At 43.3% G+C, this 144,179-nt stretch overlaps 2 protein-coding genes and 1 long non-coding RNA gene across 3 annotated transcripts; 1 reads left to right on the top strand and 2 right to left on the bottom strand.

Moving 5' to 3' along the window:
- Positions 1–12,517: 12,517 nt before the first annotated feature.
- Positions 12,518–35,189, bottom strand: LOC119654717 (facilitated trehalose transporter Tret1-like). The gene is made up of 7 exons (XM_038060238.1): positions 35,047–35,189; positions 33,759–33,883; positions 20,774–21,006; positions 20,517–20,647; positions 20,103–20,446; positions 12,909–13,321; positions 12,518–12,834 (listed from the first exon to the last, which is right to left on the bottom strand). The coding sequence occupies exons 2-7, from the start codon at positions 33,826–33,828 to the stop codon at positions 12,622–12,624; spliced, it is 1,404 nt and encodes a 467-aa protein (XP_037916166.1). The 5' UTR covers positions 33,829–33,883; positions 35,047–35,189; the 3' UTR covers positions 12,518–12,621.
- A 9,070-nt stretch (positions 35,190–44,259) lies between these two features.
- On the top strand, positions 44,260–44,859 carry LOC119654718. Its single transcript, XR_005249839.1, has 2 exons — positions 44,260–44,458; positions 44,587–44,859. It is a non-coding gene; the product is annotated as an uncharacterized LOC119654718 (long non-coding RNA).
- Positions 44,860–52,465: 7,606 nt separating this feature from the next.
- Positions 52,466–138,024, bottom strand: LOC119654043. The gene is made up of 14 exons (XM_038059206.1): positions 137,859–138,024; positions 84,687–84,919; positions 84,492–84,622; positions 84,242–84,434; positions 83,910–84,060; positions 83,614–83,828; positions 83,281–83,547; positions 82,993–83,153; positions 82,706–82,767; positions 60,510–60,742; positions 60,303–60,433; positions 59,889–60,232; positions 52,872–53,284; positions 52,466–52,798 (listed from the first exon to the last, which is right to left on the bottom strand). The coding sequence occupies exons 1-14, from the start codon at positions 137,920–137,922 to the stop codon at positions 52,586–52,588; spliced, it is 2,811 nt and encodes a 936-aa protein (XP_037915134.1). The 5' UTR covers positions 137,923–138,024; the 3' UTR covers positions 52,466–52,585.
- Between the last annotated feature and the right edge of the window lie 6,155 nt (positions 138,025–144,179).

Here is a 144,179-nt window from a genome sequence, read left to right as displayed (position 1 = left end):
AGGATCGCTTGGCATCCCTCGAAGGGAGTATGCCAATCGCAACGTCGGAGCAGTAGCAACAAGAACATCATTGTGAACAACATCAACATGAACAACAACAACACGAGCAACAACTGAAGGAGCAACAACAGAAGGATCAACAACATCATCAAGATGGAGAGATGTGCGTCGTCATCCAAGAAGAGGAAGGCGACGAGTTCAACTTCGTCCAGCGGAGGAAAAAGAGAAACAAAGAAAAGGTGAGTGTAAGTAGAGTTAATGCCCCTCCGGCAAACCCTCATAACATTAGTTACAAGAATTAGATTTAAGTATTATTTATTAGATTAGATTAAATTAGAATAAATAACCTTCTCGGGCTCTAGGTGCAGGCGCAGTTTTTTTTTCAAATATATGTCCAGTTTATTAATCAGGAATTGTCAAGATCTATGTGTAAAGTAAATACACCATAAAAAGTAATGTCAGAGAAGGTCGGGCAGGCCAAACATTGTAATAGCCACCCGTTTTTTTTTTTTAATATTTAATTATGCCACATAAGCTACATTTAGGCTAGTAATAAGAAATAAACGCTATGTATTTAATGTAAGTCACTGGTTTTTAAATAAATGATTAAATGAAAAAAAAAATGAAAGGAGGAACCTCAGTCTTGTTTGGATATTACAATAGTCTTGTTTCTATATCGCAGTACGGAAGTACTAAAAGAAACAAATGTGTAACAAATACACACTTGTGTTGTTACTTAACTGGCGCAGTCGGTTCGCGGTTTTAAAAGGATAAAGTGAAAGTTCATTTTTTACGCAAGATCAGTAAAACCGTGAAAAAGAATCTCGTTCGTAAGTCTTCTCCAAACCTTTCTTTTGGCCTCTGTGCGACGACGAGAGACCGGGAAGATCGAGAAATTGGAGGAATTAATTAAAAAATTCGATTCAGTCCAAATAAAAGAAAGGATGGACTACAACAAGTTATCATCGTTTATTTCATCCATCCCTCCGTTCGTATAATCCGAGCTCGTGGGACGACGTGAAAAGGACGCTCATCACTCATTTCGGCACAGCAGAGACAGAATTGCAGCTACAGGAACGACTATGCAGTGCAGCGTTCACAACAGCCAGCCGACTATATGATTACTTTTGTAAGTGCCTTTGCTTAATAAGCCAACAAATTTTAAATGAGAGTTCATACGTTATAAGCCAAAAAGATGAAATAATTAAAAGTAGATATCTCATGGCGAAAAACATATATATAAATAAGTGCCCAGAACCACTCAAAAGTGTTCTCTTAGCAAGAAATCCTGCTACTTTGGAGGATATTAGAGTAATCCTTCATCTTCTTTTTCTTCAGCCTTTGTCCCGTTTACAAGCGGGGTCGGCTCGTCGTGATTGGCTTCGCCATTTGGCTCTATCGAATGCCTGATCTGGGTGCAATTCGAGGCTTTCAAATCCCCATCCAGCGTATCAAGCCACCGTTGCTTAGGTCTGCCTTTTGGTCATTTTCCATCGACTTCGATGTTCAGACCAATCTTGGCAAGTGAATTCTCGTTTGCACGAATTGCGTGACCATACCATCGAAGACGCCTCTCTCGCAACTTTTCCACGATCGGTGCAACCCCATAACGTTCGCGGATATCCTCATTTCGGATGTGATCTAAACGTGTGACGCCACTAGTCCAACGTAGCCTCTCTCTCCATTACCGCAAGACGCCGTTCATTGTTTTTTATGGTCGGCCAACACTCAGAACCATAGAGAGCGACTGGACGGACGACATTGCGGTAAATTTTAGATTTGAGACGTTCGTTGATACGTCGATCACAAAGAACACCAGTTGTGGAACGCCACTTCATCCAGGTTGCGTTAATGCGTGAAGCAATTTCATAACGCAGTTCTCCATTGGCTGATAGTGTTGATCCGAGGTATTTAAATCGCTCAGTTCTGGGCAGATCACTGCCGCTGACAGTGATTGTGCCTGTTTCATGGGGATCGGTCGTCAAAAATTCGGTTTTGTTTAAATTCAATCTGAGACCGTATTGCATGAGGCGATCATTCCATTTTTGAACAAGTTGCTCGAGATCATTTTTGCTATCAGATGCTAGGAAAACATCATCTGCATAAAGCAGTGTGTAGGGCGCTGGACGATGGATATCCGGTGTGAAGGTGTCCATAACAAGAACAAAGAGGAGTGGTGAGAGGGCACTTCCTTGATGAACACCAACAGAGACACGAAGCGGTTTTGATACACCCGCCATACTTCGAACTTTACTTTTCGGATCGTGGTAGAGCAATTGAACCCAGCGCACGAGTTCTTCTGGCACGAAGTGTTGTCGTAAAGCATACCAGATGAGTTCGTGTGGTACACGGTCAAACGCTTTCTCTAGATCCAGAAATGCAATGTAAAAAGGGCGATGCTTCTCACGGTGTTTCTCCATGAGTAACCGCGCAGCGTGTATTGCGTCACTAGTTCCGCAGTTCTTGACAAATCCGGCGTGATTCACGGTTATTTCAACGATTTAGCGAATACAGTTGTAAAGAATGCGTTCAAAAATCTTGATGGTATGGGAAAGTAACCGGATCGGACGGTAATTTGAACATTCTGCTTTTTCCATATTGGAACAGTGGTACTTTCTTGCCAGTCAGATGGTGTTCTTCCTTCCTGAATAACCCGGTTAAAGAATTCACTGAGCCACAGTGTTGGGTCCCAGACCTTCGCTTTCCAGAGCTCAGATGCAATGTCGTCAGGTCCTGTTGCTTTCCCCGATTTCCTCGACTTCAGTTGCGCTGACTGGTGGAACTGCACCAAATGTCGGCAATGATTGTGGAAGTGGAAGATGAGCAAATTCTTCAGTTGAAATCTGCTCGAAGTATTCTCGCCATCTATCCGTTGCAGCTCGACGGTTGGTAAGCAAAGTACCGTTCTTGTCATTAACACAACAGAAGTGTTCGATATCCTGTGTGCGTTCATCACGGCTTTTAGCAAGTCGATACAGATCTCTTTCGCTATCCCGAGTGTCCAGTTTATCGTAAAGATTTTTGAAATGGTTCGCTCGGGTGACAGCGACCACTTTCTTTGCTTCCCGGTTGTCATTCTTATAAATTTGCCAATTAGCAAGCGTTTTATCGTCGAGAAATTTGCAGGGTTGCAGAGGCCGCTTTGTGGATCGTGTCTTTCATGTGGTTCCATGATTCTTCCACATTCGTAATGGTCGGCAATCGTATGAGTGAGACCGTTTCTCCTTTCTTTTTACCAAATTCCTGAACGGTACGTTCTTGATCATCATTTCGGATGTGATCTAAACGTGTGACGCCACTAGTCCAACGTAGCATCTTCGTCTCCATTACCGCAAGACGCCGTTCATTGTTTTTTATGGTCGGCCAACACTCAGAACCATAGAGAGCGACTGGACGGACGACATTGCGGTAAATTTTAGATTTGAGACGTTCGTTGATACGTCGATCACAAAGGACACCAGTTGTGGAACGCCACTTCATCCAGGTTGCGTCCTTGAAGAACTATTGTGCCCCTTTTACTGGTTATAGTGTACCTATTGATCATAGTATCTCAAGCAGGCCTATAACCGTTAGGAACTTTAGTATGTTCCCCACTTCCAGAAGTTTCAGCTTTGCATCTGGTATTAAGTGTTCTCCCAGATGTATCGACCTACTTTGCACAAGTGCCGGACACTGTCCCAGGACGTGCATAGAGGTTTCGTCCTCCTCCTCACAGAACCTGCAGGCAGTGTCCGTAGATATTCCTAGCTTCCCTAGGTGATAGTTCAGCCGACAATGACCAGTGAGAATTCCCACTATGATTCGGAGGTTCTTTTTGGTGAGGTTTAAGCAATCTTTTGTACGCATGGGTTCGTATCCCCCAATAAGCACCCTAGACTGCTCTATCCCTGGTAGGTCCGCCCAATATAGTTCCCTCAACCGTTTCTCTTCGTTTCTAAGATTCATAGCCATGAAACCATTTCCGATTCCACAGAAGGGTTCTGGCCCGTGTAAAGGCATCCCTGCTCCCTTCTTGGCTAGTTCATCCGCTGCCTCATTGCCTTCCAACCCAGCATGGCCTGGAACCCAAAGTATTCACACCTTGTTGGACGAGCCGAGTGTATTCAGTCTCTCAAGGCATTCCCATACCAGTTTAGAGTTCACCTGGTTGGACCTAAGTGCCTTGATCGCTGCTTGGCTATCGGTGAGAATAGCTATGCTCTGCTCCCTGTAGTTCCTTTGCAGATGAAAGGAGGCACATTTGTCTATGGCGTAAATTTCCGCCTGGAATATGCGAGTGTACCTGCCCATTGGCTCAAAGTACATTTTCCTTGGACCAATGACACCGGCACCCGTTCCCTCTGCTGTGAGGGATCCGTCAGTGTACCAAGTAATCAGTTGCTGGTTTAAGCCGTATGTCGCAGCCACGCTCTCCCAGTTTGCCTTGTTACTCCAACGTGTTTCAAACTTCTTATCGAAGTGAAACCTCGTTGTCATGTTGTCCCTGGGTATCAGTAATTCGGGATACCGCCTAGAAAGAATATCAATCTTCCTTCAATTTAGGCAGCTCCCCGCCTCACTCATACTACCGGCCATCCTGAATATTGATCTCCTTGCTTGCATCTGTATGTGCAGATGGAGAGGGGTTAATCCCAGAAGGACCTCCAGGGATGTCATTGGGCATGTCCTCATTGCCCCACTGATACACACGCAAGCCAGCCTTTGGAGCTTATGTAATTCCCTGGCTTGTGTGCTGAGTTGGGTTCTTTCTGCCCAGATTACCGCTCCATAGGTAATCATTGGCCTTACTATTGCAGTATATATCCAAACTAGTATCTTCGGGCTGCGACCCCACTTTTTTCCTGCTATGGATCTGCAAGTCGTCAGAGCCCTCGTGGCTTTCCGACAAGTGTTTCCGACTCTTCCAGAGTAATTTTTGGTCTAGCGTAATTCCCAAATATTTGACCTCTGTTTCTCGTTTCACCTCAATATCATGTAATGTTATGGCTCTTAGGTGATCAAGCTTACGCCTCCTAGTGAATGGTACTGTGGTGGTTTTGGCCGGGTTGATCCGCAGTCCCACTTTCCTGCACCAGGCACTAGTAATCCTTAGTCCAGTTTGGATTCTATCACATAGGGTATCTTTATATTTGCCCCTAAAGATTAAAACAATGTCGTCCGCGTAACCCTGGACTTGTATTCCAGTATTTGTTAACACGTCCAGGAGTTCATCCACTACCATACTCCACATCAGCGGCGATAGTACTCCACCCTGTGGACAGCCTTGAGTGGTGTTCATGATAATAGAATTTATACCTGTTTGTACCTCTATTTCTCTGCTTTCTAGCATTTTGCCCATCCAGAGTGCCAGGGTGTTTCCCACTCCTTTGCGGCTCAGGGCATCCTGTATCTCTGTGTGCGATGTGTTGTCGAATGCTCCTTCGATATCCAAAAACGCGCACAGTGCAATTTCTTTTGTTTCTATGGCGTCCCGTAGTACCTCTGTCAGTTGATACAGAGCAGTTTCAGTTGACCGTCCTGCCCGGTAAGCGTGTTGACAGTCATGTAGGAGATTACGCTTGAGAACGTTAGTTATAATATAGTTTTCTATGACCTTCTCCACCGTTTTGAGTACGAACGATGTTAGGCAGATTGGTCTGAAAGATTTAGGGTGAAAAGGATCCTTTTTAACCGCTTTCGGAATAAAGACCACTTTTGCCCGTCTCCATGCCCATGGTATGTAACCCAGTGCTATGCTCCCCCTAACCACCCTCAGAAGAGACTCTAAAATAATTCCTAGGCCTCTCTGGATAAGTGCTGGGAAAATGCCATCTACTCCGGGAGATTTCATTGGTTTGAAAGTTCCCACTGCCCATCTTAGCCTCGCTTCTGAGCATACCTCTTTTGCTAGTTTCCAGTTCTCTTTCCTTCCCCTTTTATTCGTTGTTGGGGTGTCAGGCAGATGGTTGTCGCCTGCCGCCGAGGGGTAGGACCCCGGGAAATGAGTTCTGAGAAGCAGGTGTACCCTGTCCTCCTCATTCCCGGTGAATGTCCCATCTTCCTTTTTCAAGCAGACAGAGGATATTCCCCCGTCTTTGGCTACAGGCTTGTACAGCCTGGTAGTAAGTTTCTTACAGTACAACAGCTAGAAAACAAACAATGGGACACTATTATCAACGCGTTACAGGCAATATTTAACAGAATAGGCTCTCCTAAATACTTAGTTTTTGACAACGAGGGTGCTATCACTGGTACAAAAACTAAAGAATGGTTAGAAAAACAAGGAATTTCTTATCATTTATCTTCCCCGTACCAGAAAACAGGAAACTCCGACATAGAAGTAGCTCATAGAACACTTAACGAATAACTGCGTGTATTTTTGCAAAGGCAACAGCACGAAGATTCTGACTTAAAACTTTGGGATCCAATAGAGGAATGCTTGTATTACTATAATAATAATAAGCACTCTATAACTAACGAAACACCTTTCAGGGTATTCTTTGGAAAAACTGAGCTAAGCAAAACTGAGATACTAAAAAACCTGCAAAACAAGAAGGAAAAATGGATTGCTCTTGCCTCTTGACGACAAATATAAAAAGAATATTCCAAAGAATAAGTTAGATTTGAGATATGTAGTTGATAAGCATAATTCTAAGACACACCCTCAACGACAGAAAAAGCTAAGAAAACATCACAATATTTATAGGGATACTGGTGGTGATGCTAACAATATTCCCAGTTCTGGTTAGAACACAAATCACGATAAATGTACTCTTAGCATAATCACTGGAAAACCAAACAATTGTACTTTGATTAAAAACACACAAGAATCAATCACCCAAATTTCAAATACGATGTTTTTGTTAATAAATATTAAAGATAAGTATTTACAAACATTTTGTAACGAATCAAAATCTGTCTTATTACAATCAAATAAGTGTAATTTCTCGATTAGTAAGTACTCCATCTTGAGAACAACAATTAGCAATTATATACCTACTTTGGAACCTCAGTTGTATCCTATGACGAACATAAGTTATATGGAACCAATTTCCATGTATCATATCCAAAACTTAGAAAATAAGACATTAAGTTTGTTAAACATAACTAAATTGGAAACATTTAGGAAAGTAATTTTAACTTATCAGTAGCCATATCATTACGCATAATCGTATTTGCCTTCATTGTGATAATACTTTTCGTAAAATCTGTTTGTAAGAAAAAATCTGTAAAAATAACCTTAAAAAAAAAAAAAGACAGGAACAGACAAAGTTGAGGACAACTTCAATCTTAAGGAGGGAGGAGTTATGGAACCGTCCGCACCGGCGGCGTCTTTTAACGACCAGCATAAATCCTGGTTCTAAATAATAATAAACGAAGATGCATTTGCGCATCTTCGCTGCTCAAAATGACCCTGTGTGTGTGTGTGTGTATGGTGGGGGAGAAGCTACAGCTTCTGAGCACTCAGGCCGTGTTGGCCCATTGTACCCGCCACCCCCGTCTAACGGAATATTCCGGATTCGTTAACGTATCGCAGGATTTCCGTTAGTGGATGTGATGCTACCCGTCGCAATTGGAGAACATCGGCACCAAAGATCTGATGCCTGATGCGTCCATAGGCGGGGCATTCACATAGGAAATGCTCCGTGGATTCCGCTTCCTCATTACAGGATAGACACGTATCATCTTCGGTAATTCCTATTCTGAACATATGCCCAGCTAGTAAATTATGGCCTGTCAGAATGCCCACAATACACCTGCAAGTCCTCCTGCTTTTCGACAGGATAAACTTTGCGGTACGTATGTTGGGTTCTGGCATCAAAAGTTTGGTGTGTCGAGCAGCATTTGGGCTCTGCCACCTGTCATTATGGGAAACTTGTTCCCAGTTTTTGAAAACAGATTTAGCCAATGCTACTGATACCCCAATTGCTGGCTCCGGTCCCTGCATAGGAAAGATTGACCCCTCTTTCGCTAAAGCGTCCGAGATTTCATTTCCCTCTATGCCACAGTGACCAGGTACCCAGAGTAGTTCCACCGTATTGAATCTAGACATAGAGTTCAAACGGTTTCTGCATTCCTGAACGATTTTCGAGGTGATCAAAGGACTGCTCAATGCCCTCAGTGCAGCTTGACTGTCACTGCAGATTGCGATGCGCCTGCCCTTCAACCGCTCGCCAATCACCCAGCTTGCCACCCTTAGGATCGCATAAACTTCGGCTTGAAAAACCGTTGCATATTCTCCCAAAGGAAAAGCCCACTTCTCGTTTTTATTCGAGAGGTAGACTCCGGCTCCAGAACCCTCTTCTGTTTTTGAGCCATCGGTGTAGAAGACTTTCGTATATCCCGCCACGCATTCCTCTGGGTCTTCCCAGTCCTCTCTACGCTTCAGGGTAACTACATATCTTCTACCAAACAGATGTATGGGGACACGAGAATCGGAAGGCATTGTAAGAACTGGATTCAGTTCTCCCAGTAACTCTTCCAATGCTCTGTGCCCCCCACATCCGTTGTTTTCCCATAGATCTAATCGAATTAGCCTTTGAGCTGCTCTCATTGCAGTGCTTTGAATAAATATATCCAGTGGCTGCAAATTGAGTAGTGCATTCAGAGCTGCGCCGGATGTCGTGCTCATGGCACCAGTGATACCCAGACAAACAGTTCTTTGCAGTGCGGCTAGTTTACGGTGAAAACATTTTTATATTACCTTAACCCACCACACTACGGATGCATATACGAACATCGGCCTAATGATGGCAACGTATATCCACATTACCACATGAGGCCTGAGTCCCCATGTCGAGGCAAAGGTCCGTCTGCACAGCCCATAAGCTGTGAGAGCTCGTTTCATCTTTACCTCTACATGTTTGTTCCAAAGAAGTTTTTTATCTAGAGTGACCCCCAGATATTTCACTTCTTCGGAGAGTTGAAGGGTAGTACCCCTCATCTCAGGGAGACAAAGTCCATCCAGTTTTCTCCTTTCTGTGAATAAATCCATTATGGTTTTATTTGGATTAACTGACAAACCATGTCTAAGGCACCAGCTTTCCATCAAGTCAACCGCACGTTGTATATTCCTACACATCGTTCCAAGATCCCGATCAACAGCAAGTACAGCCACGTCATCAGCATAAGCTTGAGCGTGTATTAGCAAATTTTGCAGTTCGCATAGCAGTGAGTCGATCAGTATACTCCACAGAAGCGGCGAAAGCACACCTCCTTGGGGGCAGCCCTTCGTCGCTTCCGTAGTCAGGTAGCGATCGACCCCTACCTCAGCGCACAACAATCTTTGCGTTAGCATAGCATGGATCCACTTAATTAAAGCATCATCAACACCATGCGCTCTGGCGGCATCACAAAGTTTTTGAAAAGGCGCACAGTCAAAAGCCCCTTCAATGTCCACGAACACCCCCATCGCGTACTCACCATTCAAAGTTGCATCCTCTATCTTTGTGACAATGGCAATAATGAAGAGCAGACTCACAGGACTTTCCACGTTGGTAAGCATGTTGGTTTTCACTAAGTGGGTGTGACCTAAGTGCGTTTCCACGAATGTGACGCTCCACCAGTCTCTCCAAACCTTTCAGCAAGAATGAAGTCAAGCTGATCTGTCTGAAGTTCTTTGAATTAGAATAGTCATCTTTCCCAGGTTTCAGTATGAAAACTACCTTAACCTGTTGCCAAGAAGAAGGCACGTAGCCCAGAGCAAGACATCCTCGAAAAATATTTCTTAGAGGTCGCTCTAAATGCTCCATATCCTCCTTTAGCATTGCCGGATAGATGCCATCCATGCCAGGTGCTTTGAAATGCTCAAAGGACAGTATGGCAGCTCTCACCTTTTCATGGGTAACAACCGCTTTCGCAGTGTTCCAGTTCCCCTTGCAACACTTGCGTGTTGAAGGGGTTGCAAGAACCGTCAACTCTCCCCCTACCACTTCCCTCACTCATTCTCCCGGGTGGTGTACTTCCAGGAGGGTCTGTACTGAGTCCAGTCTGGAGCTCGTGAAAGTACCGTCGGGATTTCTAAGAGAATCCAACTTGGCCGACTCATCCTTTTTGAGGAATCTGCACAGCCTTGAAGTCTCCCTTTCGCCTTCCAATTCCTCACAGTACGCTCTAAAGGAGTCTCGTTTCGAGCACCTCACGAGCCTCTTATATTCACGTTGTGAGTTCCTGAAATTTAACCAGTCTTCGTTCTTGTTACTTTTGCAAGCAGGATTTAGAAGTCGCCTTGTTGATTTCCTGAGTTTTTGCAGTTCTCGGTTCCACCAAGGAACCGTTTTACCGCTTTGGCCTCGGGAAATAGGACAAGCCTCTTCATAGCACTCTAAAAGTGTGCAGTTCAGAGTCTTCAATTCATCTTCCAGCACCAAAGGAGTCCTTAGTCGCCTAGGGAACTGTACTTTATTGCCAAGAAGATCATTGAACTTGCCCAATCCGTTTTCCTAGGGTTCCGTCTTTGTACTGCAGACTGTTCGCCCGCAATAGTCAGATTGAATTCTAGATATCGGTGATCTGACAGTGAGACCTCGTCTAGCACTCGCCAGTGTGTAATCAACTCTAACAATTTTAGGGTACAGATTGTTAGGTCAATTACTTCGCTTCTTCACTGTCCCACGAACGTAGGGGCGCACCCTACTTTTGCAGTCATAAGACCCGCTGAAGTGATGAAATCAAATAGCTTCTCTCCTCTTGGATTGCATTTGCTACTGCCCCAACAAATATGTTGAGCATTCGCATCGCAACCTATTAAGAGTTCGAGACCACTTGATTCTGCATACGCCACCAGATCCCTAAGTTCTTGCGTCGATGGAGGATACAAAGAATCATAGGGTAAATAAGCGGAGGCAACTATGATGTTTTTCCTCTCGCCATTTATCTGGTATTGTATGATGACCGTAGCTAAGTTCTGGGAACAATATTGTCTCAGCATAGTTGCCTCTAACCGTCTTGACATCAGGACGCAAGCTCTCGTTCGTATGGATCTTTCGTCGTAGAAGATCCTAGCCCCCTTTACTGATCCAATGCCACAGATTCTGTTAAATCGAACCCACGGTTCTTGCACCAGAAAGCTTTGTCATTCTCGCTGCCAACAGGTAGGAGAGAGCTTTGGCATGCTGCAGGTTTATTTGACCAATCTTTATGTTTTTCGACATAAACTTAGTCATAAGACATTTTGCCATCCTTGGAGGAAACTCCCACGGCAGCAGTCAGAACAGAGGCTGCAGCTTGCGCATACGTCCTCTCCCTTCCCGCCTTCGTGTTCGTATTCCTGTGGGAGGGACCAGCTTCATTGAGATCTCTCTCGCTGATTTGATCACCTCTCGGCACACCGGTCCTAATCCCCGCGAAACGCAAGGATATAAGCCCTGGTGCGGAGCACAATAAAGCGTTGGCCACAGCAGATGTGTTGGTCTTACGCTTCTTGCGCGCATTACCGCTGACAGTAGAGTCTGGTGCGTCCAGTGTGGACCTTCCGCTTCCTTGCGTCCGATTTCTCTGGGCGTTATCGCGCCACGTCCATGTCCTCATTCCCAAGCTGCTTCATCTTCCTTCGCAGTGCTCTCTTCTGCCGTCGGCTTAGGGCCTTTCCAGGTTCACGGTGTCCGGACCGCTTGGATCCATTACCACATACTGACGTTAAACCAGTAGCGTCCACGTCACCAGCTTCCCGTTCTTCCGTTCTTCCCGGGAAGGATGAAGGTGAGGTTCTGACAGGCAGGATTCAGCCTGTAGTCCCCCGTCCTTAGCGCCCGAAGTTCCCTTCTGCCGGGCCTTCCTCTTCCGCTTGCGGGTAGATTTGGGCTATAGTACCGCGGACGGGCCGGCCGTAGTCGGATTTCCTGTTTCTCCCAATTTGAGAGTTTCCGTACTTTCCTTTCTGGCTAACTTCGCCGTAGGCACTAAATGCAAACTTTCCATTGAGTCGGAAAGCATGCCTTCTACAGATTGATCTATAGGCGAGTATGAGTGTGGTGAGGCCTCCAAAATCCGCGCCTCGGCCGCGATATGATTGCTCATGGTCGCGGGTGGATTCGAAGTCTGTGACTTCTTACCACTTGGAGAGTTTATATCCATCGTTTCCATATTCATATTTTGGACACCCTTAGTGTATTAGTAAACTACTACAGGCTCCCCCACCACGACAAGGTGGTGTCCGAGGGGGAGCAGAATAATCCTAATAAAAGGATTGGATTTTATGTAGATAAGAAGGATTTTATGTAGATAAGAACCATATGTTAATATGTGTTATGTATTAGATAGTTTCATAGAATATAAGGAACATATGTATATTATGTAAATAATTTTAAGGAAATATAAATACGAGGTGACCGAGAAGGAACCACAGTCTTGTTTCGATATTACAATAGTCTTGTTTCTATATCGCAGTACGGAAGTGCTAAAAGAAACAACTGTGTAACAAATACACACTAAGTGTTGTTACTTAACTTTTTCCCCCATGGCGAACAATATTTTATTTGGAGCTCCAGCTCCTCGCGAATTCATTCGTTTCATTCATTCATTTCGATATTAAAAGCCAGTCTTTCCAAAATTCAATTAATGTTATCACATTCTCGTATATACAATTCAAACTTTTGACCTTACAAATATTGAAAATATTGCTGCTAATTAGATACCTAAAGGTTAGGCTACATTGTCACTTTTTTCAAGGCGTTTACCTTTCGTCTCAGGCAAAAAGAAATAAATTGCTACCGCGCCAATAGTGGTCAACGCAGATGATATCCACATAACGCCATGAAGAGCAATTTTCTCCATTAGGACAGGATAGCACTTGACGACAGCGAAACCTATAATGCTGAGCATGGTTATGCAAAATATGACTGCAGCAGCTTTCACCTAAAAGATGAAAATGCATTTTGAAATAATACCTATATTATGAGTTAGTAGGAGTTAATTGGTTTGCAACCCACCTTTTGTGGTAATATCTCTGTTAACACTATATAGGGCACTGGGACCAATCCAAACGAACCTAGCAAAATGAAGAACGACAAGCTGGCCACTGCAATCCAGCTCAAGTGGCTCAAATCTTGTGTTTGGCTTAAGTAGGAAAAAATAGCAAGTCCGCAGGAGCCCAGTGCTGCTCCAAGACACGATACAATTAGGAGGATCCTTCTTCCCGCGTGGTCTACAAGAGCAGCTGCAATACAAGTTCCCACAAGTTGAACAGCGCCAAAGATCACGGTTGATGTGTTTGGATCAAGGCTGGAACCTGATAGTTGAAAAATTGTTGATGTGTACAGAGTAACTGCGTAGAGACCACTGAACTGGTTAAGAGCTAGTAATCCCAAGCCGATTGCGATCCCTTTTACAGCAGCGGGTTCCACTGAAATGGAATTGATAACAATTAAATTTGAGTTTTTTAGGTTGTATAAGCTATTGTGTGGTCAAAGGGTAGTATAGGTCCCAGGGCGAAACGTGGATTGATACCCACGATGGAGCATAAAACCTGGGAACTGCCTGCTGAACCAACACCAACAGCTCGACTACCAAACCCTATCTCCACCTCCACGTGGTGACCGCTGGGAGCTCTTTCTTAACGAAAAGCTGCAGACGTCAGCCAAAAGATGAAACCTGCTGTTATCGGCTTTGAAAACATAAACGAACGGCTATGCACTCTGCGCTTGCGAGCCAAGTTTAGAAATATAAGCCTCATAGACGTTCACGCCCCTACAGAGGAGACTGCAGAGTCGGAGAAGGATACCTATTACGAGGCAGTAGAATGAACCCTCGAAGCCTGTCCCAGATATGATATCAAAATCATACTTGGGGATTTTAACAGCCAAGTAGGGAAGGAGCCCGTATTCAGGCGAAACGTTGGCTCCCATAGCTTACACGAAAAAACAAATGATAACGGACTGCGGACTATTCAATTAGCAGGGTCACACGAAATGGTTGTTGGAAGTACCTGGTTTGCGCGGAAAGCGGTCCACAAACATACGTGGGCCTCTCCAGACGGGACCACTTTCAACCAAATTGGCCACGTGTTGATCGAACGCCGCCACTTCTCAGCCTTGATGAATATCAGAACATATAGGGGAGCCAATATAGACTCGGATCACTATCTCGTTGGCATGGTGCTCCGAGCCCGAATAACAACACCACCTAGAATCCCCTCTGACAATCAGGTGAGAGTGAACACTGAAGCCATCCACAACACAACCCTCTGCGACACCTATAAGAGGGAAATGGATGCCGCAATAACTGCAGTCAACAGAGGATCTGGAGATGAAGCATCAACAAATGATCTTCACAATCACCTGAAGAACGTTATCATGGATATGGCCACAAACATACATGGCCCCAGCCGCAAAAGGAGTCGGAACGGCTGGTTTGACGATGAATGTAAGCTAGCAACGGAACGGAAGAATGCCGCATACCGAGTAATGTTGCATTCTCAAAGAACGCGGGCACGCGCAGAGACTTATCACGAACTCCGTCGAGCGGAGAAGCGACTTCACAGACGGAAAAAGGAAGCCTGGTAGAACCAACAAGTCTGTGAACTAGAAAAGTACAGGGAGCAACCGCACCAGGCGCGGAAGTTTTACCAACAAGTCAACAGGATGAAGCCTTATACACCTCGATGCTCATCCTGCCGAGACAAAGAGCGAAATCTGATTTCCGACAGAATGGGCATATTAGAGCGATGGGTTGAGTACTTTGATGAACTACTGAACAACCAGAACATCGGCGAGTTGGAGATCCCGCCAACTGAAGACGACGGACAAACACTGCCACCACCAAGTTTAGGAGAAACAGTCCGTGCAATTCATCGGCTGAAAAAATCATAAGTCGGCAGGAGCCGATGGAATTACAGCCGAATTGGTTAATTGGATGAGTACCATCTATAAGATATTTTCCACTATCTTGCTAGGTCGGATAGCCCCATACGCCCAGAACATCATTGGCCCATACCAAAGAGGCTTGACTCCAAGCAAATCAGCAACAGATCAGATTTTCTCCCTGCGGCAAGCGATGGAAAAACTGTTGGAATATGGACAACAGTTGCACCATCTGTTCATCGACTTTAAAGCCGCCTATGATAGCATAGCCAGTATAAAACTGTACACGGCCATGAGAGAATTCGGTATCCCGACGAAATTAATAAGACTGACTAGGCTGACCCTGACCAATGTGCGAGGCCAGATAAAAGCAACAGGATCACTCTCAAGACCATTCGACATCAACAACGGTCCACGACAAGGGGATGCACTATCATGCGTCCTCTTTAACCTGGCCCTCGAGAAAGTGATCCGTGATGCCGAGGTAAATGCAAGAGGTACGATCCTCTTCAAGTCCACCCAACTACTGGCCTATGCAGACGATATCGACATCATGGGAAAAACCACCCGAGACGTACAAACTGCCTTCATCCAGATCGAGCAGGCGGCAATCGGGGCGAGATCTTGGGCTGCACATCAATGAAGGCAAGACAAAATATAAACCGCACTGGTCAAACGCGAAGAAAAATAAGGATAGGAGAATACAACTTTGAGACCGTTGACAATTTCTCTTATCTAGGGTCGAAAATCACAACCGATAACAACTACGATGATGAAATCCGCGCACGGTTGTTGTCAGCCAACAGAGCCTATTTTAGCTTACAAAGACTGTTCCGCTCGAAATATCTCACCATAGGGTCAAAGCTTTTACTGTGCAAGACTATGATCTTGCCAGTCCTCATGTATTCCTCAGAAACTTGGGTTCTTAGCAAGAAAAACTGCGAACTCTTGGCCGCGTTCGAGAGAAGAATCCTCCTAGGTTACGGTGGGCGGGTCACTTAATCCGTATGGATGAGGATGATCCCACCCGGAAAGTCTATAAGGGCAATATCCATGGTAGAAAAGAAGAAGAAGAGAAGGCAGACCCTGCCTAAGATGGAGCGATGGCGTAGGTCAGGACGCCAGACAGCTTTCAGGGATATCGAATTGGTGGAACTCGGCGCAAAACCGGGATGTCTGGAGTTCCTCATTAAGGCAGGCCTAGACCGGATACCGTTTGTTGCGCCCTTGATGATGATGATGATAAGCTATTGTTGTGTCACTGTGCGTTACCAACAAGGATAACATTAAAGAAAAAGTGAAAAGTAAAGTAAATCCATATGGATGTCCCCTAATATATCCTCCAATAAACTGAAAAGTTCTGGGAAACTCCGAACAAAAATGTTTAATAATTCTTCTGACATGGGCGACCTATGTGTATGTTGGTATGTACTGTACAGGCCAGGTCCTTGGAAGGAAACATACTTATTTATTTATTCGAAACAAGTGGAAACGCAGTCGAATACTGCCTCCAGGATGAGGAGAAAGTATGAAACTATATTAGGAGAAAGATCCTAATAAACCGGGTTACGCTATAGCAGCATCGTATCGTAGCGAGTACAAATAAACTTCGGGCTACGCGAAGATTGCTCCAAAAATATCTGCGTTACGTGTGTAATGACAACGTGCGGTTAGTGACGTCAGTATAGGTGGAATACTTCAGCAGGTGGGTAGAAAGTTTAAAGAGGAAATACTACTGAGGAAGCTTCTGTGTAAGGAAAACTAAAAAGTGGAAGCGGGTGCGGTCATCTACCCGGAGTTCCTCTTAAAGAAGAGGGACCTGGTGAAAATGCTCAAGGATCCTTGATACGAGAGAGTTGAGGAGTTTTAAGAAAGGTTGGAAAGAGTCAAATGCCAGAGAGGAATGCAATATGAAGCCTGGGAATCCGGAAGCACAATTGTTCATGTCAACACAGTTTCTGTCGAAGCGGAGCCTATCATTTAAATTTGCACCGAGTTCTTAGGAGGAGCTCAGATATGGTAAAAGGTATCTGCCAAAGGGTGAGAAAAGATTCAAATGAGTTACAGTTGCAGATGTTTAGTTCTAGTTCATTCTCAGAGAGCAGCAATGAGTCATTGTATCTAAGTTCGACTGTAAAGAAACATTGTCTATTGGGTCACTATAAACGGGAAGAAATTTAGGTCAAGCAGAAGGGACGGAAGATCATTGAGGAAGAATAAACTTAATATTGTACCAGAATGGGTCCCTGTGTTACTCGTAAGAAAAGGCAAAGGAACGGGATATACAATCATCTAGAGAAGAGCTGCAGAACTATTTGGAAAATAGGAGCGGAGCTATGTAATGAGTAACAGGAGGATGTCAAGTGAGGCGGGTTTGGACAGAAGTAATGTGTTATTCACAAGAAGAAAGAGCTTCGAGAAATCAAGGCAGATAATATGCACTATTTGCCGAGAGTTTAGGGATTTGACTAATAATTGCTAGAAATAGAATGATCTTTGGCAAAGCCATGTTGCTACAAAGGGTTGGGGGGGGGGGGGGTCAACCGGTTGTTAACATACCTCCCACATATTTCTCAACAGGAGAAGGGAGCGGAATAATTCAGTAATTCGCTACTTTTCTGTAAAAGAATAGCGAAAGCTTCTTTGCGCTGACTAAAAAAATTACAAACTTCGAGGCACTTCTTGTTATGTTACCCAGTGATACTTCTGGCAATGAGAGCAGTTCATAGACTAATTCGATTAAATCTACGAGGAAACAACGGATGTAGGGGCACAGAGCATTGGAAAAGTTACTAGGTGTGCTGAATCCAGTTCTTATGTCTTTCGATTCTCGGGTCCCCATACATCTGTTTCATAGAAAATATGAAGTTATCCTGAAACGTAAAGAGAACTGGGAAGCCTCACAGGAATATGTGGTGGGATATACGAAAGTCTTTTACACCAATGGCTTAAAAACAGAACAGTGCTTTGGAGCCGGACTCTACCTCTCGAATAAAAAGTGGGCTTTTCCTTCGGGACAATGGAACGGTTTTTCAAGCGGAAGTATATGCGATCCTAAAGGCGGCAAACTGGGTGATTGACGAGCGGTTGAAGGGTAGGCGCATCGCAATATGCAGCGAAAGCCAGGCTGTATTGAGGGCGTTGAGTAGTCCTTTGATCACCTCGAAAATCGAAACTGTTTGAACTCTATCTCTAGATTCAATACGGTGGAACTAGTCTGGGTTCCTGTTCACTGTGGCGTGAATGAGGCGTGAGGGAAATGAAATCTCGGATGCTTTAGCAGAAGTGGGTTCAATCTCCCCTATGCCAGAATCGGAGTGTCAGTAGCATTGGCTAAGGTTGTATTCAAAAACTGCGAACTAGCTTCCAAAAATGACAGGTGGCAGAGTCTAAATGCTGCTAGACACACCAAACTTTTCTGGTCAGAACCGAGTACGTACGATAAGGTATATCCTGTCGAAAAGCAGTAGGAGTTGTAGGAGTATTGTAGGCATTCTGACAGGCCATAATTCACTAGACATATGTTCAAAATAGGATTTTTTCAAGATGATATGTGCTCCTCTTGCAATGAGGAAGCGGAATCCACAAAGCAGAATGCCCCGCCTATGGACGCATCAGGCATCAGGTCTTCGGTGCCGATATTCTCCAGGTGTGACGGGTAGCATCACATCCCCTAACAAAAATCCTGCGATACGGTAACGATCGGGACGGTGTCGAGTACAATGGGCCACCATGGCCTAAGTGCTCAGGCGTTGTACTTGTCCCCCACCACCACCCCCACATGAGGCTTCTGGCAATAGGAGGACCATCAGAACTGGATTCAGTAGTGGCGTTAAGGCTGCTAATGAGGTTGTCGACCAGGGTGGTTAAGGAAAAATTTTTGAAAATATAACCTTTAGTCACAACTTCGAGACTAGCCAGGCGTTCCTGTTGAATTTGGTTATTATTGACTTTGTCTAAGTTTGCATAGACTCAAAGTGAGCGAAATTAACGTAGTTTACGCAAAACACATATAAATCACTGAAGTGAACCAAAATGGCTAAGCGCTGTGCCGAGGGGGAGTAAGGAGACCTTCAAATTATTTGAACTTCGGAAGTTGCAATGGGCCTGAAGGGATATTGCAAGATAGGGCAGAAGGACGAAAATTGGTAGGAAAACCCGGAAAGCTCTGGACAGATTCTGGAATTTTTCGAATCACTACCCACTGAAATTGAAAGGTGCGATCGATTGATCAAGGTGGTTGTGGAAAAGACATCCTGAAGGCCAAAGCCCGAAAAGGCAGTAGAACCTCGGCGATGATCGGCTGATCGAGGAAAATGAATAGCTTTCTTACTTCTCGGTTGAGTGGAACGACGACTTAATGGATAATGGACTCAGATTCGGGATCCGCAAAAAAGAGGGCATTCTTTTCCCAAAATATGCTTAATGAATTGTTGCCTTAAGAACCAATTACGCAGACGCAATGAGGTTGAAGGTATTCTGCGGCAATAAATTGAAACGTTTCCGTGAAAGTGTTTACGACTCTAAGCGAACAGTACGCACGCAGGTAGATTCACATGAATATTTTGTTTTAACCAGGATCCCTTCCCATCTGCTCCTCCTAACTCCCAGTTAGACCCATATGGACAAGCCGAAAACCAGAAGCTCGGCACTTCAGGTATGAAAGGTTTTGTTGATTTTTTATGTGAAAGTATTTGGTTACACGATGGTTCCACTTACATATAGGTCCTAGTGAATAAACTTTAAATATGTTCGGTCTTCAATCTCCTTCGTACTGATTTTATCCCGTGCGGAGTCATAATTTGACACGAAAGGGAAAACTTTGACCTACCATACATTTGTTAATAATAGTAAGATATTCACTAAACTTTTCGGTAGTGTTTCTTATTAGAGTCTATCTTACTACAAAATTTTACCGATTTAGGGTGAACTTAAGGGCGATCTGCCGTAAATTTCCAAAATATAATATTTTGTGCAGGTATCATAATCGGGAGCATTTTGAAGCGTAGACAGCATTGTGCGCGGATCACTATGATTTTTGGGTTGAGTAATTTCTGGGAACAGGTTCTTGAAATGATTGACCATTTTCGGACCTTTCGTTACCAGACGGATGCAGGAATAAAAGCTAGTGTGAATCACGTTCGAACCTTTCAGCGAAACCACTCCCCAAGTGTCACTGTTAGGAAATGAATAAATATTAGTAAAGGCGACAGAGTTAATAAAATGAATAGTTTATAGGCAGATGTAAAGATAGTATAGATTTTTAGGCGTAATATATGAATGTTGAAAATGTTGTCCATAATAAGTTGTACATTTTCTACTCACAGAAATCACGAAAGGATAAATTCGACTGCTCGGATTCATCACTTCCTTCAATCGTTTTTGTTAAATTTTTAAGGTACTCGTCAAATTCATCCTTCTCTTCTTTTGTTGCTTGTTTAACATTTCTGTAGAAACTCAAGGATTTTTCAGCGTCTTCGTATCTTTTCTTTTTAATCAAGAACTGAGGTGTTTCTGGTAAGCGAAACAGGACTAGAAAGTATACAACGGAGAAGCCAAACAATATTTGAGGGAAAAGTCCATAGCTAACGTATGCGCCAAGCATATACCCCGAGAGCATGCCACCATTTATGGTAAACATGAAAGCTGATCCTAATCTGCCACGAATCCTGAAATGGAATGACAGACAATAAGTGTTTTGTATAAGGGACGGATCGGTTGATATTATTTGTAGCTTACTTATTATCTGCAATATCAGCTATGTATGTTGGTATCGCTAAGTATAGCATCCCTCCAGCCATTCCACTAACGGTCCGAGCAAGGTATAGATGCCACACTAGATTACCGAATATCAATGTTAACCACAAGATCTGAAATCAATAAGTTAAAGTAAAAATAACAAGATTAAGTTGATTTATTTCGTTTCTTTCTTACATAGCTACCGTCCTTACAGGACATAGCGAATTTTGGAGACAGCGATTATTCTCAATACTCACCATATGGGGGATGAACATCAACATGAGGACTTTCTTCTGACCAATAAGATTTATCAGTATTGCTCCTATAAAGTTCCCAGCTATGCCGCCAAAACTTGCTAAGGAACCAATCCATGAAGCCTCTTCCATGGTTATTGGACCAGTTAGTATCGGCGTGTTCTCTGACTGCAGCAGAGGAATTGCCGTCGCAGACCATGAATTTGCATTTCCGTGGGTGAATGTAACAATGCTCACTGGAAAAAGTAGAAAATTAGAATTAAAATTAGTATAAAAGCAGGAAAAGCTAACACATGTCAAGAAAGCGATGCTCAGCGCTTCAGGCATAAAAAGCTTTATGTATTTCTTATATCAAAATATGTATCAAGGGACATATCTGGTTGGCCCCAGTCTGGTTTAAACGAGATCAGGACGTTTCGGCGCCCAAGCCTCAAAAGAAGCATTCTCGACGTAATCTTCGCATCAGAATCACTAGAATCATTGGTAGACATGTGGCGAGTTCTTGGAGACCTCTAGCCAAGTGACTTTCAATACATCGCGATCGAAATGGTTGGCGTTACCTCTCGATGTGCACCCAGTCAAATTCTCTTCCTGTGCGTGGAGGCAGAGTCTCACTGGAGTACATTCGGTGACAGCGGTGTTGGAGAGGCAGCTGATAGTTGTAAATTTACTTATTAATATGTTAAGCAAGTAGCAAACCTGCGGAGGCAAGTAGAGTAGCAAACCTGCGGAGGCGCCCAGATGTGGCAAGTCTTCTATGTGTTGGTTGAAAGCGGAAACTGCCAAGCTCCGGAAGGAGTGTCATAAGCTTCGACGTTTGACACAACATTTAAATGACTTGAAGGAGGTATGCAACTCAATGACAGAGAACAGATCAGCCAAAAGGAGGCCTTTCAGCCCATTACTCGAAAGCAAAACTGGCTGTTGGTAGAACATAGTGGACTAGGTGAATGGGGATTCTTGGAAACTCTTTTATAAACTGGTAATCCGAAAAATCATCTGCGAAAACCCTGTGCACTTAATGACGAACAGTTGGACTGTACTATACAATCACTATTCCTCACACATCACGTACGAGAAGATGACAGCAGGGTTAATGCCGCTGATAATTATCTGCTTTCGTTCCTAAAGGTGTTGGAAAAGACAGCCCTTGCTATGAAAAACAAGAAGGCGCCAAGTAGATGATCTCTCAGCTGAAGTATCCGAGCTGGTTTTCACCATCTACCACGCCTACTATGCGGCTCATTCCTCTCTTGCCTGTAAAACGGAATTTTTCCTTCCCTTTGGAAGATACTGAGGCAAAGGAAAAGGAGACTCTGAGCTTCCGTCTGCATGCCGATCACTCTGTATGCTTAACTCGACCAGGAGAAAATACGTTGAATCGAAACTTACTGCCGATGATTTATCTCCAAGACAACTCGGTTTTAGAGTGCGTGGATGGTGGAGGCTTTTATGCAGCGGATAAAACTGCAATCGGAGTTTCGGAATGAAGTCGACTAATGGCAATGTGACTAATGTGTTCGGCGCAGAGGAGGAAGAAATAATGGAGGAATGATGCTCTGGGCCAAGAAGTGTATCATAAGCACATTGCGGAAGTACAGCTACGTTTCTGTGGTATAACGTGAGTACTTGTGGAGTTGACTTAATCGCACGGTCTCCTTAAGACATTGATTGATTTTGTGACCATAATCAGAGCCCCGCTGAGATAAGCGCAACAGTAAGAGGATTTACTGAATGCATGGCTCAGTTTATTCGTATTCGTAGATGCAAGACCTACCTAAATCTCTGCCGAAGTATGGAGTACGGTACCTGTGTTAAAATGCAATACTACGTATGAGGCCCGAAAGTCTCTGTTTCCTTGAACGTAACCACTGTCTCCATTAAACTCCCACTAAGGGGCCAACCGTAACAACCGAACTGAATGCTTATGAGACAGGAATTCTCGTGAGATATGTAAATTAAGCAGCTATCCCGGTTCTCTTGGTACCAGTAAAGCTTCGTAATCTAAAGCCACTTCAGATGAGCCCCCGTGCAGGTTCGGGTCTGATCTTTGGAGTATTCGCCTACTGCATCATGACCAGCAAACCATAGTGAGTACAGCGTTTACCAGTGCCATCACTATGGAGGTTCTCCTGGGCGACCTGGATTTGGTTTGGCCGACAGGATTGCTGCCCCGTCTTCCTCAAGAAGACTTTTTTAGAAGAAAGAAGGGGTTACGTCCTTGGAAACTGTAGGCATAAAGGATGTGATTTTCAAAGTGGACTCAAGTGGGATATACAAAGAAGCAAGCGGAAACATTGGACACTACACTAGACAAGACCCTCAGTTACCGAAGAGGGGACAATTGACCCCGAAATTGAATTATATTCCTAATAGAACTCTCAAGCTGTCTGTGAAAGCCAAGCTCAACTGGTCCACTAGCCCTTTTAATTCGCACATGATGAAAAGTGTGATTTACATCCAATGGAGAAGACAAAGGTTGATTTAATCGCAAAATATAAAATATGGAGGATGATGTGGACGTTAAAGTGCGTTTGATTCAATCAACTGAGACTGTGTCAAGAACATTTCGGCAAAATTGGTCCTTAGCTACCTAGGTAAGTTAATAGGATATTGACCTCCAAGGAGGGCTACTAAACGGGCAGGTCCAAAAAGCTATTTTATGGGCCAGGAGTTCCTCATGGTTTTCTATTTGGGCCTCCTTGATGAAACGTAATGAATAAAGTAGGGCTCAAATTTCACGTAGTGGAGGCGACAATGCTTTCTGATTTTGCTCATCACCTGGCTGTTTTAAAGATATAAAGTTGGAGGAAGAGGAGGGACTTAACATTTATGAGGACACCTCCAACGATTCGACAACGAAAGACAGAGTAACCTTCAAGAAGCTGGATATTTCAATTCTTGTCATCCAACCAAATTTTAGTAATGCAGATGACGTGGTGTTGTGATGTGAAGGCTTGGCTCTTAGACCCTACAAATTTTAGTAAAAAACGTTTTATAATTGGAAAATCATTGAAAGTCGGCGAGGCAAGAGGCGCCTGGGCGGTCTGGAAATTTTCTCCGAAGCTTGGTTCTTTGATAAGGCTTGATGAAGACTGACCGATCAACTGCGGGGGTGGCGTCTATCTATCACATAATCTTTGAACCGGCCGCGATGGTGATCGCGCGGGGGATTCTCGTTGCCTCTCTTGCTAAGGAGCGTAAAGCCATGTAAAATCGCAAAAGAGAAGAGCCAAGGGAAGAAATAACTCGTGAAGAACGGGCACACACTAAATTTGTGGCAACAAGTCAAGAGATAGATAGACTGCACGTCTGAGTGCAATTACGAGGTATTTATAGGGATTAAATTATTTGAAATAATAAAAGCATGCTTTTTCTATTCGCCAGTGTGCCACTGATGAGGGGAACAAGTGGTTCCCGAAATATCGGTATTTGTAAGACCAATAAATAACACTAGCGAATATAAATAGCAAGTTTTTATTATTTCAAATAGACTGCTCAGTTTATTGGGAGCTTAGGTGCGTGCCTGAACCGAAAGCACGGTGAGGCTAACTATTTCCTTACCAAGCTTCTAAGTGGTCATAGAAGTTTTCTGTCTTACCCGCACAAAAGTGAAAAGGCACGATCCTCCGACTGTGTATTCTGCCATGGAGTTGTGGGTGACGCCGATCACACCTGCTTTTCTTGTGGAAGGTGGGATGGGATTCGTCAGCAACTTTATGCAGACACCATTGTCAGAGAGATTCTGAAGAATTATGTTCGTGTTCATCTTCTTTAGTAGAAGATAGTGCTCGAACGGTGGAGGGGTCGGAGGACAGGGAACTAACAGTTACCTTCCCCCTCTCGCCTGCTATCGGTGAAAAAATGTGGTGATGAATTTGCAGCAGATAAAGCGTCCTTCGATCTCGAAATTTCTGCAGAACATTGGCAGACCAAAACAAAGCGGTTGTTATTTAAATGGTTGTTAGGTTCGTGCTACTCTACGTAGCTCCAATTTGGGCAACTGTTTTGGAAACTAAATTGAATTACAGAAAACTAGGAATGGCGTATCAGATAAGTGAACTCCGGACATGCAATGCTTATCAGACAACATCAGGAGAAGCTTCTTGGCGAATGAAGGCTAGCGTATTTACGACAAAATGTATGCAACCGGGGAGTCTAGCGTATTTCGACGGCAGCAGGGACAGTAAGAATATGCTGCAGAATGACAAAAGAGATGGGATGAGTCACAAACTGGTCGTTGGACATACGGCTTGAATCCCGACATTCGAAGATGGATTGGACAAAATCACGGAGATCACACAGTCGTTGAGTGGAGGTTATCCTGCTTATCTACATTGATTTGTTCAAGACGAGCCAGCATGATGCCTAACATGTGGTAACGTAGCCTGCTATATTCGATTACCTCAAGTCTATGCGCACGAAACAAGATTGAGACCGTCGCAGACAGGCGCTTAGTACCCGCCTACGCCAACTTCAGGACGTCAACCTTTAGACCAGTTCCGGGTGGAGAGTGGAATAAGGTGGTTTTAGTAAGAGTCAACAGTCAATTTGGAGAAAACTCCATCGTGAGTCTGAGAAAAGCCTGTAGCGTTACTAAAACCGTAACAATACGATTACCAGTGGAGGCAGCGCAGAAGTTGTTGGTGGCGGCAAAAGTCTCCCGTTTAAAGTCACTAGTTCCGCCCGCATAAAATGCACGTTAAGTAACTTTAACCCATTCACCGCGAAAGGAAGCCCCACAATCTCCATAAATGGATCGAATCATCGCTAGCTGAAAATGTTAAAGTAAAAATGAGTCAGGACTCAATGGTATCATCTGAAAGGGCAGAGATTTTCGAGGTTAAAGGCACAAGGCCGAGAAAAGCTATTATCGTTGCTTAAATTCGCATCGGCTGGGTTAGCTGTTGACTGCCAAAAAAATTCCACCTAGAAAGGATTTCAAATGATAGACATTTGTACACACTGTGAGAAACTGTTGGAACAATGAAAGGTCTAAGTTTTTCGAAAATCGGAGAAGAAGGTCACATTGCTAAAGTTTGCAGTGCGGACCCCAAATCTCTCCTATATAAAGAAACTCAGCTCAGTATCGGACGTCTGGATGCATCTCTGCTGAATACCGAGTGGTCAACACTTTTTAGAGATGGGATGTAGCCTCTAAGGTGGCGGTTCAAATCTCACTGGTGGCAGTGGAATTTGCATCGTGATTTGACGTTGGATACGAGTCGACTCAGCTGTGAATGAGTACCGGAGTCAAATCAGGTAATAATCTCGGGCGAGCGCAATGCTGACCACATTGCCCCCTACAGGGTACTTTAATCCTGTAGTGTACCGTTACAGTCTTGAATGAAGTGCTCTAACACACTTCAAGGCCCTGATCCAATATGGATTGTTGCGCCAACGATTATTATTATTATGTAACCTCTAAGGGTAAATGAACGAGGAATATACTCACAGTGAGTATATGGTGGTCAAAGGGTAGTATAGGTCCCAGGGCGAAACGTGGATTGGTACCCACGATGGAGCATAAAACCTGGGAAATGCCTGCTGAACCAACACCAACAGCTCTACTACCAAACCCTATCTCCACCTCTACGTGGTGACCGCTGGGAGCTCTTTCTTAACGAAAAGCTGCAGATGGAGAAGGATGAAGGCGAGTCTCCCGCGCCTAAAAACGGGACAAATTGTACCAACTGGTCCTCCAGGTTGGGGGTTGGGGAGGGTTGACAACCCTACACGGAAAACAACTTGTTACGAAGCCACAACAGGAGCCTCGGACAGGACGGATTTTAAAACGACGGACCCGGCAACGACAATGGAATAACGATTTGCGCATTTTCCCATGGAACGTGCGCTCCCTGTACAGAGATGAAGCTGATGAGCAGCTAGCCGATACCCTGTCCCAATATAGGGCTGATATAACAGCGTTACAAGAGATGCGATGGACAGGGACCGGTTTCCTGGAGAAGAGCCACTACACCAGATATTATAGCGGTCATCCAGTAAACCATGCGCTCTGAGTAGGTTTCTTAGTCAGCCAAAAAATGAAACCTGCTGTTATCGGCTTTGAAAACATAAGCGAACGGCTAGGCACTCTGCGCTTGCGAGCCAAGTTTAGAAATATAAGCCTCATAAACGTTCACGCCCCTACAGAGGAGACTGCAGAGTCGGAGAAGGATACCTTCTACGAGGCAGTAGAACGAACCCTCGAAGCCTGTCCCAGATATGATATCAAAATCATACTTGGGGATTTTAACAGCCAAGTAGGGAAGGAGCCCGTATTCAGGCGATACATTGGCTCCCTTAGCTTACACGAAAAAACAAATGATAACGGACTGCGGACTATTCAATTAGCAGGGTCACACGAAATGGTTGTTGGAAGTACCTGGTTTGCGCGGAAAGCGGTCCACAAACATACATGGGCCTCTCCAGACACTTTCAACCAAATTGACCACGTTTTGATCGAACGCCGCCACTTCTCAGCCTTGGTGAATGTCAGAACATATAGGGGGGGCAATATAGACTCGGATCACTATCTCGTTGGCATGGTGCTCCGAGCCCGAATAACAATACCACCTAGAATCCCCTCTGACAATCAGGTCAGAGTGAACACTGAAGCCATCCACAACACAACCCCCTGCGACACCTATAAGAGGGAAATGGATGCCGCAATAACCGCAGTCAACAGAGGACCTGGAGATGAAGCATCAACAAATGATCTTCACAATCACCTGAAGAATGTTATCATGGATACGGCCACAAACATACGGTATCCCGACGAAATTAATAAGACTGACTAGGCTGACCCTGACCAATGTGCGAGGCCAGATAAAAGCAGCAGGATCACTCTCAAGACCATTCGACATTAACAACGGTCTACGACAAGAGGATGCCCTATCATGCGTCCTTTTTAACCTGGCCCTCGAGAAAGTGATCCGTGATGCTGAGGTAAATGCAAGAGGTACGATCCTCTTCAAGTCCACCCAACTACTGGCCTATGCTGGCGATATCGACATCATGGGAAGGACCACCCGAGACGTACAAACTGCCTTTATCCAGATCGAGTAGGCGGCGCGTGATCTTGGGCTGCACATCAATGAAGGCAAGACAAAATATATGGTAGCAACGTCAGCACCGAAGGCAAATCAACCAACGACATCAAACCGCGCTGATCAAACACGAACACGGAGAAGAATAGGGATAGGAGAATACAACTTTGAGACCGTTGACAATTTCTCCTATTTAGGGTCGAAAATCACAACCGATAACAACTACGATGATGAAACCCGCGCACGGTTGTTGTCAGCCAACAGAGCCTATTTCAGCTTACAAAGACTGTTCCGCTCGAAACGTCTCACCTGACCCTATGGTGAGACGTTTCGGGCTCTTACTGTACAAGACTATGATCTTGCCAGTCCTCATGTATTCCTAGGAAACTTGGGTTATTGGCAAGAAAAATTGCGAACTCTTGGCCGCGTTCGAGAGAAGAATCCTCTGAAGAATTTTTGGCCCCCTACATGAGAATGGACGATTCCGTAGCCTACACAATGACGAAATCTATGAGCGATACCATGACCGTCCGGTTGTGGGTAAAATCCGGCTCAATAGATTACGGTGGGCGGGTCACTTAAACCGTATGGATGAGGATGATCCCACCCGGAAAGTCTATAAGGGCAATATCTATGGTAGAAAAAGAAGATGAGGCAGACCTTGCCTAAGATGGAGCGATGGCGTAGGTCAGGACGCCAGACAACTTTTAGGGATATCGAATTGGTGGACCTCGGCGCAAAACCGGGATGTCTGGAGTTCCTTATTAAGGTAGGCCTAGACCGGATACCGGTTGTTGCGTCGTTGATGATGAGTATATTCCCGACCAAAGCAAACCAAGAAACTGCAGTAGCGTTCTGGACTGGAAATTCGAGGATGTACTTTTGCGGAACATGGCGCTGACGGGAAACGTAAGAAAATCTTGGAATTGTTGAAAAGGTTCAGAGAGTTTGTGACACTTTCATACCACGCTGCGTTGAACACAAGAGACAACGTCTGCCCTAAAGCCAAAAGACCCGGCGAACGTAGCAGGAGCTGACCTGCTTCAACTTCTTCAGCCTTTGTCCTGTTCATTCACCGTTGTTTCGTCCGACTTTTTGGTCTTTTTCTCATCCAATTCGATTTCCAGAAGAATCTTGGCAAGTGGTTGCACCAACTGACCTGAAATTAAAAAGCTGCAGAACCAATAGACGGTAAAAGGAGTGAGGGAAGAACTACTGCAACGAAACGGATTCCGCTGAAATGTGAAACAGAATAAGAGCACTAGCGAATGGGAAATAAAGTCTAATTATTTACATTAAATTTTATAGTTAGAATTCCATCAGGTAGGCAAAGGAGCAGGAGGCGAGTAGTGAGCAAAAGTCCTGCGTAACCGTAAGGCAAGAGTCGGGGGTAGGTTTTGAACCTTTCCACCTTTTTACAGTAGACATAACCTTGAAAATAAATGTTCGTAAAAAATCATTTACTCGCTAGCGTCAATTGAGAGTCTTCCTTCATGATGGATAAAGATTAATTCTTCTTTCAAGATAAAGTGAAAATATTACATTTCGGAGTAAAATTTCTCAAAGTAATTCAAATATTTACATATTCCCAGATTATAATGGAAGCAAATGTTTAGACAGTTTTATACTTAAACAATAAATTGAGTGGATCCTCCATTTTTCTCGGAGTCATCTAGATTCCTGCTAACGCGTTACTTTGTTGGCAAAACCGCTGATAGGCCAGTTTACTTTTTGATTGAATTTGAACAGAAAACGAGCAGAGTGGCAGGTGTCTAGCGAAAACCCGCAAATTGGACTGACGAAATGTTTATGGTTTGGGTAGTGTGTCAGGTGAGTGATTTTCGGGATTATGCTGCAGGTGACGTAAGTATTATAATCGTGCTGGTGGTGTTTTTCCGTGACAAGGCTTGAATTATGAATTTCGTTTCGAATTTACTCAAAAGCAGCAATTGAGCACATGCAGACTATAACAGTGCCGATAGTAAATATAGTCAAATTTTGATAGCACTGTTATTTAAGAAGTGGCTTTGTTATGTCGGTCAGCAGATGACATTCTAGGAATCAAGTTGGGAGCAGAAATGGCCATTAAGAAGTCATTTATTAAATATCTCGAGAAAGTCGTTTCCTGATTTTCATAGATATTCAGAAATACCAGTGACAACTGCACCCCTTTTCACCAGTTGGTTTCTTACCTTAGCCCTGGATATACTGTTCCTCTTTTAACGATGTGTGGGAGGGTGCAGGACTAAGGTCTCTGAGCTGCCATCGTTCAAAAAGTACTTTCTTTGGCTTCCAAATGAAGAGCGTAATGGTGTCGGGGACGTGGAACAGCTTGGTGTCCAGAACAACCGCAACACCTCCACCTGGATGCTGTTAGGCATCAAAATAGGAGAGAGAGCCGATAGGATGAGAACTTCACTTACTATCGGCGTTCCCAAACTGAATATTAAGAATGTTGGCGAGCAAACGGGCGCCGGCTCTACTATGGCCCTACCCCCTGGACAGTCACATTACAAGTGTCGATTCCTAAAACCATCGAAGGGAAATGCAGCCCCAGAAGAGGTGGTATACCTCTCAAATAAATTTGCAGCATTGTATCATTCATCGGATCAATAGCTGCAAGTCATTTACAAACCTCAAAGAAGAACCATGAGTTTTTGATGGCGTAGTCCAGGGCCTTAACTTCATGCTGACCTGTTTCATGCCAGTGGAAGCGATCAACCCTAGCCAGAGACCTATGAGAAATTTAGTCGGGTGGAGTTCACAGACAGAAATAACGCTAGGAGAATCAACAAGTATGTGAACTCGAATAATTAAGGTAGCAACCGCACCAGGCTTGCAAGTTTTACTAACAAGTCTTATGCATCTCATGATCATCCAGCCGGGACAAAGAGGGGAATCTCATTTCATTCCTTAGAGCATATTAGAGCGATGGGTCAAGTGTGTTGATTACGGCTCAACAACGGCTCAACCGTGCAATTCATCGGCTTAAAAATCATAAGTCGCCAGGAGCCGATGGAATTACAGCCGAATTGGTTAAATGTGGAGGCGACTAATTACACCAAGTGGTTCATCAACTTGTGTCCAAGGTGTGGCACAGCGGATCGATGCCTGACGATTGGCAAAGAGGCATTATCTGTCTCATACATAAAAGGAAGATATCCTCCAGTGCAGCAATTATAGAGGTATCACGTTGCTGAGTACCATCTATAAGATATTCTCCTCTATCTTGCTAGGCCGGATAGCGCCATACGCTCAAAACATCATTGGCCCATACTACTAAGCAAATCAGTAACAGGTCAGATTTTCTTTCTGTCGCAAACGATGAAAAAACTGTTGAATAATGAAATCGCAAGTTTGCTGCGTGTTCCCGGATGGTAAAGACGATCGTGGGGAAACGCAGAGGCAACTACGCGGTCGTTTAAGAGAATCGATTCGCAAAAGCAAAAGGAACTGCTTCAAACAGTTTTCGATGATGACGATATAAACCCTTGGGTTAGAGCTTACAGAGTGGTAACAGATGGTCTGAAGACCATCCCAGGTGACCTGTCCGCGCTTTTTGGAAGAAATTATAGCCAATCGGTTTCCTCACCATCAAAATAGTGGATGGCAAACAGTAGTCCAGGTCAAAGAATGTACGTTACCTCTAGTTACCATGGACGAGCTGCGGAAAATATGTGGTAGGACAACAAAGTGAAGACTAGGCGGAGGTATGCCTAAAAGAAGGGACATTCCCTGCTCAACTTAAAAAGCTAAAGTTGATGTTGTCTACCCCCTCCAGCTCCAGCATCGTATCGGCCGATCTGCCTGCTGGATACAATGGGGAAGATGATGGAAAGATTCATCTACAATAAACTATTGCTCATCGTCGAAAACGGCAATGACATGACCAGCAACGCATTTACTCCAAAGTACTGAAAAAAGACGCATTGAATTGTGAGCGCATTGGTTGGCATAGGTGTTATTGGACATTTGGCATGTCTGGTCCGAAGTTACCTCTCAGAGGGAATCTTTCGTTATGAGTCGGATGGGGGCTCCTAAGAGGACATTGTCAAAGCGGAATATCACAAGACTCGGTATTGAATTCATTACTTTAGAATGTCATGTACAAGGAATGCTTGTGCTACCCGTGTCAGAAGAGGCTTCGTTTGTCACTATTGTGGTTGAGCGGTTGACCGTCCATGACTTCAAATAACCCCGACCAAGGGCAACCTCGATTTTCAGCAAGTTGTAGAAGAACGCAGAAAAGTAGGAAAAGAAGAGCCCCACAACAGAAGAAGTGATCAGAAAGCATATTGTAAAAATTGTTAAGAGCTTGATCACACGTTGGGTTAGATAATACGACATCCCAGTTGATTGAAGCTAAGGCTCAATTAAGGCAGTCAAAGTTGGCTTTACAGAAGTTAAACTTAGCTAATTTACGCGCGATTTTACTGTTTGAACGAAAGAGCTACACGTCAAATTTAAGTGCAAGATGGTGAGCGTGAATTTTGACATATGGGGATACGGAGAAGTGGCGTTCGGAGAGGTTGGAGTTGCTCAAGAGTGCAACTCAAGGATACGAGAAACTTATAAATGTCTACGAAAACTAGCCCAAAAACTTTTACATTTGTTAACGAACAAAAAATGACAATAGACAGTGTTGATGTATGCATCTAATAGACAATGATTGCGTATCAGTTGCTAATGCACTAACCGTTTATATCGTCTTCGCGCCTGCAGGAATTAGGAGGACGCCCATGTTCCTCCAAGGTTTCAAATTACAACATGCCACTCTGTTTCAACCCCAAGTCAGATGAACCGTAGTTAAGTGAAGAAAGAATGTCATAAACCAAGCGGGAAAACCTGAGTTAATCGAGCAAACTGAGAGATGCGGGGTGGAGTAGGAATGCCTTGTCCAAATGCTCATACAAAAATAGATATGAAAGGTATGAATTACCAGTGGAAGACGAGCGGACACTGATGCTGCTTCGATGGATTACTTGGCCACAGCGTTAGCTAACAAGGGAAATGATCAGGCACAGAGAACGAATCTGAAACTGAGATGAAATGTTAACAGCTAAGCTTGCCTAGGTTCGTATAGATGAAAAGGAGAACAGGTATTGATAATTAAGGCGAATACACTCTTTACTGCATTAAAGAAATAGTACATATGCTATCAAAAATGATCGGGGTAAAAAACTGTCTAATGGACCCTTGCAGTTGTGGTGAAATTCATTATCATATGAAAACGGCCTAACAAGAGCGTGAAAAGGAAGCTTCCCTATTCACTTTCAAAATTAAATTAAATCATTGAAATGTGGAGCAGCAGTCTCTGAATACTCCGACTTGTAATAGAGTAAAACAAAGTCATTTTGGTAGCCTCATTGTGAGATTTCTGTTTCGAAAAGAAGCTCCGAAGGAAACTTGCCAAAGCCTTTCAACATTTCACATATGTGGTAAGTGGTATCTTGCTCCGTTGGAAGATAGAAACTTCAAACTGAGAAAGTCATCACTGTCGTATCTCCAGCGGTAGCCATTGGTCACCATCTTGCGGTTGCCTGAAGATAGAACGAAAAGAAGAATGCATAAGCAGGATTGAAGTTTTCATCAACCCAGTTCGGTTAACCCGAGTCTGCCAGGGGAAAATCACTTGATGTTTCTTGACGAGCCATATATTTGGAAGCCCCGGGACTCTCCCTTGGCTGAAAATGCGGACTTAGATTTCAGAAAAAAACTATTGTATTCTTCGAAAAAAAATCACTAACTTTCAATTCCAGGTGCATACATATAATGATGAAATTGGAGAAAATTATAAACCATGTGGTCAGAGCGGATTTTATTTCAGCAGTTGATATCTTACTTAATAGAAGACTCAATTAGGTTCAACACAGAAATAGTTGCCATTATTTCACTACAAAAGTGAAAGCACTGTTTTATGAATTTTCTAACGTACTTACCTGCAAATGTTGCCAAAATTTGAAACTTATATTTCCTGTAGAAGTCGCCGTTTACTTGCAATGAAACCATTTTTTCCTTCAACTTGCTACTTTCACACGCGACTTTTAACTTCAAAATCAGAAAACAAGTCGGAATACCGGAAGCTCGCGCTTCGGGTATAAAGGTTTTGTGTTCATCTTATGTAAGAGACGCACATTTCTCTGTCCGTATATAGCTACAAATCCAACATAATCCTTCATATTTTTCCAAACTACGAGACATACGTACATATTAGAGCCATAGATATCATGCTCACCCTAAACAAACAAACTGCCTATTACCTGTTGTACACATATATGCACATATCTAAATTTATCGTACCCATATTTCCGATTTACGTCTTATCTGAATTAGGCACTAGCCGCAAAGTTCATTAGCACGCATATATTATATACCTACATATACACATGTCTGGTTGACAAATAACTAAAAAACTAAAACAAAATAATTGTCTGCGACCCAATTCATAAAAATTCATTTCGTTGTGGTGTTGACGAATTGATATGTGATGATGACGTCATGCGGGTTGTAGAGTGCACGAAATTCACAAAAAATTGTAAAGTTTCACCCCCTATAACTTTGTTAATAATAGTTGGATTTTCTTCAAACTTGACCAAACTGTGCATTATATTCTTCGTTACACTCATGCCAAATTTTGTATTTCTGGGATGAACATAAGGGGGGGTGCCGGGTAAATTTCTAAAATGTGGAAATATACTATTATTAACTTTATTTGTGCAGATATCGGAACCGGATATATTTTGAGGCCTAGATTTCGTAGAGATGCACCACTGTGATTTTTTCCAGATTTTTCGGTTGGATAGGTTCTGAGAACGAGACCTGTTACACTTTTTGTGGGTCATATTTTCAACCCTGACTCCCCTATGTTTCATCTAATATCAAATATTGAACCAGATTCGAAAAGTACTAATTGAGACCTTTCATTTGATACCCTACTTGGCTACATTCTGTGAAAAAAAAATTTGCACCCTCCATTCACATGTACGGAGAGCCCCCCCTTAAACTTAACGCAAGATGGCGCCACTTACTGCATGTAAAGGGATCACCAGATTACATACTCTCACCAATTTTCGTGACAATCGGTCCAGCCGTTTCCGAATAAATCGGGTGTGACAGACAGACAGACAGACAGACAGACAGACAGACAGACAGACAGACAGACGGACAGACGGACAGACAGACACCGTCACCATTCTAATAAGGTTTTGTTTCACACAAAACCTTAAAAAGCAAAGAGAGCACACGAAGCGTTACCCCATTTAGTGAGGCTAAATAACTCTTCCTGGTTTGAAATACTTCTGATTGATATACATCTGGAATTGCCTGAATTTATATCTTTTATATTTCCTTTTTATTTAGTTCACATTTTAACTAACAATAAAAATTACGTTCGCCTTTAATCTTTTGGAGTAAATAGCTACTGTGAAATTTGATAAGATTTTATCTAATTAAGGGTTTGTAGAATGTGCTGGTATCCGATAATAAATGTACATATGCATCTATCTATTCCAGAGAACACCAGCTCAGATACATACAGTTGTGGCCAAGAATAAAGGCCACTAACATATAGATATATTTTTACCTTAAATTATTAAAACTGAAAGATAGAAAGATAATTAATAAATTGCGTCTTTATTTTACGGCAACGATATCGAGAACCTCCAGAACGCTCGCTTTTGACAACTTGAGCCAGATTTGCAGCGCTTCAGACTAGTCATTCTAGTCATTTTTACGGGGGAGCCGGGTCCGGACAGGATACTGACTACTAGATTCCCATCCAGAATGAGGAAGGTTTTATTAACGGGCTTTTTTTAAGCAATTGAATACAGTCGAAAAGAGATTTCTCAAGAATGGTATTACAATCCCTAAATTTAGAAGTTGTCTTCTCGATGTGCCTAACCCGACTTGAACAGTATCTTCATATTATGGTCACTTGCCTTCATCAATCTCTTTGATGTTCAACTCTAGATTCAACGGTCTCAAAGTTGTAGTCTCCTAAATTTATTGTTTTCGTTTGACCACTGCAATTCGATGTTATCGTTCTTTGGTTTGCCACTATGTACTTCGTCTTGCCTTCATTAATGTGTCATAGGCCAGTAGTTGGATAGAGAGGATGATGCCTCTCGCATTTACGTCTGCATCGCGAATCACTTTCTCCAGGGTCAGGTTGAAGAGGACGCATGATAGGGCATCCCCTTGTCTTACACCGTTGTTGATGTTGAACGGTCTGGAGAGTGATTCTTCTGATTTTATCTGCCCTCGTACATTGGTCAGAGTGAGCCTAGTCAGTCTTATCAATTTCGTCGGGATACCGAATTCTCCCATGACCATGTACAGTTTTATCCTGGCTATGCTTTCATAGGCGGCTTTAAAGTCGATGAAGAGGTGGTGCAACGGGTGTCCCATCGTTTGCCGCAGAGAAAAAGTCTGATCGGTTGCTGATTTGCCTGGAGTGAAGTCTCAATGATGTTCTGGGCGTATGGGGCTATGCGGCCTAGTAAGATAACGGAGAATATCTTATAGATCTCAGCAACATGATCATCTGTTAGCTGCGGTTATTGCGGCGTCGATTTCCCCTTTATAGGTGTTACGGAGGGCTGTGTTGTGAATGGCTTCAGTATTCATTCCCACTTGATTTTCAGAGGGGATTTTAGATGATGTTGTAATTCGAGCTCGGAGCACCATGCCAACCAGACCAAGTCTATATTGGCCCCCTTATATGTTCTAACATTCATCAAGGCTGAGAGGTGGCAGCGTTCAATCAGCACATGGTGAATTTGGTTGAAAGTTGTTCCATCTGGAGAGGCCCATGTATGTTTATGGACCGCTTTCTCCGCAAACAAGATGCTTCCAACAACCATTTCATGCGATACTGCTAATTGAATTATCCGTTATCATTGGTATCCCTATGTAAGCTATGGGAGCTAACCTGTCGCCTGAATACGGGCTCCGCCCCTACTTGACTGTTAAAATCCTCAAGTATGATTTTGATATCATATCTGGGACAGGCATCGAGGGTTCTTTCTACTGCCTCGTAGAAGGTATCCTTCTCCGACTCTGCAGTCTCCTCTGTAGGAACCTGAGCGTTAATGAGGTTTATATTTCCAAATTTGCCTCGCAAGCTCAAAGTGCATAGCTTTTCGCTTATATTTTCAAAGCCGATAACAGCAGGTTTCATTTTTTGGCTGACTAAGAAACCTACTCTGAGCACATGGTTTACCCAATGGCCACTATAATTTATGGTGTAGTGTCTCTTTTTCAGGAAACCGGTCTCTACCCGACGCATCTTCTGCAACGCTGTTCCTCTGCGCCAGCTTCTTGGCAGTTGCATTTCTGTACAGGGAGCGCACGTTCAATGAGAAAATGCGGAAATCAGATATTCCTTGACCTTCCGCATAATCTGAACATAAGAGAAATCATTTGTGCTTTCAATGGCAATTGCATCCGGAATGGGCTTCCTTGTTTTTACCTGCTTCCTTGGCTTCACAGTTGTCCAAACATTTGTTCCCACTTTCTGGATTTCATTTGTGAAGCTGGTTTGAAGTTCAAACATTGGACTCCCACTGTAACTGGCTCTTTGGACCCTTGGCTTTTCTTCGGTGTTGGAAGTCTTAAACCAGTATCCTCCATTTTTTCTCTGCTGGTCTGTATGCCCTTTACAACTTTCTATTTTGGACTTGTTTGAGTGACTCGTTCCATCCTTTTGGTAGCAATCGGTACCTGCCGGAATGGAGTCACCGTAGGGCTTTTTAACTGTGCTGTATTCGCTGCGCATTGGTTTGTCGAACCTCACTCATCCATGGCCTTTTCATAGGTGTCTTTAAGGTTTTGAACAACCATCTTAATGTAGCGATGAACATTATGCTTCGGCCGACAAATTCGTAGAGCGTATTCAGGGCATTCCCAGCACATCAATTCTCTCGCCGTTGGCACGTACCGCTTTTTCCTTCCTGGACCCGATACAGTCTTCGCCACTATAAATACCTAGTCCTCGATTCGTCTTCAGGGACCTGAGTGGAGAGTGTAGCATTTTATTACTTCGCTTGAAAGGATCCAGGTTCGTTACCTCCTCCATATCACTTTTTGTAGTATCTACTTCGATAGTCCCATAATCAGCAAGAATAGCGTCAATAGTCTTTTTATCCCCAATTCAATATTACTGGTATTTTATTTTCTTCATCCATATTTTTGTTCGGGAGTTTGCCCCAAAGGTTGGCGTTCACGGACCACTCTGCTTCGCCCGCCCACCTACCAAACACTAGCCACCCGCCGAAAGTTCCGTAGGCTTTTAGCAATAGTTCCATCGACGCATCTCCTGAGTGAGCTAGACTAACTTAGGTGTTTCCCCTAGTTTAGGGCATGCTATCTCCACTAAACCACGGTTCACCCGTCTCGGGATTATGACAAAGTAGCGTGTTGGATTCGGAAACCCACAGGAGACGTTCGCCTTAACCGACTAGTCGCAACCCTACCCTGGTCGGATTCCAATTTTGCATACGAAAATAGTGTTTCGCTTCGTTTTTTGCCCTTAGTAAGGGTTTTATTTTCTCCTCTTTCATTGATTCCTTTACATTGTATTTAAAAGACTGTACGTCACGTTCCTGTAAACAAGTCGGAATACCGGAAGCTCGCGCTTCGGGTATAAAGGTTTTGTGTTCATCTTATGGAAGAAACTTCAACGCACATTTTTCTGTCCGTATATAGCTACAAATCCAACGTAATCCTTCATATTTTTCCAAACTACGAGACATACGCACATATTACAGCCATAGATATTACGCTCACCCTAAACAAAGCCTATTTCCGAATACTGTACACATATATGCACGTATATAAATTGATCGTACCCATATTTCCGATTTACTTCTTATATCTATTTGAATTAGGCATTACCCGCAAAGTTCATTAGCACGCATATATTATATACCTACATACACACATGTCTGGCTGACAAATAACTAAAAAACTAAAACAAAATAATTCTCTGCGACCCAATTCATAACAATTCATTTCGTTGTGGTATTGACGAATTGATATGTGATGATGACGTCATGCAGGTTGGAGAGTGCACGAAATTCACGAAAAATTGTAAAGTTTCACCCCCTATAACTTTGTCAATAATAGTTGGATTTTCTTCAAACTTGACCAAACTGTGCATTATATTCTTCGTTATAGGCATGCCAAATTTTGTACTTCTGGGATGAACATAAGGGGGGGTGCCGGGTAAATTTCTAAAATGTGGAAATATACTATTATTAACTTTATTTGTGTAGATATCGGAACCGGATATATTTTGAGGCCTAGATTTCGTAGAGATGCACCACTGTGATTTTTTTCAGATTTTTCGGTTGGATAGGTTCTGAGAACGAGACCTGTTACACTTTTTGTCGGTCATATTTTGAACCCTCACTCCCCTATGTTTCATCTAATATCAAATATTGAACCAGATTCGAAAAGTACTAACTGAGACCTTTCATTTGATACCCTACATGGCTACATTCTGTGAAAAAAAAATTTGCACCCTCCATTCACATGTACGGGGAGCCCCCCCTTAAACTTAACACAAGATGGCGCCACTTACTGCATGTAAAGGGATCACCAGATTACATACTCTCACCAATTTTCGTGACAATCGGTCCAGCCGTTTCCGAATAAATCGGGTGTGACAGACAGACAGACAGACAGACAGACAGACAGACCAACAGACGGACAGACGGACAGACAGACACCGTCTCGATTCTAATAAGGTTTTGTTTCACACAAAACGTTAAAAAACAAAACACATATAACTCCTTTTACCCCTTTTCGGACCACTTATGAATTTTGTACGACCGTTTCCGTATTTCGCTTTTGTTCACTATATATGCTTTGGTGCATACAGTAAAGCGGAAATATTCAATGTAGGTGCATATATATATTGCACACGCCAATGTGCGGAATAGACAATATTTGTTTAGGATGAACATAATATTTATGTCTTTAAGATATACATGCATATATCTGAAAGCTTGGACATATACTTACATATGAAGTAATATTTTGAATTTATAGCTATCTGCGAAGGGAGAAAAATGCATAGAAAGTTCGTCACATAAAATAAACGCAAAACCTTTATATCTGAACCACCCAGCTTCCGGTATTTAGACTTGTTTATTTTCAGTTTTAACTTTGCCCGTTTTTTTCGCGACAGATGCAATAAGCAGAAGTTCGAATGATCGAATGTAGATGCATTGATAAGAACAAATAGTCAAAAATTTGAGTCATTTTTTAAGGTTTTGTGTAAAACATAGTCATATGGGAACTATGAAATCCCACGTATACAGTAAGTGATATAAATTTAGGTGGTAAAGGGGGGCTCTCCATACATGCAAAGGGGGGATTCAAAAATTTTTTTTTGCTGGATATAGTCGTGTAGGGTATCAAATGAAAGGTCTCGATTACTACTGATATTAGCCTTGTCGTGAATTGCAAAGTGCACGAGTGAGGAGTCAAGATGTACGCACTTAAAGTGAGACAGGACTCATTTTCGAAAACTACCCAACCCAAAGATCCGAAAAAAAATGAGGAAAGTGCGCTTGGATCTAGGCCTCAAAATATGTCCCATTTCGATATATGCTCAAATAAACTTACTAATAGTATGTTACTATCTTTAAGACTTTAACTGAAAAAACCATCTTAATTTCATCCTAGGAGTGCAGTGCGGTGCACCGACATAGATGACAGTCTCGTGCATCCATATGCCAAGTTTCATGAAAATCCGACTATTAGTGTCAAAGTTATAGCAGTTCAAACTTATCAATTTCGTTCGAATTTACTGAATCCTAAGCCATACAAATAAGATGGTGACGTCGTAATTAACGAGAATAATTGACATTCGAGTGAAATACTAAAATTCCATTCATGAAGAATCTACTTCTCCCCCAGCCCTTTTTAAGGTTTTGTATAAACACAAAAGTCATGTGGGGTGTCAAATTAAAGGTCTCGGTTAGTACTTTTCGAAGCTGGTCTTAGTTTTGACATTTGTTGGAAAGGTGGGGAGTGCGGGGCTGGAAAGTGATCATTTCTTTAACGAACCTATTCTCAAAAAGTACCCAACCGAAAAAAAAGAAAAAACCAGGAGGCTTCCACTATATAGTGCCTACGCTCTGAAATAGCCTACGTACCTATATCTATTCAAATAAAGTTAATAATAGTATAATATGTTACTGTCATTTTCAGTAATTGACAGAAAAGCCCCCCTTAAGTTCACCCTACAATCACGAAATTTTGCCTACAGCATAGAACATGATCCTGCTGCCGCTTCTATGAAAATTCAAGACAATGAATGTCAATTTCACTTGAAAGTGGATCATCATCATCATCAACAACCGGTATCCGGTCTAGGCCTACCTTAATAAGGAACTGCAGACATCCCGGTTTTGCGCCGAGGTCCACAAAAGTGAAAGTGGATATTTTCACATAGTATATGCATATATTACGTGCTACATTTTTTTTTTTTTGAGTAGGGTAGGTAAATGCGTTTACGCACAGAGTGTTGGACTCCCGCAACAGCACGCTGGCGGACTACCAACTAAACACCTCCCTGTCATCAGAGAACTAGCCTGGAACCGTTTGACACATTACTTCGGGCTAGTCCTCCCGCTCTCCCGGCTTTGGGAGCCTTCAAGTCAGGGAATTCCTTTCACCAACGGGAGGGGAGGGGAGGAAGGGAGTTGTTGTTAGTTCAGGTAACCCCTTACCGTTCGATCCCCCTGCCGGTCGAGTTCAATCTTCTTCGTAGTAAGAAGAGCCCGAACATAATGCGCAATACGATTCCAGCTGCCAGCGCTCTTCAGCATCTCTCTGACAATGTTGTCTGGAGAGAGCTCCCCTGTGTCTGTATAAAGCTGCTGGCGAAGGCCGTCCCACCTCCCGCAAGAGAAAAAGGTGTGTTCAGCGTCATCCGCCACTCCATTGCAGAACACACAATCAGGAGATCGCGCCTTCCCAATCCTGTGCAAGTTGGGTAAGGAAGTAATCAATCTCACCGTGCTTTCTGTTCAACCATGGGTCTAATTTGTCGATGAGCCGCGCAGTCCACTTGCTCTTTGGCTCATTTTGCCACTCGCTAAGGGTGCGTTGACGTTCTTCACGGGCAACCACTTCTCTTAAGTTTTCGCCCTTACGGCGATAGATAGCTTTGCGCTCCTTGGCAAGGAGGGCAACGGGGATCACTCCCGCAATCACCATCACAGCCGGTTCGGAGACGGTGCGATAAGCAGACGCCACTCACAAAGCTCCCCGCCTCTGCACTTGAGCGAGGCGTTTACGATGCACCTCCTTGTTAAGGGCATCAGCCTATACCTCCGCACCATAGAGAAGGACGGACTGCGTTGCGTGCTACATACTAATGGGACAAATGCACACTCAAATCTTTTTATAAAAGAAACACAAGAAAACCTTTCATTCCTGAAGTGTCTAGCTTCCGGTTTCCCGGCTTGTTTATATCTGTTGTAGGTTAAATTCTTCGCATTTGCTAATAATATTAAACTCAAAGTGTGAACCGTATCAGGTTGACTATTATCAATACAGGGCTTTCCATCAAATTATTTTTTTTATATCGCTTTTTAAAAACTAGAGGGCAATGGAATTTTGAACTATGTGACACGGAGCTGTCATGCGCTCGTCGCTCCTCACATCTTCTTCTTTTCCTTCAGCCTTAGTCCCATTCACAAGCGGGGTCGGCTCGCCGTGATCGGTTTCGCCATTTTATTTTATCAAACGCCTGATCTGGATATAATCACGAGGCTTTTAAGGGGGTCATCCCGTGTGTCGGATCTGCGGAATCGAATTTTTTTTTCTGGCATCAATTGTATTTAGATACAGTGCAGAACATATGTGCAAAGTGATTTTTTGATATTAGGAGTCATTCGGAAATTATAGTGTTAAACACGTGGTAAGTCACATGCTAGATTTATATCGATCATCGTAATAAAGCGCGTATTTGTCGGTCCGATTGACGTTCGAATGACTTCGCTAAGGACAAGAATTGAAGCCAAGGCCGTACATGTATTTCTTCAAGAAACCTAAGGTTTATGGACTAGGTATAGCAAATTAATGGTCAGTTAAGGTTTTATGGCTAAAAATCGCATTCTACTTTTTAAACGCGTTTTTCTCGAAACCGCATGTTGAAAATCGGCTGCCACCATAGCCCAAAATCTATCCAACGAAATTCTTTGAAATTTTCATGACTTATTCAGAACATATTTCTACGGTCCGCAAACTAGGATAATTGCGATTCTTTAAGTAGTTTTTTTTTATTCATTAAAGAAGCCGTAAATACACCAAAATTCACAAAAAAAAAGTTTAACACGGCACCAAAAATTTAGTTTCTAATATTTTTTAATTATCCTAGTTTGCGGACTGTAGTTAAGTCTGCATGTTAAAATGCCGTTTACTTTTTTCTTTAAGACGATCGAAGCGCCCTCTAGCGTGGAAGCAGAAAAACACCTTTTTTTTTTGGAGATAGGTGTATAAATTGCTCTGTATTTCACTAACGAACTATGCGATCGGGCTGGAAGAATAACTATGCACGCTCGAGATATTAATAAATCTATGGTGAAAAATTCGTATTTGCATCTTTCTCCAGTTCTTCAAAAAAAATTTCTAAAGAAAGTAAAAAAACGGCCTTCACACGGGATGACCCCCTTAAATCCTCATCCAGTGTATCAAGCCACCGTTGTTTGATGTTCAGACTAATATTGGCAAGTGAATTCTCCTTGGCGCGACTTACGTGACCATATCGTCGAAAACGCCTCACACGCAGTTTTTCCACGATCGGTGCAACCGCATATCGATCGCGGATATCTTCATTTCGGATGTTATCAAAACATATCACGCCACCAGTGCAATGTAACATCTTCGTCCCCATTACCGCAAGAAGCCGTTCACTGTCTTTTATAGTCGGCCAACACTCGCAACTATAGAAAGCAGCAGACGGGCGATATTGCGGTAAATTTTAGATTTGAGACGTTCGGTGATACGTCGATCACAAAGAACACCAGTTGTGGAATGCTACTTCACCTAGGTCGTATTAATGTGTGAAGTAATTTCAAAACGCAGTCTCCATTGGCTGATATATATAACTCGAGATATATAATTCGCTCAGTTCTGGGCAGGTTATTGAGGCTGATAGCACTGACCAATTTAAATATCTCGAGTCAATGCTGTCAACCAATGGAGAACTCTCTGTTCTCACATAGGGAAACACAAAACCTTTTATACTTGAAGCGTCAAGCTTCCGGTTTCCCAACTTGTTTGTAAATATTAACCGAGTATTTCAAACACTGAACGATAACTGATGACCAACGGTGCGTGAAGAACGTGCTGATCTAAACTGCCCAACTGTCAGATTGAAATACACAAATACAAAATAAAGCCAGTAGTTTTCCGAATAAACTAGCCAACAGTTTGCTAGCTCCTCCTGTGTGAATCGAACTAAAATTTACTTTTGATATAGACTCTCTCTAGACACTACATAACCCACGGAGACTAATTAGTTGTTGTGTGTTAACGTTTTACATTAAAGATTTTAACATTTTTTCGACATGAATGTAATCCTCATTTACACTATCAAAGAAAGACTCTAGTATTTGAAATGGTATCTGCAATTTATTTATTTATTTATTTATTTTTTCATTTGATGACAGTGCATTTTACGAATTTTATCGCTTCTAAACAAAAATTCTGAAAATATAATAAATTGATTTATTTACTTTATTTCTACAGCGTTGATGAGTAAAGACCTATTCGGCTGATAAACATTGCGATCTGTAGACTCACATCAAGTCGGAAAATTTTCCTAATGTGCCAATGACCCATTCCCGAGTGAATAAATACATGATTTTCAGATTGGAAATTTTTTATCACATTTTCCTCATGTTAATAAAAATAGAGCGTCCTCGGCGTTAATTTCTTGCAGAATCATTCAATCAAAAGCACGCCATCAATTTTTAAATATTTAATTTCTGATGTATCTAATTCTGATCATCTTGGATCTTTGGATATTTCGTATTATTAAATTATTTTGTTATTGTCATGAAATGAGAAAACGAAAACAATATTTGGTAAATCTAAATATTAATGTTAAATTACCGTAAAATGTAATTCTTACCTACGGGTCTATATATTTTTTACCACGACTGTATGTAAATACATATATGTATGTACAGAGAAAATAAATATTTAGGATGAGATGTACAAATAATTTTAATTCCTGAGGTGGAGCAGACTATTTGGGGATGATTGCTCTGATTTCACTAACATCTATTAGGATGCCGTGAGGCAAACTTTTTATCTAGATTTCATAACTCGTATTAATTGAACACAATATCTTAGGCAGACAATTTAATTGACGTTATTTGATCACTTTTATGTAGTATGTATTTAGTTTGTTTTGAGATTAAGAACTTTTTGAGACTTCGTCCAAAACAAATCTTTATTTTTTGTTGTTTTTACTGTTTGATGGAAAGTTTGAAATTATAAACCCATACACACACAGTGTTCTACTTTGAGTCTAAAGGCGATCATCATACATGTATACATGAATAGGATCAAACCTTCATTCACAAAATTTAACCAAAAGGGAGCAGATGATGCTTTAGTTTTGACTTGCAAAATAGGGGAGGGGTGGGTTAGAAAAAGGTCACTTAAACTATGGGGCAATTCTCAAAACTATCCCCCAGAATATGAAAAAGAAAAAATCATGACGATACCATTATATAACATCTAGATCCCAAGGTAAGGGCTACAACTCCCTGAATTCATGAACAAAAGTTTAATTTATAATTGAGAACAGTATCGAGAGGGAGTCAAACAGTCACTGCAGGATAGACTAATATGGAATACAGCTTTCTGTGAGTCAAACAATCGCCCTCTGGGGTTTATATATGACTTCTTAGAAGCCAAGCCTCTGGTGTACCAACTCACCTGTACAATGAACAAAACGCTACGCATCTAGACTTAGGAGTCGAAAAACACCTCCCGCAATTCAGTGTTACGTAAACCGCGCCCTTTGTATAATTTGCAGTTGGAGGTAACTGACTGTATTCGATCGAAGCGTCATTGATGATACCAGGTCGCCTCAATGAGTAAGCTTGACCTTACCATGCTATGGAGGGGCACTGACACGGTGGGCCTTCTAGCCTCCATACTTGTGGGAAATATATTAATATTACTATAAAATCAACTATGAATTTAAACGACAAACAAGCGGGATTGCGTACTGCACACAAACTGGCCCATCGGGCAGAGGTCCATCTACGTCACACTGAGAGCTAAATAACTACATCCAAAAACGAAAAAGTTGTTGAATCAAGCAGTGAAGCCAAGATTAGCGTTGTTCTACTGCAAAGACCGCAATCAACAAAGGTGCGTCTGAAGTCAGCATATAAGACATCAGAAAGGAGGCAGGTCTCAGTAGCGCAGGAAAGCCTGAAACCATAAGAGGCCGCTAAGAAAACTCGGGACAAACCTAAACCTTTCTGCATCGGCGTCAAGAGCAGCGGCCATCAGCCTATAAAAGAAGAATGTTCCCAAGAACCCCAAACCCGAATTCAAGTGAGATGAAACCCCAGGAAGGTCAGCTGTTCACCCGTGCACACTTTCGACTAGGTCTTCAACTGGTAGACCGCATGACAGAGGAGTTGGCAGACTGGCTTAGGACTATAGCTCCCCCATTGCTAGGATGGAGGGAAATGGAACTGTCGGTCCACCTTCCCAAAGTTGCAACGATTGGGACGGGGAAACTTCTAAGCCACCTACTAAGTCAAAGCATGGATATCCACAGACGGTTATGGAGAGTTTATAGAAGGAAAATGTAGTATACAAGAAACAAAGGTTAGTAGGAAGCTTTTAATCATTGAAATCACTCGGAGTAAATGTCATTTTCTCAGTACTACTCCAGAGAGGCCTAGAAATCGTCCTAGGATCTCTCCTAAGAGTGGTAAGGACAGCATAGTCTGTGGATACATACCAAGGGCATGGAGGCGCTCGAAAACGGTCCTTATTCCGAAAAGGGCTAAAAAGAATCTTTTCAAACCTAAATCTTTCAGAACAATGACATAGTTAGTACTGAAAACGGTGAAGGAGGCCATGGACAACGATAATAGAACTAACTCCTAATTCGCAATACCACGCAATAGTACGGGATGCCATAGAAACAAAAGAAATAACACTATCGACATTGAAGGAGCGTTCGATAAAACATCGTACATAGAAATTTGAAAAACCCTAATCCGCAAGCGAGTGGGAAGCATCCTGGCCTTTAAATGGGTAGAATTTTAAAAAGTAGATAAATAGAAGTACCAACAGGTATAAATTCTATTGTTATGAACACTACTCAAGGCTGTCCATAAGGTGGGGTATTATCACTATCAATGGGAGAGCTAACAAACACTGGAATACAAGCCCACGGTTACGCTGATACCAATGTTTTAATCTGTAGGAACAAATATAAGGATACTTTACTCCACCACCATTCATTAGTAAGCGCAAGCTTAGCTTGGTGAAACGAGTAACATAGGTCAAATATCACACAAATCACACGCCAAAATTTACTCCGGAAGAAATGTGTTGAAAACATATGTCGGAAGTATCAGTGGGACAATGGGAACACGCAAAACAGTATCCCTTTTTTGATGAATTGAAAATCTTCAAAAGACACTGGTCTGGACACGCCAGCCTACTATCCATTAAAACCACCACCGGCTCCCTCCATGTTCCCTGGAACTATCCCAAGGTATTGCATCACAGGACGGAATCAGCTCACTCTACTTTGAAATTTCGTCTTTAAGTGGCATAGGTAACAGGACTGTTCTCGTTTTTTCTGCTTTTCGCAGCTGGCTTTGTTGCGATAATGGAAGTGATCTCATTACAGTCCTCCTAGCAGAAGATTTTCTAGTATTAGGACTTCTCCTAGAATCTTGTCCAGATTCTTCCTTTCTTCCAGACATATTGGACAATGGAAGAATACGTGCTGTGGATCCTCTGGCACTTCATCGCTGTTTGGACTATCTGGTGTGGTATCTAATTTAAACATGTACAGGTATTGACGATATCCTCCACTCCCCATGAGAAATTGGGTGAGATTGTAATTAATGCCATCATGTATTTTTTCCAGCCATCGCTTGATAGTAGGGATGAGCGTCGTTTCATGTGCCAATCAATCGTCTTTATTCTCGAGGTAACGAATGTTACGTCATCTGAGATAGTCGTGGAGGCTGAGTACACTCTTAAGGCTATTCTTTTGAAGACTGCACTTAGGTTTTACAGCTAAATTTGACCTGCAATAGCTTTCTCGAAATTCCCAACATAATTTCTTACATGGCGCTTGGTGAAGAGGAAAGCTTTCGCTTTTCCTTTCGCAGAGCATCAGACCAAAACTCTCTAGCCAACCCTTAACAGCATTAATCTCTTCGCATGAGTGTAACTCAGCATCCTCGTGATGCTTTGCCAACGGCATCCCTAGAAATACTTCTGGGATTAACACCTCTCCATCTACACATACTGTTGCAGGCAAAGAGAGCGGTCCTCAAAATGTCCGCGAGTACCAATGAGGCGGAGAGCTGCCTAAATCGAAAGTAGACTGGCATTCTTTCTAAGCTGCATCCCGAATAACTAATACCAAGGAATAACATCACAAAGAGGTTTCACTTTGATAAAAAGTTTGAAACACGTTGGTATAACAGACCAAACTGCATAGTATACATAGTATACCTTTACGACAGAGGAAGCAAGTCCGGAGAAACGTGTTTTGAACCAATGGGTAAGCATAGCAGCAGCCTCGAAAGGAAAATAGGCGGCAAAACATTGCTATTCGACCAGAAAAGGAGCAACGACGCCATTACACGATTCGAAGTCATTTTGGCGAGTTGAAAATGGATTCATGGCTACGGCGCTGAAAGACAAAGTAGAACTTCTAAGGGAACTTCACTGGATGAATTTTCCAGGAATCTAACAGTCCAGGGTGCTCAGAAAGAGATACCAGCCCAAGAGTTCGAAAGATTGTTTAATCCTCACCAGAAAGGGTCTAAGGATCATAGTGGGCATATACTCAGTGGTCAGTTCAGGCTAAATTATCACCTGGGGAAACTAAGGATATCTACGAACACTGTTTGTAGATTCTGTGAATAGAGTGAAGAAACCTCCCCACATGTTCTGCGGCAGTGTCCGGCACTTGCGCAAAGTAGGTTCCAGTTTGGAACACTTGGAAGGGGAGAACCAAGAATATTTGCTTTTTGAAACTTGAGCGAGAATTACAGTCAAGTAAGCAGGTTTCAAAATTGTGGGGTGCTGCGCATCAAATTTTAATATGGAGGGAAAAGATGCTTTGTATAAGTAACTACAGCCTATTAAGAAAAAGCGTCCTAGTTACAGTTAAAAAAAACAGTGTAAGTTTTGTAAAATTCTACATCTTCCATTGCCTCGCCTCTTTCGATGATTATCTACCTTATCGTGTTGAGGGAGTGATTTCCACTTACCTTGTGACGGAAGAAACAAAGGCCATGGCAGCCAACTATGAAAAATCTCAAAATATGAAACATAAAATAAAATAAAAACCTTAACTATATTACGATCATGACGGTCCTGAGTGAGTTAGCAACATAACTCATTAATGAAGGAAACGAGTCTTGACTCAGACTCTCCAGATTGAAAATGGGCCACGAAACGCGATGTGTACCCGTGGAAGTGGAAATCAGGACTGGTTCGTGAACGCCTTTAAAGGGAATGCATTCATGAATATGCTACTGGCGGGCCATGATCCTGAAGGAATGGCTTCAGAAAAGGTAGCGCAGATGGGGAAAATATACGCGAATTTTTAGCCAGGTTTAAGCAGACTTTCAAACAACTTTGCACTGAAGCAGACAAAAACCCGTAGGGAACTACGTACAATGTTGTTATAAAGAACTGATCTGCACGCATCTTCTTCTTGGTGCCCTTCTCCCCACATAAAAGGGAGCGCAAAAAACAAGCGTTGGAGTTCTTTACCATATCTGCATTAAATCAGGAGAAACTAGTGAGGTTTTACCGGAGAATTGAGCGAGCTTGAGAGAGCTCTTGTTTTGGACTCTATTCTAAATAGACTACTTTAGGAACACAATAAACAACCGTAGGCGCAACAGGAAAGATGGTAGAAAGGATCATCTGCAGTATCCCTCTCCCTATTATAGAATGTAGGGATAACATATTGGAGGAACAGTTTGGTTTTTGCCAAAATTATTCAACGATCGAGGCCGCGGACGTGGTTTTGAAGCTACCTCAAGATGCACCTCTAATATATGTTGTGCCGTGATGACATTTTAAATCAAAAATGCCTTCACTTCAACTGACTGGGAATGGATGAAAAGCTCATTGGCTATAACAGGCATCTCTAAGTATTTGACTAAGCTCCTCAAAAGTTACCTCTCCGAAAGAACAATTTGCCACGACACGGATGGGGGACCAAAGTCCTACACTAGTGGCGTTCTTGTCTTTCCCGTACCAAAGAAGGCCACGATAATCGGTTTTGGAGGTGATCTAGCCATGGTTATCGTCGCGAAACAACCTGAAGATGTTGAAATAAATGCTAGCGGAGTCATCGATGGCATTGAAATGTGGCTGGAGATACGAAAAGGAATACGATTAGTATTCGTAATACGATCGATGCTGGTAGTTACATCATCACTTCGAAGCCGGTCATCAAATACCTGGAGGTGATGATTGATGCTAAGATCAATTTGCCTGTGAGAAAGCGGCAAATACCTGCGCACCGTGAACATATATGGTGTCTAAGATTGGAAGTCCGAAATATAGTCGTAGATTCTTTGTGACCAGAGTTATATGCGACACCGGTCTGGGATGAAGCGCTAGCGTGTGAGAAGAACCGGGGGAGAGTATATTTTCCTTACCGCTTAGTGCCATTAAGAGTGTAAAGCGCCTTAAGGACAATCTCAGACTGAAAATGATACACACTACCGAAAGCCGGCAAGGCGAGAATCCCTGGAAACAACGGCGGGATAACACGCAGTGGGGTCGCTAGACTTAGACTCTGATTCCCTGTATTTAGGAGTGGATTCAGTGACGACGCGCAATATTAACTACCACGTGTCAGGGCATTGTGGTTACAGAAACTATCTGCACCGACTCAGCTTAGATGATTCTCCCTTTTGCCCTGAATGTGCTTGCATACCTGAGAACCCGGACCATGTCATGTCGTACTGTCCACGATTTTGCTCACAGTTCCTTTTCTCTGCTAGACTCTCTGAAAATCAGCCTGAGCCCTTAGAAAATCGATGGGGAAATGCCAAAGTCGGAGGTAAACTGGTGCGCGGCGAATTCCGCAAACAAAAGGAAAACTCGGAACTTGAAGAAGAGCACGCAAAACGGGCACGAAAAGCGAAAGCCTCGATAACTTAAAGCGTAAACCTCTCCGCGAAGTAATGCTTCGCGACGGTCCCGCGGGAAGAGGAAAAATTAGTAATGGTTTTAGTGTGGGAATCCCACACACTGCTGCAACCTGTCGCACGCGAACAATTTGGGAAACCGGAAGCTGGACGATGAAACGGTATCAAAGGTTTTATAAATTTCTTTTATAAAAGCACATGAGTGTGCATTTGGCCCACGAGTACGTAGCACGTAACATATAAATATACATATTATGTGAGAATATTCACATTCAATCTTGAATTTGCAAAGAAGCAACTAATTTGGCCTATTATCACTTTGTTAGTAATAGTGCGATTTCTACCAAACTTGGTCATGCTCTATGTTATACCCTATATTGCTGCAAAATTTCCTGATACTAGAATGAACTTAAGGGGGATTTAGCAGCCAATTACTAAAAATTATAGTAATATACTATTATTAACTTTATTTGAACAGATATCAGTATGGAGGGTATTTTGGAGCCTAGACACCATATAGTGGCAGCCTCCTGATTTTTTTAAGATTTTTTGGTTGTGTAGTTTCTGAGAATGGGTCCATTAAAGAAATAACCACTTTTGGCCCCCGCACTCCCCACCTTTCCAACAAATGTCAAAACTAATTCGGAAAGTACTAATTGAGACCTTTCATTTGATACCCCACATGACCATATTTGATGAAAAAAAATACACCCCTCTTTTGCATGTATGGGGACCGCCCAATAAATTCGATGTAGAATTATGTAAGTCGTTGTATGCGTGCGCGTTTACAGTTTCCACCTTTCCACCAAATTTGGTGTGAATTGCTAGAACCGTCTCCGAAAAAAATGCACGTGACGAGAGAGAGACAGTAAACCGATTTTAATAAGGTTTTGTTTTACACAAAACCTTAAAAAGGGCAGACAGAAAGTAAACCGATTGTTTCCAACAAAACTTTAAAAACTTTAAGGTGCACAGGAAAAGCAAATTCCGCATATACTGGACTATCTTCAAGGCAGTGTTAGTGTCTGGCTGTAAAACTTGGATCCTTAAGCGCTAGGTCCTGCGAAGCGACGGCCCCATACGGAAGGGGTGGAACTGGAGAATCTTTGCGGAGTTGTACGAAATCTTTGGCCACTTAGTTGCATCCATTCTAGTCAAATTTCTTAGGCTGCACTGACCAGACCATATGGAGCGTATGAGCGATGCAAGGATGGTTGAAGATTTCCTTGAAACATTTTAGCTTTACTTTATTTAATCTTATCAATTGATTCTATATACAATTTATGCGCTTGGCCTTAATACTAATACTGAATCACAAATTTGTTACTGGTTTGATATTTTGAGTATCAGGCTGCATTGTCACTTTGCTCAAGGCGTTTACCTTTCGTCTCTGGCAAGAAGAAATAGATTCCCACCGCTCCAACCGCAGTAACTGCAGATGATATCCACATGACACCATGGAGGCCAATAGTCTCCATTAGGACAGGATAGGATTTAAGGACTATAAAAGCTGAAACGCTCAGCATGCATATGCAAAATGTGACTGAAGCCGCTTTCACCTAAAACAGAAATTTAATTTAGAAATCATTTCTAGATTATGATATGAATTAATTGGTTAATGATAATACTCACCTTTTGTGGTAACACCTCTGTTAACACCACATAAGGCAGTGGGATCAATCCAAACGATCCTAATAAGATTGACAACGACAAGCTGGCTACTGCGATCCAACTCAAGTAACTTAAATCTTGTGTTTGGCTGAAGTAGGAAAACGTGGCAAGTCCAAAGGAGCCCAAACCTGTTCCGAGGCTTGATGCAATGAGAAGGATTCTTCTACCCAGTCGATCCACAAGAGCAGCCGCAATGAAAGTTCCTAAAAGTTGAACTGCACCAAAAATGACGGTTGATGCGTTTGGGTCAAGGGTAGATCCTGACATTTGAAATATGGTTGATGTGTACAGAGTCACTGCGTAAAGACCACTGAACTGGTTAAGAAATATCAATCCCAAGCCGATTGCGTTTCCTTTCACTGCAGCTGGTTCCACTGAAAAGATAGTGGAATTGATAATGAATAAATTTCAATCTGGTAAGTTGTTTTGGCAAAGAAATCATGCCATCTGCGACCAATGCGGGTGGTCCTTCCTAACATTGTAATGAATAAAAAACTTGCAAAGCTTTTGGAAAAGATCTTTTCCATAGTTTTCCTAATACAAGCCATCAACATGCTGGGTAGCGAACGTACCCTTCCTCACTCGAACCTTCGCAGAAAACTTTTTGGAATTGGAAAGTAGTTGGCCGATTGAATGTACTTCGTAACAGGGAAAACCACAATTTTCTTTCCAAGATATTATCTCCTCTTTGTAATAGTCTTCTGTAAATCAATTATCGGCGCGACACTTTCATTTTTGTCTGGAAAATTGCCAAGAATAAAAGTAACCCTGTGAAGTGGCACCTCGCCCCAACTTGGATTACACAGTTTCACTGGATAGTCTAATAAAATCCGCTAATGATTCCGAGGTAATTCAGCAAGTTTTAAACTGTAGTTCCAAGCATCTCTGGGCGTTTCATAAGATACGATATAAATAGCTCCTGTTACCCCCATGCCCAGGGTGGGCCGCGTGAGACGATAATTTATTTCAACATAGCTGGTTAATACGCCGCCATGCTTTGGGATTAGACTATATATACTTCCTTTTCCGTTATATTGTGAACTCTTTTTCTGATTGTCATAGCGACAGAACCCTCCAACAGGCAATGTTTCTAGCGGAAACGTTGATTCAGTGGAGACGTTTAATCTATGGTGCGAGAATGTCACTATCGTAAGTATCATCACAGTCACCAGGTATACTGCCCATCCCCGTGTCGTTCTGTAAACCTCCCTGTTGTCTCTACCTATACGTTTAACATGATATTGCCTCTTCTACCGCCCAGATTTGGCAAAGTATATCATTGGGGGCTTTATTGAGTACACATATTCATTCTCCTACTCTCCTATTATATACCTATTTGGGAAAATTCATTGGTAGTTTATTAAAATCACTATATTATTCGGATATCCCACTACGGTTGTCGTTCCATGGAGTTTCAAATGCGGCCTGCCATCATATATTATATTCCACGGTAAAGGCCTTAACTCTCACCTTTCCGGAACTGGCGGCCATTCTGTAGCTGGCAATGGGATTTATGTCCTAAGATAGCTCCTCACCAAAGAAATAATTTTCTTCGACTTTCAGCAAATAGAGCGATGGGCTTACGTTACACAGTGCCCCTATTATACAGGGTGCGGCAGCATAACTTCCTTTTTTAAAATGCGCGCCACTCAGTTAGTTGATGTCATAGCGGAGCGCTAGTGGTCTCGTTCAAGAGGGGACACTGTAAAGTTTTGTCCCGACACGGTTCAGTCGCCATCATGTGTTGGAATAGTGAGGAGGGTGCCTTTGCCGTTGAGGTTTACTTTTCAGGCGGATGTTCGGTTATTGCAACACAGCGTGCATTTCGGAATCGCTTTAATTTAGCCCCGTTGGCTCCCGTCCCAGACCGCAAATCAATTGTTACATGGGTCACTACATTCAGACAAACTGCAAGTGTGACAAAAGAAAGAACTGGAGTCCCTCAGCCCGTTAGATCACCTGAGAACATTGAAGCAGTGAGAGCGTCAATGTTGCGATCGCCACGGCGTTCTGCGCGCAAACACGCATCTGCCCTTGGACTATCCGATCGTTCTGTGAGAAGAATTCTTCGTGATGATCTTCATTTTCATCCCTATAAGATGGCGATAGTGCAGGAACTTTCAGAACGTGACTTCAATTCTCGGATGAACGCGTGTGAGCTTCTTCTTGATGTCGTTCCCGAGGGTGCTATTGTTTTTTTTAGCGATGAAGCCCATTTTCATTTGTGTGGGTCGGTTAACAAACAAAACATGCGATTTGAAGACCAACATCCAAAAAAAAAATTGCCAACATAACACCTGCTATGCTAACAAGAGTCATGACAAACGCCAGAAATCGGTTTACGCAATGTATGGAGAATGGGGGACGTCACCTAACAGATTTGATTTTCAAAACAATGTAAATTAAAACTTTAGACATGTACCTACATTATAAAAAATAAATAAATATTTTCCGATGCATACAATAGTTTTTATTGAGTTTTGAAAAAAGGAAGTTATGCTGCCGCACCCTGTATGATACCAACTGGTTGAGTTGATGGTGCGGAGAAATAGCTCCTGTCATTGCTCGCCCTACGTACTTTTTCGAATTCATTTCTAGGGAGGACCGCGACTTTGTTGTGACTCCCGGAATGTGACTAGTATTTTATAAATAACCCGCTTAGCTTACGACGGTATTTCGATATCTATCCTTATTGTCAAGCCCGCTTGAAATGCCAAACCAGTCAGATCCTCATCAAAAATACAAAGGATAAACAAGAGAACCGTAGACTAAACTTGTCATTAATTGCTCGACGGCCACATCACCACCGCTGAACTGATCCATGCTAGTATCTATAGTTTTTGTAAAGCTGCGAGTTCCACTGGAAAATGTACTTGATCTCTCAGCTAGTCGTGGACATTAGTCAAATGGATTTTGAGAAAGAGGAAAATAAAGTCGTACTGAAGATAAACATCAAAAGAACTAACATTCTCAGTCTGATTAGTCATCGCACTCTTCCTTTCTACATTATTAGCAGAACATCAGGAGTATTGGTCAATTTTTATACATAGGTAGCGTTGCTTCTGACATCTGTCGATGAAATGATGAGGCTGTTCCACGCCAATCTGCTACTATATCGAAGCAGCCCATACAGGACTACCACTATCACTAAAAAGCTCCACGCTCCGGTTGCCGACAGAACCCAAACTGCAAGATTCCGGTCCAAGTTAGAGAACATCGCAATTGTACCAAAAATTTCTATAGACAGTTCAGGAGAGACTTCCTAAAGGTGATGCGTAAATGCGAAGGTGGACGCTAACAACACCCTGTTCGGGCAATCGGCTCGGTATTCCACCGCCACAACACCGATCTCACATTGACCGAGCACAGACCCTGTCATAAAGTGAGTTGGGTTTCAACTGACCTACTACATACGAGCAACCAAATTGACCACTTTCCGGTCGGCAGTAGATTGAGGATTTGTCTTCATTATATGCCTGTGTGTTGTGGCCACCACAAGGTTGAAGAGTTGCGGCATTCCAAGTTCAAAATCGACCACATGCATGATCCAGCTATCGCTCGAGAGCGGGAGAGCTATCATGCTGATCGGACGGCGTAAATACTGAGTAACCCGCTTGAAAACATCGATGAGTATTGTGGCGCTAGCATTGAATTGGATTCTACATAAGTGGTCGACCACGTCCCGAAGGGGAATCACAAGGTCAGAGAGGAGGATAATTTTATAAAGTAGAGATTTCTATTGAAAATGGTGAAAGGTTCATAGGGCGGTAGATAGGATTGATAACGGGTAAAAAGAACAAGCCTGTAAAGAAGCCCACAAAACTTTCAAGTTCGCCCCAGCAAAGCAGGCAGGAATGTTTTAAGGTGCTCCGCTCAGAAGCGTAACTAAACTCGTGGGAGAGTTCCTGTAGAATTGTAATGGGAAGATTCAGAGGCCGTTCATCCCAGTAGATCATATGCTGCTGCTCTCGCTAAAAATCATCCAGGAGTCCCTGAGTGTGACGGCAATTCCGGGAGTCACCAGAGGCAAGTTGCGGTAGAATAGGCGACATTGAAATCCAGACCGGATGTGTTCGCTGGGTTGTTCGAAACGTACATGTTCGGTACTTTTATACTCCGGTACCCCGGCCCGGTACTTTTACACGAGCATACTTAGTTTCAAGCAAGAAGAAAAGATGTTCATCTTTATTGTTGATGTACTTTGTGTGACGATCATGTATGTAAGAACAAGGGACTGAATACCAGAAATCTAAAGTTTTTATAGTACGCTCTTTGACAAAGGCAGGCGGTTTTCTCGTTCTTTACGTATATGAACGGTTTTGTTCTGGTCGGGTGACTATGAATACTCTACTTTAAAATAAACCTGTCTGCCGTGGATGCTACAACATTTTCCTCCAATGTCGTAGGGTTTCTAAACGGACTTTTCTGTGATTTCCGCACGCTGTCGCACTATTTTCGAACTATCGATTTCCGCAGAGTGTCGTTCCAGTTTATATCCAACTTAGTGGATGGAATTTATACCTTATAGAATTTGGTGGAATGCATTCACCGAAATGTCTATTTTGTTGTGGCTAACCATTGATGCCATCAAATTGGTTAATAGCTAAGGTACACAGAAAGGCTAGTACCAGTAAATATTGCGGTATGAAGAGCCTGGACGTGAAGCATTTAGTTTGGCCAATAGGAATCTAATCCGGAAATCCCCGGCGAAGATTAGTATTCTCGCCTATCTAGCAACTATTGTCGATATTTATTTAGCAGAAAGGCTCTGGTATAACACCGATAACGATCCTTAGGGGTAGGTGTCTCACAGGGCTCCGTACGTGGGAAATAGTGCCGATTAACATCCTGGCCGATTAGATGATGAGGGTATACAATCTGAGCCAGCCTCTGAGCCAGAACGTCGAAACGGGAAGATCTATAAATATATTGGAAAAGCATTATGATGATGATTATGATTCCTATCATCAAGAAGTGGCACGGGACATGAGGAAAAAAGCCCCCAGTTGGTCGTGTCCAGGCGGGAATCTTTTGAAGATTTTTACCTTATTGTAAGAAAAAACAGACAGACGAACCGACAAACAGATAGTAAGCCGATTTTAATAAAGTTTTATTTTCAATAAAACCTTAAACCTAACTTAAAGTATTAGCTAATGTTGGGGTCGTAGAAGCCGACAGTCAAATGGATTCAAGCTCAACTTGGATTCTAGTCAAATTTAGAAAGAGCCGAAGTGAAGCAGAGAGGAAGATTCTGAAATGAAACAGCTAAAATACACTGGTAGTAACGGTGAAAGAGGGCATGTCCTATCCACATGATGTGTACGTAAGGCAAAGTGCTGAAGAAGTTTCAGGACACGCATGGCTCGGTCGAAACGTCATCGTCCACGTAAGTCGACCAATGGTTGTTTTTGACGAGGTCAACCCCAGGAAGATAAATTGCACAGATCGGATTCGCAAATGACTTAATGGTGGTCACAACATCAAATCACCCCGACCACAAAATCTTGGCTTGTAGTCTTCAGCCTCGAAGTTTCCAAACATTAAATTGAGTTTCTACTTTTTATAAAGCGGGAGAAACATAAAATTGTCGCAATTTGCATCGGCGAACATCCTTTCGCTCTCAACCTTCACTGAAGTACCTGTCAGTAACTTTCAACTCCATATTGAGCTTCAAACCACACACAGATCAGAGGCAAATAAATACTTCGGGCCAACGCTATCAGCCAATGGAGAACTGTGTTATGAAATTGCTTCACGCATTAACGCAACCTGGATGAAGTGGCGTTCCACAACTGGTGTTCTTTGTGATCGACGTATCAACGAACATCTCGAATCTAAAATTTACCGCAATGTTGTCCGTCCTGTCGCTCTCTATGGTTCTGAGTGTTGGCCGACCATAAAAGACAATGAACGACGTCTTGCGGTAATGGAGACGAAGATGCTACGTTGGACTAGTGGCGTCACACGTTTAGATCACATCCGAAATGAGAATATCCACGATCGTTATGGGGTTGCACCGATCGTGGAAAAGTTGCGAGGAAGGCGTCTTCGATGGTATGGTCACGCAATTCGTGCCAACGAGAATTCACTTGCCAAGATTGGTCTGAACATCGAAGTCGATGGTAAACGACCAAAAGGCAGACCTAAGCAACGATGGCTTGATACGCTGGATGGGGATTTGAAAGCCTCGAGATTGCACCCAAATCAAGCATTCGATAGAGCCAAATGGCGAAGCCGATCATGACGAGCCGACCTGCTTGTGAAAGGCTGAAGAAAAAGAAGAAGAAATATAAACCGAGATTGCCTCGTTCCAGCTACATAGCAAGCAGCGTAGGATCAAGCGACAAATGTTTGACGGACAGACAGAATCATTCGGGATATACATTTATGTACATGGACTACGCTGAACCACACAAGGCGAGTTATGCCTTCATTCAGTTCTTAAGCGGATGTGAGGGTACAAGAAGTACCTCTGTAGGTTTAGTTTAAATGAATTGCCTGATTGTCTTGTACATAGGTGGAACTGAAGAAACAGAACATCTTTTCTTCAACTGCTCAAGATTCGATAACTCGAGGTGGTGGAATTGAATGTGCCAGAAGCTGGACGGAGACGTATAAGCAGCAAAGGAATAGGTAACAACTGAGCAACCCTGCGAAGCAATACCAAAGCCATGATTCAACGCGAAGAAAATATAAAATATTTTAGTTGGTAAGAATCCAGCATAGGCGTAAAGGATTACAGATGCGTATCCATGATGGTTGTCACCCAGCCAAAAGCGAACAGATAGACAGAGACAAACAGTAAGCCGATTTTAAAAACGGTTTGTTTTTCACCAAACTTTTTGGCAGACAATATATGAAGGCTCCTGTTCAGTGATACTCCGACCTGTTAGACGAGAGCATATGTCATCTACATATTCTTTTATCTTGCATAGATTTTTTGTGGTTCTATCTATCTATAATAAATTAGATACTCACGAAAATCACGATAAGATAAACTGGACTTCTTCGATTCATCACTTCCTTCAATCGTTTTCGTCAAATTTTTAAGATATTCAACAAACTCATCCTTCTCTGTCTTTGTTGCTTGTTTAATATTCCTGTAGAAGTTCAAGGATTTTTCGGCATCTTCGTATCTTTTCCTTTTAATTAAATACTGAGGTGTTTCTGGTAAACGAAACAGGACTAGAAGGCATACAGCCGAAAATCCAAACAATATCTGAGGAAAAAGTCCATAGCTAACGTATGCGCCAAGGGTATACCCGGAGAGCATGCCACCGTTTATGGCAAACATGAAAGCTGATCCTAATGTTCCACGAATCCTGAAAGATAGTGGTGTAAAATAAGTTCTTTGTACAAACGGCTAGTTGATTGACGTTGTTGGTGTCTTACTTATTGTCTGCAATGTCCGCTATATATGTTGGTATCGCTACGTACAACAGACCTCCAGCCAATCCACTAACGGTCCGAGCAAGGTATAGGTGCCATACTAGGTTACCATATATCAAGGTTAACCACAGGACCTACAATTAACAAGCGAAAAATTCAGATAGGAAGGTTTACCTAATTAATTTTATTACTCAAGTAGTTAATACTTACCACATGGGGGATGATGATTAACATAAGAACTTTCTTCTGGCCAATGATGTTGATCAGTATCCCCCCAAGGAAGTTGCCAGTTAATCCACCGATGCACACCAGGGAGCCAATCCAGGAAGCCTCTTCCATCGTTATTGGGCCAGTTGAGATAGGCGTGTTCTCTGACTGCAGCAGAGGAATTGCCGTTGCAGACCACGAATTTGCATTTCCATGGGTAAATGTTAGAATGCTCACTGGAATAAGTGGAAAATTTGGATCAGAATAAGGGCAAGAGTTGAAAAATTTTGGCAAACAAATATTTATTTGCCACCATGAAATCGACACGTTCTTTTCTTGTGGAAGAAGATTAATTATTTGGCAGTCAAACAAAAGGTGAATGTTCTGTATTTGGAAGCGACATTTTTCAACTTCAAATATTTATTCCCAGATTATAATGAAAGCAAATGTTGAGACAATTTTGTACACACAAAAGCAGTAAATCCTGTGCTTGGTCCATTTTTCTACGAGTCATCTTGATTCTGAACTACGCGCTATTGTTGCTTTGTTAGCAAAGCCGCTGTCCACATAGTATTTTTATTTGAACTCAGAATTTGCCAGTAGACACGTTTATGTAAGCCTTTTTGACTAAGTTTGAACACAAAGCAAGCAGAGTAGCAGATGTCAAGCGAAAGTTTTCAAAAATGAATGAAACGTGATACGGCTGACGAAATATTTACAATCTATGCAATGTCGTGTGTAATTTTTGGAATTACGCTGCGGGTGACGTCAAAGTATTTGATCTGGACTGGAGGTGTTTTTCCGTGACATGACTTGAATTATGATTTGTATTTAATCCGAGAGCAGCAATTAAGTACTTGTGGACTGACAAATTCGTGAAAACACTCAGGGACTTACCATTAACTCTGCCGAGTGGGAAAGCAACTTCACAGAAGTCGTTGGAATTACAGACAGATTGAGTAAATATGACGCGACCAACAACACCAAGCACTTCATCAACTGGTACTCAAAGTCTGGAACAACGAATCAATATCTGATGGTGCCAAGGAAGATTTCCTGCCTCATAGATATAGAGGTGTCTCGTTACTAACTACTATCAATAACATTCTCTACTATCTTCCTAGGCTTTTCGGAATAGGCACGCCACCTAAGAGGACGAGATTAGAAACATGGAAGGGAGAGTTCTAATCAGAGGAAACTTTAACGCTAGAGCCCTCGAAGGTGGCATGCCTGTAGTACTCCGACATATCTTAACATTTGCTACGGAGTAGTTCTTAGTATCAGCGGTGATCATCAGCACATTTCCTTTAAAGTGACAAAGGCGGCTCTTAATGTTCTAATGTCACCAAAACACCTACCGGGTGGAACATCGGTCACCTTCTTCCATGGAAGCAGCGAAAATAAAAAAAAAAAAATCGTGTAGGCCCTTCTCCTGTCCACCCAATCGAGCTGAGGCTATCGATGAAAAAGTGAGTAATAAGGAATGTTTCATTTCAAAGGAGCTAAAGGAAGCGCTCTTGCTCATGAATTATAAAAAAGCACCAGGACCGAATGGTATTCCCAGCGGAATGTTGAAAATTTTAAGCCGAACTTCCTACTCAGCGCATTTAACGCAGGTTTGGCAGGAGCTGTTTTTCCTTACCGATGGAAGGTTATAAGGCTTATGCTGATAAACAAGGGCAAAGGCGAGGCGGAAGGGCCTACACCGAGAAAACTGCTTGCGGGAGACTACTCACCAGCGCTATATGGTCTCAGAGCAGGGCGATCATCAATTGACGCCATTGAGTAGGTGGTGCAAACAGCTAAACTGGCTGAGGCACACAGCCGTCACAGTCAGCGAGTGGTGCTCCTTGTGATCCTAGGCGTAAGAGACGCCTCCAATTTTACGAGGTGGTGTCACATGCTCAAGGCGCTGGAAAATCGTTTCCATCTGAATATTGAGGGACTATTTAAAGACCGTGCCCTGCTCTACGAACCCCGGGAAAACAGAGTGCCGAATGAGGGTGGCTCGGGTTCTTTTGGAACACCTTATACGATAGTTTCTTACGAGCCGAGATGCCTGATGAATTACATTTGGTTGGATATGCGGATGATGTTACAGCACTGGTTGCCGCAGGTTGATCAAGCCCAGTGCATACATGGAATGCTGATGCAGCCAGCAAGCAGATGGATGGCTGAGCATGGATTCTTCTTAGCTCTTGAAAAAACCGAGGTCGTTGTGCTGACCAAATGAGGGGGTTCCCACAGTCTTCCCTATTCAGGTTAATGAAACCATGGTCTTGTCGAAGCCGGCGGTGCAGTACTTCGGCATCATAATAGACACGAAGATAAGCTTCTTCGAGTAGATTCGCAGCACTGTAGATGTAGTTGCGGCTAGAGCGTTTGCGCTTTGCTGACTGATGTTCAATGTCGAAGGTCCCTTATCCAGCAGACGTCGTTCGCTAATAAGTGCGGTTCAGCTCGCCTTTCTTTATGGTTCCCAGGTATGGGCTGACTCCCTATCGGAGCAAGTAGCAATTGTGATAGCGGCAGTTACTTCAATCGCTCTCCATGCTGCTAAGCGGATGTTTATATACCTCAGAAAATGCGAGGGAAATAAGAAAGCTGCCACTTGTAAAGAGAGAGTCCGCACTCTCTGCGTATGATGGCAATCTTGGGAAAGAGAATCAAGAAGTAAATGGACCGCGCATCTCATAAAAGACATGCGGCCTTGGTTCAATCGAAAATACTGTGAGGTTAACTATTACCTAATCCAGCTGATTAGCGGATATAGATATTTTCAAGCTTACGGGAGGGGGGGGGGGGTGTTTTACCCGGTGTCAGTCTGAGACAGGAGCCCAACCCTTTTTGCGCAAATGTGTTTCATTTCGTTACCCAAAAAATATCTTGCTAGGTTGGTTCCTTTTGATCCGTCACTACTTCTTCTTGGCAATAGATGTCAAGTCTGAAGGCTGAAGCCATCTCAATAGGACCAGCAGCTTCCGAGAAATTCACATGTGACGGGGATACAGGCGGACGGGCAAAGAAACGGGCAGATCGTTATTTAATTAATTTCAAAGTATGTAAAGAGCTCATGGCAGGATATCAGGCTGGTCTGCGAAAACATTCGATGAGCAAAGGTGCGACTAGACAAACTCAATGCGGTAGACGCCTTAGCGGAGACAAATATGTCTTCTTCAACATTAAAAAGAACTATGGGGGATAGAACATTGCTATTCTCACCGCCAGCCAAGCGGCGATCAAGGTCTAACCAGGTTAACTTCAAATTGATGTGGAAATGTCTTGAAAGACTGAACAAGCTCGGCTATATGGTCTGGATACTCTGGGTTCTAGACCATGTTGGATAAGAAGGCAATGAGCCAGCTGACGAACTGGCCAGGAAGGGAGCGAGCACCTCTCTACATGGAACAGAAACCTTCTGTGTAATCGGAAACTGGTTCATGCCTACGATGTTGAAAAACGAAGCCGAATGGCTGATCGAACCATACTGGGTGAACTAATCAGGAAGGGAGCAGTCCAGTCTTCTCATGGGGAAGACGAAGCCAAGCGCTCCAAGGACTCAGGAAACTTCGGCTGATAGTGGCTACTGTCGACTATACTATCACCTGGGGAAGCTTGGGATATCTACGTGCACTGCCTGCAGCTTCTGAGCAAGATGTCACGAAACTTTCATACACGTTGTGGAACAGTGTCCGACACTTGTGCAAAGTAAGTCAAGGCACCTGGAAGAGTACTTAATACCAGATGCCAAGTTGAAATATTGAAATTTCTGTTGGTTGTAGAATTGGTTGACATACTATAGTGTATCTAACACTGTAACCAGTAAAACGGACATAATAGTTCTTTTACAACGCAGTGCAACTTCCCTTAACAGAATAATAATAATAATAACTGGGGCTAACATGGTCTCGTATGGTTAGTTCAGAAAAATCATGGATGGCAATGGTAGCAGTAGTTAAACGAATATCTGTTGAATTAAGCGAAAATTGAGCCTCAACACACGAAGAAGATAAACATTAGCAATTCCGTCCCACGCCTCCGGAAAGGCACTAAGAAGAGCAATCTAAAACTGGACGAACCTGTTGAAAAGAAATGAAAACAGCAGTTTAGCAGGGAAAACGTGTAGAATTTTGGGAGATTTTAGCAGATAGGAGTTGGTCATGCGCATATGTGATTACATCTGTGTGTGTGGAACCCACCATAGCAAGAAAAGTCAGCAGACTGAAAACCGATTTTAATAAGCTTTGGCACAAAGCCTTAAAAATAAATTTTTTAAAACTTCTGTATTTCTTTCCTTATTTGAGTTTTTTTTTGTAGTTGATTCTAAATTCATTTTAAATCGCAACTGAAATCACCAATTCTGGTCTAAATTACAAACATTTAAGTTCAACTTTGACTATTATGGTCAAATTCATCCTCATATGCCAAGAATCTATAACGCAGTCTGAAAACGATGTTTCCTTATTTACTACCAAATAGACCATTGAAATACATATAAAGCAGCGAACAAGATGGAACTCTGAAGTAATTGCCACTTTTGATAGCAGGAATAAAAAATATTTTGGTATCTCCATTTTGCAAATTTTCTAGTTTGAAACTAAAACTGGCAAGAAAAGCAACCGTACAGTTTCTTTGTGTATGAATGAGTCCTTCCGTTGAAGGATGAAAAAATATGAATTTGCAGGACCAATGCAACAATACCACAGCTCATGCTGTTTTTAAGGTTTTGTGTAGACCAAAACCTTTTTAAAATTGTCTGTCTGTCTGTCTTTTTTTTAAGGAGGTGGAAATCTTCAAAATACTCTAGTCTGGGCACGCCAGAGCGTGGGATTTCTATCCACTAAAACCACTCCCGACTCCCCTCCTACCCCGTGGAACCACCTTTAGGTATTACATCACGGGGCGGAGTTAACTTACTTTAGCTAGGTCTCCTTCCGTCTTCCTGCGGGGTTCGTAACCGCGCCTTCCTCACTTCTTCTGCTTTTCGCAGTTTCTCCTGGATTACTGCGATTATGGAATTGATTGCATCCCAGTCTTCCTGGCAAGCTACCATTCTCCGGACAAAATTTTCTGGTGATAGCACTTCACCTAGAGTTTCCTCTAGGTTCCTTCTTTCTTCCACCGGCGAGAAACTGGGTCAGATTATAATTAATCTCCCCATGCTTTCTCACCAGCCACTCCCCGATGAAAGGGATCAACCTGTAAGACCAACGACCCTTTTCTGACCGGTCCCATCGCTGTGGCCATCTGCTTATGTATCCCTCTCTTTCGGATTTTCTCACCTGCGATAAGGGAGAGATAGACCTGGTGTTATAAATGTTCATCATCTCAATTTCCAGGATGTCAACCGGCATCATTCCCGAGATGGCGAACGCTGCATCGTCTGAGACGGTCCTGAAGACAGAGTACACCCTTAAGGCTGTTCTTCTGTAAACCGTACTCAGTTTATATGCATTGCCCAAAACTTGCAACGCGTTTCCCCAAACTGGGACTGCATACAGCATGATAGAACTCACCACCTTGGCTATGAGCAGCCTGCAGGTATGACGCGGTCCTCCTACGTTCGGCATCATCGTTGCGAGAGCCATATTCATGGTGGATGCTTTTTTGCAAGTATGCTCTATATGCTGCTTAAAATTGAGTTTTCCGTCTATCATCACCCCGAAGTATTTGATGACCGGCTTGAAAGTGAGGATACAATTCCCGATTCTAATGCAGGCGTAATTTCTTTTGCGGCGCTTAGTGATTTGGACCGCTTCCGTCTTTTCCCCAGCGAGTTCCAGTCCAACACTCTCTAAACAAACCTTAACAACACTGATTGCTTCGCTCGAGTACAACTCAGCATCCTCGAGATGCTTTGCGACCATAACCAGTGCTACATCATCAGCGTAACTGGAACCGGAAGGTTAAGCACATCATTATACATGATGATCCGCAGTAGTGGGCCCAGTACAGAGCCCTGTGAGACACCTGCGGAGACAACGTACCCCTTGGGTCCATCATCGGTATTATACCAGAGTGTTTGCTCATGCAAATAGCTATCTAGAAAACATATGGGTCTATAGGATGACGTTTCCCCTGGCGGTTTGCCAGCCTTAGGCAGCAGTACCAGCTTCTGCCGCTTCCACGGTACTGGAAAGATACCCTCGGACATGCGCGTTTCGAACAGCCTCGCGAACATATCCGGTCCACATTTGTCTGTCTGTCACACGCACTTTTCTCCAAAACGGCTGAACCGATCCGAATAAAATTTGGTGGAAAGATGGGATCTATGAAATCCCACGGACACAGCGAGTTGCATAAATTTAGGTGGAGTTTAAAGGAGGGCTCCCCATACATGCAAAAGGAAGATTAAAAAAAAATGTTCACCGGATATAGTCATGTAGGGTATCAAATGAAAGGTGTTCATTGGTACTTTCCGAAACTGACATTAGTATTGGCGCGAATTGCAAAGTGCGTGAGCAAGGAGTCAAAATGTGCGCACTTAAAGTGAGACAGGACATTTTCGGAAACTACCCAACTTAAAACTCCGAAAAAAATTCGGGTGGTGCACTTATTTATTTATTTATAAACTTACTAAGAGTATATGACCAGCTTTTGGAAATTAACTAAAAGCCCCCTTAAATACATTCCCCTTCCAAATTTCGCACCAGCATAGAGGACAATATTTCGTAAACGCGTGTTAAATTTCATGGAAATCTGGCCATTAACGCCAAACTTAGCAATTTCGCGCAAATTTACAGCTGCCAAATCCATGCAAATAAAATGCTAACGACATCACTGGCGAAAATAATTGGCATTCGGGTGAAATATTATAGACACATTTATGAAGAGCCTCGAGAGATGTCCCATTCCCCGCGATATCTGCTCAAATAAATTTACTAACAATATATTACCAACTTTTAGAAATTTACTGAAAAACTTCCCTCAAGTTCATCCTAGGGGTACTAAATTGCACCGGCATCGAGGACAGTATCGTGCATACGCATGCAAAGCTTAACGAAAATCCAACTATTAGTGTCTAGGTTGTAGCAGTTCAAACTTAACAATTTCGTGCGAATTAACAGCATCCTAAGCCATACAAACAAGATGTTGGCGTCAAAATTAACAAGAATAATTGACATTCCAGTAAAATACTAAAATTCCATTCATGAAAAATCTAGTTCTCTCCAGCCCTTTTTTGTATTTATTGTGAGTGAACTTCTTCACATTAGCTAATAATATTAAATTCCGACTGTGAAGCGTATGAGGTTGACTATCATCAATAGTGTTTTCCATCAAATGATTTATTTAAAACGCTTTTTAAAAAATAGAAGCCAATAGAAATTTAATTATGTGACACGGAACTGTCAGGCACTTCTTCAGCCTTTGTCCCGTTTACAAGCGGGATCGGTTCGTCGTGATCTGTTTCGCCACTTTTTTTTATCAAATCCCTCATCTGGATGTAATCACGAGGCTTTTAGATCCCCATCCAGCGTACTGAGCCACCGTTGCTTCGGTCGGTCTTTCGGTCGCTTACCATTGGTTTCAATGTTCAGACCAATATTGGCAAGTGAATTCTCGTAACCATACCATCGGAGACTCCTCTCTCACAGTTTTCTCCACGATCGGTGCAACCTCATATCGATCGTGGATATCCTCATTTCGGATGTGATCAAAACGTATCACGCCACTAGTCCAACACAAAATCTGCGTTTTTATTACGGCAAGACGCTGTTCATTGTCTTTTCTAGTCGGCCAACACTCAGAACCATAGAGAGCGACAGGACGGACGACTTTGTGGTAAATTTCAGATTTGAGACGTTCGCTGATACATCGATCACATAGAACACCAGTTGTCGAACATCACTTCATCCAAGTTGCGTTAACACACGAAGCATTTTCATTACGCAGTTCTCCATTGGCCGATAGTATTGACCCGAGATATTTAAGTCACTCAGTTCTGGGCAGGTCACCGCCGCTGACAGAACTGGGCTATTTAAATATCTCTAGTCAATGTTATCAACCAATGGAGCGTTATGCTCTTCACATAAGAACACACAAAACCTTTTACACCTGAAGCGTCAAGCTTGCAGTTTCCCGACTTATTTGTTTCATAATTTTGGATAACGAATTAGGTATTCGTTACAATCAACTGCATAGCCAAATGGTGGTATAAGACTAATTCAGTACTAGGACTCAGATCGCCAAATCGAGGTCAGCCAGGTAAAAAGGACTTGGCGCTTAGTGAAAAGCGATGTGAACCTTTGTTCTCGCGAACTGGATGATACGAAATGAATGGTTAAGTCTCAGAAAGACTAGCGAATACCTCGCAAAAATTACTTGAAGAACTTTTAACTTCAGATACATACGTACGGATTATGACAAAGTTGAACAAAATTGAACACCAATTTAGCCGAAAAGCACCTTTTACAATTATTCAGTAAAAATCAGGACTCAGTCATTACATACCACAGAAATGTACTACAATTATAATATAGGGTTTTCCACCGTTACACTACCGAATAGGTAGAGGCACCATAAGTTATTCGAACTTCCTCATCTACGTACCTGCAAATGTTGCTAGAATTTGATATTTATATTTCCTGAAGAAGTCACTGTTCACTTGTAATGAAACCATTTTTCCTTTTCAATTTCTAGTTTTCAAGCACGGATTTTAAGTTTAATATTAGACTAGACGGAAAGGCAGCACCCAGCATGTACTCCCATTTAGTAAGGCTAACTAACTCTTCCTGGTTTAAAATACTTCTGAATGTTAATATGGATATGGAATCGACTGAATTTAAATATTTTACGTTTCTAGTTTATTTACCCTCACGGATGACACTTTAACCGGCATTTAAATTACGTTCGCCTTTAATCTTGTGGAACAGATAGCTACAGTGGAATCTGATAAGAATTTATCTAATTAAGGGTTTGTAGAATTTGCCAGTACGTAATATACGTATCTTATGTATCTATTCCAATAAACGCAAGCTTAGATGTGTGCACATAGAAAATAAATATTTATGATAAGATGTATAAACAGGTGCAATTTATGAGGTCGGGCAATCTGCTTGGGGATGATTGTTCTGATTTCATCAACGTCTACACCGATGTCGTTAGGCAAACTCATGGTATTAATTAGATTTCATAATTACCTTTAATTTCAGGCAATATCTCATGGAGATGACCTCACTGATGCAATTTTGTCACTATTGTGTAATAACTACTTGATTGAAGTTCAAAAGGGCCCATATGGAATTTTGAAACATTTTCAGAAATCATAAAAAACAGGAAAAATTCCGGAAATTTCAGTAAGCTCTTAATACCACATGGTGGTCAAAGGGTAGTATGGGTCCCAGGGCGAAACGTGGATTGGTATCCACGATGGAGGATAAAACCTGGGAAACGCCTGCTGAACCAATACCAATAGCTCTACTGCCAAACCTTATCTCCACCTCCACGTGGTGCCTGCTGGGAGTTTCTTAACGAAAAGCTGCAGACGGAGACGGATGAAGGCGAGTCTCCCGCACCTAAAAACGGGATAAACTGTACCAACTGGTCCTTCAGGTTGGAGGTTGGATAGGGCTGACAACCCTACACGGAAAACAACTTGTTACGAAGCCACAACAGGAGCCTCGAACTGGACGGATAAGACAACGACGAACACAGCAACGAAAAATGATTTCCGCATTTCCTCATGGAACGTGCGCTGCCTGTACAGAGATGGAGCTAGCCGATACCCTGTCCCAATATAAGACTGAGGTAACAGCGTTACAGGAGATGCGTTGGACAGGGACCAGTTTCCTGGAGAGGAGTCGCTATACCATATATTATAGCGGCCATCCAGTAAACCATGTGCTCGGAGTAGGTTTCTTAGTCAGCCAAAAATGAAATCTGCTGTTATCGGCTTTGAAAACATAAGCAAACGGCTATGTACTCTAGCATCAACAAATGATCTTCACAACCACCTAAAGAACGTTACTGGGCCCCAGCCGCAAAAAGAGTCGGAATGGCTGCTTTGATGATGAATTTAAGCTAGCAACGAAACGGAAGAATGCCGCATACCGAGTAATGCTGCGTTCTCAACGGACGCGAGCACGCACGGAGACTTATCACGAACTCCGTCGAGCGGAGAAGCGACTTCACAGACGGAAAAAGGAAGCCTGGGAGAACCAACACATACAAACTACCTTCATCCAGATCGAGGAGGCGGCGCTTGGCGCGAGATCTTGGCTGCTAATCAACGAAAGCAAAACAAAATATATTGTGGCAACGTCAGCAACAAAAGCCAACCAACCAACAGCGTTAAACCGCACTGGTCAAACGGGAAGAATAAAGATAGGAGACTACAACTTTGAGACCGTTGATAATTTCTCCTATCTAGGGTTGAAAATAACAACCGATAACAGCTACGGCGACGAAATCCGCGCACGGTTGTTGGCAGCCAACAGAGCCTATTTCAGCTTACAAAGACTGTTTCGTTCGAAACGTTTTACCATTGGGTCAAAGCTCTTACTGTACAAGCCAATGATCTTGCCAGTGCTCATGTATTTCTCGGAAACTTGGGTTCTTAGCAAGAAACATTGCGAACTCTTGGCCGCGTTCGAGAAAAGAATCCTCCGAAGAATTTTTGGTCCCGTACATGACGATGGACGATTCCGTAGCCTACATAATGACGAAATCCATGAGCGATACCTTGACCGTAAGGTTGTGGATAAAATCGGGTTACGGTGGGTGGGTCATTTAATCCTTTTGGATGAGGACAATCCAGCCCGGAAAGTCTATAAGGGCAATATCTATGGTAGGCAAAGAAAACGAGGCAGACCCTGCCTGAGATGGAGCAATGGCGTAGGTCAGGACACTAGACAGCTTTTAGGGATATCGAATTGGTGGACCTCGGTGCGAAACCGGGATGTCTGGAGTTCTTTATTAAGGCAGGCCTAGACCGGATACCGGTTGTTGCGTTGTTGATGATGATGATGTTATTACCACAGTTTTTGAACTTTGTACATATGTCAAAATTGTTACCACTTTGGAAGTTATTCATTTTCAAGGGACTTTATGGTAATTGTGGGGAATACGAAAGAAAATCTTCAGGATGTTCGCTTAACGACCTCTGGTTAAGTTAAAGTTAAATGTCTTATTGTTATAAACGTCTCCAATAAAAAGTCTACATAAGAAAAAAACATGAAAAAATAACACCCATTTTCTTTTATAAAAAGTCTCTCCTTTAGACGCAGATGCTAACGCTTCAGAAACTACTTTTTTCATTGTTCTTGGTGTAGGTGTTACTGAACATACAATTTTAAACTACTAGCTTACAAACCTACAATATTACTACAAAAATATAAATCTTTTTTTATGGAAACAAGTCGGAAATTGGAAGTTCAGCGATTCAGGTATGAAACTTTTTGTTCATTTTCATGGTTTTATTTGTAAAACAATGGGAATATCATGGTTCATACAACAGTCTATATTATTACAACCCTAGGATAAATTTAAGGGGAGTTCTTGTTTATTTCATCCAAAAACATGCTAATATACTAATATTAACTTAATTTGAGTAGATGTCGATATGAAGAACATTTTGAGGCCTTGATCTGAGTGTCATTCCGTGGTATTTATAACGATTAAATTATTCAAAATAACAAAAAGAAAATTGTTTTTTCTATTCGCTAGTGTTGATTTATATTTTGCAAGAACAGAACTTTCTAGCACTAATGAAAGGAACAAGTGGTTCCTGAAATATCGGTATTTCCAAAATGTAAATTAAGACTAGCGAAAAGCAAAAAAAGTTTTTATTATTTTAAATACCGTACAGGAGCACCTTCATGATTTTTCGATTGTGAAGTTTCTGAGAATAGGTCCGTAAAAAAATCACCATTTTCGACCACCGGCACACCTCGCCTTTCCAGAGGCTGACAAAATTAAGACTGATTTCTGAAAGTACTAATTGAGACCTTTCGTTTGATACTCAACATCACTATATTCGGTGAAAGAAAATTTTACACCCCACTGAAAAATATAAGTTCTCTTCCCAGTTCATTACAGCAATTTTTTTCAATGAATATATTCAGGCGACGTAAATTACAAAATGTTTATTTATATAATTAAGACAATATACAGAAAACAAATTCCTTGTTACATTTTGTCGTCAGAGGGAGAGCAAGTATGTGGCTTACCTTACGCTTAAAGCTAAAGAAGGAGGCAGAGTCAAAGGACCCAACCTGCAGGCGTGGTAGGACCGGCATAGCTTCGTTATCGGGGAGTGAAAGTTGTTGTCGAGCTCCGCGAAGGGTACTTAAAAAATCTACGCACTTCGTGTATTGTGAGGGGCGGTACGGAAAATAATATTAGATTTGGCAGAGCAATCCATAAGGCAATAAAAGAGTTCGAAAATGGTACACATGTCAAGGAAGATGGGGCATAACTGCAGGGAAGGGAGATTGAGGAGTCTCTTGGAACGTTCTTTTTGTAAAATAGGGTCTGGTTGAATTTGCGTTGTAACTTATCAAATTCGTGCGAATATACTGCACCGTAAGCCATGCAAACTAGATGCTAACGTCATAATTAACGAGAATAGTTGACAACTCGATTGAAATGCTAAACTTCCATTTATGAAGAATCTACTTCTCCCAATCCCTTTTTTAAGGTTTGGTGTAAAACAGCTATTAAAATCCGTTTATTTTCTATCTGTATGTCTGTTTATCCTTCCATAAGATTGCGCCCAGAAGAAGGGAGACTTGTGATCCGATCTAGCGGCGTAGCCTCACTACTGGATCCAACAAAACTTCTCCTCGCTATACCGGGCGCTTTGAGTGTGCGGTGCTCTAGTACTTCACTGCAGGTAAATTTACGGATCGATAGATTTTATTACAGCACTCCACACATCAAAAGTTCGAGGCATAACTCCCTCAGCTCGCAAATCGAACCGGACGTGCTAACCGCGCTTCCCCCGGGAGTTTTTGCCTTCAGGAAGGTTTCAAGTAAGATATCGAGACCCACTTGAGCGATGTTGAGGGTAAAGTGTTGTAGATCTCGCTCTAGAACTCTGTCAGGTCCATCGTAAGGTGGTTGCAACAACCTTTCTGAGCCATCGGTCCATACCAATACGTGCGTGCACGACTCGAGACCCCTGGTCATGCCAAAGACATTTTCTCCATAATTGGCAGGAGGCGGTGGTTTGATCCGACTCACGGAGTCCCTGAGCAGTGGTAACAGGCCGGTTGAATTTAGGCTCGATCCCAGGTTGAGAACTAGGCCGTTAGGGAGTCGCAGGTTTTTCCCGTATATAAATTCCACAGGGATTGCAACAAACTCCTTGCGGCTGAGTGCCTCCTACGGACAGAGGCAGGACTTGCGACCAGGGAGGAACATCTTGCGCCATTATAGCGGCCTCTAGCATTCTGTAGCATCTTTCGAGCATCCCGTTGGGTGGGAGGCACACCAAAGCGTGAAATGCTCTCATAACAGGGGGCCTCGGTACATGATAGCGCAATGATATCTTTTAGGGGAGTCGCCTCAGGGCACCGCATGAATCTATCGATGATTGTGAGGCAATACTTGAGCCGATGCTAGTTTCGCAATGGGCCAACCATGTTGGTATGGATGGTGTGAAACCGCTGGGTGAACCAGGAGAGCACTCCTATTTCCTTTCTCATAAGTTTTAGAGTTTTACATTTCTGAAATGCGATGCACTGTCTGGCCCAAGAATTGATGCCCTTGCTCATAGACAGCCAGAAACATTTCGCAGTGACTAACCGTTTCGTTATCCGGATGCCTGGGTTCGCCAGATCGTGAACTGCGTTAAATACTCGTTTGCGGAACTAGGCCTTTTCTAAAGTCTTGCAATATAATGTAGAGAACTCCCTAAAAGTGTATTTGTAGTTACTCCTCAGGCTGTGAAGAGTCACGTCATCCTTTTGCGCCTCCGCGATTGGCGGGAAATCGATTATGGTGGGGATCTTAACCTCTTCTTCTTGACAGAGGCAGGAACTACGTTGTCTTTTCCAGGCACGTGTAGGAAGTCAGTGACCTTCTGTGGTAGTAGTGGAGGCAACTTAGAGAAGATAACAGAGCCGGTAGTGTTGTGGTACTGAACATCATGCTTAACTGGCTAGGCGAGGCTACGCTCAGCAGCTTTGTTGCGGTATTTTGAAGATGTGCACGAAAGCGTGGGTGGGCAACGTTTTCGAAAATGATGGAGAGAATATCCGAAGGGCGGGTGGAGATAAGGTTGGTTGTCGGATCGTTGACGGACCTGCGTTGCAGATCTACTAACAAACCATAGTCGCACAAGAAGTTTGCACCCTTTATGGGAGCGCTAACTTCCACTATAATAAAACGGCACGAATACGTTCCTCAAAGTTCCGGCAGGTCTACCTGCCTGAAGCCACAAGTTCGGATCGACGATGAATTTGCTGTTGGCAACTTTATAGTGTTAGGGGTTAGTCGATGGTACTTGGCTATAAGTAGAACCGATATTTCAGCGCCTGTATCAATTAAATAGCTGCGTCTACTCAGGGGCTCGTAAACGGAAATGCAACGTCGTCTTGTGCTTCGGTTAGCCGTTGCCAAGGCCACCAACAGGTTTAGTTTTTTACGTTGCAAAGATGCAAGGGCTGGCACATGTTGTGGCCTCTCGTCTTGCTTTGCGAGTTTCGCCCCGAATTGAGGCACTAACGGTGTCGGCCAGTTTTGCCACGGTACAGACAATTGTTCCACTTCAAACAATTGATTACTGGCAAGGAGAACGCCGCCAACGCCACGCTCATCGTCACCACAAAATTGGAAAGGGGGATTTTCTGGTCTTCTTCTCCTGGTGGTGGCATTGGATCCGATGTGTTTGAATGGCCTGACAAACCAAATTGGTGAATATTACGAGCTAGGTGCAAATGGGACAAATGCGCACACAAACATCCTGCTATACTTTACTTTACTTTACTTTGCTTTACTTTACTTACGTCTTTACTCTTTACTTAGAAAATTAGTTAGTGAATTAAAATTAAACGCTTTTTGGTTTCAAATAAAAGTTGGAGCCGTTACACGTCCTACAATTGGGGAACTCTAGTTAGGATCTTCAGCGGAATATTGTCGCATAACTCTTTTATTTTTAATTTAAATTTTTCAATTAAAAGCTCAAAATTTGGCTAATATAATGCCAAAATTAGATTGAATATAATAATAATAGGTTTCCGGCTCCAACTTCAATAAGTGTAGCTGTTTGCCAGAAAAGACAGACAGACAGAGTGTGAACCTATTTTATTAAGGTTTTGTTTTCGCCAGATTTCCTCACACGTCACTCAACCTTCTCGCCCCCTCCATTAATACTTCTTACTACCGCCGTGACCGTAAGAAACTGCATCAGATCATAGTTCAGATCTCAGTCCCTTCGCTTACCCCATTTCTCAATACAAGCAATCAGCTTTTAGGTCTAACGATATTTCTAAAATTACGCCGTCGATGCTATTACCCCTACAAGTCCTCCCTAATGGCATTTCAGAAGTGAAGATCATCCGTGTAGGCAGCACATTCAACCACGAAAGTAATCGCTACCATCCATCATCAGGTTCCATATAAATGGACCGGTGATAAATCCCTGTAAGTAGCCACGCACCACATTCACCTGCACATGCTCGTTGATACCTTCGACGAATGATTTTTTATCATGCAAGTAGCTCTTCCTGAAAGCTAATTCCCAGCAGCCACAATGATGAAGTTTCGACAACTCTCAACTTGCTCTCTAATCACCTTCATGCCCACAATGTCGTGACTTCACTTCCTTTTCCATATCTGGTAGGCCCCTCTCCAAAAGCCATCGCTATGCTCATCGACTAAATACCTCCAGTCTTCTTCCGTCGATTGCTTAACAGCTCTTTATAAGATGAAAGACCTCGTCTGTAAGCGAACCTAAGTTGGTCAACATCAACATGAAGATTGATAACATGCTCGCCACGCGCCCTTTGGAGTCTCTTCCCCAGGCGGCGGACTTCACTTCGCTTATTGCGAACGCTACTCGTTCACCACATGGTGATGGAACTCTCCATTCGGGCTTCCTCAGCATGTCATTATTACTAATACACATACATTATTCAACAGTTCCAGTTTTTTTATCCGTAGATAAGAGCACAGAGTCAGAGAGGGAAGAGAGGCCAACTAACTCCTCGATCCGGGCAACATATTCCATCTAGTTACACCCACGGGTATTCAAACAATGGGTCGTAAGTGGGGGATCAACACGACCCCAATGTCAGTGTGGTCACTGCCATTACATACATCCAACTATCTCCATGACTGAACAGAGGCCTTCGCTGCAATATTTGCAGAAGTAACGTCAATGTCACTGGCGCTTCTGGTGCCCTGGAAGCAGTTGACGGTACATTCAAACAAAAAAATTGTTCAGCTAGGACCGCTTCTTGGCAGTCTTCATGACCGACTTGTACTTTTCCAAGCAGTCCTTGTATGGCTGACAATGTTTGTGTTTTCAGAGACCAAATAGACTTTCATTCCAGCGTAGCGGCAACGACTTCTTGTTGTATTTAAATAAGCACGAGACTTTGCTGACGGCTTCGAATGTCCTTTTCAGAGTACCGACCACTGACTCCAGTTTGTCAGTCGTGCTATGTTACCAATTTGCGAACCAGATAGTCTGTTCTTCATAACTTGACCAAATTTCGTTCAGTCAATCCTCCTGGGATCTCAGAAAGGGTTAGAGACCTATAATGCTAGATCTAGACTAAAAAATATCCAACTATGATCTGAAAAGGATCTCTGGTCTAATACTCTCCAGTTCTCCGCCATAGAAATTCCATTGTCGGTAAGTATGTTGATATCAACCGTCACAATTCCTTGAATTAACGAAATGGAAGGTTTATATACTGCAACTATTACACACAGATATATTTGAGTAAATAATAATATCAAAGAAATGGCTTGCATTGGCATCATAGGCTATTAACAAGTTGGCTTTCTTTGCTGCGTTGGTAATCGTCAAATGTTGTAGTTTTTCAGGTGGAGCTAATTACTCGTGAGCTATGTAAGGCAAGAAGGAATACATGTTCTCCGCACCCGCCATCTCCAGTTTAACCACGGTTAAATCACTGGAATTCATATATGGACACGGACTATTGCTTGCGAGGATACATGCTCGAAGTCTGTAACGATCAGTGTCCCTTATGCCTGTTTAATAAATTGTAATATTTACTTTGGAACCCTTTGTTGCTTCGATCTGCTCCTAATCCAGGGCTCCTGTACTGTGGTGACGTCGGTATATTCCTCTATGAGGAAGATCAACAGATTAGTAGATTTGCACTTCGGGGGACAACCGGCATCGACGATTTAGGATTAGGCGTATTATGGTTGGTACTCGCCACACCCCGACAGTAGACTTTAAGCTGTAAACCAATGGTGCGTCTGACCCTCGCCCCCGGAGATCCCTGCAATTGATTTCAACACAACGGTGCTATGGCTTGGTCCCACGAGTAATCCGGGAAAAACTTCCGCCCTGGTTAGTCCAACTACCACAGTAACGGACTTGCTTGAAACTGAAGGTGCACAAGGTATTCATGGTGCGAATACTAAGAATTAGTAGTTGGAGCTTAAGAATACACTCAAAGTCTTCCCTGCTTGTTGTAAGAGGCAACTAAAAGGAATAGAAATTTGCGAACTAACAATCTGCAAATTTTGAAACTTTATTACAACCGAAACGTCAACAGCGCATCAGACGGGGACTGATCTCACGCCGAAGACCCTTGGCTTTCGAAAACGGGCTATGATTGCTTTCTGGAATGTATACAGGTTCCTCGACAACGGTAGCGAAGGTATTCAGAATGCTCGCTTTCTCCAACTTGAGCGGAAATTCCAACGATATAAGCTGGATATTCTGGGACTGAGCGAAGTAAGATTGTGGGACTCTGGAGAGTACTCCTCTCTCTTGTAGCAATGCTTTTGTACTCTGGAAAGCCATGTGATAGCAGACGCGGATACGTTGTCAGCGTATTTCTGACAGCTACTGCATGGCGTGCTCTCATGGCCTGTGAGCCGGTTTTTTACAGACTTTTAATTGGAAGATTCCGGTCCACGTTAGGGAGCACACAGTTCAGAAGAGGCCTCTTAAAGGTGATATTATGATCCTGATGGGTTTCAGCTCACTCACTGGGATTTAGGAATTATCCCATGCATGTGCGTAACAAGAGAGGCGCTGACATCGTTCGCCATCATCATCATCTGATGGTCGCTTACGTTCGCTTCTGTGTTGCGTATGCCACCTCTCGTAGGGTTAGAGAGCTGCAACCCGAAAGTGGGAAAGCTATTTTGCTAATCGGACCACAGATATGTTAAGTAACGTCTAAGAATATCAATGAGCATTGGGCCGCCATCAAAAATGTTCTTTTGTCGGGTGCTTAGCAAGCCATTAACGGAAGCGAATCGACGAACTGAGGCGATTTAACGCTCAACTGACTGATGCGAGTGATTTTGGATATGATGCGTTCGAACTTCTGTACCAAAATCCCGAGGAGTTTAGCGTAGTATACGCTATGACAAGAAAAAATTTTCTATTTCGCTGGTCAGGGAAGCGGACGATACCGCATTACAAAAGGGCTTGCATGTGGTCGCAAATCTATCGATATTGCTGTGAAAGACGTCAACGGCCGACTTCTCACCCACGATGAAGAGCAACTGAAGAGGTGGAAAAACACTTCACCGCGCTCCTTAACCATATCACATCTGGTTTCCCTCTTGGATGCAATTGCTGGTCAGCGCAGTATGCGCATACGGACTGTTCCTCCAAGCAGAAGAGAAACCATTTTCGCCATTAATCGCTGCACTTTCAGTTACTGCAGGGGGGATTATTGTTAAGATTGCAATGTTGGACGTTCAATGGCAGTAGAATGGGTGTTGCCCAACCCAATAATTACGCTAGATCCATTTTCACTGAACTGTTTACAATCTGGATAGTAAAGGCAGCTATCTCAATATTAAGATCAAGTTGAGAATATTCTGTGCAAGCATTCTTTCTGTGTTGCTATGTGGGAGTAGCACATGGAAAGTGAGCCGCCACTACTACTAATTAGTTCCAAGCCTTCGTGAATTCCTATCCGTCTTGTATTATCGGATTACGCCTTCCTGACATCATCTCAAACAAAAAACTTGATCGGCACAGGCTTGGCACTCGTACGCGCTGGAATCGGAAGGCGCAAGTAAAGAAGAACAGTAAAGAAGGAATGCGAGCGTCTCGGGAAGTCGTGAGAAAGACTCAAGGCCATTTCAAGTAACACCGAACAAGGTGTCGTAGGTGTTGTTGACGCATTATAAACCACCAAGACGTAAATGGCAACCATATACATACTAAAGACCAGGGTCACCATTTTCCACCCAGTCCTCGGTGTATGCTGCTCAGCCTTGCCTTGGGGTTCTATTAGCAACAATTCCATTGCAGAGAGGACAAGCCCTAGGCTGTTTCTTCGGCTCGTCCCTTCACCAGATCCGTTTGCTCCTAACATGTGACCAGCAGTTAAGTTCTTAAGGGTTTGACGTGAGCACCTGTCTGGAAGACTTAATCCCACGGTCTACTTAGGACACGGACTGATTTTGTGACCACAATCAGAGCCCCGGTGAGACAAGCAACACCGGTATCAGTTTATACCAATTGCATGGCTTAGCATTCATACTGGTGGATGCAAGACCTACCTAAATCTCCACCGAAGTAAGGAGTATGGCACCCGTGTTGAAACGCAACACCACGCCGAGGCCCGAAGGTCTCTTCCCGCTTGAGCATAACCACAACCCCCATGAAACTCCCACTAGGGGGCCAACCGCAAACAACCGAGTTGTACTCACATACAACGGGAGTTCACCCGAAGTATGAGAGTCCAAGGGCTATCCCGGTTCCCATGGTACCAGTATACCCCTGGTAAGGTTTCGTGACCAATTTGCCACTTTAGATGAGTCCCCGTGCAGACTCGGGTTTGATCGCCCTGATTAGGCCTTTGGAGCATTCGCCTACTACATCACGGCCGGCAAGCCAGAGTGAGTACAGCGTCTCCGGGTGCCACCACTATGGAGATTCTCCTCGGCCACTTGGTTTTGGTTTGGCCGACAGGTTTGCCGCCCCGTCTTCCTCACCGCCACCTCTGAGCACCACCTAATTCTGACAGAAAATTCCTGTCCAGATTAAAGAGCATGCAGTTCAGGAGTGAGTTGTTAAAACTAATATTGTGATCGTGATGGGTTAGCTGAATGCCAAGGTGGGTTCTGACAACATTTTGCTCAGATATATCATATGATGAAGAAACACGGTCTTTGTAACCGTCACGATAATTGCGGGAAGTTGGTACATTGTCCGGGCACAGAGCCTGCCATAATGTCAGTTGGGTTTCAGCTCGCTCACAGCGTATGAGCAATCAGATCGACTACTTCACAATTGGCACCAAATTTAGGAGTTATCCGCTGGATGACCGCTGACATCGCCCTCCATCATCACCATCTGATTGTCGCTTACGTCCGCCACTTCTTGTCAGATTGGAGAACTGCGACCCCCTAAATTCAACTCAACCGCTTGTATGATCAAGCTGTAGTTCGTCAGTGGCAGAGCTATTTTGCTAATCGGACACCAGATATATTAAGTAACCCGCCTAAGAATATCGATGAGCATTGGTCCGCCATCAACAATGTTCTTTTGTCGGGTGCTAAGCAAATAAATCATTGGTGGAAGCGGATCAATGAAGAGAAGCGGTTCAAGGCTCTATTGACCGATGCGACTGATTTCGAGCATGATGCGCTTGAACTACGGTACTAAAATCCCGAGATGTTCAGCATAGTATACGCCGAAACAAGAGAGAATTTGCTATTGCACTGGTCAGGAAACGAAAGAAGACGCAGATCGTAAAGATTTCAGAAATATATACCGCATCACAAAAGTGCTTCAGTTACTGTCAAGGATGCAATGTTGGACTTGGATGGCAATGATATGGATGTTGCCCGACCTATAAATTGCGCTAGATCCGCTTTCGCTGAACTGTTTAAAATCTGGAAAGTTAAGGCTGTTATCTCAACATCAAGATCAAGTTGAGACTGTTCTGTGCAAGCGTTCTTTCTGAATTGCTATATGGGAGTAGCACATGGATAGTTAGCGCCACTATTACCCAAAAGCTTCAAGCCTTCGTGAATTACTGTCCGTGTTGTTTGAACACATTACGCCGGTCTGACATTATCTCTGACAAAGAACTCAGTCGACACAGGCCTGGCACTCGTACGTGTTGTAATCGGAAGGTGCAAGTAAAGAAGACCAGTAGAGAAAGACTGCGGGTGTGTTGGGAAGTCGTGGGAGGAACCAAACGCCATTTCAAATAACAGCGAACAATGGCGCGTATGTGTGGTTGACGCACTATAAACCACCAAGCCGTGAATGGCAACCATATACATACTAAAGACCAGGGTCACCATTGGCCACCCAGTCCTCGGTATATACTGCTCCACCTCGCCTTGGGGTTCTGTTAGCAACAAATCCAATGCAGGGAGGATGACCCCTGGGCTGTTGTCTCGGCTCATCCCTTCACCAGATCCGTTTGCCCCTAACACGTTACCAGCAGGCAAACATTTCCTCATCAGTTGGATGAGTCCACCCCCAGCTCGGCCCCAACTATTCGTGGCCGGTCCGAAGATGATTTTCAGCGGCCACTGTGAGGCAGCAATTTGACGGATTGCTGGATTGTGCAACCTTAACGTGAAGCACAATCAGAGTAGATGTTATTGCCACTGCGAAGCATATTGGTTGGTGGAGGACACAAATAGTCGACTGAAGGAGGGCTTTGAAATTACACATGATTTTTTGGTTCGGATTGAGCTGGTACTGATTAGAATGGCCCGTTTCTGGGCGCGCAAAGTTGTCATAACACTAGCAAATTTAGGGCCCTTTCGGTAGTTGACGGAATGGTCACTTGCTCGACGGTTTAAGCACATAGAACTCTTGACCAGCGACGTATAGCTCCCACGTTATCCATGCGCGTAGTAATATTTGACGCAATGACATTGAAGGTGAGTTTATCTGTTTATCGATGATCCCCGTGATCGATATGAAATGTGATAAGCCACAAACTCATACTACGGCCCTCTTCCTTTGCCTGCAATGTAATGAAGGGTTTAATGGAAAACAGGGTCTTGGCAATCAAATCAAACAGAATAGCAAAAATCTCCATTGATCAATTGCTCCTAACATTCATAATTCAACCGATTCATATTTTTCAGGCGTCTTTTCGTCTGTAGTATGTCAGGTAAACTAGCGGACAAGAGAAACAAAGATAAATTCAAATTTAAATTAAATCAATTTCTATTTCTGTTTCGGTCTGCAATTCATTGCAATATAAAGACAAGTGTTTCTGAATTAAAATCTTTATATTCATCTTTGTATTATTCTAGCATTTATATAAATTTGGTTTCTATAATAGATGGAAGGCTGATGTCTGTTATAGTGGAAATGTGTGCACAATTACTTTATCATCACTTTTTTGTCCTCTCTTCAATAAATGCTAAAATCGATTCTAAGCTTTTTCCTTTTGTCTCAGGAACGAAAATTAATACAAATAACGCGCCAGAAAAACAGCAGGCAGCGAATATGAAAAGACATCCATGTAGTTCCAAAATTGCCGCGACAATTGGAAAATACTGTAATGAAAAAATTTCAGTATTAACATTTTGAAATTAACTGAAAAATATATAATGAGCTGATATTGCAGAAAATTTGGTAACAATAGTGGGCGTATACTAATCCAAGTTGCAAGGCATGACATACCTTGACCAGAATAAATGCAAAAATCCAAAGAGTAACCATGCAGAAGGATACAGTGAGACTCCGGATTTTTACAGGTGTTATCTCTGTCAACATCATGAAGGGCAGTGTCAGGACACCCCAAGAAGCCGCAAATATGACCAACGAAAAACTTGCAATGGGGACCCACTTGAAGCTTTCCACGTTGCAGCCAAGCACCTTCAAGTAGCAAAACATCCCTAGGCTAATATGTCCAAAACCAGTTCCAAAAGCTGAAACTATCAGCAGGAGCTGAAAGGAATAATTACATTTTAGTTGGTTGTATCGATCTTCGTAATATATGACATTCGGACTTACTTTCCGGCCAGCTCTTTCCACAAGCAAGGTTGAAACATAGGAGCCCACTAACTGAATGATACCCACAATGATAGCTGACATATTGGGAGACAACGATGATCCTGATATTTCGAATATCGTGGCGGTGTAGTTGACCATGGCGAAACACCCACAGAATTGATTTAGGGCCATCAATGCTATGCCTATCACTATAACTCGTCTTGCCACTGGATTGTCTATTAACAATGGAATTCTCCTTTTAATCAGAAACTCATATTGCATGTATAATAGAACAGAATTTATAAAACGCCACTTACTGAAGTCACTCCAACTCAATGCTGTGTCGTCGCTTCCGCTTTTCTCCTCAATATATTCACACTTTAGTTTCTCCATTTCTGTTTTGAAGCCCTCTGGCGGTTGAGATATTTTTCGGAGGTTCCTGTAGTATCGCAGCGATTTTTCGGCTTCCTGAAAACAACAAAAGTTGATTCTATTAAGAATCATCAGATAGATAAAGAATTATCTGGGTTCAATTTGGTAGCTTCGAACTTCCTCTCTAAATTAAGATATGATTTCATTAGATGTTTACGGGTAACTTAGGTCTCCACTGACCCTGCAACTTTATGATTTCTTAAACAGAAATACGTACCATTTCCTTCCGTGACTTCATCAGATAAATTGGAGATTCTGGTAAGAACATAAACAGAATCAAGAATACAATTATGAGTCCTATATAAATGTATGGACTAGTATTGTACGACATATAATTCCCTGAGATAAAAGCGAGTAGCATTCCCAAGTTCCAAAATAAAATTAAGCATGATCCAAGGGAGCCTCGTATCCTGCAAATAATTAGATATTTAATTGGACACATTCATATCGCAATCAATTCAGTTTACCGATCTTCTGAAATTTCAGTAACATAAAGAGGTACCAAAATAAAAATAGCTCCGCCAGCGAAGCCACCTAGAAATCGTGCGAAAATTAAGTATACAGCGTTCTTAGCCAAAATGATAAGAATCCAGCTTATCTGAAAAAAAAGCAAAATGGACGAATTAGGTCATCTTTACTATTTCAAATACGATTCTGCTTACCAACATCGGTAAAACCGCCAGTAGCATAGGTAACTTTCTGCCTAATTTGTCTGATAACCAGCCGAAGAAAAGATTTCCCAACAATCCACCAATGCAGAGAATGGAGCCGATCCAAGATATCTCATTAGTTGTGAGTGGTCCACCTTCAAAGGGTGAGTCTGCAGACTGAAACAACAGAAAAGCGGCAGATGGCCACCCTGCAAACGCTCCATAACAAAGAGAGAGAAGATTCGCTGAAAGTTCAAGTAAATGTTATCAGGAGTAACTTAGCCGAAAATAATTGTTTTTAAGATTCAAATAATAAAAATCAAATCGTTCGCAAAAAAATCTAGTGTAGTGAATGATCCGCAATGTATCCTGGCAGTTGGTAGTGGAAATATACATTATGCAAAGCAATTATCTCTTCATGCTCAATTCTTTGGGTACTAATTGCTAATTGGTCTTACCATTTGGTGACGTGAATGCCGCTCACCTAACGACAACCCCCCTGGGATCGCTCACTGATAGGGGAACTAGATTGAGGAGGAGATCCTAAGTTGTTTGTAAAACTAGGTAGGTTTGTAGAACGATAAATAAATTCGAAAACAAAATGCAATTTCCCTTCTCAAGCTGAGTGATTACAGGAGCTCGATATGGCATTCAACAGGGAACTCAGTACCGGAACCAAAACCCACTTCCAGCCTATAAGCAAGCTGTTTTGAGGACTTCGGCATCGGTAATCAACGGTACGTAGTAAAGTGCACGACTAACCGCGGAAAGACTTACTTGACTACTATCGTGGAGTAAGATCTTTCTCTGGTTTTAGAAGGAAGAGTGAACTATAGTTGTGGTTCTGGAACAACTTAATGTCCAGAGCAACCTTAGCATCACCACCTGAATTATGTTAGATAGCAGACCAGAAGAAAGAGCTTATGGGCTCTGTCGGCGTTCTCGGAGCGTTTGGGAATAAACAAACTGCCAGCTCTTCTACGGACTGAAGGACCGTCGCAGGTGTCGGCTCACAGTGCTAACAAAGGTGAAACGCTGTTCACGATTTCAATGCATATGGTTGTCATAAATCTCTTTAGAGAGATTCACCCGTCAACCATACTACTACGGAAGATTACAACGCGAAGCATACTGGGGCTCTTGAGTCATCCAGAAGTTAAAGAGCTTTGGAATGTTCTAAACGGTACAGAGATTACAATTGGGTACCCAAAATACTTGCGGAAAGACCGCCGCAAAACCATCCCCGGCAGAGGTGTTCTCACCGGCGGCAATACAGTCGGTGATTCTTGCCTTCGATGTGTCGCCACATCACCAGGTCCCAGCTGAAACAGCGCAAATAGGGTTACTTGGTGAACCTGACGCTCCGCGGACGCGTTTTTGGGGCGTCCCCCGGTTTGGCGAAAGCCTTCAGCCTCGACAAAGTGCCCCACTTGGGCCCGTTTCGAACGTGAAGCTTGATGGACTCCCGTCACCCCACGACCTTAAAGAGCCCTCATATGGTGGATGCAGGGGCGCAGGAGGATCGTTCACTTTAATGAGGACCCACCAGCATGACTCGAGATCCCTGGTGGTGTCGACCTCCGGCGTGGTATGTCGGGAAAGTGGAGTCGGCCGCAATTTCGAAACCGCGTCCCTGAGCTCTGATATCAAGCACAGGGTGGGCGGGGATTCGCAAATTCTTTCCGTACACCACCGCCGCGGGGCTGGTCGTAAAATCCTCTCGATGGGCTGTGCAAAGGCCGAGGAGAAGGAAAGCCCATTGAGGCGGCCTTTAGTGTCCGGTGCCAACATTCCAGCATTCCATTGAACTGAAGGTAGTATGCAGTGGTCGGGTGGCGTTTGAAAACCAAGAGGTTGCCTAACTCCGAGAAAAGAGTAGACTCAAACTGCATTCTCTGGTCCATGATGAATATGGCTGGTACACCTTTTCGGAGATAGTGTAGGGGGAAAATTTGCGACCGACCGACCCTATGCTGAATATCAGAGCAGAGTTAAGGGATTCTAGCATGCTGCGTCTGCTCAGGGACGCGGTTTCGAAATTGCGGCCGGCTCCACCTTCCTGACATACGACGCCGGAGGTCGACCCCTCAAAGGCCTCAAGACATTACCTCATTAGGATGGACACTCCTCAGAGACCGCTGCATCTACCATAGGAGGACCCCTTTAGGGCCCCGCCCCCAACGTCGAGCCTGAAGGAGTGCTCCCGTCGCTCCAGGACCTTAAGGGGCGCTCATATGATGGGTGCAGCGGATTGTTGCGGAGAGTTTGAGAATACGTCCGCACTCGCTGGCGGTCGAAACCAGAAAGAAGCGGAAACGCAACTCGTCGACCCCGCCCCCGATCGCCAGCTGTATCGGCGTCAGTTCAGTTCTCACCGATGGCAATGCAGCGGGTAGTTCCTGCCTCCGATGTGTCGCCACAAATACTTCAGCTGAATCATGTTTTTGAGAAGATCTTGAGTTTTCAGTAAGTCTTCATGTAACTTGCTCGAGGAAATCTTGAGCTTTCCACACGATTTCAATGTAACTCGTCTTTGACAGGCAGTTCAGATTCCGAAAGACGAGATCTACGTGTGAGATCAGTACGTGGACGAAAATTGCAGAAATACCAATGGAGGTCAATAAATCCCCCCGCGGTAGTTACTCTTGATGTGAAGAATGCTTTCAATTCTGCAAACTAGTGTAAAATAATTGAGGTTCTGGCCAAATTAGGCACTCCCGAATACTACAACTTTGAGCATACAAATCTGCTGCGCATGGTCGTAGAGTTTCTCCGGCAGATGCAATTGTATTACGATTCGGACGATGGATATAAGACACATCGAACAACCTGCGGAGTTCCACAAGGATGGGTGCATAATACGCATAGATAGGGACCGAACTTTGTACAATGAAATTTTAGCGTCGGCTCGTCGTAATCGATTTCGTTATTTTGTTCTATCAAAACCTTAATCTGGATGGAATCACAATGCTTTCAAATCCCCATCTAGCGTATCAAGCCATCGTTATTTCGGCCTGGTTTTTCTTCGCTTGAAATCGGCTTCGATGTTCAGACCAATCTTGGCAAGTGAATTCTCGTTAGCGCGAATTCCTAAATCTACTGCTATTGCGATATGGTTGATCTCAAATATTGGTCGTCGGTTAGTTGAAATCCAACCGATCTTATAGAAGCCCGAACAACGTGCCGCGCGTTGGACAGGTCGTGAAAACTGCAAAAAGTCGCAAAACAATCAACATTGTTATTAGAGTCCTCAACATAATCTCTTTAGATCACATTTTCGAGCAAGGCGTTATCGGAGTGCACCTTCTTATTGAGATTATATATCACCACCATAATATCACCTGTAGGAAGTCTCTTCTTGACTGCAGTGAGTTGCTCATAGAAAGCCTGTTTCCTCTGTTTTCGCTAGTGCATAAACTGAGCCATTGAAGTGATCCTGATTCTGGTCTGGAATCTCACAATTAATATTCTGCTCCATACCAGTTTCCATAACATTAAGACAAGCTTAGTAGATAGGAAAAGCATCAGTTCGACACCGAATTCACGCTTGCTTCCAGCAGGCCTGTACAATAGCGCAGTGCCGCAAGAGGGAGAGGAATACTCTGCAGCACCTCACTAAAAATGTTCAGTCTATATCGCTGCAAATTTTATTGAAGGAGGAACAAGCGACCATTCTGAGTAGTCTAATACCGTCGTACTGCCTCACAGAAAAGGTCGAAGTGGTAGTTCCCGAGCAATATGCGAGAAAACTACTTAGCAGCGGTAAAATCAAAATTGGATGGATAGTACGCAGGATATGAATGCAGATAGTCCCTACCAAGTGCTACAAGTGTCTGGACTATGAACACACCTAAGCTTGTAAGGGACCGGACAGTAGAACAGCATGTCGGAGATGCGACCAGGTAGGTCACCAGGCGAAGACCTGCAATGGAGGCGAAAGTTGCGTTCTCTGCAGGGAGCGTGGCGCGCCTGGTGAGAGTGTCGCACACACTGTGGGCTCGGGACGGTGTGCAACCTTTAGAGCGAAACTGGAAAGGGCTAGATCGCGAATGACCTAATCCGCAATTTATAAATTAACATGCACCGGAGTGTAACCGCTCACTAGTTGCTAGCGCAGTTCGCTGCGGAAGTAAATGCTGATCTAGTGCTAATCAGCGAGCAGTACCGGCATCTCGACTTATCGGGCACCGCTTCCATCTGGATTCGGGGCGACGTTCGACCTCGTATTCTTGCCGAAGGCCGAGGGAATGGATTTGTCTGGATTAGGTGTTTAGGGATAAAGTCTTGGTAGACGGTGATTTTAATGCTAGAGCCCTTGAATCGGGCATGCCTCAGCCGGACTCCAGAGGCAAACGGATTTTGCAAATGGCGGCGAGAGCCAGGCTCGTAGTTTTAAACACCGGATCCAGGCCAACGTTTCCTCGCCCAGGCTGTGAAGGAAACATTCCTGACATCACTTTTGCGCCGTAATCTCTGGCATCATCGGTGGACGGGTGGCGAGTGCTGGAAAACTTCTCGGCAAGTGACCACCGATACATCACGTTCAAAGTGGTTGACGCTACTTGCCGGCGAGCACCAACGCGCAGTTATCCTTGTCTGTGGAATGTCGCAAAGGCATCGGAAACTTCGCCGGAGCCTTTTCACAATGAGAAAGCTTGAAGAAGCGGTTCTCACTATGAAAAACAAGAAGGCGCCAGGTCTCCAAGGCTGCTCGGATTCAGAACAGGGAAATCCACAGTGGATGATATTATGGAGGTCGTAGATGCGTTTCATCGAGCCAAGGCACATAGCCGCCGATCTCGACGGATAGTGCTCCTCATAACGCTTGATGTCAGAAATGCCTTCAATTCCGTAAGATGGACAGATATAGTAGGCGCATTAGAAAATTCATTCCACGTGCCAATCTACCTCTTGCGGCTATTGAGGGATTATCTGAGAGACCGTTCCCTGCTCGGGGGTAACACAGGGATCCATCCTAGGGACCTCTGAAACACATCTTATGATCGTCTGCTGAGACTCAACTTGGCCAAAGAGTCGCGCCTAGTCGGTTATGCAGACGATGTTGCGGCACTTGTTGCCGGACGCACTGTTGAACAGGCGCAAAGCAAACTTGACATATTGATGCGACGGGTAAGCGGATGGAAGACTGCTCACGGCTTCAGCCTTGCGCTGGAAAAATCCGAAGTAGCCTTCTTGACCAGAAGGAGAATCCCAACCCTGCGTCCCATATCGATCGACGAGTTGAAACCAGCGGTTAAATACCTTTGTTTAATGCTCGACTCGAAGATGAGCTTCTTCGAGCAAATCAAAGCAGCCGCGGACAGGGCTGCAGCTGGAGTCGCGGCCTTGAGTCGGCTAATGGCGAATGTCGGGGTCCTATATCAACTAGGAGACGTCTCGTTATAGTAGCAACACAGTCGGTTCTGCTCTATGGAACGGAGGTATTGGCTGATGCCCTTGACAAGGAGGTGCTTCGTAAACGCCTTGCTCAAGTTCAGAGGTGAGGAGCTTTGCGAGTGGCATCTGTTTATCGCATTGTCTCAGAACCGGCTGTGATGGTGATCGCAGGAGTGATCTCCGTTGCCCTCCTTGCCAAGGAGTTCAAAGCTATTTACCGCCGTAAGGGCGAAAACTTAAGAGAAGTGGTTGCGCGTGAAGAACGTCAACGTACCCTTACCGAGTGGCAACTTTCTTGGCAAAATGAGCCAAGGAGCCGATGGACTGCGCGGCTCATCGACAAATTAGACCCGTGGTTGAACAGAACGCACGGTGAGATTGATTACTTCCTTACCCAACTTCTAAGTAGGCATGGAGGTTTTCAGTCTTACCTGCACAGGATCGGGAAGGCGCGATATTCTGATTGTTTGCTCAGCAATGGAGTGGTGCACGACACTGAACACACTTTTTTCTCTTGCGGGTGGTGGGGCGGCTTTCGTGAGCAGCTTTATGTAGACACAGGGGAGCTCTCTCCAGACAACATTGTCAGACAGATGCTGAAGAGCGCTGGCAGCTGGAATCGTATTGCGCATTATGTTTGGGCTCTTCTTATTGTGAAGAAGATTGAACTCGACCGGCGGAGGGATCGGACGATAAGAGATCCCCTGAACTAGAAACTCCCTTCCTCTCCTTCCCTCCCGTTGGTGAAAGAAATTCCCAGACTTGAAGGCTCCCACAGCCAGGAGAGCGGGAAGGCTAGCCCAAAGTAATGTGTCAAACGGTTCCAGGCTAGATCTCTGATGACAGGGAGGTGTTCAGTTGGAAGTCCGACAGCGTGCTGTTGCGGGAGTCCCAAAAAAAAAATATGGGAGCAGCATATGGAAAGTGAATTCCGTTGTTTCCCCAAAGCTCCAAGCTTTCGTCAATATCTGTCAGCATCGTATCATCGGAGTGCGACAATCGCATTGCGAGCTATGCCGTGCAATGGATCTCACTCTCCCAAGATTTCCGACGAGTGGGTCGCTCCAAAGGCATTTGACACAGAACAGTAGAGGAGGAGTGAAACCGTCTCGAGAAGTCGTGGGGGAGTTTTCAGGTAATTGTGAACGATTGCGAATTGTGCTTGACCCCCATCACGGGTGAATTGCAACCATATATATCTATAAATCGGTTCTGCTTCTTATTATAATGCTAACATTGTGAGAGCTGTGAGTAGACTAACCTTCTGCCGAGCGACTGCTCTACTTAACCCTCTAGCAATTAGATAACTTGTAGGGAGATCACTTCGGTAGAAAGGAAAGGTATTTAAATTAGTTCAGACAGTTCCCGACTTTCTTATTCGAGGTAAATGTCCAGGAGGTGAATAGTTCCACCCAATCCCTAACCTAGACCGGAATATTGGAGTCAACATCCTTCTACAAATTAAGCAAACACTCTGCAAAGAGTATCCTATTCAAAAACGAAAAGATTTGTAGAAGTATTGTGGATATTTAGACTTCCTATGTTGGAGCCCCGGCTAAGGGTGGATCACTCACAAGATTATTAGCACTGGTGAATTCCTGTCGCGATGGGTAACACCATGTTTACTAACACAAATCCTGCGATAAGTAATCAAATCTGAAATATTCCATTAGACGGAAGATTGCAAATAGTAGATCACTATGGTCTGAATCCTCAGGAGCTAAGCCTCTCCCCTACTCTATACAAACATCTGCGCACTCACGGTAGGATAATTTCCAAAAGGATGAAATATCCACATATTCCCAACATTGACGAGAGGATTTAGCGACGGCACGTGATTGATGGGATGTATTAGCTACAGGAAGTATATGGGTCGTTTCATATTCTGCTGATCATTATTCCTCCCTGAGGGAATAAGGTTGGAAAGTTAGCATGACTCCCGGAAACAGTATCGGTGAAATATTAAAATCAAAGGATTGAGCCGAAGATTGTCAGTGCGAAACGCGCAAATAAAGTTCGAAGTGCGGGGAATATCGTCCAGTAAAGCTTCACTATCACTACTAAGCAGCGCGCTACAGGCGACTATAGATTGATTTTAATGGGATTTCATTTTGCACAACCTTAAGAACTGTGGAACTTTTAAATATAATATTATGAGGAAAAAATGTTGGTGAGGTTCTTACTCTTTTCAGGTTGTATGTTAGTTATAGGTTAGTTGTAATGTAAAATTTGATTACGAAGGTACTCAGGATCGCTGGGCCGCGTTCGGAGATTCTCTAATAGAACGTCAAAGACCAAGTGGCTAGAAATAAAGCTTGGGTCGCTAGTCGAAGTTTTTGGAGCATCTCCTCGAGAAACCTTCCAAGGGTGAAAATATTTTTTCAAACTGAACTGATTGCAGATCTGAACAAACAGCTCCACTGGAGGCCGCCTTTTTGCCAACCATGCATCCAGCAATCAGAACGATGTTCTATTTTACGGAATTATTGCATATTAGAATTACGTACAACAATCTATTCAGCAAATAAACTGACCACATAAGGTAGCGTAGCACTGGTTCTTGTAACTACTTTTTATCATTTTTAAATTGCACTGTCTTCTTAAACACTCCACAGCCTTCCCGCAGACCGAACCTTTTGATATTAGCTATTACTCGAAAACACTGCCCTCAACATCTAAATTTTCTATCTTGATGGCTTGCAAAATCTTGAATGAAATGTGAAGTATTTGTGAGAAATTTATCTTTTTGATTTATGCATATACGAACATTGGACACCTAGAGAGAGAGAAACCCGCGGTAAACGTGATGACCTTCTGTAGACGGTTGAATTAAAGCACATTAATGATTAGGAAAAATTATGAAGGTTGTTGAATACAGACCTAACTGGACCACGTAGACGAAGGGGCCATTGAATTATAATTTTTGTTTGATGGTGAAAGCGTTGTCATCACAGCGCGCGATTCGCGCAGCAAGCAAACTGTGATTATACTGGTACACACCAATGTGTCTGCATATGTCTATTTATTTAGCATACGTAAAATGCACATCGTATTTCAGCACAAAATGTGCGCTTTGATATTTGGCTACCTGTCACGTTGTCAAATGGGCGGGCAGAAGTTGCAAACGCAAACAACAGTCATTTTTGCTTGCGCGAGTTACTTCAGACTGTGCCTTGGCCTCCGATTCTGAGGACGCTGTTCGAGAGATTCAGATACTCCGATAAGCCAATTTCAACCAATCAATTTTTCTTGCAACGGCCCTGGAACCCAGAACCTTGATCATGATAATCAGCTAGGCTGCGTGTCGGACTCCTTGAACAAAGTTATCACGTAAGAACACCTCTTCTAATTACATAGACTTCTGTTTCAAAACATTTCCGCATTAATTCAAATTGAAGTGGAAATTCCTGCACTGAAGCACAAATTAGTATTCACGATAGAGCAAAAAACCTGGGAAACGTTAGCGGAACCAACACCAACAGCTCTACGGCTAAATCGTATCGTCGTCTGTATGATGATTGCTGGCAGTTCTTTTTAAAGAAAAACTGCAGAAAGAGAAAAGTGAAGGGGGTGTTCAGCACCTAATAACGGGACAAACTATGTCAAATTGTCTCCCGGATTGAGTAGAGCAGACAACTTGTTTTTGGGTAGGGTAGTAAAATACATTTAAGCACAAAGTATTGGTTTCTTGCAACGGTATCTCATGGACTACCAACTAAACACCTACTCATCGTCAGAGAGCTACACTCCCCACCTTGCTGAGCCTTAAAATCAGGGAATTCCTTGCATCAACGGGAGGGGAAGGGGAGAGGACTGTTAGTTTAATGAACCCTCTGCTATCCGGCCCCCCCACCCAGACGTAATGGGTAACACGACTCCACCTGTCAACGCTCCTCAGCATCTCTCCGACAATGTTGCCCCGAAACAGATCCCCTGTATTTAAGTAAAGTTGTTGATGAATCCCATCCCCCCTCGACAAGAAAAAATGTTTTGATGGGTGCCATCCACAACCACCACCAGACACCACCCGCAAAACTTACCCACTTACAGCCGAAATTCGTCCGTTGCTACTTTGATTTGCTCGGAAAAGCTCATTTTTGAGTCAAGCGTCAATATGAGGCGCTGGGTCGGGATTTTCTTATTAGCCAGGATGACAGGAAACACCATTTGCATAGCCGACCACGCATGTCGAGTCTTAACAGACTATCGTAAGAATCGTTCCAGAGGTTCGGCCCTAGAATGAATCCCTGTGATACCCTCGACGTGACCTCCATCCTCCTCTGACACTGTAGCGTCTCATAGAGCAGGGAGCGGTTCCTCAGAACCCTAGGCACTTGGAAATCATTATCTAGTGTGCCTAGAATGTTCTTCCATATTACCCAATTAAAAGCTGACATCAAGCGTTTGAAGGAGCACCACCGGTTTAGCTCTACTGCTGTGTGCCTTCGCTCGATAAACGACACCCACGACTCGCATGACAACATTCAGTGTGGATATCCCTGCTGTAAAACTGAACTTCTATGTGGATAAGTCTCTGGGAACACTACTTCTGGTGAGATTTTCGAACACTTCCTCTTTAGTGTCAAGCATACAAAATGGTCGGAATGCAGACTGCAGCGCAGGGTCACCTTTCCTTTGCTGATCAGCGCAAGCCTCGCTACTTTCCATCGAGAAGGAAAAATGCCTCTTTCAGGTAAGCGTTGAAAGCCCGGAGCAATAACTTTGGCGAATGTTGCAACACCAGTTTGTGTCCCATTGCGGGAAGCCGTCGAATCCTGGCGCCTTCTTATTTTTCATGGAGAGGACTGCCTCTTCCAATTATTTTGCGCAGGAAATGGCGCCCATTCAATGCGGCCCACCGCATTGGCCATAAGTGAACATGGTTTCCGAACAGTCCTGATTTTTCGGGTTACCAGTTTGTAATGTAGTCCCCACGGGTCCCCATTTACCTCGTCTACCAGGTTGGCTGATCTGTACTCTGTTATTGTGGTACATGCCCCCTCCCGCGGTTTAAACTTTTGTCAAGCCTGTGACACTTGTTCCGGAGCTATGCAATTTCCGCCATCCACTAACTATCCGTGTCCGGATAGCTGAGCGGTTAGAGCGCAAGCCTGTCGTACGGAAGGTCGCGGTTCAAATCTCACTGGTGGCAGTGGAATTGGTATCGTGATTTGACGTCGGATACCAGTCGACTCAGCTGTGAATGAGTACCTGAGTCAAATCAGGGTAATAATCTCGGGCGAGCGCAATGCTGACCACATTGCCTCCTAGTGTACCGTTACGGTCTTGAATGAAGTGCTCTAACACACTTCAAGGCCCTGATCCAACATGGATTGTTGCGCCAACGATTATTATTATTACTAACATAAGGCTCGACTCTTTCCGATGCCCTCCTGGTCATCGAAGGTCCGCAGGCTGTCGTTATCAAGTTCATAACCGAATTTACAACAGTACGGGCACCACCCGCAGGAGTGCCCTCCAGCGCGGGCCACCTACTCCAAGAGCTTCAAAAGATCACCCGGCGTTCACCCTCTCGACGTTCCACGCACAAAAGGAGCGCCGGAGTGGCGCACACACAGAGGTTGCGTAACCATTTCGAAGGTGATGTATCAATGGTCGCTTGCTGAGAATTATTCCAGAACCCACCACCCGGCCACCAGCGAAAAAGGTTACATCGGGAATGCTCTCTTCATAACTTGGACGCCGGAACATTTTAGTTGGCCCGGTGATTAAAACTACAAGTCCTGCTCACACCGGTATTTCGATAATTCGTTTCCTTCTGGAGTTTGGGTGAGGTATGCCCCATTTAAGTGCCCTGGCATTGAAGTGAATCCCGGCCAGAATCCACACCTCCATAATCAAGATAGGGTCCTCCAAAGCATCAAGCTGCGTCGAAAGTCCGGCATCGTCTCATTCGGTGTTAGATAGACACTGAAAAACGATACCTTTAAACATCGTTACGAATCCAGATGGCAGCGGTACCTGATATGTCGGGATGCCATGGAACTGTTTTGTTGTTTCGCTACTGTTCACTGACAAGCAGTAGATCAGTTTTGATCTCCGTAGTGAACTACGCTAGCAACTCATCAGCAGTTGCACGTGAGTGAGTGATCTATAGGATGTGAATCATGTTAACCGTGTCCGAGCTCTTTCCCGTTATGCTCTAAAGACTGCGTAAATAGAACGCTACTTTCCTTGTGGTTGTAGTTGGCCTGCCTGCGCGCATCTCTGTCATGTTCTGTCTCATCTCCTGTCATGTTGCCGACAGGTTTCAGAGATATGCCCATAATCTACATGAATGTAACATTTGGGGGGAGCGACCCGAATTCATATCCTTCATAGGCTAGAAAACAAACTTTGCTGTCCCAATAACCCTTTGCCCGCTTCACAGAGCATACCTTTATTTGTTGTCTCCGGGCCTAATTGAACGAGGGCTCCACCACACTTCGCTTTCCGAATGGAGAAGACTTATACCTCGCTAACTTCGAGCTTGATCCTATAAGGGATTTCGTTGAAGATTTCCACAAAAGTCTTGTCTTCCGTCGGCTTAATAAGCATAGCTCCGTCTCGCCACTTTCCCTTTTAGTACTCCACCATTTCCTTCAGCCTTAATTTTAGGCAAAGTTTTTTTTTGATACTCGGCCTGTTGTTCCCTCTTGTTCCTCTTCAACTTTTTCTTTTGAGCCCTCGGGAGTACCTGGGTGAAGTCGCCTTCAGATACCCCTTCCTTCTTTCGTTTTTCCTCAGTTCAATCTGCAACAGGCTATCTGCGGTCCGTTTCCAATATACAATAATATACTATTTTTAAGTTTTTTCAATAGATATCGGAATGGGACGTATTTTGAGGTCTAGAGTTCGTATAAACGTATCGCTCTGAATTTTTTGAGATTTTTAGGTTGGGTAGTTTCCGAAAATGACACATACATTTTGACCCCTTACACATGCATTCTGCAAGTTATGTCAAATATAAAATCAATTTGAGAAAGTACTAATTTAGATCTTCCATTTGATACCGCACACGGGTACATTAGGTGAGAAAAATATACATCAACCTTTGTTTGTATGGGAAGCTACCCTTTAGACTCCACGTAAGTTTTTGTATATGTCCACCAAATATCGTTTGAATCGGCCCAGCCGTTTTATTTTGCACAAAACCTTCAAAAGACTTCGGTGTTTCTTATCGAAAAACTCCTCAGAATCTATTCGCAAAAAAATTGCCCTTGGCTTTTTATAACCGCTATTATAAGCCCCTCTAACACTTTCTGGCAGAGCAGACGGATATCTTCGAGTAGGCAGTGGAACGAATCCTTGAAGCCTGCCTTCTTTTATCAGCCAAATAGGGCGGAACCTGTATTCCAGCAATACTTTGTCTCCAATAGGTTGTACAAAATTATCAACGACAACAGGTTGCGAATTATTCAACTATCAGTGTCGAAAAGCGGGCTAGACGTTGGAACTGCTTTCAACCGAATTGACCACGTGCTAATTCAACGCCGCCACTTCTCAGCCTTGGTGGACGTCAGAACATACAGGGTTGGAGGGAGTATAGAGTCGAATGTATTTTTCGTTAGCATGGTGGTGCAGACTTGAATCCCCTCTAGCAATCAAATGAGATTGAACATTGAGGCTATCTATAAGGAAGTCCTTGGTAGCACCTCTACTTGCCAGCTTTTTGTCTAGAATGACTTACAAATATCTCTGGAATGCAAAAACCATTCAGTTTCCTTCCTTTTTGTAAATAATACCATCTCGGCTTCATTTGAATTTACTGAAATCCCGTGCCTGGGGCACGAAGGTCAGTTAAATCAACGGCGCGTTGTATATTTCTACATATCGCTCCGAGATCTCGACCAAAACCGACGTAGCTGTGCTGCGTCATCCGCATAATGTTGGGCTTCAATTGTCAGATTTTGCAGTTCGCATTGTAGTGCGTTGATCAACATACTCTACATAAGGCAATAGTAAATCTCCTTAGGGGCAGCCTTTCTTTCCTTCTGTTGTCATGTAGCGATAAAAATCCATTTCAGCCCACAGCAATTTCTACGTTAACATAGCATTGATACACTTAATTAAAGTTTCATCCATGCTCTCTGGCATCATTACAAAGTTTGGAAAGCTCCACAGTCAAGCGCCCCTTCAATGTCTACGAGCACCCCTATACTCGGCTTTCAGAGTTGCTTCCTCTATTTTTGACAAAACTTTCGTGTCGAAAGATTTGCATAAGCCGCCAATTCTCTTCCTCCTACTTCTGTCACCTGTTCTACCGGATGGTGTACTTTCAAGAGAGTCTGTACAGACTCAATTCCCGAGTTCGTGAATCCGTTCCATCCGCTTTTCTAAGAGAGTCCAACTTGGCCGACTCATTCCTTTTAAGGACTCGGCGCAGCCTGGAAGTCTCTTAATTGACGAACTCCTAAAAAACCTAATACAGGCCCAGGGTTTTACTGACAACATGGCAATAACACCAGCTCAAAAACAACCTTGGAAGAAACATGTTCAAAATGCATGTCGGAAAGCTGCAAAGGCTCTAATGACTTCCAGGTCCATAGCAGGGAAAAATGGGGATACACCCCGAAAATGCTCTGCGCTGCACTGCAATAGTAGGGTCAGTGGTTAATTATGTGGCGGTATTCTACTAAGACAAAACTGAACTCAGTCAGGGAGTTACACAAACTTCAAAGACGGTATTATTTTTTTTTAAAAAAAGGAAGGTTATTCCTTTAAGTCAGTGAGTTGCTTATTATCCCATATGTGCATTTCGGTAGCTATCGTTTTTAAGGTTTTGTGTAAACACAAAACCTTATTAAAATCGATTTACTGTCTGTCTGTCTGTCTGTCTGTCTGTCTGTCTGTCTGTCTGTCTGTCTGTCTGTCTGTCTGTCCGTCACACGCATTTTTCTCGGAGACGGTTATAGCAATTGACACCAAATTTGGTATAAAGGTGGGAAGTGTGAACGCTCACGCATACAGTGAATTACATCCTTTTACGTTGAATTTAAGGGGGGGTCCCCATACATGCAAAAGGGGGGTGTAAATTTTTTTTTCATCAAATCTAGTCATATGGGGTATCAAATTAAAGGTCTCGGTTAGTACTTTTCAAAGCCGATCTTAGTTTTGACATTCGTTGGAAGGGTGGGGAGCGCGGCTGGTTGAAAGTGATCACTTCTTTAAGGGGGCCATTCTCAGAAACTACCAAACCGAAAAATCTGAAAAAAATCAGAAGGCTGCCACTATATGGTGCCTAGGCTCCGAAATACCTTCCATGCCGATATCTGTTTAAATAAAGTTAATAATAGTATATTACTACAATTTTTTGTAATTGGTTAGAAACCCCCCTTAAGTTCATCCTAGTACCATGAAATTTTGCAGTGATATAGGCTATAATATAGAGCATGATCTTACCAAGTTTGGTGGAAATCGCACTATTAGTAACAAAGTTATAATACCTCAAATTTGTTGCTTCTTTGAAAATTGAAGACTATGAATGTCAATATCACCCGAAAGTGAATACTCTCACATAATATATGGATATATTACGTGCTACGTACTAAGAAATACACAAAACCTTTCGTACCTGAAGCGTTTAGCTTCCGGTTTTCCGACTTGTTTTTAAAATAAAGTCACTCAGAGCAAGCAAGCCGTTTTGACTTAATATTCAAAGACTGGCTTTCCCAATGGCATCCCTGGAGGTCCTTCTGGAATCGACTTCCCTCCATCTTCACATACAACTGCAGGCAAGGAAGACGATCTTCAGAATGTCCGAGAGTATCATCGAGGAGAAAAACAGCTTAAATCTAAGGAAAATTTATATTCTTTCTTGGTATCCCTGTTTATTCCAAACTGGGATGGAAATGCCGACTCGCTCAATAAGATCTGCATCCTTTTGTTTCCAGGCCGCATTGGGTTAGAAAGTAAGAAGGGAGTGGACGAGCTGGATAGAAAAGGAGCACTACATAAACCAGAGCTCTTCTGTGGGGTCGGAAATGGATTCATGGTTACGAAGCTAAAATCGAATAGCAGCGACTGACGAAACTGTACTGGACGAGCTTGCCGAGAATGGAACAGTCCAGGGTGCTAAGGGGGGGGGGGGGGGCGGTGATAGAAACTCAAGTGCTCGCAGGGTTATTTAAACCTCATCTAGAATAGCCTCCGGGTCATAGTAGGAATGCTCATTGGTCACTGCAGGCCAAATTATCACCTGATGAAACTAGAGATATCCACTGACACTCTTAAGGACACCGAATCCTGGTAGGAGGTGGCTTTAATGCTAGGGCACTTGAATGTGATATGCTCCACCCAGACTCCAGCAGGAAACGGATCCTGAAAATAGCGGTGAGAATCGGGCTCGTAGTTTTCAGGTCAACGTGCCGACGCTCAGGCTGCGAAGGAAGTATCCCTAATGTAACTTTTGCGTTGGAATCTTTGGCACTGTCGGTGGACGAGTAGCAAGTTCTAGAAGACTTCTCGACAACTGGCCATCAGTATATCGCGTTCGAAGTGGGTGACACTACCGACGGGTAGCAAACCGGCACACCTGCTACATGTAGAACATCATAAGTGTGAACACCGAGAAATTCGTCGGAGCTCTTGCAACAGGTAGAGTGGCGTTTGGAGCGCTTCGGGAGGCGGGTGATAGCTTTGCAGTTGGCACTGTCGTAAATTCAAAGATAAACCTGATAGCGACAGCCTGTGAAGCTTCCATGCCCAAGAGAGACCCCAGCCGTGACAAGCGTTCCATATACTGGCGGATATCAGAAAAGACTGACCTGGAAGGAATTTCATAAGCTCCACACAACGCTTACACGCCATCGAGGGGGCTAACCCCAAAAAAGCAGAATATAGATCAACAAAAAGGAAACTCCGGAAAGATATAAGTAAAATCAAAGCTCGCTGCTGACAGAATCCCATCAACGACTTAAATTAGGAACCGCGGGGACTTATCATCAGGAAAATCGGGGCTCTGCAGAAACCCTGCATACTAAGTACTGACCAGTTTGGCCGCATTGTACGGATATTATTCCCCGTACGGAGTAATGTCAACAACGGGGGAAGTTGTCGAGGACTGCTCCTTTTCAGAATAAAAGGGTTGCCAGAAGCAGCTCTCACAATGAAAAATAAGAAGAAGCCAACTCCTGATGGAATCCCCGCAGAAGATTACAAACTAGCGTTCAAAACGTTCAACCAACGGCCAGACTTGCTGCACGGGGCGTTCACCGCTTGCCTGAAGGAAGGCATTTTCCTTGTCGCTGGAAAATTTCCAGGATCGCGCTAATCAGCAAAGGAAAAGCTGACTCTGAACTGTCGTCTGTATACCGACTGCTGTGCATGCTTGACACGACCAGGAAAGTACTTGAAAAGCTCATCCAGAGTAGAATCGCCGAAGTGATCCGTGCTGCCGAGCACTTATTCCCAAAGCAGTACGGGTTCAGAACAGGCAGATCCATGGTGGATGCTGTGATGAAGTTCGTGGAAGCGGTTCATCGAGCCTGGCACAAAGCCGCCGAGCTCGACGGATAGTGCTCCTCATAACGCTTGATGACATCAAGCGCCTTCATTTTCGTAAGATGATCAGATATGTTATGCACATTAGATTCGAAGTTGAGCTTCTTCGAGCATATCAAAACCGCAGCGGACAGGGCTGCAGCTGGAGCCTCGGCCTTGTGAGTTGAGTAATGGCCAATGTTTCGGGCCCTATATCTACTAGGAAACGTTTTCTTGTGGGAGCAAGGCGTCCGTTCTACCCTACGGTGCGGAGATAGGGCTGATGACTTTGCCAATGAGGCGCATCGAAAGCACATTGGCTAAGTGCAGGGACAGGGAGATTTAAAAGTGGTGCCTGCTTATCGCACTGTGTCAGAGCCGGCCGTGATGGTGATCACGGGAGTGATCCCTGTTCCCCTGTTTGCTAAGGAACTTTAACCCATCTACAGTTGCCAGAACGAAGATTTAGGAGAGGTGGTTCCCCGTGTCAAAGTACACTTACCGAGTGGCAAATCCCTTGGAAAAATGAGCCAAAGACAGATGGACTGCACGGCTCATCAATTTAGGTCCATGGCTGAGCGATTATTCCTTACGCAACTTCTATGTGGGCATGGAGGTTTTCATTCTTAGCTGCACAAAGTTTGGAAGGCACAATCTCCTGATTGTGCGTTCTGTAATGCAGTAGCGGACGATGCCGAATTCACTTACTCTTAAGAAAGGTGGAGTGACTTTCGACAGCAGCTTCGTGCAGACACAGGGAAGTTCTCACCAAACAATATCGTCAAAGAGATGCTGAGGAGTGCTGTCAGATGGAGTCGTGTTGCGCAATACGTTCGGGTTCGTCTTACTGCGAAGAAAATTGAGCTCGACCGGCGTAGGGGCCGCATGGCAAGAGGTTCCCTGAACGGAAAACTCCCTTCCTCCACTGCCCTTTGCTGAAAGCAATTCCTTGACTTGAAGGCTCCGCTAAGCGGGAGAGCAGGAGGACTAACCCAGAGTAATGTGTCAATCAATTCCAGGCTAGGCCTCTGATGACAGGCAGGTGTTTAGCTGGTAGTCCGACACTCTGTGCGTAAACGCATTCACCCACGGTACTCCCAAAAACAAACAAAAAATAACGAAGCTAGGGATATCCACGATCACTGAACTTGTGCAAAGTAGGTTAAGGCACCTGAGAGAATACTTAATACCAGATGTCAGGTTGAAACGCTTGGAAGTAGGGAGCATAATGAGGTTCCTGCCGGTTATAGGCTTGAATAACATACACCCGTTAACAAGTATACCATAACTAGTAAAGGGGCACAATAGTTCTTGTAGAAAGCAATGCGACTTGCCTTGACTTTGAAGATAAAAAAAGGTGAGATTCTTACTCCTTTTAGATTGAATGTTAATTATATGTTAGTATTAATGCTATGTTTCATTATGATGGTGCGCAGGATTGGATTGCTGAATCATATTCGTATATTCTCTAACAGAACGCCAAAGACCTAGTGACTAGAAAAGGAACTTAAACTCTTGCAAAACTGAACATATTTTTCCAAACTCAACCAGCTGCAGGTTCAACGAAGCTGTTTCACTCGAGGACGCATTTTCGCCAAGGATATACCCGATACTACGCGATTCAAAACGATCTTCTATTTTACGGAATTATTGCATATTGGAATTACATGCAAGGCCGTAATAAACTTCAATCTATTCAGCAAATAAACTGACCACATAAGGTAGCGTAGCACTGGTATTTCGAACTATTTTCCATAATTTTTAACTTTCACCGTTTCCCTAAACACTTGAAAACTTCACAATTTTCCTAGAAAATGAACCTTTTGCTTCTAGGTTGCAACAGCCAAGAATGCACTTTGTCTATAGAAAATTATATCAAAAACTGAAAAACACTGCCCTCAAGATATAAATTTGCTTTCATTTATTGCTTGTGGAATCTTGGATGAAATATGATTTATTTATGAGAAATTTATCTTATTGGTCTATAGTATATATGTGTATGCACGTATCCCTATCACTTGGAAGAACTTACTGAAAACGTGACCACCTTCAGTACCTTCAAGCAGCTGAATGAAAGTACATCTATCATTAGGCGCCATTGAATTATCTTTTATGTTCGATGGGGAAAGCGTTATCATCAAAACGCACGATTCACGCAGTTTTATCTAAACTGTGATTGTATTAGTACACAACGAAAATGTATGCACAAGCTTATTTGCTCAGAAAACGTAAATTGCATATCGTGTACCAGCGCAAAACTTAGCTACCAGTCACGTTGTCAAAAGGGTGGACGCAGATATCTGTAGTGATTTGGGTCCTCTGGGAATTGCGGTTTGGACGATTGGGTGAAGTATCCGGTTTAAACCTGTACAGGTGTTGCCAATATGCTCCATGTCCCATGATAAACTTGGTAAGATTATAATTAATCTCACCGTGTCATCTCTCCAACAACTCCTTGATGGCACGGATAAGTCTGTGTAGCCACCGACCCTTTCTCGAAGGTTGCTAACACTCTTGCCACCTATTTGAAGGTCTCTTTCGGTGTTGTTCGTCTCCGATAAAGGAGAGATAGACTTCGCATTGCATATTTTCGCTATCTCATCTGCAAAGATGTCAATAGTCATGTCATACATGCAAAAATGGGCTGTGAAATATTTTTGCGCCAAATATAGTCATATGGGGTATCAAATGAAAGGCCTCTATTAGTACGTTTCGAATCAGGTCTTAGTTTTGGGGCTACGGGGGAGTGATTAGGTCATACTAGAAACAGAAACTATCCACCAGAAAATTCTGAATAAATCATGACGATGCTTCTATATAAGATCTAGGTGCCGAAATACCCCCATACCGATATCTGCTCAAATAGAGTTCGTGCGGAAGTGCCGGTTTGCGACTCGAAAATGGCTATACCCTTTATCATGAAACTCGATAGGAATATGCAACGAGTGGGTTTATGTCGAGCTTAAGGGCGGACTCTCCATACATGCCAAAGGCGGATTACTTTTTTTTACAATATGTTTGCTGGATATGTCGTTTTTTCTCAATGTACGGCCTGCTCACAAACATTTGAGCCTTCTAGTCAACCCATCCAATATTTATGGTAGAAAAAGAAGACGTAACAGACCCTGCGTCAGATAGAGCGATGTCGGAGACCAGGACGACAGAAAGCTTTTATGTGTAACGAATTAGTGGACCTCGACGTAAAACCGAGATATCAGGAGTTGCCTACTAAGGCAAACATGAACCGACTAACGGTTGTTACGCCGTTGATGCTGATGAGTCAACACGCCCATTGTTATTTTTATCCAGATTTCTATAAATGGATGTGGTGCTACCCGCTCACAATGGTGTACATCAGCATCAAAATTCGGTTGTGGGTCAATAGAAAGAGCGCTCACATAGGAAATGTTTCATGATTTCCCCTTTCTCATTCCAGGATGAGAACGCATCATCCTTTGGCACTTCCACTCTGAACATATATCCAACTAGTGAACTATGCCCAACCATAATACTTTTGCAAGTCCTTCCAGCTTCTCGACAGGATGAACTTTGCAGTACGTTTATTTTATTTCATTCGCTCGTCAAGGTACTGCTCTTAAGAACGCATATATTTCAGCCTGAAAGACCTGAAAGAACCTAATAGTTTTAGCCGAAAGTTAGACTCCTGCTCAAGAACTCTGTTCTGTTTTTGAAACATCGGTGTAGAAAGCCCCAATATTTTCTGTGAAGCATTCTTCTGGTTAGTCCCAGTTTTACTTCTGCTTGTAGACACGCCTAAAAACGGGACAAATTGTACCAACTGGTCCTCCAGGTTGGGGGCTGGTTAGGGCTGACAACCTTACCAGGAAAACAACTTGTTACAAAGTCACAAAGGGGCCCCGAACTGGACTGATAATACAACGACGAACCCGGCAACGAAAACGAAATAACAATTTGCAAATTTTCTCACGGAACGTGCGCTGCCTGTACCGACCGAATACTCCCAAGCAGCTAACCTATACTCTCTTTCAATATAGGGCGGATGTAACAGCGTTGCAGGAAATGAAAATACTGAAAACTACTGGTTTCAGCTTTGAAAACATAAGGGAACCGCAATGCATTCTACGCTGTCCGAGGCAAATTTAGAAATATAATACAGACGCGAAGAAGGATATCTTCTACGAGGCAATTGAATGAACCCTCGAAGCCTGTCCCAGGTATGATATCAAAATCATACTTGGGGATTTTAATAGTCAAGCAGGGACGGAGCCTGTATTCAGGCGATACCCCAGCTCCATTGCTAAAATAAGAATACCAATGATAACGGGCTATTCAATTAGCAATGTCACACGAAATGGTTGTTGGCAGTACGTGGTTTGCGCGGAAAGCCGTCCACGACCAAACGTGGGCCTCTCCAGACAGGGGCACTTTGAAACAATTTGATCACGTATTGATCGAACGCCGCCACTACTCAGCCTTGATACAACATATAGACTCTATAGACTCGGATCACTATTTGGTTGGCATGATGTTCCAGGCTCGAATAATAACACCATCTAGAATCCCCGCTGACAATCAGGTAAAAGTTAACACTGATGTCATTTACAGCACAGCTGTCCGTAACACCTATAAAGGGGAAATGGATACCGCAATAACCGCAGTCAAAAGAGATCCTGGAGATGAAACATCAACAAATGATATTCACAATCACCTGAAGAAAGTTATCATTCATGCGGCGTCAAACATGCTTGGCCTACGACGATAAATGTAAGCTAGCAATGGAACGAAAGAATGCCGCATACCGAGTAATGTTGCATTCTAAAAGGACGCGGGCACGCGCAGAGACTCATCACGAACTCCGGCGGGCGGAGAAGCGACTTCACAGACGGAAAAAGGAAGCCTGGGAGAACCAACAAGTCTGTGAACTAGAAAAGTACAGGGAGCAGCCGCACCAGGCGCGCAAGTTTTACCAATAAGTCAGCAGGATGAAGCCTTATACACCACGATGCTCATCCTCCCCAGACAAAGAGGGAAATCTGATTTCCGATAAAATGGCATATTGGAGCGATGGGTTGAGTATTTTGTTGATCTGCTCAACAAGACGACGGACAAACACTCCCACCACCAAGTATAGAAAAAACAGTCTGTGCAATTCATCGGCTTAAAAATCATACATAAAAAGTGATCCGTGATGCTGAGGTAAATGGAAGGAGCACCATCCTCTTTAACTCCACTCAACTACTGGCCTATTCTGATGATATCGACATCATGGGGAGAACGAGACGAGACGTAAAAACTGCCTTCGTCCAGATCGAGCCGGCGGCGATTAGCGTCAGATCTTGGGCTGCACATCAACGATGGCAAGGCAAAATATATGATGGGAACGTCAACACCAAAAACCAACCAACCAACAATATCAAATCGCACTGGTAAGAGAATAAAGATAGGAGACTACTTTAAGACTTTAAGACCGTTGATAATTGCCGTCGAAAATCACAACCAATTCACGATGGTGAAATCCGCGCACGGTTGTTAGCAGCCAACCGAACCTATTTCAGCTCCCAAAAACGGTTCCGTTCGGAATGTTTTACCATAGGGTCAAAGCTCTTACTGTACAAGACAACGATCTTGCTAGTCTTCATGTATTCCTCGGAGAGCTGGGTTCTTAACAAAAAAAACTGTGAACTCTTGGCCGCGTTTGAGAGAACAATCATTCGGAGAATTTTTGGCCCCCTACATGAGGATGGACAATTCCGTAGCCTACATAACGAGGAAATCTATGAGCGATACCACAGTTGTCTGGTTGTCTGTCTGAGATGAAACGATGACGTAGGCCAGGACGCCAGACAGCTTTTACAGATAACGAATTGGTGAACCTCGGCGCCGAATTTCCTGTGCATGATGGATTGCATATTGAGTAATGCATTTAGTGTTGTTCATGGCACCGTTAATACGCAGAGATGCAGTTCTTTGCAGTAAGGTTAGTATAATGACATAATGAGATCGATCGCCAGAAGACCATTCTGACTGGCCGGAGACAATGGGGTAGAGCTATCTCAAAACCTAAAAAAAAAGTCGCCTCCGGCCACTAAGGATGGTCTTCTGGCCATCAACCAATTGCACTAAGTCATTATAAATGGCACCCAACGTGGCCCAACATTTCCTAGGTTGCGAGTAAGCGAATCAGTGGAAGATAGCATAATCCTTCGTTTTTCTATGATAAAATAGTTTCTGAAAATTTGTTAAGTTTTAGGTTTCACACCTTTACTCCGAAGCAAGTTTCTCCTACGCCTTATTTTCCCAACCCCTCAGGTAGAGTAGAGTTTCCAATCCTTTCCTTATAGTATACCGCGAAAGTTGAGTCATTATTGAATCTTTGTTGAAAGGATAAGGTGGCTCCCAAAGGATGCCTCCCCAGTTTCGGTGGAGATGTGTCCAGACCCTGGAGAGTACTTTTCCCTCCTTCGTTTGTGTTGTGATTTAAGCGTATGGTCTTGGAAGTGTGTTTAAGTTTCTGGAATACGGCCTTGTTGGCGTAGGCAGTCCTGCGATTTTGTCAGCCTGGTTATCAGTAAAAATGAAGAGACTTCGGCATTCTGTAGGTTGATTTGATCAACTTTGTGTTGTGTTTTTACATAAACCTAGTCTTGTATTTAATAGGAAATAGTTAGAAACGAATGGCTCCAATTTTCCCTCACACTCTTCCATCACAGACTCGGTCTCCTCACGGTTGATTTTTCTTAGAATTGCCGAATTTGATGGCACAGCCGTGCCTATGGCCTCACCCTGAAAGGCTCTTGTCTCTTCACCCAAAACATTCTTCTTTTTAAAAATCTTATTAAAATCGGTTCATTATCTATTTGGCTGTCTATCACACGCACTATTCTCAAAGACGGTTATACTGCGAACGTCCATTCATGAAGTGAGTAACATCTACATTGAATTTAAGGAGGGTCCTATACATACAAACGCATGCAGTTTTTGTCATCAAATGTGGGAATGTGGAATATCAAATGAAAGCTTTCAAAGCCGTTCTTAGCTTTGACATTAACTAGAAAGAGGAGGGAGTGTGAGGGCTACAAAATGTTCCTTTAATTCATGAGGCCATTTTTTGAAAGTAACTAACCGGAAAGGTAAAAAAAAGTAATAAAGCTACCCCTATAGGACTTCTTGGCTACTGCCCATATCAATATCTACTCACATAAAGTAAATAATACCATATTGTGGAAGCTAAATGGAAACCCCCTTAAATTCATCCAAGAATCATAAAACTTGCAGTATTATAGACTAGCATAAAGCATGATAATAAAAAGTCTCCTAAAAAGCCTTCTATCACTGGCAAAGTTATAGTAACCCAAAATTGTCTCTTTTAATAAATTTATAGCGATCCAAAACACTAAATATCAATATCACACTAAAGCGAGTAGTCTGACATGTTGAATGTATATAGACTACAAGCTACGTGCAAACGGAGCAGTTCTATATTCAAATATCCTCACACAAGCAATACACAAAACCTTTTATACTTGATGTGCCGGCCTTCCGATCTTCAACTTTCGATTTAGTGGTTTCCAAGGTCTTAGTCTTTCCAAGGAAAAGTGGAACATCATATGGTGAATATCCCTGAGTACCTCTAGATCCATTTGATCCAGTTCGAACACGAAGCTAAACCCTTCTACATTTACAGATCTATCCTTTGCGTCAGCATTCATGAATTTTACCCTTTAATGTCCTGGATCGATGCTCTGGTTCTGTTCAATAAGCATGCGAATGATGTCCCCTGCCTTTCTTCGAAGGTCAGGTATCCAACATCGGACATGTTCTCTACTGATCAGCTTGGTGATGGTGAACTTAGGCTGACTGCCAGAACTAATAACTGGGATTGTGTGCCGGAATCATCTTAAGGCAACCTCATAGGTGCACTCCAAATTCAAGGAGCATATCATGTAAACCTTGATTAGTTAACCTAGGCTTCGGTCCAGTCCAATATTTTTTTTCACAACTATTCCTGCAAGATGATAAATCGACATTTTGCTATCCATGGAGAAACCTCCTGCTGTTTGTTCTTACGTCCTCCTCTTTCCTGCTTTCAGGTTAGTAATCTTATCGGAACAACCAATTTCGTTGAGACTCTCTAGCGGATTTGTTCACCTCCCGACGCATTGGTCCTAGTTGCCGCGGAAAATGTGAATGTAAGTCCTAGTAAGGAGTGGAAAGAAGCATTACCCACTACAAATGTTTTGATCTTACGCTTTATGCTGACCAAAGAGTCTGCTGCAGCCAAGCGGAGTCAAAGTGGTAACCCTAGCGAGACCCACCGAAGTTATCACCTTGACTCCATGGCCACATCTGGTGGTATAGCCACACCCACTTGTTCACTCGCAAGAAGCTTCGCTTTCTTTCGCGTTACCTTCCTCTGCCGTCTGTTGGAACCGTTCCCAGTTTCATGGTATCCAGTTCGCATCGCTCGATTTTAACATACCGTCAATATACTGGTTGCGTCCACATCACCAGCTTTCGCTTCCTCGCTTTTCCTGATAATGGCGAATGAGAGGCTTCTGATCGGCGGAATTAAGCCTGTAGTCCTCCTCATTTGTGGCTAAAGTTTCTTCCACTTTCTGGTTCACTTATGCAGTAGTGCTGCAAGAGGGTCGGTCGTAGTAGGATTTCCAATTCTTCTTATCATGGGAGTTGCCATATTTTCCTTTGTGGCTGACGGCGTAGTAAGCACCGTAGGCTTTCCACTGAAGTGGAGAGCATGTCCGACACAGATTTCTTCGTGAGGAATGAATCTGATGTGGCCTCCAAAATAGCCCTCCGCGCCTTGACCGCATACATATTCGAAGACTGTGTCTTCTTACCACTTTGAGAGTTAATATTCTTAGAATTAATCTCTAGGTTTGGACACTCTTAGTATAGTAGTGAACTACTACATGGAATCCCACCAAGATAACGTTGTGTCCGAGGGGAACATATAGAAGCACAGAAAGAAGATTGGCGCAGAAAAAGCTCAGCATGATGTTCATCATCAGCAACAGTGCAATAACCGGTATCCGGTCTAAGCTTTTCTATATAAGAAACTCGAGACATCCTGGTTTCGAACCGAGGTTCACCAATTCGATACCCCTAAAAGCTGCTTGCCGTCCTGGCCTACGTCATCCGTCTTTCTACCGTAATTATTTTTCTCCCCTCTCTCTTCCGTAGACTTTCCAGGTTGAATAATCCTCTCCAATACGGATCAAGTGAACCGCCCATCGCAACCTATTCAGCCGGATTTTCTTCACAATCAAACGGTCATGGTTTCGCACATAAATTCCGCTGTTATATAAGCTGCGGAATCGCCAATTCTTATTTAGGGATCAAAAATTCTTCGGAGGATTCTTCTCTCGAACGGGGCCAAGAGTACGCAATATTTTTTTGAAATCTTCACGGAATATGAGAAGAATGGGAAAATTATTGTCTTGTACAGTAACGGATTTAGCCCTGTGGTGAGACGTTTCAAGCGGAACAGCGGAATAGTTTTTTTTGGTGCTGACGTTGTCACCATATATTTCGTCTTGCCTTCATTAATGTACAGTCCAAGATGTCGCGAAATCGACCCCTCCTCAATCTGTATGACAGCAATTTTTACATATCAAATTGTTCTTCCCATGATGTTGATATCGTCAGCATAGGCAAATAATTGGATGGACTTGAAGAGGATGGGGACTCTCGAATTTACCTCAGCATCGCAGGTCGCTTTTTCTAAAGCCAAGTTAAAAACGATGCATGCATGTCGAATGGCCTCGAGAGCGATCCTGCTGCTTTTATCTGGCCCCGCACATTGATCAGGGTCAGCCTATTCAGTCTTACAAATTTCGTCGGGATATCGAATGTGTGGCCAGTTTCAGCCTGGTTATGCTATCGTAGGCAGCCTTGAAGTCGATGAAAGGATGGTGCAACTGATGGCCATATTCAAACAGTTTTTCCACCATTTGTCTCACAGAAAAAATCTAATCTGTTACTGGTTTACCTGGAGTGAAGCCTCTTCGGTATGGGCCAATGAGAGCAAGACAGCGGAGAATATTTCCTCAGCAACTTGATACCTCTATAATTCCTGAACTGTGTCATATCTCCCTTTTTATATACGGTTGCCAGTCGTCATGCATTGATTCGCTGTCCCACACCTGGAGCATAGTTGATGGAGCTCTTGGTATAATTTATCACTTCCATATTTAACCAGTTGATAGACGAACTGTCCCTTCCACGATTGGCGGAGGCAGCATTTGTCCATCGTCTTCAATTGGTGGGACCTCCAAGTCGCAGATATTTTGGTTGTTGAGCAGTTCATCAAAATACTCAACCCATCGCTCCAATATGCCCATACGGTCGGAAAACAGATTTTCTTCTTTGCCTTAGCAGGATGTGCATCGAGGTGCACAAGGCTTCATCCTGCTGACTTATTCGTAGCTTGATGTTGGTTTTGAGGTAGTGGCTTTTCCAGATTTTGGGAAAAGCAGCGATGGCAGATTTAATCAGGTTAATACGTAAACTGACATCAAACACGATGTAGACTTCCACAGAAACAACGTTACCCAGATATAAGTTATGAACTGTTCCACGCTTTCAATGTTTTGTCCATTAATGTAAAACGGAAGAGTCTGATAACCTACCACACGGAGAATTTTGGTATCATTGGTGTTTGCAGTCCGCGTCTCCTGGCGACACTTTCAAATACAAAGCCATTTGGCTAAGTTGTCAGAGTAGCCTTGGTTCAAAAATTCAGAGTTAAAAGATAACAGTCATATAACAAGCAGGTTTGTGTCGCTCTGACAATAGCTATTACACTTGAGCGGGCTGATGACAAAGGTAATATCGCTTGTTTTTGGAAGCGCTGGCCGTATCCACATCCTACAGTGGCTCACCATATCGTAGTAAACTATCGTTGAAGTCCGTCACGGGACCATCCAGAGGCTTGCGGCCACTTGCATGTTCTTTTGTGGCCAACGTGGGGGAGTGGATTCCATTGCATTGCTAAGCCGGTAATGGAATTATCGCCCTCCTTAATATGTGACCTATCCATTACCATTCTCGTCTTCGCCCACGGGTAACTAGCCTGTGCACGGCCAAGTTCTTTATTCAAAATTTTATCAGGCCAACAGACAGCAATCATACGCCGCAGAAAAGTGTTGACAAGAATTGGAGCTTTTGAGTAACACTTTCACGTGCTACTTCCATATAGCAATGCAGAAAAAAATAGACCAAAAAAGCCTTAACCTGATTTTGGTGTTAAGATAACTGCAATTACAAGTTTCATACAAAACTCCGCCATGCTATTAACATAGTATGCTGGTCCCAAGCCCAGGTAAAGGAGAAGGGTTTGAGGCAACGTACTCTGTACTATCCTCAGTAAAAAAACAAAAATAAAATGCTGAGATCAAGGAAAGAGATAAATAGAGTACAGTTGAAGTTATTCCACTATGCTAAATCCTACCTGATCTCTCTTGGTGACAGGCCCCGCGACAGGTCGACCAAGAAAATGCATAGAATGTTGTTACAAACATGATGATCGGATTAAGTCACAGCCCTCGGAGAAATGCTAGGGCGTCCACCTCAGTCGACGCGGCAGGACGGGCCCCGGTCCTGTCGAGAAATGGGCAAGGGTTCTTGACGCATGGACGGCGTCAGGACGTAAGCAAGTTAGTCCGCACACAACGAACAAAACAAATACGTGTCTGCACGCTAAATGTTGGTACCCTAACTGGAAAGACCGAGGAACTCGCAAGAGCCCTTCGGAAAAGGTGCATTGACATCTGCGCTCTGCAAGAAACCCGATGGTCTGGTTCCAAAAGCTGCGACATTGAACGCGAACGCGGTAAAAATGGCTACAAACTTCTCTATTTTGGTAACCCACACACTCAATATGGTGTTGGCATTGCCATCTCAGAGGGTTTCCGTGATGCCATTAAAGAAGTCGAACGATTTGATGATCGGCTGATGAAGCTCACCATTATATCAGCTGATCGCACTATTCACTTCTTCACCGCGTATGCACCACAGACAGGCCGACCAGATGCCGAGAAAGATGCCTTCTGGCAACTTCTCGATGAAAAGACTTGTCACGTGCCTGCTGACGATTACATAATCATTGCCGGCGACCTTAATGGTCATGTGGGTGAAAAGGCAGACGGTAACAGGTGCCATGGGGGAAAGAGGTTCGGAGCGCGCAATGAAGGTGGCGAGCGTATAATCGATTTTGCGGACACCCATGACCTTGTACTTATGAATACATGGTTCATCAAACGATTGTCTCATCTTCCCACATTTTATAGTGGGAACAATAAAACGCAAATCGACTATATTCTCATAAGACGTCAACATTTTACCACTGTCACTGATTGCAAAGTCGTTCCCTATGAGACCATCGCACCTCAGCATCGGCCGTTGATTGCTGTCCTGCGAATTAAGCCGCCGATAAAACAGCGTGAGGAACGCACTGGCCCGCCGCGCATTAAATGGTGGCGATTTGGTGAGAAGAATGAAGAAACGTGTGGAAGAATCATGGAACCAAATGAAAGACACGATCCACAAAGCGGCCTCTGCAACCCTCGGGGTCACCAAGCCGGGTAAGCGGTACATCAACCGAGATACTTGGCTTTGGAATGATGATGTTGAAATGAAGGTCCGTGAAAAGAAACGCCTCTACCACAAATTTCTCGACGATAAAACGCCTGCTAATTGACAAATTTATAAGAATGCCAACCGGGAAGCAAAGAAAGCGGTCGCTGTCACCCGAGCGAACCATTTCAAAAATCTTTACGATAAACTGGACACTCGGGATGGCGAGAGAGATCTGTATCGACTTGCTAAAAGCCGTGATGAACGCACACAGGATATCGAACACTTCTGTTGTGTTAATGACAAGAACGGTACTTTGCTTACCAACCGTCGAGCCGCAACGGATAGATGGCGAGAATACTTCGAGCAGATTTCAACTGAAGAATTTGCTCATCCTCCACTTCCACAATCATTGCCAACATTTGGAGCAGTTCCACCAGTCAGCGCAACTGAAGTCGAGGAGGCAATAAAACAAATGAAATCGGGGAAAGCAACAGGACCTAACGACATCGCATCTGAGCTCTGGAAAGCGAAGAGCTGGGACCCAACACTGTGGCTCAGTGAATTCTTTAACCGAGTTATTCAGGAAGGAAGAACACCATCTGACTGGCAAGAAAGTACCACTGTTCCAATATGGAAAAAGAAAGGTAGCCCAGCAGAATGTTCAAATTACCGTCCGATCCGGTTACTTTCCCATACCATGAAGATTTTTGAACGCATTCTTGACAACCGTATTCACGAAATCGTTGAAATAACCGTGAATCAAGCCGGATTTGTCAAGAACTGCGGAACTACTGACGCAATACACGCTGCGCGGTTACTCATGGAGAAACACCGTGAGAAGCATCGCCCTCTTTACATTGCCTTTCTGGATCTAGAGAAAGCGTTTGACCGTGTACCACACGAACTCATCTGGTATGCTTTACGACAACACTTCGTGCCAGAAGAACTCGTGCGCTGGGTTCAATTGCTCTACCACGATCCGAAAAGTAAAGTTCGAAGTATGGCGGGTGTATCAAAACCGCTTCGTGTCTCTGTTGGAGTTCATCAAGGAAGTGCCCTCTCACCACTCCACTTTGTCCTTGTTATGGACACCGTCACACGGGATATCCAACGTCCAGCGCCCTACACACTGCTTTATGCAGATGATGTTTTCCTAGCATCTGATAGCAAAAATGATCTCGAGCAACTTGTTCAAAAATGGAATGATCGCCTCATGCAACACGGTCTCAGATTGAATTTAAACAAAACTGAATTTTTGACGACCGATCCCCATGAAACAGGCACAATCACTGTCAGCGGCAGTGATCTGCCCAGAACTGAGCGATTTAAATACCTCGGGTCAACGCTATCAGCCAATGGAGAACTGCGTTATGAAATTGCTTCACGCATTAACGCAACCTGGATGAAGTGGCGTTCCACAACTGGTGTCCTTTGTGATCGACGTATCAACGAACGTCTCAAATCTAAAATTTACCGCAATGTCGTCCGTCCAGTCGCTCTCTATGGTTCTGAGTGTTGGCCGAGTATAAAAGACAATGAACGGCGTCTCGCGGTAATGGAGACGAAGATGCTACGTTGGACTAGTGGCGTCACACGTTTAGATCACATCCGAAATGAGGATATCCGCAATCGTTATGGGGTTGCACCGATCGTGGAAAAGTTGCGAGAGAGGCGTCTTCGATGGTATGGTCACGCAATTCGTGCAAACGAGAATTCACTTGCAAAGATTGGTCTGAACATCGATGTCGATGGTAAACGACCAAAAGGCAGACCTAAACAACGGTGGCTTGATACGCTGGATGGGGATTTGAAAGCCTCGAGATTGCACCCAGATCAAGCATTCGATAGAGCCAAATGGCGAGGCCGATCACGACGAGCCGACCCCGCTTGTGAACGGGACAAAGGCTGAAGAAAAAGAAGAATTACAAGTTTCATACAAGACAGCGAAGACGGATCAAGCGCTGTTAATGCATCGTGCGACACCCACGTCAGAGTCACGGTCGGCAGAAACCACCTTCCCTAAATATATAAATTAATCGGCGCTTTCGATGCTTCGCCCATTACTGCAGGTAGGGAGAGTGCGACTGTCAGTGTCAGTGTCAGTGCTTTTTCTCTTCAGTCCACTTCTAATTGCCTCTCTTTCTGAATCCAGAGATATTTGGCCAAAGTCCATAACTCGGTGATAGAGCAAATAGATGTCATCAGAGTAGTCACGATGTTTTAGGAAACATACCATAGTCCATTAAAATCCTCCACATCTTCGGGAGAAGGCAGCATGTTATCGGTGAAGAAATAACATCGATGACAAGATGGAACCCTGGCGGACACTCCCTTTGGATCGATGAAGAGCAAGTGAAGTGAAGATCCAAACTTCCCGCACTATTCCAAAATGATCTGCCCCCAAACACCCCTCCAATTGTCACACTCAAAAGGGGTGCGTTTCTTTGGAATCATCTCCTTCTCCTACTCCAGTGAAAGGTCTAGGATTCTTAAGATTTCCCTACGAGTTGGGTAGGAGATTTACAGTAACTGCAGATACAGCGATGATTAACCATTGCGATCTGCGCTAGTTTCGGCATCCCTGACCGGGGAAATAACAAATTCCTTGTTTTACTCCGCATACTTCATTGAACTCGCATAGTATCAGTACTCGAGCGCGTCATAGTCCCCATCACTCGCAGTGGACGCAAGAAAAGAACATTTTTTGTGGCCGTTCAATGCTCACCGATATTTTCAGGTGGACTACTGAGGGTATTTACCAATTCACAAGTTTATGATTAACCGCAAAGTGGTCAGGTTGATTGCTCGTTCGGTGTCAGTCAATTGAAAGTGGCATTCAAATCACCCATCTCGATCGTAACGTCACTTCTAGGAAGCCTCTCCTGAACTGCGTTAAATTGGTCACAGAAAGCAACCATTATAACGGAAGACTCCATTAGTGCATAGCAATATCAATTGGCTTCTCTATTTTGGTAGCACACGCCTCAATACGGTGCTGGCATTGCCATCTCTGAGGGTTTCCTTGACGCCATTAAAGAAGTCGAACAATTTAATGAAGTTCACCATTATATCAACTGATCGAACTATTTACTTCTACATCGCATACACCACAGACAGGTCGACCTGATGCTGAGAAAGATGCCTTCTACCAACTTATCGATGGAAACACCTGTAACATACTTTTTGATGACCAGATCATCATTGCAGGCGACCTTAATAGGTGAAAAGGCAGACGGCAACAGGTGCTATAAGGGAAAAACGTTTGGAGCGCGCAATGATGGTGGCGAGTGAATAGTCGATTTTGAAGACCCTCATGATATTCTACTTATAAATATACGGTTGACCAAACGATTGTCTCTCTCGCCGACATTTTACCACCGTCACCGATTACAATGTCGTTCCCTATAAGACCATTGCAGCTCAACATCGGCCGTTGATTGCTACCTTGTGAATCAAGCCATCGATAAAACAGCGTGAGAAACGCTATGGCCTGCCGCGTATTAAGGGATGGCGATTTCATGAAAAAAAGGAAGAAATGATTTCACGCGATTACCAACTATAACGAATGTAGAAGAATCGTGGAACCAAGTTAAAAACAGGATCCATAAAGGGGCCTACGCAGCCCTCGGGGTTATCAAGTCAGGTAAGCGGTTCATCAATCGAGATACTTGACTTTGGAATGACGATGTTGAAATGAAGGTCCGTGAAAGAAACGCCCCTACCACAAGTTGTTCAACGATAAAACGCTGGTCTATTGGGAAATTTATAAGAAAGGCAGCCCGGAAGCAAAGAAGGCGATCGATGTCAACCGAGCGGTCCATTACAAAGATCTTTACGATAAACTGGTCACTTGGGATGACGATAGAGATCTGTACTGACTTGCTAAAAGCCGATACGAACGTACACAGGATATCGAAAACTTCTGTTCCGTTTACGACAAGAACGGCACTTCGCTTGCTGACCGTGGAGCCTTGACAGATAGATGTCAACGAGAAGGACCCGAACGTAGTGGGCAACCCGGCTCCACCTGACAGCATTCCTCAGCATTTCCTCGAAAATGTTGTCTGAAGAGAGATCCCCTGTGTTTAAATAGAGCTGCCCACGAATCTCATCCCACCTTCCACAAGAAAAAAAGTGTGATGGGCGCCGTCTACAACTCCATTGCATAACACATAATTCGGAGATCGTGTCTTTCCAATCTTGTGCAGGTAAGACTGAAAACCTCCATGTCCACTTAAGAGCCACTCGTCCCAGGTGTGATGCCGTTCTTCACGACCACCTTCCTTGACTCTTCTTCCTTGCACTTGTATATGGCTTGACGCTCCTTAACAAGAAAGACAATGGTGATCACTACCGGTTCAGAGACAGTGCGGTACGCAGACGCCACCCACAAAGCTCCCCGTCTCTGCACTTGCGCGAGACGGTTACCATATATCTCCTTGGCGCCTCCTTGTTTTTCATAGAGAGGGCTGCCTGTTCCAACTCTTTTATAGAATGGATAGCCTCCCGCGCTCTCCGCGACGACGTCATCACCCATGTGGGGTGCGCAGGGAATAGTGCCCGTACTGGGCGGTACAATATGAACAGGGTTTCCGCAGAGCCCCTATTTTTCGGGTTACCAGTTTGTAACCAAGTCCTCACGGGTCCCCGTTCACCTCATCGACCAGATCCTACCAATAGCAAGCTTTGCTCTTTTTTATTGCGCTGTGAAGTCTCATTTTGGCTGATTTGTACTCCGTCCTTATTGTAAATGCCTCCTCCCGGTCGCTTAGACATTGTTAAACGGCAGAACCTGTGACACTACTTCCTACGATTTCCACCGTTCACCAATACATAGAGGGTTTACCACGTTTGGATGCCCTACTGGGCATGGAGGCTCCGTAGGCCGTCATTATCTGGTTCATAACTGAATTTATGGCAGTGTCGGCTGCAGCGGCACCACAACCCAGAGTGCCATCCAGCGCGGCCCCACCTGTTCCAAGAGTTACGATGCATGCACAGAAAGAGCGCCGGGGTGGCGCACACCGAGAGTTTGTGTCCACCACTTCGAAGGCAATGTATTGATGGTTGCTTGAAGAGAAGACTTCCAGACTTTGCCAACCGTCCACCAGCAAAACCAGTGATTCCGACGCGAAGGTTACGTCTGAAATGCTTCCCTCAAAGCCTGGACGCTGGAACATTGAGGTGAATCCGGTTTTAACTACCAGTCCTGTTCTCGCCACCATTTCCAGAATTCGTTTCCCTCTTGAGTCTGTGTGAGGCATACCTCATTCAAGTGCCCTAGCATTGAAGTCACTCCCGACCAGAATCTACCATCAGTGCCTAAGATACCGTCCTCCAAAGCATCAACCCTGCGTCGAAATTCCAGCATCCTCTCATTCGCCGCAAGATAGACACTGAAAAACGTTATCCCTAAACTCCAAATCCAAACAAAGCGGTCCCCTCGGCCTTGGGTAACAACCCTAAGAAGGATGCCGTCCCGAACCCAAATGGCAGCGGTACTTGATATGTCAGGGTGCCGTGAAACTGGGTCCTTATTTTGGTACTGCTTACTGATGAGTACTAATTCAGCTTTGTTCTTCGCGGCGAACTACACTAGCAACTCGTGAGCGGTTGCAGTCCGGTGCATATTAATTTGTAGGATGCGAATCATGTTGACCGCTTTCCAGCTCTTCCTAATTATGCTCTGAAGACTGGACACCGCCCCGAGCCCGCAGTGTGCCCAACGTTTTCATCAGACGCGCCACGGTCCCTGTATAGGACGCAGCATTCCTTCTCATTGCAGGCGCTTTTACGGCATGTTGCTTTTCTGTCAGGTCTCCGACAGGTTGCAGATATGTCCCCGTAATCCAAACATCTGTAACATTTGGCGATTCGTATCCTACATACTACTCAACCATTTCTTGTTTTCCCGCTCTTTAGAAGCTTCCTCGCGTATTGCTCGGCAACTTCCACCACAGCGAGTTTTTGGCTCCGGGAGTTCGCAGAGGTGATACCACTCCTGGTTACATCTGGGCATTCGTGTTTAATGGCCTCTTCCACCTCGTTTTTTCCTGTCAGGTAGTCAAGGTCTCGGAGATGTTGCGCTCGGTGACCGACACGGAGATGATGCGTAGGATTAGTGTTCGTGTTAGTGTTCGCATTCGAAATGAGGATATTCGCGGTCGATACGGAGTTGCACCGAACGTGAAGAAATTGTGAGAGAGGTGTCTTCGATGGTAATATAATTCATACTAAAGAGAATTGACTCGCCAAGATTGGCCAGAACACTGAAGTCGATGGTAAGCGAAGAAAAACTTGGTCGAAACAATGGTGGCTTTATACGTTGGTTGGTGATTTGATGGCGTCACGACTACGCCCAGGCCAGGCCTTTGATAAAATAAAGTGGTAAAACCGATCAAGATGAGCCGACCTTACTTGTAAACGGGACAAAGGCTAAGGAAGAAGAAGAAGATTCCAGAAATCAATTATAGTCTGTTTTCAATAGCCAGAAGTCTTCAGGAGGGGTCAGCCTCTATCCGAGCCGTCCGTGATATTTCGGTAGTAGTGAAGTTTCGCCTATAAACAAACGAGACATATTGTACCAACTGGTCCTCCAGGTTGGGGGTTGGGTAGGGCTGACAACCCTACACAACACATCTATAAGATATTCTCCACTATCTTGCTAGGCCCAATAGCCCCATACGCCCAGAACATCATTGGCCCATACCAAAGAGGCTTCACTCCAGGCAAATCAGCAACAGGTCAGATTTTCTCTCTGCGGTAAGCGATGGAAAAACTGTTGGAATATGGCCATCAGTTGCACCATCTGTTCATCGACTTTAAAGCCGCCTATGATAGCATAGCCAGGATAAAACTGTACACGGCCATGAGAGAATTCGGTATCCCGATGAAATTAATAAGACTGACTAGGCTGACCCTGACCAATGTGCGAGGCCAGATAAAAGCAACAGGATCACTCTCAAGACCACTCGACATCAAGAACGGTCTACGACAAGGGAATGCGCTATCCTACGTCCTCTTTAACCTGGCCCTCGAGAAAGTGATCCGTGATGCTGAGGTAAATGCAAGACGTACGATCCTCTTTAAGTCCACTCAACTACTAGCCTATGCTGACGATATCGACATCATGGGAAGAACCACCCGAGACGTGCAAACTGCCTTCATCCAGATCGAGCATGCGGCAATTGGCGCGAGATCTTGGGCTGCACATCAATGAAGGCAAGACAAAATATATGGTGGTAACGTCAGCACCGAAGACGAATCAACCAACAACATCAAACCGCACTGGTCAAACACGATGAAGAATAATGACACGAGAATACAGCTTTGAGACCGTTGATAATTTCTCCTATCTATGGTCGAAAACCACAACCGATAACAGTTACGATGAAGAAATCCGCGCACGGTTGTTGTCAGCCAACAGAGCCTATTTCAGCTTAAAAAAACTGTTCCGCTCGAAGCGTCTCACCATAGGGTCAAAGCTCTTACTGTACAAGACAATGATCTTGTCAGTCCTCATGTATTCCTGGGAGACTTGGGTTCTTAGCAAGAAAAATTGCGAACTTTTGGCCGCGTTCGGATGGCGGATTCCGTAGCCTACACAATGACGAAATCTATGAGCGATACCATGACCGTCCGGTTGTGGATAAAATCCGGCTCAATAGGTTACGGTGGGCGGGTCACTTAATTCGTATGGATGAGGATGATCACACCCGGAAAGTCTATAAGGGCAAAATCTATGGTAGAAAAAGAAGACGAGGCAGACCCTGCCTAACATGGAGCGATGGCGTAGGCCAGGACGCCAGAAAGCTTTTAGGGATATCGAATTGGTGGACCTCGGCGCAAAACCGGGATGTCTGGAGTTCCTTATTAAGGCAGGCCTACACCGGATACCGGTTGTTGCGCCGTTGATGATGATGATGAGTGAAGTTTCGCAAATTGCAATTTGCTAGATCTTAGATTACTACCCCATTTAGTTGCCTTTTACGACAAGCAGGGAAGATTTTGTGTGTATATTATTACTCACGAGAGCTCACAGCGAGAGGATACTTTAAGTGTATTCTGAATCCTTGACCAATAATTAGAATGTACTGTCAGCGATTCGTCCCCGAGCGGCGGAGGTCTAAAGAAGGTCTGAAGGTTGACCATGGTCGTTTAAAACTTAGTTTTCTTTGCGAGTGGCGGTCGTTTAGTAAGTGTGGATAGTACCCCGAAAGCGTATTTGTTAAGTCTGCACCCTTACAATAAAAAATGCAGACGAACGGATAGATAATAGACTGTTTTAATAGGGTTTAATTTTACACAAAACCTTAGAACTATTAGAGGTTTAACTAAAGTAAAATGAAGAAAAAAAATCTTCGTCAGATCCTTACTCCTTTGAGGTTGTATGTTAGTTGCATATTAGTTGTCATGCTACATTTGATTAAGTAGGTGCTCAGGATTGTTAGCCCGCATTCAGACCTTCTCTAATAGAAAGTCAAAGACCAATTGGTCAAAAAAGGAACTTCCACAAAACACATTTTAAAGTACAAAAGACAAAGTGATTTTCAAGCATTTGAACTATTGGATCCCTGCTTAAATTTTCTAGACTATCTGCGTGAGAAACTGCCTAAAATTAAAAATGCTATTTCAAACTTAACTGGCTGCGGGTTCAAAGAGGCAGCTCTACGGAAGGACGCCCTTTTGCTGTCATCCGGTATTCCGCGGTTTAAAACGATATTTTATTTCACAATTTTGTTTATTTACAATGATTTCCTATTAGAATTACATTAAAATTCATAATTAAATAAACTAACCACATAGGGTAGCGTAGCACTGGTACTTTGAACTATTTTGCATCATTTTTAAGTTCCACCACCTTCGTAATCACTTGAAACCTCCACAGTCTTCGTTTGGGTTAAACGGAATACTTTTAAGTGAAATAGCCGGCAAAAAACATCTCAGACGCAATTTTTTTAGAAAATTTGTACCACAGCGGGAAAAACACTGCCCCAAGATTTAAATTTTCTTTCATTTACTCCCAGCAAAATCTTAGAAAAAATGGGAAAATTTATGAGAAATTTGTCTTCTTGATTTATAAACATACATACATATATATGTAGATATGTACTACATGTACATTGTATATTTATAAAGAAGAACTCTCCGAAAAGTGATCACATTCCGCAAACAACAAAATTAAATTACATTTATAATTAGGAAAAATTATGAAGGCTGTAAAATTCGGGCCTAGCTAAACCACGCATAGGCGCCATTACGCTCCCATTGTTCTTGGAGGAAGAACATGTTTTCAGCAGATCACACGGTTCAATGCGTGTCTTATGTAAATAAAGTTAGGATTATACTGGTACATACGAACATGCATCTACATGTCTATTTACGTATTTTAAATATTTGGACGGATATTGTAAAGTATATCTGCACAAACAGGTGACTTTGATATTTGGCTACCTGTCACTTTGATAAAGGAGTGGACACAAACTTCGCATGTAAGCAAGAGTAGTTTGCCCACGGGAGCTCATGGAAATCTACATATTTCACGCTGTTGAGAAGATAAAGGGATAAGAATCGGCTTCTAAAGCGTGCCATGATTCTTAGTGAAGAATTCTCTCAATTTCTCTACAAAAATTTAGTGATACTCCTGCCGAACCAAACAATTTTTATCCTGAATATAATTCACACCCATGTTTTGTTTCTGAATGTATATAAGGGAACTAACAGTATTTGACAGTTGCCAGTGATACAACTGTCACAAAGCTTGGCCAATCCCAGCGTATCGTACACGCAAGCTGCCAGAAACTCTCTACCAAGAGTGGCAGCACAGCCTGCTCCCATCCCCGAGCCAAACGCCTTCCGCGAATTGGTGCAATCGGCGCTCCACTAATGAGCAGCGCCAATTCACCGAAATCAACTCGTCACCTTTAATTCCGCGTCCCTGATCTCACACGCCCAACATTCCACTGCCCAAGTGTTATCTGAAAGCAGACTTCTACTGCGTTTCAGAAACCAAGCTAAATAGCAAGCATAACGTGCAATTCACCGGGTATAATATTATCCGAAATGACAAAAACACTGGCGCTGCCCTTTTAGTCAGAAAAGACTATCAATTTGAGGAAGTCGTTATTGGTAAACCTGCTGACCTCCTCCGCCGCGGCGACAATAGTAAGAACCACTGATGGTGGACGAATTTTGGTAGTTTCCGTCGACATCAAATGCAACTCCCTAACTGAGTAACTGGAACAAGGCCTTAAGATCTTGGCTAATCTCCAGGTAAAATACAAGTACCTCATTTTCGGTGGCGACTTTAACTCGAGGTACACCTCCTGAGGAGATACGGCAGTCAACAGAAATATCGATTTGGTCTTGCCAGATTTTCCGACAAGACCCAGTAGTCAATCAACCATTGACTACTTACAATCGGAGGAAATTTCCCTGAAATTTCAAGTGATACCTTGCAACACTGTACTAGGAATGTCTGACCATTCCACAGTAAAACTCAACTTCCTCGTCCTGCGAACTGCGTAAGGTCCTTCGCCCACACTGACTGGGACAAATTCAAGTCAGACCAGACCAGACCAGATTTTCCACAAATACGGAAATAAAGTTAATGCTGAGTGTAAAGCATTGCTTTCCCGGATTAATTGTCTGAGTACAATAATTCGGCAAAGAGTGGCGATCTTCCGCAATAAAAAACTCACAAGGAAACTGGCAGATATTAAGCCCGGGCCAGATATGTTTCAGCATATCAATAGGCTAACCGGGAAACATAAATCTCGTTACATCGCTCTTTTTAAGAACGGGGAGCATATCTGCAGTGACCCCAAGAAAGTGCAAGTTCTCGCGGAATCTTTTGAGACTCAGCTCAATTCCCCTTCGCCTCAAAACAACCCGGCTATATCGTTGATTGTTGATACAACAATCAAGGCCTTTGTCTCTGAGAACTCTACGAAGCTTACAAAATTCACCGCAACCAACACCTCAGTCAGGCCATCGGACTCGCAACATTTTCTGAGTTTACCTCAACTCACTGACTTAACCAAAAACCTTAACGATAAAAGGTCAGCCGGGCGTGATGAAAAAACGAACTTTATAATTAAGAACCTACCCAGAGCCTCCTTGAAATTTTTATTAGCAGTTTTCAACAACTGCATTAATAATGGCTACTTTCCATCTACGTGAATAAAGGCACCTTCAACGAGCCAATTCCCTATGATCTAACCCTGGCAAACTGTTTGAGAAAGCATGGAAAATTGGACTAATCCAGCATTGTAACCTCAACAACATTATCCCTGACCACCAGTTCGGATTCCGCTCTAAACACGGAATCCAGCACGCACTGAGCTACCTACACGACACAGTCGTTTCAAAACTTAACGTCAATAACAAACCGACAGTAGCATGTGCGTTAAATTTAGAAAAGGCCTTTGACTCCGTGTGAGTAAACGGACTTATATATAAATTAATAGACAATGGATTCCCAGTCCCGATAATTAGAATTGCGTTAAGTTTCTTTAAAGATAGGCACTTTCTTGTCAGCGTCGGAAATGAATTCTCCGATCTCTTGCCGGTAACGCCGGGAGTACCGCAAGGATCCATTTCTGGGCCAACCTTCTACATCTTCACGGCTGACGTTCCGATCCCCGATGATGGCGTTGATCTGATCCAATTCGCCGATGACACGCTTATCTTCGCATCGAACCTCCACCCCAACAGAGCAGCCGAAGCGGTTGAGAACTACATTGTAGATCTCTGCAGGTACTACCGTAGTTGGGGAATCAAGATAAACGAGGGAAAAACGCAAATCTGCACTTTTAGGAGAAAATCTAGATAGTTAGATTCTAGAGGCATCCACGGGAAAGCTAAACGCTTGAAAATCAGAATCGGGAACACCACAGTGAGCAGATCTACCTCGATCAAATATTAGGTTGTTGCAAATGAAATGGCCGTTTTTGTACTCAAATTTGAAACGACTGTAAAGCTTACAAAAATTTATTTATTTGATCAAAATAGGTGCCAGTCGATTCAAAATACTTCTACCAACGAGATTCAAGAGCATGTATGCCAGTTTCGTAGAAGTTCAACTGTCGGGTGTTGATAAATTTGTCGAAGGCAATTTTGACAGCCTCTTCGTTCCTGAGTTATGTTTCCGCCAAAAAATGATCCAAATGCTTAAAAAAGTGGTAGTCGGTTGGCGCAATTCGTTCAGCTTTTGAACCGTTGTTCTGGAAACATGAGGTTGCGCGTTGTCGTAAAGGAGTATCACACTATCTCTGCTGACCAATCTCGGCCGTTGAATACTCAATTTTTGGTGCATTTCCTCGAGTTGGGCACAGTATTTCTGTGCATTTATCGTTTCTCCAGGTGCCAAAAAAGAATAGTGGATAACTCCAGCTGTAGACCACCAAACAATCACCAATACCTTCTTCGGATGGAGGCTCGGTTTCGGCATATGCTTCGGTGGCTCATCAGCATCTAGCCATTGTGCTGATTGGCGACGATTGTCGTATTATATCCACCTTTTATCACATGTCACTATTCTGTGCAAAAAGGGATCGGTGCTGTTGCGGGTGAGTAGAGAACTGCAAATTTCTATTCGAAGTGCCGTGTTTTGCTCCGTAAGGGCATGCGGAACCCATTTGTCGAGCTTTTTCACCTTTCCAAGTTGTTGCAAGTGCGGGAAACTGTCGAATAGTGTACGGCCAGTTTCTCTGCAATGTCTCTCTCAGACTGACGTGTGCCGGATTCGACTAGCAAACGCAGCTCGTCCTTATCAATCCATGGTCCTGGATGTCCACGTGGTTCAATTTGAAGGTTTGCGTCGCCTGACCGGAATTTTTCGAAGCACCGCCGTGTGGTTCGTTCGCTTACCGTATCAGCTCCGAATGCGCTGTAAATGTTCCTGGTCGCCTCCGCTGCTTTATGACCGAGTTTGAACTCATACAGAAAAAGTATACGTTATTGGCTCTTTTCCATTCTTTTTTCCTTTTTATTCACTGTTATCACTACGATGGTGAAAACTGAAATGACTCCTTGATTAAATGTAGGAGTATTTATACTTCATTATCCGATACCAACAGCGCCAACTGGTGGTGGTTTGTTACAGCAAAATCGCAACTAACTTCATTTGATTGCCAAAACGGCTATTTCATATGCAACAACCTTATACTCGGGAGTAACACTGCATGAACGCCTCAAGTTCAAACCGCACCTTCAGCTCGCTATCAGCAAGGCACGCGGTACAGTCAGTGGCATCTACTATCTTCTTCGCAAGACAGTAAGTCTTAGCATCAAAACCAAACTGACTCTGTATAAGACTCTGATAAGACCCGTTATTTGCTACGGAGCACCAACTTGGATCTCATGCTCCAACAATGCCATGGCGCAATGTGAGGCATTCGAACGCCGAATCCTTAGACACTGCACAGACTTGTCATACAATTGGAAGACCAAAAAGATCGGCAAAAATGCCGAAGTGTATAGGCGAGCCAAAGTGAAACCACTTCGAGAATACGTTCTCACACTAACCGAAAAGTTCTTTGAAAGAACGGAGGACCACCCCAACCTATTAATTCGGCATCTCTACCAACAGGGTAAAACTTACCCATTGGCCACATACATAAGGACCTGCCAAATCGCGAGTTCATCCCTCAAACCCGAAATCTTCACCCTTTTTGACACCCCTTGCCTGGTAAGGGTGGATAGAGGCTAAGCACAGGAAAATGTAATGTGTTTATTGTAGTTATAAGTTAAGGATTTATTTATGTTAGGTTAAGTTATATTTAACTGGGTTAAGTAAGTAAATTTTTACCCTCTCGCGCCTTTAGTGCGGGCGCTGTTTTTGAAAAAGTCAAGGTTGTTATAAAAATTGTCAAGATCAATGTATATAGACAATAATATACAAAGTAAACTAAAATACAGAGAAGGTCGGGTTGGCCAAACTGTGTAATAGTCACCCATTTGATAGAGTTAAGGTCAATTAGCTATTTAAGCTAGCTTTAAGAGATCATTGTTTAGTTGTAAGTCACTATAGATAAATAAAATGAAATTGAAAAAAAATTGGCAGTTGCTTGGGGTCATACTGGTTCTGGAGCAGAGATCGTAGCATGTGATGAGTTGCCTTTATCCTGGACGGCCATTTCCGCTTGGGTGATTATGAGTGAGGGCATTGGAAAAGCCTGCCGCTGATGGGACTGAACCACGGAGCGAATGCTAAGGCTTGCCAAACTGACCGGCTCCAGCGGTAACTGTCTGAACTAGCTTTGTTTTCACTCATAGCCGCAAGAGTCAGAGTTGAAAAGATGATGTTCCGTCGTCCGAATATTTCGATAAAAACCATCATAGCAACAATTATAGATTGCTTGTGAAAAACGTATGTATTTACAAATATCTGTCGGATTTCTCAGCAAACTAAATCTTACAGACGCTTTTCACTTTTTCTATTTGTAAAAGGGAGCAGACGCAGAACTATGCTTCTCCTCTTTCATTAATATTGGGCTGTAATTTCGTACTTTTACCTTACAACATGATATGTGTATCTATTTTTATGTGACCTTGTATCTTGAACAAGAAAAATAATATAAAGTCATGTAGAACATTTCGGGTAGATTTGGCGTATCCGCCACGTAAAGTGTTCAACTTTTGTGTTTATGGTGTATTAATAGTACGAGAGCTAGCGTCCGAGTTTATCGACCGCTTGGATTATGCATGAATTTGAAATATTAACTTTTGATAGTAAAAGCAAAAAGTGGAAAAACGGCTAGACTTCTCTGGGCTAAACTGAAGATGTCTGTGGAAATTTTATAGTGACTCACTTCATTAAGTTTGATATTGATATGTTTTAGATATTTGAGAAAAGGTAGCATAAATTATTGAGTTTTGCTCTTTGTCTTCGCTGCACAGGGTGTCTGGCATTACAAACGAAGTAGGTCTTTTGACTCATTCGATTGTCGATGTCCTTTACTATATGCACTGCCGATACCTTTAATCGGTTATAGGGCACAAACCATTATACGGAAAAGTGACTTTTTATTGCTGTTATCTGACACTGAGAATCTAACCTATATAATATCATCAACTAGAAGTTTTAAATAGGCTTTATGTAGTAATACGTATTTAAATCAGTTAATAAACGCAGAGTTATTACTTTAAAAACGTACCATATGTCGCCGTTTTTAAAATAGATTTATTGTCTGTGCCTCTGTGCCATACGTAATATATTCAGAAACAGCTGAAACTATTGTTATGAAATTTGGGGAATTGTGTGGTCAGTGAAATATTTTACATGCAGCAAGTGACATGATTTTGTTTTGAATATGAGGGCGCGCTCTCACATGCGAAAGGAGGTGAACTTTTTTTTCGGAATATGATCATGTGGGGCATCAAATGAAAGGGTTCAATTAGTACGTTTCGAAGCTGATCTTATTTCTGATATCGGGTGTAACACAGCGAAGTGAGCGCTTAAAATGATTCAGAATAGTTTAAAACATTTGATGATCGGTTAATAAACATACATATGTGTAACAAACTCCGCCATGTTATTAACATAGTATGCTAGTCACAAGCCCAGGAAAAGGAGGAGGGTTTGAGGCAACGTACTTTGTACTATCCTCAGTAAAACAAAAATAAAAACCTGAAATCAGGGAAAGAGATAAATAGAGTATAGTTGGAGTTGGTGACAGATCCCGCGACAGGTCGACCAAGAAAATGCATACAATGTCGTTACAAACATGATGATCGGATTGAGTCGCAAGCCTCGGAGAAATGCTAGGGCGTCCACCTTAGTCGACGCGGCAGGACGGGCAAGGGTTCTTGACGCATGGACGGGGCGTCAGGACGTAAGTAAGTTAGTCCAAACAAATACGTGTCTGCACGCTAAATATTGGTACCCTAACTTGAAAGACCGAGGAACTCGCAAGAGCCCTTCGGAAAAGGCGCATCGATATATGCGCTCTGGAAGAAATCCGATGGTCTGGTGCCAAAAGCTGCGACATTGTACGCGAACGGGGTAAAAATGGCTATAAACTTCTCTATTTTGGTAGCCCACACACTCAATACGGTGTTGGCATTGCCATCTCAGATGGTTTCCGTGATGCCATTAAAGAAGTCGAACGATTTGATGATGTACACAAAACAGACAGGTCGACCTGATGATTAGAAAGACGCCTTCTGGCAACTTCTCGATGAAAAGACTTGTCACGTGCCTACTGACGACTATATTATCTTTGCCAGCGACCATGTGATCATGTGAGTGAAAAGGCAGACGGAAACAGATGCCATGACAGAAAGGGGTTCGGAGCCTACAAAGAGGGTGGCGAGCGTATCATCGATTTTGTGGACACACATGACCTTGTAGCTATGAATACGTGGTTCATCAAACGATTATCTCATCTTCCTACATTTTATAGTGGGAACAGTAACATGCAAATCGACTATATTCTCATAAGACGCCCCTTATTTTACCACTGTCACTGATTGCAAAGCCGTTCCCTATGAGACTATCGCACCTCAACATTGGCCGTTGATTGCCGTCCTGCGAATTTAGCCACCAATAAAACGGCGTGAGGAGCGCACTGGCCCGCCGCGCATTAAATGGTGGCGATTTGGTGAGAAGAACGAAGAAACGATCTCACTCACACGATTACCCACCATTACGAATGTGAAACAATCGTGGAACAAAATGAAAGACACCATCCACAAAGCGACCTCTGCAACCTTCGGGGTCACCAAGCCGGGTAAGTGGTACATCAGCCCAGATACTTGGCTTTGGAATGATGATGTTGAAATGAAGGTCCATGAAAAGAGACGCCTCTACCACACATTTCTCGACTATAAAACGCTTGCTAATTATCAGATTTATGAGAATGCCAACTGGGAAGCACTGGAAAGCAGCCCTTCTGTGAATAAGAGCTAACTACTGCCTTTCTTAGGCACAAGCATTTCTCCGCCTCTGGGTCTGACGATATTACTTACCAGTATATAAGCTGGCTCGCGTCAGAAACTTTCTCTGCTTTGCTGCATGGTCTGAACCTCATCTTGTGCAAGTTAAGTCCCCCTGAGGACTGATCTATTATTAGGGTGGTACTCATCCACAAAACGCTTATGGACCTTGAACTTTTCACTGGTTACCGCCCAATTGCTGTCATTAATGTATTTGTCAAACTGCTTAATTCAATGTTCAAGTTTCGAATCAATAAATTCATTAATGGATACATAGTCCAACCTGCAAACTGTTATATTTATTCTGCAGGTGAATCCACATCCGTCTGCAAGGGTCAAAAGGTATTGGCTGTAGCGCTAGATATGAAGAACGTCTATGAGAAGATTGATCTGGCGACCCTGGCTGAGATAATGTCAAACTTCCTTTTTCCTGCTGAGATCGTTTTATGGGTGTCAAGGATAATGTCCAATTGACGCATTTAATTAGCGCTAGACTGTGTTCAAGTAGGCACTGATATTCCCAAAGGATGCGTTTTAAGCCCAATGCTGTTTACTATTTATACAGCATCCTTTCACAATACATGCTCTGATGGCGTTGAAATCTTGCAATATGCGGACGATTTTCTCATATTGGCCATTGGAGATGATTTGGTGTTTGGACATGCAAAAATTCGCAAATGCAGGTGAATGCGTTCGTCGCTAAATCCTATAGATTGGGACCGCCGATTAATCTAACCAAATCCAAATCGATCTCCTCCAAAAGAAACAGGGTAACATTGTGTTCATTAAATTAATGCCCATATCCTCACCCATATTAAATCCATCACCTTTTTAGGTAGGGAGATAACAAGGACGAGCTCTGGAAGGGACCACTTAAACTTTATTATTCTTAAAACCCTTAAGGCTGGCAGGTTGATTAATTTTTCAAGCGTCGTCAAGGGTCTCCCACTCCAAAAGATCGGACACCGGATATATGAGTTCTTTTGCATTTTAGTGGCATAGAATTTCCTAGCCTCCCGTTCCCCTTTCTCTGCATCGACCTATACGAAAACCTCGGCGCTCCAAAGGTCTGCTGTGGTTAATAGAGTCGCGGAGAAGTATCCGACCCACGCCGTGTCAGCTACCTTTCTACTAAGGAGCAGCCTCTACAAAGTCGTGCATCAAGTTTCTACCAGCTTTCTGGTTTTGGACTGGGACCCGTTTTGATGGAAGCCGCAGCAAGCCGGTTCGGCTGTTTGAAAGGAAACCGCAGCTCGGTGTTCTGGATCTCAACACTCGTACGCCCTTGATTCTACAATGCATCCTGTTTTTCGGATCTCAACACTTAGTATAATTGGAACCTAAACGCATCCTGTTCTTCATTATCAAACCCCGAAAATGACTTAAAGCACTAACCTATATCAACCCCTTAAACTCAAATTAATTATTATCAAGTCAATAACGACTAAACGTTCACAACCTAAAACATTAACGACGAGCATTTGTCAAGCTTGCAACACGTGTCCATCCTTTTGGAGTAGGCTCTGACACTAAAGTGCTTGTAAGAGTGTCGGCTTGATAATAAGGAACCGTACTTAATAAATGTGTTTGGCCTTTTTTGGCCAAGAACGACTGTGTCTTTCTGGCAACATAAGTTAAGTGCCTGGCATTAGTCCATTTGGTGCACTTCGTCGGTGGTAGCAGGTCGCTATTCTGGACTGTTAGCTTGCCGGGTGCCAGAGAACAAACAAAAACCAACAACAACAAATTATACGATTGGATCAACTTACTTACATAAAAAAGTTAATTCTAAAACCCAGCATAGTAGTCCGTCTTAAACTTTTTCTGGATGAAAATGGGATCTTAAGGGTAGGCAGTAGGATAAAAAATTGTCCCTTTCTCACTTATAACGAAAAGTACTCTATTTTCTGGATCTTACTATAGATTATCAAAAAATGATAGCGAGGGACTACCACCCTTTGTAGTTACATGGCGGATCTCAACTGTACTGAATAAACGCCCAAAATATCTTCGATATTCAGGACGCTGTATCCCGTAACAAAAGACACAAATGCCATGTGAATGTCTTGGTTTTGACTATGCAGGGCCGATTACAGTGACACCGTCAAAAAGGTCGAAAAATTACCTCAAGTAAAGGTTACATTTCCATTTTCATCTCTTTGGCGACTGAGGGTACCCACATTGGAATTGTTTCAGATCTTTCAACTAAAGTCTTTTTGGCGGCATTTGACCGACTTTGTAATAGACGAAATCATCCAAAAAGTATCTATAGCGATAATGGCACCACTTTCCAAGGGGCTGAGAGAGATACTGCTAACCTGTTTTCAGAAAATTGAAACGTTTGTAAATAATAAATAAAATAATGCAAGAATAGACGGATGCCTGAATTCTCGGCCCTTGTCTACCATAAGTCCGGATTAATTTCTATTAACACCAAAACATTTCCTAATAGTGCAACCCTCACCTACATTGCCTCCTACTTCAGATGTATCTGAATCTACACGAACTAAGGATAGATGGCCTATTTTGTAAGCCATGAAAACCAACTTTTGGTCTACATGGAAAAAAGAAGTGTTTTGTATGAAATGATAATGGTGACATTGCAATATTAAAGGAAGAATCAACACCAGCGACTTGCTGGCCTTTAGGTAGAGTGATTTCAGTTGACACTGATAGGCCAGGTTCAGTAAGAGTTGCCACAATTGTCCCACCTGTTCATATAATGATTTGTGTACATGTCGATGAGCAGGCCTCAGAGCACACTTTTAGAATGCTATGAAGAGGCTTGTCCTATTTCTCGAAGCCGATTGGCTGGTAGATTAACCAGCCGACTTCAGAACCATTGCAAAAGTAATAAGAACGAAGGCTGATTAAACTCACGGCGTGAATATAAGAGGCTCTTTAGGTGTTCGAAACGGGACTCCTTTAGAGCATACTGTGAGGAACTGGAAGGCGAAAGAGAGACTTCAATGCTGTGTAGAGTCCTTAAAAGGGATGAGCCGGCCAAGCTGGACCCTCTTAGAAAACCCGATCGTATGTTACGTTCACGAGCACTAGGGCGGAATCCGTACAGGCCCTCCTGGAAGTACACCATCCGGGAGAACGGGTGAGAGAAGTGGCAAGGGGAGAGTTGACGATTTTGCAACCCCTTCAATGCGCAAGTGCTGCAAGGTGAATTGGAGCACTGCGAAAGCGGTTGTTACGTATGGAAAGGTGAGAGCTGCCATACTGTCCTTTGAACAACGATGCTAAAAGAGGGTATGGAGCACTTAGGGCGATTGCTAAGAAATATTTTTCTAGCAAGTCTTGCTTTGTGCTATGTGCCTACCTCTTGGCAGAAGGTTAAAGTAGTCTTCATACCGGAGCCTGGGAAAGATAACTATTCTAACCCAAAGAGCTTCAGACAGATCAACTTAACTTCATTGTTGCTGAAAGTTTTGGAGGGACTGGTTGAACGTCACATTCGTGGGAAGGTACTTAGGTCGCACCCACTTAATGAAAACCAACATTCTTACCAGCGTGGAAAGTCCTGTGAGTCCGCTCTTCGTTCTTTGGTTTCAAAGATAGATGAAGCAATTCTGAAGGGTGAATTCGCGATGGGGGCGTTCGTGGACATTGAAGAGGCGTGTGATTGTTCGTCTTTTCAAAGACTTTGTGATGTCCCCAGAGCGCATGGTGTTGATGATGCTTTAATAAAGTGGATCCATGCTATACTTACGCCGAGATTGCTGTGTCCTGCAGTGGTTGTGGATCGCTATCTAACAGCAGAAGCAACGAAAGCCTGTCCCCAAGGAGGTGTGCTATCGCCACTTCTGATCGACTCACTACTAAGCGAACTGCAAAATTTAGCAATACACGCTCAAACTTATGCTGATGACGTGGCTGCGCTTGTTGTTGATCGGGATTTTGGAATGGTGTGTAGAAATATACATCGTGCCATTGATCTGATGTTGTTGTTGTTGCTTCAGGCATGATCTTTCAGTTAATCCAAAGAAAGACGCAATGGTATTATTCACAAAAACTCTCCGAAGGAGTGAAATATCTAGGAGTCACTCTAGATAAAAAGCTTCTTTGGAAAAAATATGTGGACGTAAAGTTGAAACGAGCTCTCACAGCTTATGAGTTGTGCGGACAGACCTTTGCGTCGACCTGGGGACTTGCGCCTCATGTGGTAATGTGGATGTATGTTGCTATGTTCGCTTATGCATCCATAGTGTGGTGGGTGGTGTGCGTGAGTGGCCTGAGTGGCATGAGCACGACATTCGGCGCAGCTCTAAATGCATTACCCAATTTGCAACTCCTGGATATATTTACTCAAAACACTGCAATGACAGCACCTCATAGACTAATTCGATTTGATCTATGGGGAAACAACGAATGTGGGGGCACAGAGCATTGGAAGAATTAATGTGAGTACTGAATCCAGTTCTTACAATGCCTTCAGATTTTCGGGTCCCCATATATCTGCTTAGTAGAAGATATAAAGTTATCCTGAAACGTAGTTAGAACTGGGAAGTCCAAGAGGAATGCGTGGCGGGATATTCGGAAGTCTTCTACTCCGATGGCTCCAAAACAGAACAGGGTTCTGGAGCCGGAGTCCAGGAGGACTTACAGGAGTGTTGTAGGCATTCTGGCAGGCCATAATTCACTAACTGGACATATGTTGAGAATATGAATTATTAAAGATGGTACTTGTTCCTATGTGAATGCCCCGCCTATAGACGCGTCAGGCATCAAATCTTCAATGCCGATGTTCTCCAGCTGCGACGGATAGCGTCAGATCCACTAACGGAAATCCCGCGATACGTTAACGAATCCGGGATATTCCGTTAGATGGGGGTGTCGAGTATAATGAGCCACCATGGCCTGAGTGCTCAGAAGCTATAGCTTCTCCCCCACCACACACACACAGGCCTCAGAGATTTACCATTCCTTCCTCAACGTTGCTAGTAACTGAGAATGACGTTTGACAGTTTTTAAATTAAATTAAGGGGATAATCCCGTTTGTCAGATCCGCGGAATCGATTTTTTTTTTATATCGACTATATTTAGATTTAGTGTGGAATATATGGGAAAAATGATTTTTTGATATTCGGAGTCGTTCGGAAGTTAGAGTGTTAAACACGTAATAAGTGCCACATGCCAGATTAATAATAAAGCGCGTATTTATCGGTCCGAATAACGTTCGAATGACTTCGTTAAAAGGACAAATTGACGCCAAGGCTGTACATATGTTTCTTGAAGAAACCTAAGGCTTATGGGCTAGGTAAAGTATATTAATGGTCAGTTAAGATTTTATGGCTAAAAATCACATTCTACTTTTTAAATGCGTTTTTCTCGAAACTGTATATTGAAAATCTGCTGCCATCACAGCTCAAAATCTATCCAACGAAATTCTTTGAAGTTTTCACGACTTATTCAGAACATATTTCCACGGCCCGCAAACTAGGATAATTGCGATTCATTCAGTAGTTTTCTTTTTATTCATTAAAGAAGCCTTGAAAAAACACCAAAAATTCACAAAAAAAGATTAATACGGCGCCAAAAATTGAGTTTTTAATATTTTTTAATAATCCTAGTTTGCGGACTGTAGTTACTTTTACTTTTTTTCTTTAAGACAATCGCAGGAGGACAAGCACTAAGTAAATTGATAGACTACAATTTATTGTTTTCGGACCCTTATTTCTACTGCCGTTTACAGTCGTTCGGTTGGGGAAACTATACACAGAAATGAAACCTTACAGCCTTCTACGCTTACAAGTCGGCCTCTGTGTGGAAATGGAGTCTCTTGCCAAGGATGGTTCTTCCAATGTAGACAGCCGTGGTCCGTCCCATCCTAACGTATGGTTCAGTAGTGTGGTGGCGGGTACTGAACAGGAAATACATTAAGACCGCGCTTATATCCAACGAAGCGTATGTGCAGGTACTGCTGGAGCTCTGTCTTTTTGCCCAGTCGGTGCTCTTAATGTACACCTACACCACCTCAACCCGGCCTTCGTAGTAAATTCGCTTCACGGTTCACTACTACAAGCAAATCCTGGTAACTAGTGTTCAAAATCACCTTTCTCTGGATCGTGCGAATGTAATAAGGTGGTTTCCGCTCTTGACGGTCCCTCGGTAAGCGCCGTCAGTGCCTCATTGGCAACTGTGAATGGTCGAATCTACTAACACTATTTGATCACCGTCAACTCCAAATGACAAAGGCCCACCACTTGCGCCTAATGAGGGAAGATCTGACTCTCCTTCAACAAAACTCGAATTTAAGAGCAAGTTTTTAAACAAAGGACTATTCTATAATGGGCCATGCTGCCAGACTTTGCATATCCTACAATTCACATTTTCAGAATTGTGAAGGGGATGGGGAAATCCTCAGACGCTTTTTAACGATTGCCCACCTTTGGCTAGAGCCATTCGACGGAGGCTAGGTAAAAAACTCTGGTTATAAGGCTGGGAAACTCTTGCCCTGTGTGGATCTCAGCTGGCTAGATTCTGCTCTCCTTGTCCTTCTTACAGCAGTCACAGTCTTAGAATTTTGTGGAGTCAAAACAGTGCATCACAGGGCTAATTGGGCCCCTCGAAGTTTCCACTTTTACCTACCTTCAGTTCATATGTATAATGACAAAATTATAGACAATTGAACGCCATGTGGCCGAAAAGCACTTCATCTTTACGTCTTATTGCATAAAATCCAGGAGAATTTATTGTACAATGCAGGACGATTGCGCTAGAGTCTTAAAACAGGATTTGGTGGACACACTATCCGTTTTTCGAATTTCTTCACATGCTTACCTGCAAATGTTGATAAAATTTGGAACTTATATTTCCCGTAGAAGTCACGCTCACTTGAAACCATTTTCTTCTCCAAATTATAATTTTGAAGCACGACTTTTAATTTTATATGGGACTAAGCGCAGAGGCAGCGCACAGAACGTTCTCCCATGTAGTAAGGCCAACTAACCCCTGCTGGCTTAAAATAATTTTTAAATATCATTTGTACGTATGACATTGACTGTCCCCAATATTTTATGTTTTCATTTTATTTACCATCTTGTATAACATTTTAACTGGCATTCAAATTGCGTTCTGTGGTATCTGGTAAGACTGTATCTAAGGGTTCGTAGAATTTTCCGGTATCCGATAACATATGTGTGTATCTATCAATCTATTCCACTAAACGCAAGCTTCGATTATGTACATAGAAAATAAAGATGAATGATGAGATGTGTGAACAGTTGCAATTTCTAAAGTGGCGCCGTCTGTCTGGGGATGATTATTCTATTAAATTCCATCAACATTTGTATAGATATCTTTAGGAAAACTACCTGCATTAATTAGATTCTCAAATTAGCATTAATTTCAAGCAATATCTTTTGCAGACAATCTCATTCATGTCATTTGACTTCATGTCATTTGACTTCTTTTGTGTACATAGTGTTTATTTGGCTGAAGTTTTTGTATCTTTCCACTTATTTAGATTTTTCGTTATTGAGGTTGCATATTTTTTCTTTAATTTATCTCCCAACAAAATAAGGTGAAAATATAATAGTAAATTGAATTGAATTGTATCTTTGTATGGACTTCTACCTCATCAACCAAGACCCCAATGTGGGATTAGGTTTACTTTTCAGAAGTAAAAGGCCTCGGATAGTCAGTACAAAGTTTTTACGGGTGACCACAGTCTTCTTTGATATTAATACATCTGCCACGCCACACGCTATATCTTGAGGTAAGGGTTGTAATATTTTGTTAGAAAACTGATAATACGATTGCGCTACAATGCTCCAGCCTGCATCTTCGTCCTCCAATTTGTTAAATTTAAAGGCGATCTGTTATCTAAGTGGTTCATCAACTGATGCTCAAGGTATGGGACAGCGAATCAATGCCTGACGACTGGCAAAGAGGCATTGTCTATCTCATACATAAAAAGGGAGATATCATACAGTGCAGCAATTATAGAGGTATCACGTTGCTGAGTACCATCTATAAGATATTCTCCGCTATCTTGCTAGGCCCAATAGCCCCATACGCCCAGACCATCATTGGCCCATATCAAAGAGGTTTCACTCCAGGTAAATCAGCAACGGATCAGATTTTCTTTCCGCGACAAACTATAGAAAAACTGTTGGAATATGGTCATCAGTTGCACCATCTTTTCATCGACTTCAAGGGCGCCTATGATAACATAGCCAGGGTAAAACTGTACACGGCCATGAGAGAATTCGGTATCCGGACGAAATTAATAAGACTGACTAAGCTGACCCTGATCAATGTGCGAGGCCAGATAAAAGCAGCAGGATCACTCTCAAGACTATTTGACATCAACAACGGTCTACGACAAGGGGATGCGCTATCATGCGTCCTCTTTAACCTGGCCCTCGAGAAAGTGATCCGTGATGCCGAGGTAAATGCAAGAGGTACGATCATCTTCAAGTCCACCCAACTACTGGCCTATACTGACGATATCGACATCATGGGAAGAACGACCCGAGATGTACAAACTGCCTTCATCCAAATCGAGCAGGCGGCGCGAGATCTTGGGCTGCACATCAATGAAGGCAAGACAAAGTATATGGTGGCAACCAACCAACAACACCAAACCGCACTGGTCAAACAGGAAGAATAAGGATAGGAGAATACAACTTTGAGAGTGTTGATAATTTATCCTATCTAGGGTCGAAAATCACAACCGATAACAGTTACGATGAGGAAATCCGCGCACGATTGTTGTCAGCCAACAGAGCCTACTTCAGCTTACAAAAACTGTTCCGCTCGAAACGTCTCACCATAGGGTCAAAGCTCTTACTGTACAAGACTATGATCTTGCCAGTCCTCATGTATTCCTTGGAGACTTGGGTTCTTAGCAAGAAGAATTGCGAAATCTTGGCCGCGTTCGAGAGAAGAATCCTCCGAAGAATTTTTGGCCCCCTACATGAGGATGGACGATTCCGTATCCTACATAACGACGAAATCTATAAGCGTTACATGACCGTCAGGTTATAGATAAAATCCGGCTCAATAGCCTACGGTGGGCGGGTAACTTAATCCGTATGGATGAGGATGATCCAGCCTGGAAAGTCTATAAAGGCAATATCTATGGTAGAAAAAGAAGACGAGGCAGACCCTGCCTAAGATGGAGCGATGTCGTAGGCCAGGACGCCAGCCAGCTTTTAGGGATATCGAATTGGTGGACCTCGGCGCAAAACCGGGATGTCTGGAGTTCTTTATTAAGGCATGCTTAGACCGGATACCGGTTGTTGCGCCGTTGATGATGATGATGATGATGGTTATCTAAGTTGATTTGATTTTTCCATTTGGAAGGTTTACCCTGTGGACGGTTTTTTCCTGCTTTCAAACGATCGTCGCGCGGTTCGTTCATCGCGCATTCATTCTGCATAACCCAGCAACTAAAAATGCAATACAATGATTGGCCCGTAAGGTGAAGTAATTAGGATTTTGGAGTCAGCGAGACCCTTCGACCACCGTACTTTTGCGGTTGTGTTCCTCAGCTTGTTAATAAGGTACGTGGCAGGTTGGGGCTTGAGGACATTAGTTGGGCCACATCTATAGCACAAATCACGTCAGACCTGTCACTGATGTCCCGCTTTGTCGCAGTTCTAGCAGATTCATAGGTGGGTCACTTCCTCTTGGTTTCCACTGCTTGCTCATCCGGGAATCCATAAGTTTGCAGAAAATAAATCTGAAACTGGATCCCGGAAATGCGCTCCAGTCTTCACAATTAAAACTGGCAACTCTTCATGAGAGATATCCCGAGAAGGTCTAGGGCTGTCCTACCTCAACTAAGGCTTATTCTCTGTGAGACTCCCAAGAAAGTGCCGGTCACGTTTGGGGCTTCATACCCATTTCTTTATTTAGACCCTGTTTCGTTGATATCTTCCCAACTTCATAAATACACGAAACACTGGCTGTCGCGGTAAGGGATCACCACATTTGAACATTTCATATCGTATCAGGGATCGCGAGCGTAGCTAGATGTAAATGCTGTTTAAAAAATCGGAAATAAATAGACAAAAAAAAGGTGAAAAACAAATGTAAAGGTGACTTCAAGGATTAATCTATGTAACAAAGATCAAATGTAAAAAATAATGGGGAGAAGATCCTCCACTATCAAATCCCAAACACTAGCGAATCTCAGCAAACTTTCACCGGGGATGAAATGCAACAATTAAATTAAATACCGAACGGAAGATTCTTTATAATTATAAGGCCAACACTCAGAATGCCGGACCGCGAGAAAGCTCCTCTCCCACTGGTGCAGCCCCTCAATAAGCGGAAGCTGGCTCATATATATAAAGTGGTGGCCAGAGAAATGTTACAATAGAGCCCAATTGCAAACTCGATTCGAAAACACTCGAAATTCCAGCTTCGATTTTTTTCACAATATTTTTAAGATAATTACTGTGAAGTTGGGTGTGTTTAGAAGTCCCATAAAATGAAAAAAAATTGGGAGAAAATCCGCGTGAAGTGATATTTAGTAGTGCCTGGAGTGAAAATGCGAACGTAAACTAGTGAACAGGAGTTTGCGATTATGAAGTGAAGAGACGAATCACTGACTGCCATCGGGAAGGAAGTAGGATGTAATCATGTGGTTTTTGGCTTTCGCGCAGATATAAGGACAGTAAATCTTTAGATAAAGCTTCTGGAAGTGGAAAGTGAACCGAAAAACGACACCGCGAGAGGATCGCGTTTTAAAGGAAATTTGCCTAACAAACCGATTTTTATATCCACTCAAATAAGCAGTATGTTTTCCCAGTGTCTCCAAATAGATGTCAGGTCGATAAGTGTGGGAGTGTGTAGAAGACGACCACGGGAAAAGCCCGCGATTACGTCTAAAATGCATACTGTTCGCAAAATAATATCAATTTTGGACTTAGACGGATTAGAGGAGAATAATTTTTTCGGATGAGTCAAAAATAAGCCTCTACCAGTCCAATGGAGTGCCGTACGTTCACTGAAGGATGAATGGCGAGTTTCATCCAACGACTGTGATATCCAGAAACAATTTCCTGGAAGTTGCAGGGTCTGGGGGAACCTCATATTATAGCTGTAGTAATTGACATCGATTGATCGATCACTCAATGCAGATAACTACATACACATAATAAAAAACATAACATAAGCATAATAGGAAATTAGGAAATCATGCTGATTCCTCTAGCGAATGGTCCAATTTTCCCAGATGACTCTGCGCCATGCCGCAGGGCAAAGAAGATGACATTGCACTTTTTGTGGTGAATTGACTCGGAAATAGTCTTGATTTAAATCCAGTTAACAACGGCTGTGCTATTTTTAAGAAAATATCTGAATCGCAAAAACCCTAAAACAAAATTCGACCTAATCTCAATGATAAAAGAAACCGGAAATAAGATATACAGAAAATTGATTGAATTAAGGCGGTCCTCTACCGTGAAGTGTAAATTTCAGGCCCGTTCTTGGGAATTGACTGCAAAGCAACCACTGAAGATAATCTAATTTATTTACGAGTAAAGTGTACATGTTTTGACTTTTCAAAAATATTTATGAAAAATGTGTTTTCCTTATGTCCTGGATAGGCGAGTTTGTGGCACCTGAACGGTCATTTAAGTGTTCCGTTGGCTATGTTTTCCCTGGGGGAATTATTATTATTTTGAAGTTTGGCATAAAAGTTGTATTTTGCAACATTGGAGTGGACGTCGGATAAATTCTTCCCAATTTTCTTATTGCATTTCAGTGCAATATGGATGCCGTAAAGTTCAAACCATCTGCGGATCCCAATCTTGAACTGTTCGTCGATCCGACGCTAAGTACGTCCGAATATCTGGCGGGGCATCCTTCAGGCGATCAGAGATCTGATGCTCTACGGTAAACGATCGGGATGGTTGCACATTCGGGACGACAGACGACCAGCGTCGAGACTTCCTGCTTCACAGCAGACGTGCGAGTCAAATATTGAACCTGAGGCGAAGAATAAAAACCAAACCGCACTCCATAAACACTCGTAGCCAACTCCCCGTATGCTAACTCACCCTCCTTCTTGCTTCCTTTCCATCTATCAACCAAAAATCCTACGCCATAGCGGTGTATGACCGCAAGGATTACAAGCCGCTTTGTCGACCACATCTTTATTTTGATTCCACATTTTGCGATACTTGTAGTGATGAGTAGTCGCGTGTGTGAGATCACACCATTTAATTCCTCACGCCTCCCGTTGTTTAAACGGTGGGTTAATTCGCAAGAGAGCAGTCTGTGGTTAATGATGAGATACCATGGTTTGTTAAGGAACGGCTTTACTGTCAGGGACGGTAACAAAATAGCGGTATCTTATGATTTTATGATTTGCATCTTATTGTTCCTACTATAAAATGTAGAAAGATGGAACAACCGTTTAATAAATTATGTATTGACAAATAAAGGTCGTAAGCGTCAGTATAATCGACATACGCTAGTTACCTTCCTTACATGTTTCATAACCATTGCCGCCATAGAACCGGTTGGTGTCTGCTCTCTCACCGACATGATCACCAAAATGATAATATAGTCATAAGCAGCATTTTACGGAAGGCGACCTATTCTGCCACCGGGGCCGTCGCAACAAAATTTTCAAAAACTGGCTCGGGAAGTTATAGCGGGATTTTCACTGAACCACTGGTAAATTCGATAAATATTTCTGATAGAAGTGATGCCACAATGTTTAGAAAAGTCAACTTTCGGGAAAATGCGTGTAAAGACAAAGTATGGTATAAAACATGATTGCAGGAACGTATGATTCAATCTGCAATTCAGGGCCATAAAGTCCTTCTTCCTCATTAAGAAAATGTTCTCGGTTGGCCACATTTGCCCCTCTCTGTTGAATCTGGGCCCTTCTTGCAGCGTAACTGACCCTGCGCTCGGAGCGGCCGATGCGTTTCTCATCCCCCAAAGTAGTCCGGAACATGTCCATGACTTGCAAAATGGACAAAAATCCTTCCTTGAAGATCATTACTGCTAAATGGGTAGCAATTTCAACCACCCGTTTGCCCTTGTGCAAATGTTTTGAAGCCAAAATCCAAATACAGCTTTGAGGGATTCGTTGCTGTTTTGAATGTGTCCACCAACGCATCATTCTAATAAATT

This window comes from Hermetia illucens, chromosome 4, assembly GCF_905115235.1.
Source record: "Hermetia illucens chromosome 4, iHerIll2.2.curated.20191125, whole genome shotgun sequence".
In the NCBI taxonomy this organism is placed as follows: Eukaryota; Metazoa; Arthropoda; class Insecta; order Diptera; family Stratiomyidae; genus Hermetia; species Hermetia illucens.
Note: the sequence above shows the minus strand (reverse complement) of the source record. Positions and strands in the feature narration are given on the sequence as shown.

Coding starts and splice junctions, on each gene's coding strand:
- LOC119654717 (XM_038060238.1), bottom strand. CDS start 33,828: ATGGTTTCATTGCAAGTAAACGGCGACTTCTACAGGAAATATAAGTTT. Junction 21,007..33,758: donor AATTTTGGCAACATTTGCAG/GTAAGTACGTTA, acceptor TACTTTTTCCAG/TGAGCATTGTTACATTCACC. Junction 20,648..20,773: donor TGATGTTCATCCCCCATATG/GTGAGTATTGAG, acceptor TATTGATTTCAG/ATCTTGTGGTTAACATTGAT.
- LOC119654043 (XM_038059206.1), bottom strand. CDS start 137,922: ATGGTTTCAAGTGAGCGTGACTTCTACGGGAAATATAAGTTCCAAATT. Junction 84,061..84,241: donor TGAAGTCACGGAAGGAAATG/GTACGTATTTCT, acceptor TGTTGTTTTCAG/GAAGCCGAAAAATCGCTGCG. Junction 60,434..60,509: donor TAATCATCATCCCCCATGTG/GTAAGTATTAAC, acceptor TGTTAATTGTAG/GTCCTGTGGTTAACCTTGAT.